Genomic DNA, 103,161 nt, shown 5'->3' with positions numbered 1-103,161 from the left:
GAACATGTTTATTCTCAAGTAGGCAAAGATCGACTATCCATTGATCTTCGACCTTCCTGCTCTCCTGAATAAAGTCATATTATATTCGTTTGTTCTCTAACTTATCATAGTCAATTTCTCGCATTTTCTCATTGGAATATACTATGTGTTTATCTCTTTATATGTCTAAATCATATCAGTCTCTTAATTTTCGATATATACATTAAACTATTAAACTTTATGAACTATAAATTTCATAATACATAAATTAATAATTGTAGTGTTATTCATTCTACCTGCAATTCATGTTGAAAGTTTGGTATATTGGCCTAAAATTGGAATATATGATACATACAAATGTGTATATGATTTTAAATTGAATGATCCATGGTTCAATTATAACTTTCTAAATGCCTAAGTGCATAACAAAATTGATTTTGAATAAAGGACAATTTTATCATTTGAATAGTTTGTCTATGTATCTAATCATATTCTTATGCTACATTGGATGTGAAATAAAATAATAGAGTACAATAATTCTTGTATTAAATACTCCTTGTGCAAATAATACTAAATTTGAAATGATAATTAAAAAAAGGTGTAAAAAATAAATCTCCCTAATACTTGCAACCTCAATTGTGTCCTAAAGATCAAATTAAGATTTTTTCATGTCTAGTTTTAATTTGCAATAGAAGGTAAAATGGCAATTAAGGGCAAGTAAACAAACATACATCAAAATATATGACTAGATCGTGCATAATTATATACCTTAGGCAATTTCTAGTTTTCTACGTAATTTTGTGTACGAAATAAATATCATTTAAATTTTATACACATTTCTGCCTTTAACAGATTAAAGATCTTTCTATATGTAGCAATGTTTTATAGCAAGTTCAAAGATTAAATCATTTAAGAATACAATTGTATCATTCATATGTTGATTTTCTAACACACATGCATAAATTAAAGAAACGAAGAAAAAATAGAAATGTACCTTCAATCACAATTGTTCAAGTGTTGTAGAGAATCGTCTCTATCTTAAACAAATTTGAACCAAGAAATGATGAGCAAAATCTTAAAAATTTTCTAGTTTATGTCGACGACTGTATGTGACGGACTGATGCAATCGCAGACATATTTATAGATAGGCTAGAACTTTAACCCTAAGGACTTTATCACAAAATATAATTGTCCTAAGGACTCATAAATAAAAGTTTATTTTTGTCAAAAAATATCCCCACCCCCACCACACACGCATATATCCCCCCCCCCCCCCCCCAATTCCTTTAGTAAAAATCTTAATTTTGTCACTAGTGTGGATCCGCATTAAATATCTCAAGACGTTTGTCTTACATTATCACTTGATCCACGTATTATAAATGGCTAATTCTTTAGCGATAAACATATAAATACAGCCACATACTTTATACACTCGTAACTCATATTATTACATGAATCATGACAGTGTTGTTATATAAAATTCTTCTTTCTATATATTATGTTGTATAATGTATTTTAACAAAATGTTCAACAATATTATGAATGAACTTAATTAATATAAGTAATTTAGGATAAACTTCATTAATTAAATAAATCACATCATAATACATGAAAATTAAAATTTGCACTTGTTGAAGATAAAGGAAGTTGATGATTGGAAAATGTCAAAGGAACAGGTCCAACGAAGTTAACTAACGCGTTTATAACATTGCTGTAGAGTTAGAGTCGCACTAGGATTAGACTATTTTTATCAAGTAGAATAGATTACGAGTAAGATTATATAACGACTACGGTTAGATTATTTATAATTGCATTATTTTTATTATAGTAGTAGTAATATGTATTGTAGTATGATTGTAAGTATAGTTAACTTAGGACTCTACAATTGTCTGCATATATATGGAACTTGTAACTCAATATTGTTTTTCATCAATACGATTCTTAATTTCTCTAATTCTTAACGTGAGAATTCTACATGGTATCAGAGCATACAAGTTTTTTCACTCTCTGGGTATTGATAAACAAAACAAAAAAAAGGGAACGTTCACTGCAATAGACCATTTTATCAACCTTATGTCGAGTTCTTCGTTTCACTAACTCATTGCCCCTTGCCCCTTGCTCCATTAAACTTAAACAACCTCATATGGAGTAAACAAATATCCCAAATGATTTAGGTGATGAAACTGACGTATCTCATCACAGAGATTGAACCAAGTAAAAACAGTTGTTTCACTAGACAGACTATTAGGGAAGTAGTAGCGGTTAAGAAGGATGTAAAAGATAGTGACACTATTGATGATTTCACGGAGAAATATGTGTTGCTAAGGAGTTGAATCGCAGACTCCTTAATTGAAGGAAACATCTACCTAATTGTGGGCTGATCAACTGTCAAGGAAATATGTGAATGCTTGGAAGAAGTTATCTTCAAGCAACAAAAGATAAAAAGTTTCAACTTAAACAACTACAAAGTGTTAGGGTAGAACCCAAAATATTGATAAATACATCAAGGAATTCAAAGTCATATTTGATGGTCTTGCAATTATTCACAAACGCGTGGATGAAAATATCAAAGTAATCAATTTTGCTACAAGTTTAGGTCTCAAATACAAGATCTCTAGGAATGTCACGTTTGGTAAGACACCATATTTCACCCTTAATTAATTTGTTAATACTCTCGCATGCTTTGATATAGGGAAGATGAAGAAGAGGTGTCATGACAAAACCATAACATGCTATTATCTGCTCAAAAAAAGACATGGAATGATGAAATAACAACTCAACTCTAGAGAAACAAGTTTCAAGTCTGCTGGACAGGGAACAGGTTCCTCGAAAAGTCAATATGGACCAAGTTCTCTGAACAATAAAAAAGTTTTCAAAGAGAAAATAAGGATAGGAATAATATTGAGCTATGTCAAATATGTGGTAGGAATAATCATACTATTATTAATTGTTTTTATTGGTGGGACTACTTGTATCAATCTGCAGATGAACTATCACAAGCAATAACTAGACATCACATTCGTACTGAAGCATTGACAAAATAAGTTTTTGCTCTATAGCTTGAGGGGAAGTGTTGAAGATGAAGGAAGTTGGTGATTGGAACATGTTGAAGGAACAGATCCGACGAAGTTGACTGACATGTTTACAACACTGTTGTAGAATTAGAGTCACACTAGGATTAGACTAATTATATATAATAGAATTACATTATGATTAAGATTATATTACGACTAATATTTTATTACGGGTAGGATTAAATTATTTATAACTGTATTATTATTATTATTATTATAGTAATGATAGATATTGTAGTAGGACTCTAAATTTAGTTCACTTAGGACTCTATAATTGTCTCCCAATATAAGTTTAGTTAGAATGAGAATGGTTTTGATAATTGACAAATAGATGAACAGACGGAAGGAACCGATTGCGTCAAAATGTTCCTTTCAGTCCGAATAAAACTGGAATAAAGAGAACGTCAACCACTCGAATTAGAAGTTATTAAGCAGTGGAAGGATTGCTTTTTCGAGAAACAACCAGTACAAAAAGTTTTCTTTTATAAAGGAATCCTACAAAGAAAAGGATGTGCATATTAAGTCAAAGTGTATACATATGTATTAATCCAAAGAGTAGTAGGAAACATGATTAAAGAAGGAAATAAAGGGGCGTAGAAAAAGAGTTCAAGAAGAAAATAAATCAATGTAAAGTCAAGGAAGAAAAACTGAAGACAAGTTCGAGTTGAACTAAGAGTTCTATACGAAGTGGAAGTTTCAAGAGAAAAAGGAAGCAGGCACACAAGTGAGATTTCTAGTTGAAATAGATTTTGGATTCAAGTTCAAATCTATTAATTAGATGATAGTTTCGCTGGAGAAAATTGTGCACTTACATAGAAAGAAGATCAAAGCACGATCAAGAGTTTGAGACGATTTTGAGATTCACTAGGGAGTGTTGTTAGTTTGTGAGGAAAAATTAAGAGTTTTGATTACAATCAAGTGTGTGTGTAGGATTCGTCTAACAAGTTTGAGAAACTTGACAAACGGTAAAAGACTTAAACTTGTTTTTTTTTTTTTGTTTTGGATAGTTAGGAATTAAAGTTTATAATTTCTTAGCTAGAAATTAGAGTTTATAATTTCTTAGGTTGCATAAGTTTGTAATCTTTTATTGGGGCTCAGAATTTAATGAAGTGGAGTTAAATCTTACAAAGTGTAGGTCTTGTTTTTAACCCTTTATGAGTTGGGATTTTTCGGAATAAAATATTGTGTCATTATTTTAATTGTTTTACAAAACGTAACTGTTGTAATCTGCAAAGGAACATATAGAATATACTTATTCCTTAGGCAAATTTAGGATCAGAATTCCAACAAGATTCTTGTAACTCAACCTTTTTTTATCAATCCAATCTAGATTTCTCTAATCATAGACCTGAAAATTTTACAACACTCACGTATAATAAGAATTGTTAGAGAAAAAAGCAAGACTACAAATGGTTATTAAATTTCATATGAATTACGTGATCCTTGAAAATATTAGTTGATTAATCTTTTGAATCATCAATCATCACAAATAGTGCTAACACGATTGAAAATCGACATATTGCTTCTTGACATCAATCTTCATTCTACCTTGTTATTTTGTTAACTATTTCTAATTCAATATATTTTTTCCGTTTATTTTTATTTGTCCGACGTACTGTTTCGGAATATCTAATAATACTTGTTTCAAGCTGAGAAATTCGTTTGGCACCTTTTCGATGTGCATACCTTTTATGTAGACCACAAAAGTTTCGAAGTCAGAAATGAAGAGTTCTTGAAACTTAATCATTAATTAACTTCTTAATTAATTTTATCAAAAGAGACATGTTTCAATATCTTGTGCCAAGAACTAGATGAATTTTCATAGATAACAAACCATTTAGTACAACTTTTTTTTTTTTAATCATTTCAAATTTTGCTTTGCAATAGTTGATTTATTTTGAAAAAATTGTCTTAAAATCACTTTTAAATCACGAACTTTATTGACTTTTGACATAAGTCATGAACATCATTGAAAGATTTGAATAACAATTATCATCGTTATTGACTTTTAAGTCGTGAACATTTTGTATCTCAAACAATAAGGTGGACAAAATATTATTTTTCAAATTTGTCCCCAATGAGTTTAAAATTGGTCATAGAGGATCTACTATATAACACCTGACTCGTGTATGGTTCGTTGATTCATTCATTCACGTTTATTTGTTCATATTTAATTTTAAATATTTTTAAAAAAGACAATTCGAAGTACTGAAATATTGTTACGTGCAAAATGCAAAGAAATGCTAAACCACAAAGATTGCTTCACAACTTGACTGAGTGAAATTATAATCACATGACAATAATTTTAACAGTTATATCAAAGTTCTCTTTTGTTTTGCACACCTCTTAAGAAGAAATAAATAAAATGATAGGTTCATTATATCACTCATAATTTATCAATCGACTAAATATTAAAAAATGAATAATACTAACAATGATAAAGTGTATTTAAATTTTAATAAATATTTTTTTATATAACATAAACGAATAAAAATAGACAAAACAATATTTATAAATTCATTGAATTTTACATTATTCCAATTCACTCTATAAATGGTGGCACGGTTTATGTCCACGTATAAATATCAAAAATAAGAAAATATTTTGAATAAAAAGGAGACAGTGAATAGGAAATAACCAGAGGCATAAGATTGAAAAAAAAAGATAAATATTTACAATTACTTTTTTTTTAAAAAAAAAAACAAGATATTTGAACATGAATTAATTAAAGAACCAAAATGATGAACAAACATTTATTGTAATATTTTTCAAATACAATTTTTATTTTCCGACGCAAAATTTATGGATAAATGGTCCCTTAAGGTCCTATTTGTCATAAATTTGAGAAAATAAATGAATATTTTTTTTCATGAGAAAAAGGAATTTCTAAAATTTAAAGCTACTTTAATGATTTTTTTTTCATTTATGAGATATAAATTTTGTAGTATGAAACATCAATATGGATCAACAGGTGTTGATTTTTTAATCTATATTTTTATGCTATTTATTTGACCAACTTATCATACGGAACCAAATTTCGTTCAAATAAATAACTTTTAAGGTGTCTTAACTACAACAAGAATATAGAAAAAAATGCACGAGTATCTTCGCAATCTCTCGAAATTTCAAAGACACACTTATACTATATTAAGGTCCTAATCCCCCTAAACTTATTTTATAAGTAATTTTCTAACTTTTTTGGCCTACGTGGCATTAAGTCAATCAGTGTTGGACCCACAAGATAGTGTCACATAAGTCGAAAAGGGGTAGAAAATTATTAATAAAATAAATTCAGAGGGTAATAGAACCTTAATATAGTATAAATATATCTCTAAAATTTCGAGCATAGATTGAGAAAATATACGTGCATTATCCCTTCTAATAACAACATTATCCCTTCAATTTATTGAATTATGCAAATATATATAAATTATATAAAACAATTCAAAAGTCTAAGATTCACCCAACTAAAGATATAGGACATAAAATAGTTAAGAGATCAGATAACATTCGACTACAAGAAAATAAGATATTTTTATAATACAATTCAAGAAAAAATTATATTTTTTTTTTGATAATTTTACCTTTATTTATGTTTTAAGATATAATTTTCTTTACTAAACATTTATTCTACTAAAATCTTCACCCAGTCATTGAGAATAATTACTACTATTAAAGTTAAGAAATAAAACAAAATAAAATCACATCTTAAACTTAAAAAATAATAAATAATTTAAAATAATAAATCACGATAAATAATTTATTAATTTTTTTTTTTAAAGAAATACACAACTTATTATAAATTTCTTTTTCTTACAATAAGACAAAGTAGTAATGCATATTTTTGTTTGGTCTATTTGACAGGTGAGCTTCATGTCCCATATTCATAATTTCCTTGACATTCTCACCTAAATTTTATCCATTAATAATTCTTGGTAGAGTCCACATGATAATTTATTGTTAGAATTTTGTACTTACTTTGTGTAAATTGTGTTTAATTATTGGGGATATTTAAATTATTATTGGGGTTAGCATATATCTCCACATGATTATTGGTCTTGCCTAATTATTGATAATGAATGGGAAGGTAAGAAAATGACAAGGTCAAATCATTTTGGACATCATAATTCAAAGACTTGTTTATTGGTTGGTTAATTATTTGGTCGACATATTATTTAAGAAAAATATTTAAGACATAAATTAATATATTTTTTTGTGATGATCCTTATTGCTTTGGTTATATTCCTTCATTATATTATTTATTTGAGAAATTTAAAGTAGTTAATATAGGAAAAATGTCAATAATTTTTTAATATTTCGAATTATGAAAAAAATCTCAAACAATTCATTTATTATGGAATAAAAGAGATTTGTTAACGATGAAATAAAATTTAGGGAAAAATACTTTTAATGAATAAAGCACGAAAAATGTTTATATATATATATATTGAACACGTTTTGACTTTTTCATTTTTTTACATTTTATATTTTAAAGACTGGATTGATATTTAATATTCAAATAATTATAGTAATTTCGATTAAATAAAAATACTTATATCTAATAAAATATGATTTTTTTAAAAAAAGAATAACGGAGTATGAATATTCAAAAAAAAATTCCTTGAGTTAGAATTTTTTTTGTTTAACTGATGCAAAATTAAATTTTTAAGAAAAATTTAAAATTTTAGTATCTCGATTTAAAATCATCCACACCTTACTTTTATAAAATTAAATATTCTTACTTGAATTTATTCTTTTTTAGCTAAAATCATCTTTCAATTTCTATTTTAACTTTTATGAGCAATTTGTATTCTGAATAGGAAAATGTTAGACCCGTAAACTACTTGATCTAACTACGTGCAGACATATCAAGGACTTGGGCATTGATCTTGACATGAATGAGGACAAAACAGTGCAACATATGTTCAAGGTGCTTAGGTGTTGGCAAAGCAATTTGAACATGCAAGGCTTATGTGCGGGCTAGAGTCATCGGCAAGACAGCGTGTTAGCTTGACAAGACAAAGCTGTGAAGACTTGACGATGGCAAAAAAAAAAGGCATTTCACGTGAATTGCTGAAATAAAACTAAGTGTTGGAGGCAACTAAAATATTCCAAGTATTGGAAGCTAGCTAAAATATTTTAAGTGTTGGAATGTAGCTTGAAATATTTTAAGTGTTTCAGTAAAAACTATCAAAACGTTCATATGTTCTTACTCTTACAAAATGAAAAAATCGTGATTAACAAGCATGGTATCAACATATTCTTATACGTTGTATTAATAAATCATATATTTTTAATTTTTTTTTTAATTTATTAGTTTTTTGTAATTACATATTATTACAAACTTCCAAAATACACCATATTACAAAATTCTACTATCCAATAAATCAACAATAATGTTATTTATTGAAAAAAATCAACATTTTGATTGATAGTACAATTTGTAAAAATGGGTTAAAAGTAAGTGGATTACGATTGATCATGTTCATATTCTTTGTGCTAAACCAACAAAATTGGGATGAAATATAAAAATATAAATTTCTCAAAGTAAAAAGGGAATACGAGAAGAAGTTGAAAGCCTTTCTCCATTGGAAAGCCTTTTCGTTTGTTGATAGGGTTTTTTTATGGGCCAAAAGAACTAAGAGAAGATTAGACGGTTAAAAAAATTTATATTATTTAATTATTTATTATAGTTATATTTTACTATAATTATCACTTGCGATTAATATTATATATTAATTATGTAGGTTAATTTTGAGTTTATACAACTAGTCATATTTGTATATGTACAGTTCACCAGAATATACATATAGATATGTATAATATATACTATTATTTAACATATATATATACAATTCATCTCTCTCCCACTCTTCGCCCTCTCTCCCTCACCTCTCTCCTCCCTCTCTCAATCTCGCTTGTCTCTCTCCTCCCTCTCCTGATCTCGCTTGTCCTATATACCAATGCATATGTATAATAAACAATTATATACATATACAATTCACCTCTTTCCCACTCTCTGCCTTGTCTCGCTCGCCTCTCTCCTCCCTCTCCCAATCTCGCTTGCCATATATACAAATACATATGTATAATATACAACTATCTAACCGATATACATATATAATTTACCTTTCTCCCATTATTTTACCCCATCTCGCTCGCTTCTCTCATCCATATAACATGTAGCTACGAATTGTAATTATCAAACTATAGCTATTGAAAGATTTAAGCTATTTTTATGTGACTATATGTGAAAGTTTCCTAAAAACTAATTCCACTCCCAAGTGTAAAATGATCACGCGCTAGTTCCCTTTTTGAAAAGACCTAGTTAATAGCGTGTGTGTAAAATCGAACGTTAGGCTTGAGAGGGCAATTACTATTGGACTTAAAAGGTTGACTGCTAATCTATTCGAGGGTCATTATGACGAGTCCATCAATAAAGTGAAGTACTTCAAGCTATTCGGATACAGAGCAATCTTGATTACGTTGAGGCAATCCTAGTTGAAGTCACACCGAAATTGTTACTCCAAGGATTTCCCTAAGTCGGAGAAAAAAAATAATTAGTATTTCTTTGATTTCAATTCATCCATATGTCATAGTTTAATAGTGTTTAGATATCTTATAATATAATTATTCTATATAACATGCACAATATTCACGCGCCAGAGCATGGATCTATTTTCACAAAAATTAAATAGAAATAATATTTTTCTTCATAAAATATAAACTCATGAATCAAAATTTATATTTTTTAAATATTACAATCACAACTTAAAATTTAAATCCAGCAAACAATTTAACTTTGAAATTCATAAACAAATGTTCATCTCAAATTTTAAGCATCAAATTACCAAATTTCTCCAGAAGTGAAGAATTTTTTTTTTTTTTTAAATACATTTTCATTTTAAAAGATATATAACCTTAATAAACTACATTTAAAAAATATTTTCAGTTATCCAATCAAAATCACTGAGTGCACTCGAAGAGAGGGGGATTCCAAAATTAGATTTGTTCACGCAATATATCAGGACCGGACCGGACCGGACCGGCATTACCACGAAAAAGGAATTCCGGCGACATCACGGTGCTGATTCAATGGCGAATCACGTAGCTGAGGAAAAGCCTCTTAGGAAAATGGCGGAAGCTTTCAAAGACCTAGCCAACACTTTAAATTCTCAAACCCTAGATGAAGCTGCTAAGATGGAAGTAGCTCCTTTCTCTCACGCTTGTACTTTGGTCTCTCCTCTATTCCGCTGCCTCGGTATCGCCTTCAAGTTTGCTGAGCTCGATTACGTTGCTAAGGTTATCATCCTCGATTCACAATCCAATTCGATTTTTGATTGAGGATTACTTTTTGTTCTAATTAATCAATTTTGGAGTTGTGATCACATTGATTATGCATGAATTGTATGGAAGCTGGTAAATATTACTACTACTATTACTCTATTTGTAGCATAATGTTTTTCATTTTACACCTTTTCGAAGATTTTAAGTGGAACTCTTTTGATAGTACATTTTGTGTTGTTTTTCAGTGTTCATATTTGATTTTTTCGCATCAAGTTATGTGCGAGTTTTCAACGAGGAATTGATCAAATTTATTATTTGAAGTGGAGAGGGGCAGATATTTTTGGAAGGACTAATGAATTGTAGGGATCACATGAAGTTTATTAGTTTGATCACTTGTCTCATATTTTTTGGTATCCATACAGTAGTATATTAATCCTCTTACCTGCTATGCTTTTCCAGCTGTGGATTTAGCTTACAGCAAAAAGCTTTGCCCTTTGGCTTCCACTGATAGTAGGTTTTCCTTTCATCATGCATGCTTTTGGTAGCATATATTGCATACGAATATATGTGTTTAGGTAGGTATATGCAATTATTCATAAAAAATATGGTTGATTTGAGTAACTAAACAATTGTTAATGGTGACCACAGGTGAATGATCTAGCAGAGGCATCAAAGTCTATTACAACGTTGCACACAATGATGGATCAAGATATTCAAGCAAACTGTGTGAGAAAGGCAGGTAGTCATACAAGGAACTTGTTAAGAGTTAAGCGTGGGCTGGATATGGTTAAGGTGTTGTTCGAGGAGATTATAGCCTCAGAGTATGCTTTTTATCTGTTCCCTCTATTATTTAACATTTCTGTTTTACTATTTTGAAATGTAGAACTCTGAAATCATTTAGATGCACAACTTCATCTTTACCAGTATTTAAAAGCGTAAAAGTAAAAAACTACATGGGGTTTTTGGCGAAAAGCGAGAAGTGAACCATATGTTTCTTTGAAGTGAAGCGTACATATTATAGTAAGTTTAAATGATAAATTGAGATAAACATGTATAATTTAGTCTTAAATAATCAAATTATGATTAAAATAGCCAGTTTTTGCATCCAATTTACAATGATGCTAATATAGATCAAACTTCTCAAAAGAGCCATTCACATAATCAACTGCTCCTCCTTAGGATCGTGTTGCTCACCATTGTCTGAAGTTTACATTTGTGTGAAGCTCGATAGTCCCTCTTCATTTGCTTCATTGCTTTAAGCGATTGGTTTTACTAACACTGACCCTAACACTCATGTAATGAGCAAGTTCCTCAACTTCAGTGTTTCTATCTTTTTTGTCAACATCACTGCTTGATGTTGTAAGCTTTATCCTCTAGTTCAGGCTTACAGACTCATGGAATTCTAAGTTAACCAGCATTTCATCAAAGAATACCAATAGCATGAAAGCTCTAGTCTCAGATCTGTTGTAACAGAGTGAAGAAAAAGCTACTACTTTTGACAGTTCTTTTTTCTCTTGTTGATAAGGAGCTATAACTTTTGATGTTTATTTTATGGAACGAAAGAAGGACCCAAAAATGAGTAGATTGGAAATAGTATTTCATTGTGAGGGACTCCAGAACTTCCAATGTTAGCTAATTAAAAAAAGAACTAACATTTTTGGCTTTCATTTATTTGCAAAGTAGTATAGACCTATAGACATAAGCTTTGAAACTTGGAGTACAAAAAAGCAAAAGAACAAGAGATTGTGGTGGCATATATAAGATTATTTCTTTTTGTCCATAGCCTAAACTATAAGATAAAGGAAAATAATATCATTAATAACAAAGAGAAAGATATGCCATAACAATGGCGTTTTCCAGCATCACTAACATATTCCTTGACAGAGTTGTTGGGTGAAGAGGGAGGAACAGAGGGTTCGACAAGCTTCTCACTGGCGAGCTGTCTGAGTTAACCCAAAGGTAGTGTTAGAATCCCACGCTAGAAAGGAAAGCTGAAGGTCCTGAACTGTAAGAGTAAGACTTGAAACCAGCTTGTGCAATGCCTTTTTGGGCTTAGCGATGAGTATATTGTGTTACTGGGCTGTTACTGTATGGGTTCCTGGACGTTGGCTTTCTTTTCTATAACGAATTAAAAGTAAGCTTTGCTCATTGATGATGAGTTGGAAGGAGTGAAATCAGAAGATATTTTGTCCTATATGTGTCTACATTAGAAAACTTTATATGTTTGGCCCTTAAAGTATTGAATTAAAAAGAAAAGTTTGGTTATTACAATTTACAAAATACAAAATAAAGTGCCTTCTTTATGTCCAGATGATTGGTATCTCTAGTACATATTGAGGACAGAAATTGGAGAGTGACAGATCTGGTTATGTGTTCCACAAGAGTTTAGGCATGCTCCAATTCATGTTCATGGGCATTTCCTTATTTGATCTTTTTGGGTGTTCAAGACCAAAGTGTGACAGATTCTGTATTCCATTTCTGTACAAAATATCTTAATTCTCCAAGTAATGCTTGTGCTTAAAGTATGATATCTCTCTCTACTTGAAATTGTTTGGTCATGTAACGTTATGCTCAACGGACATAATGGGTAAAGTCTTTGTAGTTATTAATAGAAAACAAAGGAACATTTGATTGGATCTTGGAAGCTGTAAGGTGTATTAAATTTGACAGCTTGTATACATCAGTGTGCCAGAAGGCAAGGGGTCATAGACTTTGGTGCTATGGTGTACATGGAAAATCTGGTTTTTTGACCAGTTTTCTAGCTTGTTGGTGTAATGGTTCTAGAAGCATGAGGGCCTTTGAAGATCACAGTGGAAATAGTAGACCGAAGGAACTTATTAATACCTAGTTTTCCTGCCAAGGAAGCAATAATTTGTTGTTTCAATGGAGGAAGGAGATGAATAAGACTAGAGAGATGGGTTTGGGGATTTAGTTTGGTATGAATTTATTTGATTTAGTGGGTTGGGTTCAGATTCAGAAAAATCGGGTCATTTTAATTGAAATGAGCAATTTTAGTTGACTTGGGGCTTTCTATCCAATTAAGGGGTACAAATGATAAGTTTGTAGACGGTGAGGGTAAGAATAACTTCATTTTAACGGTAAGAGCATAGTCAACTAATAAACCAAAGTTGAAGGGGGTAGTTTTGATCCTTTTTCCTTAATTTTAAGGTGCGTGGAAGTCGCATAATCTTGTGGAGTTCTATCATTATCTGCAAGTCAATTGTTGTTTGGCACGGTGGTGATATTCACATGAACCTGTCCTTCTGGTGGCTGGATTGGCAATAGATGGATATGAGTTATGACTCAAACACTTTGCTTGCTTGTTCATTCTTTTTAGGTGTGTGGAAGTAGGAAAATATCTTGAAATGTTGTTGTAGTACTATGAGATTTGTAGTATTTGTATATTATGTTTGCTATCAGTTAGTAACTGATAGCAAACACTTTAGCGGGTACGTTTGTTTTAGTTTTAATATTTATATTTGATGTTCAAATTTGGTTGCTGTCTTTGGCAGGGGGAATTCCTTGAAAGATCCAGCATCAAAAGCATATACACAAGTGTTTGCTCCATACCATGGATGGGCCATCAGGAAAGCTGTGTCTGCAGGAATGTATGCCCTCCCCACCCGGCAACAGCTGATGATCAAGCTTAATGAAGATGGTGAGTATGCAGTTCAGCTTCTTTACTATACCTCTGACTCAACTAAAAACTCACCTAGTAACATTTTTAGTCTAATGCATCGTTCTGATACATTATTTTTTTATTCTGAAGTGAACTTGGTTTGGCTTTATCCAATCTGTTGAGTAATTTGGTAAAATTCTTAATGACACAATTTGTTTTGGGCTAAAAATGAATTATGAACTCAAATTCTAGGACATTGTAATCCTTATTGTAGTAGCTTCCTCCTATATACTATGACACGAAACACAGTATCAGTTTTTTTAGTTTGCCTCTCTTATCACACACTTGGGAAGGACTTCATGACACAACACTGAAATTTTATATCCTGCTTGTTTCTTTACTTATTTGATTTTAGCTTCCAAGTTGTTGGGTAAGGAAGGTCAGAACTGAATTTGCACTTTGTTTTGTCCAGGGAATAAATTGTGCGTTTTATAGTGACTAATTTATCTGTATGCTGACAAGCTCTTCTTAATAGTTGTTCATCTCATTCTATCTCAGCCTAGATGATAGTTGCCTTTTTATTGGCCAGAATATCCAACGCCAGAGGCATTTTCATAGTTCATGACCCATCCTTGTCCAAGGCTTAGATCATATCTAATACCTTGTAGTCCATGTGCTAAGATTTGAGATACTAGGTCCGCCCACCTGTTCCACTAGTTTTTTTTTTAAAAAAAAAATTCTGATGAGTATGTTGTTTCTCTCTGTTAATTTCAGAAGACTCCGCAAGAACGCAGATGCAAAATTATGTCGCCTCGTGTGATACTGTCATTTTGTACATTGACAAACTCTTCACGTCAAGAGATTTGGGTACTGATTGGTGACCATGAAGAACTGGATGTCATAATGCTCATTCATTCATGTGATTCGCCCCTAATCACTTATATGTATAATCATTTGACGCAGTGGTCCAAATATTTGATTGTAACTAACTTATCTTAACTAGCAGGGAAATGAAAAAATGCCCTAGAACAGAAAACTATCTATCTGCACTTGGGGCGACGTTGAGCTCATTATTTTTTAAAAAAAAAGAAAATATACCACTTCAGCTTGACTCGAGTGTTTTAATGTACTGAGTATGGAAAGTGACAAAATTACTTACCAATACTCTTTGCCATGTAATAAGGCCAGGTTCTCAAGTTCATATCCATCTGAGCTTGAAGTTATGTTTAAACTTATATGTTGGTGTTTTGAAGGAAGTTTTGAATCCTAAAAGAATAATGTAGTATAACATTTGATTATTAGCTGGAGAAAATATTATTATAAAACTAAAGTCAAGGTGGTTATAAGAAAATGACTTTGATACACAAGGAAACAAACTCATCTTCCTTATTTGAAAAATACTTTAAATACTTGAATTGCTAAATAATTATTTCTTTCAATAAAGCTACTCAAAGTAAATTAAACTTGTTACTAGACGCTAGTTATTGTAACTCTACCACTTTTTTTTTTTTTTTAAATGCAATCAATCATTTTAATGACATTTTTCATTAAAAGATAAATGAAGGAAGTTGAGAACTGTGAATATGGTCCATAAGATTTTAGACTCAAATTTCTATCAAGACAAAAATACTCGCAAAAATTAACTATATACTAGAGTTATAAAGAAAATTCAATCAAATTGTGGAAAGTCTAAATTAAAAATATTGGAAGTATCAAGTAATTTGAAGACAATGAAGTAACACACTAAAGTATAGTCTTTTCTTCTTCTCAATTTCTTCTTAAGAGAAGCATTAAAAATATTTTTAAAACTTTGTGCGAAATATTAATTTTATCACGAAACAAATAATAATTTTAAAAATACTCCTAACTTGACTAATCAAACTTAAGTACATTTCGATACCCCAAAATTTTTGTCAAGTTTAGAATTGTTTTCAATATTACTCTCGACTTTTTATGAATAACTCATATTTCTATATGAATTTTTAGACTATTTGCTATGTCATGTGATAGATCCAGAGATTATATGATTTTAGTTAGGGCCTGTTTGGAAAGACGTCCTGGTAGTGTAATTACATTGTCTATCCTATTTGATTGGGCAAGTAATTACTTAATCAGCAGGTAATTGGTGTTATACTCTACAATTCACACACAGAGGATGTGAATTGCTGGTGTAATTAACAACTATTTTTTTTTATTTCTATTTTATTATTCAATTTTTTTTTTAAAAAAGTTTACTTTTTATTTTATATTATTATATTTCATTTTCTTTTTGTTTTCAACCTTACTTTTCGTGATTCTATGCAATTTTTTTGAATTACATATTTCTTCCGGCCGCGCTTATTTTCTCATTAGTATAATTTTATTAGTTTTCTAATTTTTAAATTAAAATATAATTTTTTGTTAAGTAAGGTTTTAGACTTACATTTTTCTTAAGAAAAAAATAAAAACAAATCATACTTATGCATGCTATGTTGAAATTTGCTATAAGAGCATCATGTTATTTTTTTTTATAGCTTATGTTATATTTTCAATTCCATTTATTCTAGTAATATTAAATTCACATTACACGTTATCTTTTAATTAAACTGCATAAAATCTTTTTATCAAATATGTAATAATTTATGACCTTTTGTTTATATATTAAATTTTTTATCAAACATACATAAACTTTGCACTTTTAGTTTTTAAGATCAATCCATTTGAAATATATTAATTTGAAAAAATATAAATCAATTATTTTTTCATAATCTAGATTAAAGAATATATGTTTAGTAATTAATATATTTACAGAAAATAATATATATCTTGAATATTTAATTTAATGTCATTTATAAAACTTCTTATTTTGTTATAATATAAAATTTAAATAATTATTTTTTATTTTTAAAATTTAAATATAAATTTGCGATTGCAATAATTACATTGTCACATTCAAATAGACACGTGTAATTATCAAACAATGTAATTATTATCCAAGTAAATACACTAATTTTAATTATTAAGTGGCTATACAAATGCATAATTGTAACTTGTATAAGAAAAAAAAACAAAAACAATAGCAATTAAACAACCAAAAGCCCTGCCCCTGGGTTAGGACTTGAAAAACCTTGGTGGCTCCATAAACCCCAAATTCAACCAGAAATCAAGATTGATTGACTACACTAACAGAGAAGAATCTTCTCAAAATGGATGACGGAGAAGGAGGACTAAACTTTGATTTTGAAGGTGGCTTAGATACAGGGCCAACACACCCAACTGCATCTGTACCAGTAATACAAGCAGGTCCCGCCCCAAATGCTTCTGTTGCCGTAGTTCCTCCAGGCGGCGGTGTGGGGCTAGGAGGTGATGGTTCATTTGTTGGTAACCGTAGAAGTTTCAGGCAGACTGTTTGTAGGCATTGGCTGCGGTCCTTGTGTATGAAGGGTGATGCTTGTGGTTTCCTTCACCAGTATGATAAGTCCCGGATGCCCGTTTGCAGGTTCTTTAGACTCTATGGAGAGTGCCGTGAACAAGATTGTGTTTATAAGCACACCAATGAGGATATTAAAGAATGTAACATGTGAGATTCTCTCAGTGATCTGATTTCTTCTTTGCAATGGTTTTAATTCATTGCTGTTTTACTTGTGTGTCCGTGTTTGTGTCTGTGTTGAAGGGGAGTGTAATGTAAATGGGAAACCACAGATGGATTCGAACTCTTACTTAGATACTCTGATGAGATAATTTTGGACTTATGTGTTCGGTGTCAGCAGTCAGCACCTCTGCTTGAATTTGGTTACATCTAAACCAAAATTACTAGCTTTTAGGTTTGTAAGTGTTAGGTTCGTAGATTTGATGCATTTTGAGTTGATTAGTTGCAATGAATTGGATCTACTCTATCTGTTTGAGATTTCTTGACTTGTATTTTTACTTATACCAGTTCCGTTTGAACTTTTTAGTTGTACACTGCATGAGCTTTTACTTACTGAGAATCAAGCAGAAGAAAAGCGCAAGAACATAGTAAAAAAATGGATGTTTGATGTTTTTTTCATGATCCTCACCTGATGTTTAGTTATGCTGATTTGCTTTTGTTGGGCGTTGGTCATTCTACGACAGTATCATCATTAATTACGGTGTAGGTGCTTTTGATCTTAATGATAATGACTGTTTAGAGTTGCATGATACCTGGTGGGAGGTAGTATGTACCCTATGGAAAAATTGAGGTTTTCAGTATTTGGCCCGTACAGCCCTGTCATAAAAAAGATCAAGAGTGTTGATTTGCTTTCTCTAAAGAAAAGTAATTGAAAAGAGAATAAGATGACCATACATGTTTTTTTTTTTTTGTAGCACATTATCACCTGTTTTTTTGATGTAATTTCTGAAATGGCAGGTTTAAATTAGGATTTTGTCCGAATGGTCCTGATTGCCGATATAGACATGCAAAGATGCCTGGACCTCCACCTCCAGTGGTAGAAGTTCTTCAGAAAATTCAGAATTTGACATCCCATGGTTACTCGAACAGGTTTTTTCAAAATCGGAATACAAATTATTCAACTCAGGCAGACAAATCTCAAATTCCGCAAGTACCTAATGTAATGAATCAAGCAGTGAAATCTACAGCAACGGAACCACCCATTGGCCAACCGCACCAGCCGCATCAACAACAAGTTCAACAGCCTCAACATCAGGGGCCCCCAACTCAAACACAAACCCTTCCCGGCACCCAGCAAAATCAGGCTGCAATACCCCTGCCTCAAGGACCATCTAGGTGTGTTCAGAGTTTCAAGGTCTTTACTTAGGTCATGTAGTCAGCCTGTCTACTTAAATAGGTGAATAATTTGGAGTCTTCCATGTCAGCTGTAAATTGTTTATCCAGAGCCTTGTTAGAATCATAAATCGTTCCACCTATTCTGTATTGTTGTTTATCAACTCCCTTTGTTCTATTCTTCATTCTGCTGCATGCCTGAGGATTGATACGAACTATTGTGAACTCATTCTATGAGAGTTCTGCTATAAATGATATATATTTTGTTGGCTGGTAATTTACAGCCCTGATGCACCCTACTATGTCAGTGAAATTTTATAAACCATCCTCCCTCAAAAAAATGACAGGAAAAATGGACTATAGGTTATGTGTTTGTGTACTTATTTCCTTTTCTGCTTAAGTTGGTCCATTAATTTGTGTAGCTACAGGAATTCTCGGACCTAATTGTGATAAGGAGAGTTTCTTTTCTTCTTTCTATTGCTTGAAAGCCAATTGATGGTCATAGTACAATTGGGCGTTGATTCTTCTTCACAACCTTTCATCCCCACTGTCTAGTCTCATAGTCGGAAGCTAATTCAAAATCATTATTTAGCTGTTCTAACTTTGTCAGAGTGATCCAAAAGATAACTCTTAACATAAAAATCTTGTCAAAGCTATCAAAATCCCAAAATTAGGTACAAACTAAGTGACATTGGATCATTCTTCTGGGTGGTTCAGGTGATTCACCAACTATACTTTCCTCCAAACTTGTGATGAGACTTAGTGAAGAATCGTATACTTTGTTTTTAACTTTTAAGAGCATGTGCACAGAAATATTTCTCTCTTTTAGTTATAACTACTAATTATACAATTAGTGAAAACTGGCTGTAGAGCCCTTTAGATACTCCAGAGAGTTGGGACCATCTTAGACCCAGTGAACTCCTAGAACTGTCACTACAATGATGTACTCATCCAGAATGTTTTTTTTTTTTTTTGAAACTGGTAACTTTGTATTCCTTAGCATAAGGGCTATACCAACCACCTCCAAAAGTGTTAGTTACATAGAAACAACTAAAAAAAGAAAACAGGAATGCTTATATAACTCCCATGAAATCCGCTAGGTGAATTTCTTCTTCTATGTTTATTGCTTCACACGAAAACCTAAATTGGTAATTACTTCCCACTTAATCTTCTCTATAGCGCATTCTTTAACCCTACAAAAATTCTTCAATTTCTGTCCTTCCATATGATCCACCAAATTCAAGTTGGTACTGTTCTCCCTCACTTCCTTGGCTCTTATTACCTCCCCTTCTGGCCCAACAACTTAATAGGTCTATTGTATGTTTTAGCATAATCCAATTTAGGCTAGCTAAATTGGTGAATATAGCCCATACTTGTGTTGTTACTTTGCAATGGAGGAACATGTGATTGTTGGTTTCTAGAGCCGCTTTACAAAGATAACATCTTGAGGCAATAGTTCTTCCCCTCTTTTGAAATTTATCATGTGTGAGGCAAGCTCTCCTGGTTACCAACCAAGTGAAGCACTTCACCTTAGTAGAGGCTACACTCTTCCAAATAGCACTCCATTGCCCTAATTTCTTCCTTGCAATTGTGGCTAGATCCCTTTTATACATTCTATTTGTTAAATTAGGTCTTAGGCTTAACTCACGCCCCAAAAGCTAGCTCAAAGGCAGGAGGATTGCCCAAGCCTTATAAGGAGTTTACCCATCTCATTAACCACTGATGTGAGACTTTTGTCATTCTTTAACACTCACCTCATGCCCACTGCTCAACATCTAGTGCTTGGGCAATTTTTGATTTTGGGGGCCGCGACATTGGGTGAGATAGACCCTGCGCTGATACCATGTTAAAATAGGTTTTAGGCCTAACTCATACCCCAAAAGCTAGCTCAAAGGGAGGAGTTGACCCATCTCATTAACCACCGATGTGAGATTCTTTAATACCCCACATCACTCTAGTGCTTGGCATCTAGTGCATGGACAATTTTTGATTTTGGGGGCCGCTACATCGGTGAGACGGACCTCGCTATGATACCATGTTAAATTAGGTCTTAGGCCCTAACTCACACCCCAAAAAGCTAGCTCAAAGAGCGGAGGATTGCCCAAACCTTATAAGGAGTCCACCCATTTCATAACCACCGATGTGAGACTTTTGTCATTCTTTAACACTATTCACGTAGAATTCATCAAATATGATGCCTCCATAACAATTTATCTGTTTTAGGATTTGTGCCAAGAAAGTCTCCAATCAAAGCTAGCATATCCGATACCCACTCTATTTCCCATTCATTATTAAATCTTCTAAAAAGCGAATTCATCCTTGTGGAGACCAAACCTCTTGTATTTTGCTATTAGGATTCTGGCAAATAGAAAACAACCCAGGAATAAATTTTCGAAGGACCTTTGATCAATCCAGTCTTCCTTTCTAAACAAAGTAACCTTTATCCTTACATTGTCTATGAAAGCCAACCGCAGGTTTCTTATGGTCCCCCATACTCCACACCATATGTTTTCGGCACTTCTGGATGTCATTGACCTTCCTAACCTTACTTGTGTTGAATGACTTCTTTCTATAGAGCTTGATCTTCCAAGTTGTATCTCCAGAACCATTTGGTAACTAAGCTATTGTTGTGTAGTTTTAGGCTTCTTACTCCCAAACCCCCATATATCTTGCTCTAGTTAACTTGCCATCCATATCACCAAGTTGAAGCTCTTCTTAATCATGTTACCTTGCCAATGGAAATTTCTCCTCAAGGAGTGTATGGCTTTGACTACCTTGTTGGGAATGGGAAAAATGACAGCACATATGTTGGCAAAGAGTCTAAAATAGAGTTGATTGAAGTGACTCTTTCCCTAAGGATAGATATTGGGATTTCCAATGTGCCTCTAGTCTCTAGTCTTTTTTCTGATTTTCCTAGTCTACCATCTAGCTGAAAATTGCTTTATGTTTAGCACCCAGTGGCAAATCTAGATAAACTGTAGGCAACCTCTCTATCTTGCACTTCAATCTATTAGCCAAAGCTTGAATATGTTGGACCTCTTTAATAGGAAAGATGCTACTTTTTCTCTAATTCATCTTTAGTCTAGAGCATGCCTCAATATTACTAGAATAATTTTTGTGACAAAGTTGTGCTTGCTCTGCTTCACGAAAAATTATTGTGTCATCAACATACAATAAATGAGTCATTTCCACTACCTTATTAGCCTTGTTTTTGATTCTGAAACCCCTAATCCAGTTGTTTAGAGAAGCTCTCCTCATCAGACTGTCCAACCCTTAGCAATGATAAACAAGAAAGGGGACAAAGGGTCCCATTGTCTAAGTCAGTCCTCTTTCAGCAGGAAAAAAACCCAGCGGGTTCCATTTACCAAAATGGAGAACCTGGTGGTTTTAATTCAGAACTCAATCCACTTGTGCCATGTAGGGCCAAAACCCATTTGTCTAAGAGTGTTGATCAGGAAGTCCCAATTAAGATGGTCATAGGCTTTTTCGATATCCAGTTTGCCCATTACCCTTGACACATCTCCTCTAATCCTAGTATCAATGCATTCACTAGCAATTAGAGCAGCATCCTTTATTTGTCTCCTTTAATGAAATCTATTTGATTTTTATTGACTAGCTTGTCTATCACCTTCTTCGGCATTTCTACCATTGGCAATTATTTTATAAACCCAGTAATGAGACTGATTGGTCTGAAGTCTCTTGAATCATTTGCCCCACTTTTTTGGGAATTAGAGCCATAAAGGTGGCATTGAAACTCTTCTCAAAACTTTGGTGCAGTGAAAGTTTTGGGAGGTTTGCATCAGATCCTCCTTTATAGTTTCCCAGAATCCCTGAAAAAAGGCCATGGTTTAACCACAAGTCCAGGTGCTTTTTATCACAAGCATACAATGTTATCCTTTTTGTCACCTCATCCTCACTGAATTCTCTAGATAACTAGCTCTGCTCCTCCACTGTTATTCTCTGTATATTAAGAATATTTAGTGAGGGTCTCCATTTTTCTACCTTCTTATACAGATGGTGGTAAAAATCCGCAATAGAGCTGTTGATTTCCATTGGCTCAGAAGAGAACTCTCCATTAATCATTAATGACTCAATGGTGTTGATTCTTTTGTGAGGTGTAGCAATTCTGTGGAAGTACTTCAAATTTTTATCGCCATTCTTGATCCACTGAATTCTGGACCCCAAAAAATTCCTTCATTTTTGTCCACCTCCTCATATTCCATGGCCAGTGTACCTTTAGTATCTGGTCATCATCAGCAAGAGATCTAGACTCTTGAGTAACTTCCATGTCCCCTTTCTGACTCAAAATTTGCTCCTTCCTTGCCTTCCAATTCCCCCTATTCTCTCTGCTCCATTCCTTGAGTTCTGTTTAAGCAACCTCAACTTAGTAACTAGTTTGTAATCTGGTCTTGTTGACACTTCAAAGGAGCTCCACCAATATGAACTTTACTTTTGAAACCCTCTTCCTTAAGCTACCACTTTTGGAACTTGAAACAAGATCTCTTGAAGACCTTATTCCTACATGTCAAGGCAATGGGGTTATTGTCAGACCCCAAGCTACGCAGGGTACATTGCCTAATTTGAAGGAACATTTCATCCCATGGGAATGAGTACAAAAATCTGTCAATCCTAGTGGCATTCCTTTGGTTTGCCCCTCCTCTCCAAGTGTATGATCCTCCCAATAAGAGGGGGGGGGGGGAGGGGGGTCAATCAGCTCCAATTCGTTGATACAGCTGGAAGATCGTTCATGGCTCTACGCCTGACACAATTTGTTTTCTCGGAGGGAAACCTAATTGTGTTGAACTCCTCAATACTACCCACACAGACTCCTCTTAACTCTTGATTCTTCCCATAACTCCATCCTTTCATTTCTATCATAAGCTGCATAGACTGGTGTGAGAAACCAAGTAGTTCTTGATTAACTGCAGTAGTTTACAAGTAATTGATTGGTTCCCATATTCCACCTTCTCCCCTTTCCATGATCTTTTGTTCCACATAACTAAAATTCCACTTTGCTGCCAATCGCTTCCAGCCATATTCCCCATTAGTTGTTGTGTATAATCCCCCACTGCCCCATTTAGGTTTGTTTCCATCAAAACTATATTACCTACCTCTCCTGTTATATTATGCTTTTGACCAAATTTCTTTTGTTCTCCATGGTTAAACCCCTTGACCATTATCAAGTATGTGTTGCACAATGTTCCAGTGATTCACTTGTCATTTGACAAATTAAACAAATGCTCTGTTATTCAATTTTTAGAAACATAAAAGTTCAGTCTTGATCAGGAAGTAAAAGGAGCAGTTGATCTTGTCACATGTGCTGAATGCCCTTTTATCTTTTATAGGTTTCTGGATTTTCCACCCCCAACAAGATGAAGAGAAGGAAAAATTAAACAAAGTGATAAAAAATATTTGAAAGCTTTGAAAAGGGTCATTACTAACTTGATGTCTCCTACTTTTTTCGTGTCATAAATTATCAAATGATTGTTAGTATTATTATTCCTGGATACTCCAGTATCTTTGTTTAATACACCGGATAAATTCTTCTCGTCTTTTTATAACTTTTGTCTTTCCAATGTCTTTTCTGTGTCATATTTAGTTTTTTGAGCAAATGAAAACGCAAAAATTGCTGTGAAATTTTTAACCCCCCCCTCCCCCCCCCACCAGCAGCAGCAGCAGCAGGGTTTAGTTCAAGTAGTAAAGGTTTAAGGACTTATGACTAATGATTTAAGGTCATAAGTCTGAGCCCTGGCGCCATGTGAACTAAACATGGTATTTACCTTACCTTACTCAAGAATTGGGTTCATATAGTATCACCTTCCCTCTTGACATTTATATGTGAAAAAGGAACAGTTATAATCCATATCTCTAATTTTCTCTTTATGCTTATCTGATATTCTTGCATGGTATTAGGTACTTTATAGTTAAAAGCTGCAACCGTGAGAATCTTGAATTGTCAGTACAACAAGGAGTTTGGGCAACTCAACGAAGCAATGAGGCTAAACTAAATGAAGCTTTCGACTCTGTGGAAAATGTCATTCTAATTTTTTCAATCAATCGGACCAGGCATTTTCAGGTAATCTGTTTTTCACCTATCTCATGAAGAGTTGAGGTTAAAAATGTTACTGATTTAACTATGTATAGTTTGATTGTAACTTGTGTTGTGATGAAAATCTTCATCAGAAATGAAAGGAATATGTCATTAATTTGAGACTAGTTCATGGAATTCAACATGTATACTGTTATGTCAGGGTCTCGCAAAAATGACATCTAGAATTGGTGGTGCTGCTAAAGGAGGAAATTGGAAGCATGAACATGGAACTGCACATTATGGACGGAATTTTTCAGTGAAATGGTTAAAGGTACTTTTGATTTCTCTCTTCATATTAAAAAGGTCCTTTTGATTTCTTTACCTTCCCCACCTGCTCTTTTAGTATTTCTTTCTTTCTTTCTATTGGCAAGAAAAGATCATTCTTTTTTGATTAATGTAAATGTAAATTGGAAGCTATTTCATGAATGGATGATATATATTTCGAGAGGATTACTGAGTCCAGTTATATCCCTCAATGTTTCTGGTTATGACATAAGCTGTTCGCATGACATTTGAGCTCAACAAAGCTTTTTTGATCATCCTGTGGGATGGAAGTTTCCAATTCACCATTCCTTGGATGATGAATTTTTTGTGAATACGAAGTAACCTTTATCTAATAAAAAAGAAGGTTTTTTGACCATGTAATCTACTAACTATGTTATTTGCGTTTTTTTCTGTTGCATGCTTTTCAATCACACTAGGTTTTCTATTTATCTTGCAAGTGAGCAAAGTAAATAATGAGCAAACTTTCCTTCTATATAATTGTGAGAAATATTGAAGAAGAATATTATTGAATTGTTGTGTCTACAATATTACATAGAGACCAAATAGGAAACTATATACTATACCTATTCCTATTCTAAGTTGGATTGTATATACCTTTTCCTATTCTAACAAAAATAACCAGTCAACCTCATCATAAAAAAAAGAAAGTAATCAGTCAACATAGTGAAAATAACAAGTGGTGCATTTTGGTCAGTTTGCACTATTGTAGGTCTGTTATGAGAGCAGGCATGGCTCGCGAATTTTTTCATAAGATAAAGGGGGTGAATGTTATTATCAAGAACCTAAAAGGGTAGAACTAAATTATCTCTTTTTCGAGATTTACACTTTGAACTTGAGTATGTTTCCTTCTAGTGAGAAGCCTACATCTTTTGTCTCAATAGATGTATTCTTAGTGTTAACCATCTATACCTGTAGCTCGTTTTTTAGGTGTAGTGGGCATACTTCTATGTTTTGATTTCGATCAAGGATATTTGTGTCTGTTAGTTTCTCTTTTGGTGGCAAATTGGCAATAGTAGGAGATTGTCCTATTTCACGATATTTAGTTTTTCCCGCTTAGTTAATAGAACTTCCTCTGTCTCAGATTTCCGAAATGTTTTCAGCAGACTAATATTTAGCTCAATCTCTCTCTTAGTCCTCCTCTCTTTTAAATTGTAGGAGTTGTTGAGAGTTGATTATTGTGGTTATAGTTATTAGACTAGAAAGGTGACAGTTGAACTGATTGCATGAGTCAAAAGTCTGTGCAACCAATTATTCAGCTCCAAAACTGTTAGAAGCTGGTTTTGGATGATTGAAGAGAACAAAATGTATTTCAGAACCTCTGCCTTATGTAAATTATTAAGTTTGAACCGTTCCATGCATCTTTAATTAGCATCACAACTTATGCAATTTACAGGTTCCAGCTATGAAGGCCATCAGCTAGGTGAATTGCTGTTTTAATTTCTGTCAATACTGTAGGATTAATTTGATAAGTGCATTGGTACCTTGATCAATGATTTGTTTTGCTCACTGCTTTAGTTGGTCATGCGTCTTACCTTGTTGCAATATAAACTGATGAACTCTATGCATTTAAGTTCATAGGAGAGAAATCCTTTTTCTTTTTGCCCTTTCTGTTTCACTTGAGGACTTCTAATCATTTTCCCAACTCTTAACACTTACCTAATATCAACTAGTGGCAGAGGCTCTTCACTTCTCTACTTTTTCTTCCCCCTTTTAAAGATATCATCACAAAATTGCTTGCATACATGAACTAAGGGACGGATCCACTATTATATTACAGTATCGGGTTCATCTAAACCCATTACTTTCATCGTTGAACCCGTAGCATCTAAATGTTTGATCCACCTATGCATGAATCTATGGCTTAAGGTTCACTGATACTTGATTTTCTTGTTTCTGTTTTTCTTTTTTAAATATCAATTGCTTGCATACGTGAACTAACTCAGAGGCTTAAAGTGCAGTTGTGTGAACTATCCTTCCAGAAAACTCGTCATTTGAGGAATCCATACAATGAGAACTTACCTGTGAAGGTATGTTTAAGCCTTCACTCATAGATTATTTGACATATTCAAAAAATTAGTTTCTTGGATTTTTTTAGCTCTACGGTTTAGGAAGCTACAAATCCTTATTTTTGGAGTTTAACTGATCTATCCTACTTGTAAAGCTTGCATCTTCTTGATGCCTTTAAATAAATCTACTCACTTTATAAAAAAAAATAAAAAAAATTCGAAAGATCAGTTCCATCTATGGCTGTTCTGAGCATCCCAATGACATAGATTGATTTATAATGGACATATTTATTGATCAGGGCAGGTATTTGCTTGTCGTTCTCTGTTATGCTAGAATACTGTTATAATTTGCTAAATTCTTCATTAGTAGATACATCGTGGACTTCAGCTTAAAGCCTTGATGGGCCTGACAGAACCATTAATTAGTCAAGTCAGAATCCCCACAAGTTGCTTTTGTCAAGTGACATCCTTATTTCTTGCATTTCAGCAAGACTATCCAACCCCACCAGAGTTTCTTCGACTTACAAACAGTCTTTCTGACAATGAGGAAGACCTTAGTACCTAGAGGTTGGGTTTCCAGGGTGAAATAATTTTTATTTTTTTCATCAAAAGTGATGCTCCACAATTTGAAGTCTCGTACTGTTTTGAGGGGGAAAAAGGGGGAATAGTGGCCAGTCTTAGCATAGTGCTTTTAGTAGAATAATTGGAAGATCAATCTGTGTATTGCCAGTTGAATTATGTGGGTCAGCATGAAGTTGAAAGAAAACATAAAACACCATGATTATAGAGATAAACCGAAAACTATTATCTTTGGATAGATTTTTTAAATTGACATAGAATTACATTCTGCCTAATGATGGAGGTGTGATGCGGCTCAAATTATATTCTAGTGCCTATCCGAGGAGTCTCCTTTTCCCTTGCGTTTCTTTTAAGCACAAATTCTGTTAAAAATAGCCAAAAGAGATGGTGGATATTAATTCCCTTGTGTGTATGATTGTCAGTATGGAGGGAGAGAAATGCCAGATGTTTCGAAGATAGGTCCAATTCCATTCATAAAGTGTAATGAATTGTATTGTATCTCTACTTTTTTGGTGTAAACAACTATGTATAGAAGGTACTGAATAGATTATAGACCTGACAGGGAGTCTGTAGTTTAACTTTTTGGTGGTGGCCAACATATCCTTAATACTGAAGACTACAAACTTACTAGTTTAAAAAAAAAGCCACTTGTTTTGTTTTTCTCCATGAATTCGTAGCACCAAATGGTCCATTGCAACCAAACCATCTCACAAATTCATATCTCCCAGTTGGTGCATTATGTGCCAAAAGAGAAATTAGACGCATTCTCACTTATGTTGGCTTTGCTCTTTTGCAAGGTGAGTCTGGATGAAATTATTAGGATTGTGATGATCTTTTGTGCTTTTATTATACCTCAGCTAGTGTTTGACGATTGAACATGGGGCTTTGTTACACAAAGATGTTATATTTCCGGAAGAGAGGTTTTACATGCTGTTCAATCTGTCTTTGAGTGAAGAGGATGCCAGAAGGTTTGAAGGCCATCTTTTTTTTGTAATATTTCAATTGATCCATCTCTTCTCTATGTGGTGTAAAGCTAGAACGCTCTAGGGATTGCCTAAGTGCATTTCAAGTGAAGTAGACTCTTTTACATTGACCTGACCAGTCTTTAACAAGATATGTGGTGGGCTTTTTTTCCCCAAATCTATGCAGCTCTTTTTAGGGTTGAGGACATGTAGAGCCTTATTATACTATCCTTCTCAATGGTACTTTTCTTGTTGAGAAGAGAAAAAAGGAAAATGTATCTCAAGTAAGATACTTTACCTTTTACCCACGACCTCTTCTAATGCCATGGGTATAGCACACGAGCTTTAATACTATTTTTGATGGCCACAAACTTTCTCATTATTTAAACTAAATATCGAATAATTGCCCTTCTGAAGAACTTGAACCAACCAAATAGCCTTTCTTCGAATATTAGTTGCGTTTCTGGTTGAGCAATTGTGCTAAGTTTGTTTCACATAATTTCAGCTTGAAGTGGACATTCTCTTTCACTGTTGCAATCAAAGTTGCTTATGATTCCTGAGATGGACTTTTACTTGTCAATTCAAAATTTCCTTCCATGTTTTGTTTGGTAATATTAAACTTTGCTGTGTGCTATCATTACCTTCAGTCACCTTCTACCGTTGTTGTTTCAGATTAGCAGAGATTGTCAAGAATTAGAGATCTCTGTTGGTGAGCAGTTGGCTTCTTTGCTCTATGTGGAACCAGACAGTGAACTTATGGTATTTCTTTTTCAGTTTTTCTCCTATTAAACCAGTTTTCATTCAATAGATGGTAATTCATTTGGGATTGTGGACGTGATATATTAGTAGATCTTTTTGGTGATTGTTCTGATGTTATAGGGTTGATTTTTATGTCCAAAGCTTTCTTCAAGTCTTACTTAATTGTTAATTAAAAGAAAAATAAAAGAAATTTTATATTGAGTTTGGCTAAAAGGAGTCATTTCTTGCTATTCAGTCATCCCTTGGACACAGTTCTGGAGATGTAGTACAGCTAACTAACCTGTTTTATGGATCTGTTGGACAACTACCGGACCTGGTCTCGGAAAAAAAAATGAACCTGGTCTTCCCCTTATTTTCAATGCAATTGTCTAACCTGGGTTTTCCTGTTACTCTCACTGTAAATGTTGTTCCTCCAAATGTGGGTTCACAAAAATGATGTCTCAACTAGTACTATAAAACTGGTACTTGCATTGGTAAATTGTTGTATGACACATATTTCTATAGTTAAGAATCTTTTCTGGCTTGTAATGTAGGCAATAGTTGAAATAGATCCTTACGTGGAGAGGTAATTGCTTATTCTTTTTTTTTTCATGATAGATTCTGTACTTGTTTCTTGAGAGAGAAAAAACCCCCGCTCATAGTCTAGTACTTATCTAGTTTGATTTGATAGTGAGTTCGTTCTACTGCTTTGCTGCTTATTGTGTTGAAATTCCAAGATTTGTCTGCAATTGGTCCATTCGCCTTAATTATGCTCTTTGGTAATCTATGGAGCATCTAGTTGGACTGCTGACGGAGGAAAGCACATGTTGTACACACACATACTGTATACATTATATATGTATGTTATATGTACATATATATGTAAATGTTTTCGATGTGTATGTATATGTGTACATTCACTAGACATAGTAGCTATGGGAACTTAGAGAATTGCTTCCTAATGTAGTTGAACTTTCTGTACAGAATTCTAATGGGACAATATATTATTGCATTTCAGGCAATCTCACTAGCTGCAGAATCCAAGCGAGAGGAGGAAAGAGCAAAGGGAGTAAACCCTGATAATGGGAATGAGAACCCAGATATCGTACCTTTTGAAGACAATGAAGAAGAGGAAGAAGAAGAAAGTGAAGAGGAGGATGAGGAGGATGAGGGCTTTGGCCAAGCTTTAGGACCAGCTGCTTTGGACAGAGGAAGGGGTAGGGGAATCGTATGGCCTCCTCTAGTTCCTTTTCGTGGAGCCAGGCCTTTCCCTGGGATGCGGGGCTTCCCCCCAGGCATTATGAGTGATGGATTTTCTTATGGATCAATGACACCTGATGGTTTTCCTATGCCTGATCCTTATGGAATGGGTGGCCGACCTTTTGGACCATTTGGCCCTCGATTCCCTGGTGATATGATGTTTCACAGCCGTCCTCCGGCTGCTGGTGGATTTGGGATGATGATGGGTCCAGCAAGGCCCCCTTTCATGGGTGGAATGGGTCCTGGAGCACCTGGCCCACCCAGAGGTGGTCGACCAATGGGAATGCATCCATCATTTACACCACCCCCACCACCGCCCTCTCAAAATCCTCGGGTCAAAAAGGATCAGCGAGCTCCTTTTAATGAAAGGAACGATAGATTCAGTTCAGGTCCAGACCAAGGTAGGGGTCAAGAGACTGCAGGCTCAGTTGTTGGACCAGATGAAGGAGTACATTATCCACAAACTGAAAACAGCTTTAGAAATGATGAAAGCGAGAGCGAGGATGAAGCCCCTAGAAGGTCCAGACATGGTGATGGAAAGAAAAAGAAGAATAGCATGGATGGAGATGCTACTACTGGCACAGAAAAGTAAAATCTTATGAGAAACTCTGAAGATGCAATCTTGCCTCTGCAAATGCAAATGACTGATATATCTCCATACAGGGAGAACACATTATGGCTAGTTCTTGTAGTGGAGACCTAGCAAGTAGTGTCATCAGATTGTATACTACATATGACATCTCATTCCGGCCTTCACTACTTCTTTGCTTGCTTACATTTTTACCAACTGATAAAAGTATCAAACTTGAGTTTATGTCACTAGTGTACAACAAATATGGTTTTTATTTTGCATACAAATTTGCTTCCATCTATTTGTAAAAACTAATTTACAGTTACAGGCTAGTTAGATTAGGTTACAACTGAGCTGGGCTTTATATTTTGGCAAGGTCCTGCTTCTGTTTGTCAAGCTGAAACATGAAATGTTGATGGATTTATTGATCACTTTTTAACTACCTATTATGGTTGCTGAAAAAACCTTGTTTTCTAATATTCCAGCAGCACCTTTGGATCTTGTATGGTCAAACCTCTATGTAACAATGTTTGTTATAGCGCACGTAACATGGAAAACAATTCAAAAAGAAGAAAAACTTGATGAAATATTGTCATAATATTACTCTTATAGAAATTTCTGACTCTATTTGTTTCTCTAATATTGAAATCGAAGGCTTCTAAATCACAAGCCACAAGTTTCTTTCTGCTAGTCATGTATTTAGATGAAAATACCTTTTAAAAATAAATAATTTGTGTACTAATATATAACGAGACATTGACATTTAGGCTTTTGAATAGCAAGTTACAAGTTTCTTTCCGCTAGTAGATGTATTTTGATAAAAATATCCTTTAAAAATAAATAATTTGTGTATTAACATTTTCATGTTAATTATTGCATAATAATAATCTCTCGCACATCATGAATTGTTCACACAAAGTCTTGTTTTATATAATGTTATAAATTGTTTTGTCTTTCATGTTACAAAACAATTTATCCAAACATAATATAAAATAAATAAAACACGAGTTAATACAATATGATCTATTATGAAACGAGTTCAGAACCAAAGCCAAGGGTAGGTTGGTCACCTCAGAAAAAAAAGAAAAAAAAAATAGAGTGAGAGAGTGTGTTGGGATAACTTAAAAGAGGCGACAATGGCGTTTGAGGCTTTTGAGAGCTCTCTTAAAACTCTTGAAATGCTTAATGGCTTGGCGTCAACTCTCTTTAGAGCTCGTCCTGTTATACTCTACACTTTCATCTCAAGATTTTCGCCTAACAGTCATGGTTTTCTTACTATTACTCCTACTAGGCTCTTCACACCTGCAGGTTCGCTTCAATTCCTTTTTTTTTGTCTGAATTTTTCTTTACCTAATATATATTGTAATTATGAAGAGGAAAAGGCAAGACGGCGAATCAAATTTTAATAAAAAAGTAACCTGTTTCTTCTGGTGGGAGGTCGCAGTGAAATTAGTCGAGTTGCGCGAAAGCTGGCTGGATACCACGGTCATGAACAAAATTAATTTTGATACAAAATTTGGGTATTTGGGTGGAGGACATTTTTCATGCAGATATTTTACAATTTTCTTAAAAAAACTAGAGAGTGATTCCATGTTTTGAGTTCTTTACACTTGCAAATGTAAATAGCTTTGTAATTTTAAAAGAATTAGACCTTGTGATAATCTATAGATTCTTGAGTATCTATTTTGTTACTTTTTTTGTTTAAACTTTTACTAGCTAGTTTGAGGAGAGATGAAAATAAGGAGGTGGATGATTATGCTGAACTGAAGGAGAAAGTGGAGAATTTTGGTATATGCTGCAATTCTGTTACTCCTGAAGAATACACAAGATTAATGTGTCCCAAGGTATGTGACATTTTATTTGGTGTTTCTTTTGGTTTACTTAAGTTTTTCTTTTAATGAGTTTCAAGTGGTTGGTATCTTTGAATTACATATACTGATATCAACTAGTTGGAATTTGTACCTGCAAGCGCACACTAGGAAAGGAAATAATGAGAGTTTGGTCATTGTTCTCTTTTCATGGTCATGCATTTGTACTAATTTGATGAGGAAATGCAAGATGAAAAATAATGAGTTGCATATTTCAAGGTTGATATAGCTGTGTAAAGTGTAAATTTTCCGCTCTTTATAACAGAGACTAGGGTAAAGTAATATATAGCCTTCAATTATAACATAATTCTTTAAACTGTTTGTTTGTTCATATATGAGTAGACGAGTAAACACATTTAAGATGTGCTTCTTTGTTTTCCAATTATACAACATAACCTTAATTTTCTGCTAATTAACTCTTGTGACAAAAAAATAAGTTGGGGTTTGTCATGGACACTTGGATATGTTTATTTTGTTTTGTTAAGCTAGATATGAGCCCCATTCATTTTCTTTTCCTTCTCTCTATATCTTTGTATTTATTTGTCTCTTTTGAAACAGTGTAAAGGTGGTCGGTCAATGGAAAAGAGTTTATCATTTCATATGTCCTCGAAAAGGTATGATAGTTCTCATGTTCAATGATGATCTTCTTTTACAAGCAACTAGAGTTCTTCAAACTTGATTTTGTGGTCATCAAGGAATTCTGCATTATGGAGGTGTTTCAATATTGACTGTGGATGGGCAGGCCAGGTAGTTTAATTTATGGTTTTAAAATTTGTTTACTTTAATTTCTGAGAGATAGAAGTTAAATCACCTCATTGGATATTAATTATGAATACAGATCCCACACAATAGTGCGGCATCTGATGGGGTCCATCAACGTGGCAGAATAAATTTTCCTCGGATACTTACAGAGGAAAGCTTGAACTTAGAACCATTAGGTGATATGGTAAGGAAACTTTCTTTTGTCATGCATATACTAAATCTGATGGCCAGCATTGTATAGTCTAATATTTAGCACTGGGCAACAGATTTTCAACAATGCATTCCCTAATCTCTAAGCTAGTTTTAGAGGGTGTTTGGATTGACTTATTTTAAGTGATTTTGGCTTTTAAGATTGTTTTTTTTTTTTTTTTTGTGGTGCTTGGGAAAGATAAAAAGTGCTTTTAAGCACTTACTTTTAGGCCAAAAAAGTACAAATAATAAGCTAAAAGCTAAAAGTTGGTCATTCTTAACTTATGGCTTTTAGCTTATAAGCTACTTTTAAAGGCTAATCCAAACACCATCTTAGAGCAAGATGCCCCTTTCTTCTATTTTCATGAAGTAAATTTCATTAACAAAAGTACCGTCTTTTAAAAGGTAAGAAGCTCCTTACATACACTATGAGGAATCAATTATATTGTTGTTTTTGATTTTGCATATTACTCTACAAAGATAAGTTTTGCAAACATTTAAGTTGACATAATGGAGAGCATTGGTCTTCCCCTCAAAATTTAGGTTCGTTCCTTCTATACTGTCCAGGTTATGCATATTCGGGTAGTGCTTCCAAGGTGAATTCTTGATTCTCTCAAGCAGTTGATTGGGAATTCATGGTTCTTATGTTAGATTTGATAAATTCATTATTATGAGTGTAATTACATTTAGGCCTAATTAGAGCAATCAAATTTGTAGGGATTTTAACAAAGAAAAACTGATTCTGTAGCAATAAAATTATACAAGTCGCCCTTTTTTGTTTATTGCCTATGACTTTTGGGTGTATTACAGCTGGCTGCATATTTTTCTAAGAGGATGATATCAATGAATACTTTGAAGAGAAATCATGTCATGCAAATGGCTGGTGATCAGGTCAGACAATATTATGGTTTGGTAGAGTTTTTGATGGTTAATAAGAAGTAAAATTAAGTCAGTGCATCCAAATGCTCTGGGCACTCCTGATATCAATGGACAATGTTATTTCATTATTATTGATAGAGCTGTTGATTATTATTATTTTTTTTTTGATCAGGTAAGATAACTTGATTATCAATAAGAAGTAAACTTAATTCTGTTCGTCCAAATGGTTTTGATTATTAATAAGGAGTAAAATTGATTCTGCGCATGCAAGTGTTCTTGGCATTCATATGTCAATGCATATTTTAGATTTTCTTTAAGTTGCTTAACATGTGTAGGAATAGGACAAATCTCAGTTATGTGTTAAGAATGAACTTCTGAAAAAGTGCTCTGAAGTCATTAGCTTTACAACTTTGAGAATCTTCTATTTCTCTTTTAGCACACTCTCTTTCCAACTAAGAGTTCAAGGTAAACACATTTATTTGTAGGAGGAGATTGACTCATTGACATGAGAACCAGCAAGGCAACGGATTGATCAAGCTTTGACTTAAAATATATAAGAGAAAAAAGAAATTTCTAAATCTCAGGGCTGTTTAATGGCTAAAATTGTGTCAAAGAACAAATGAACAAAAGAAATATGACAAGGTTCATAAGTCTCACTAACTTGGAAAGCAAGTAAAACTCAAGAAACATGGAGATCATGGTAGATAATCTTATCATTAACCTCATTTTGAAACTGGAAAGTAATATTTTATGGCTGCATCATGGGTAGAGTCGTAGAGATATAAATTACATGCCAATATTTGGGTGCTTGCAGATCATCATTGCCTTCACTTATAGACGGAATGGTATGCTCATCGGCTGCAAGTATAGGACTCTTGAGAAAAGGTTTTGGCAGGTAAATTTGTTCTTTAAGTTACAACCCTAACTGCATGCATGGAGTAATGGGGAAGTACGTGAAAACACAATATGCCATTACTGCTTAACTATATGCAATGCATGCTTCCAATTCTTAAGCTAAAGTTAGTCTTGCAAAAGTTTCTCGATGAGCAAATTCTTTAGCTTCAAATTCCTTTTAATAAAAAAGATATTGTGTCCTTGGCTGAAATTAATAGTTTAGTATTGTTGCTCCTAATAAGCACACACATGCAGTCGCGCAAGTAATATAGTTTATTAAGAAACGAGTTTTCGTTCCCATGGGACTTATGATCAACTTATATTTATTAACTTAATTCCACAATTCGACAAAAGTAACTTTTTAAAAGGGTGAATGTTGTTAATCACTACTACAACTAATGCAATAAATAAAATAACTAATGTGAACGACTTTAATTTGATGTTTTAAGCAAGTAAGAGACAATTCCAGGGCTGCAGCATGCATTGGATTTCATGTATCGTACCTCAGGTAGTGAACTAATTAGGTTATCAAGCTACTGATTTACATGGTTGATTTTATGATTATGGTCTTCCGACCTCTAATCGCCTACTTTAGCTGTCTAACTACATCGTTGAACGGAGATAGACAGTCCTAATTGGCGAGCATTTATTTTTCATCTTGTTTTATAACTAAGCTAGGTGTTCGTCCGAGCGTCACTCCTAAATACAAATCAATTCAACTTAATGGAAGATCAAACTTTCTATATTCTTTGGTCTATCTACCTTAGCCTCTCTCGATTTTAAGAGCAGACAAGAGATTTATCTCTATGATGGCCAATCAAGAAATACTAAAACAAGAATAAAAAGTAACTTAAAACGATAACGAAGAATTGATTCAAAAACCTTTAATACTCCACAATCATTCCGTAGCTACATCCCCTGAACAAGGGCGTTTAGCCACTCATAATGTTCAAAAACCGCAAAATAGAATTGTTTATGCGATTTCCAAAATAAAGAAGAGATAGAAAATCGAAACCTGTTAGAAAACTTGGATGTTGCTCTTGCACACCAAAAAGTAGTCGAACCCTAACAAATAGCCCTAGGGTCCTATTTATAGAAGTTAGGAAAAGTATTTTCTAAATCTAATCCGACAAGGAGTCCTATTCAAGTCAACTTTCGCTGGGCATGTCGAAAACGGGCTGGGGCACCGCGGCAGACAGTGCCTTCAGTCGTTCCAGCTGTGGCGCGCCGCGCCAAGTAGTGCGCCTGGAGTTGCTTCTGCAGTTCTAGCCTTGGCGCCTCGCGCCAGGCAGTGCGTCTGAGGAAGGTGTCGAGTGTTGGCCTTGGCGCTTTGCGACCAGGTAGTGCGCCTGAAAAGGTCGCCTGTGGTTCTGGCCTTGGCGCCTCGCACCAGGCAGTGCGCCACTCACTGCTGTTTCCTCCTTAGTTTATTTTAATGCTTCCTTGCTTCTCCTTCCCTCGAATAGACTCCATTTACCTTGAAAGTTCCTGCATCACCTAATCATGTGTTTTAGTGCACAATCATCGCAAGTTAAACAAAACAAAACTAATAGTCTCAAGATTATTCTTAAATTCACCCCAAAGTAGGCATTTATTGGCAAATTCGGCATATAAATATGCCTAAGATCAAGTATCTTACAACAAGAAGGGGATTGTTTGTCATGCTAATACATATGACACTTCACAATTATATTGTGGTAATATTTATCAAAATTTTTAAAAATTGGTTCCTACTTTATGGGTTTTGGGTTTGGGACTCTTTTGAATAACTTTAGCCTATCCTCTGGACAAATGTTTCTGAACAGTTTCTTTGTGATGTCAATTTAAGAGTTTTTTCAAGCTTCCAGTCAGTGTCTGCTGTTTTCACTGACATTGATTTTTCTGAAGGAAAATTTGATATAGTCTGAACAGAGAAGTTAGTATTTTTCCTTATTTTCCTCGTGCCTTTATTAATCAACTTCTACTTTCGATTGCCAGGAGAAGGGTGCTGATAAGGTACTATATGGACTGGATGATGTAAGAGAAGCAGATGAGATCATCATTGTAAGTTCCAAAACTTTTTCTTTCTCAGATATGTATTTCTGTCTGCTGATTAGATGTGATACTCTATTGCTGACCAAAGGTAGAAGGTGAAATAGATAAGCTTTCAGTGGAAGAAGCTGGATTTCCTAACTGTGTCAGTGTTCCTAATGGTGCACCACAGGGCATCGCATCCAAAGAACTGCTACCACTGGAAGAGGTGTGTCACAAGTATTTTGACATAATGTTACCATTGTGGTTTACCACTTATTTTAAAATTATTTGATATTTAGGATTATATTTCCAGCTTAATAGTTCTTCTTGCACCTGAAGACAGGATACCAGATTTTCATACCTGTGGAACTGCAATGAGTGCTTGGAGAAGGTTGGTCGTCTTGATGCATTAAACTGAGAACACTAAGCAAAAGATATGTTCCTAATGTCATTGCTCATTCCTTTTCTATTTTTTAATTTATATGTTTTCAGGCGTCCCGGATTGTGCTGGCAACTGATGGTGATTTACCAGGCCAAGCATTGGCTGAAGAGCTTGCCCGCCGTCTGGGGAAAGAAAGGTTTTTTCCTTCTTCTCTTGTATGTTTATTTTGTGTTCCTTTCTTCGATGTCCCAAAATGTTGTCTACTTAAGTGGATGATTTCTCCATGCACTTCTTTTCAAGTTGCTGAACATTGTATTCAAGAAGTGGAAACTGCAAGAATTCTTGCAATTTCAAATCAATTGTAAATAAGTTTTCATATACTTTGGACTAGTGCCGGCAAAATGAGCCCATATTTTGGTAACCCGCCCATATTTTAATGGGTTGGGTGAGTGATTTTTTACATGAGTAAAAAATGGGTTGATACCCTTATTCAACCCATAAAATATGGGTAAAATATAGATTAGCCAAATGGGTTAAGCTTCTAACTTTTATTCACTCAAATTGATGATATCACTAAAAATATTGGAACTTCTCTTCCTTTTTATGTTCTTCTACAGAACTAATTATTTTTCTCTATAATTGAAAAGATGAAGTTCTTTGACCCTCCAAAAATATACATTTTAATTGTATATTTCTTTTGCTAATTATAATTGTATTTTTTTAAAATTTTATATTGGATATTAAAATAGTGTAAAAATAAGCAAATCATGTATTAGTATTGACATTGCTTAAAGCGCATTAAGCATGTTCTTAAAATGCATATATGCATTTACTTTGAAATTAAAAATATTTTCCTCTTGTTATTACATAAATTTATTTTATATCGAAAAGTTATAGGAATTTTGTTTTTTACTTTTGTAAGAACATTTTAAAAATATTTTCTCCATGTTGTATTCTTATGTAGAGTACTATTTACTCATGCAATATGGGTAAACTAGTATTTTGCCCAACCCATTTATTACCCAATCAATTTTTACCCATATCAAATATGGATGGGTTGAATTATTATCATTTTCTGTTGACCATTTTCAACCCGCCCAAATTTTACCCCCCTCCCCACACACACACACACACACTTGCCACCACTACTTTGGACTAACTTATCTCCATTTCTCCAATGCCTAGAAACATTTTTCATAGTCATACTTAGAGAAAGACTAACCCAAAAAACTTCTTTTGGTGGTTTGCAATTGCATGCATCTTTCTGTCAATGCAGCTAAATTACGCAAGGCATGCCTATTTTGTAATAACCATTGTCATCATTAAAGTTCATGGTTACAAATTTTAGATGAGAACTAAAAAAAAAAAGAAACCACTTGCTTGATGTAGCCGCTAAGTTGCTCTTCAAATTAGTCAAATGGCAACATAAGTCCTTGAAAAATTTGGGTTCTATTGACTTTTCATAACCCCAAACTTTTATCTTTTCTGTATTCTCTTAATCTTGGCTCTAAGAGAGTTCAAGAGATATAGAGAGACTTATATATTGATGTAGCAAGTGGAATACTAAATAAGAAAGGGTATTGCACCTTTTGGGAGGTGGAGTCAAATTTGCGTCGGGTAAGAATGCAGAATAATGTACATCTAAATGAATATACTGGATTGTTGTACCTTTTTATCACTAGTTAAGTGTATTTTGTGTTTTTGACAGTTGTGAGAAGACATGCCTTTTTTCTTTCTGTGCATGAGAATCACAGCCTTTCAGCATGCTCGGACCTAATATAATTTTCTCTGTCTGTTCATTGGTATTTATCTCAGTGGCTGCAATACACAGATGCTTCTACTTGTAACTCTCATTTGTTCAATCCATCATGCAATCCAAAGCCTTATTACTTCACCAACGGGTCAGAAAGTATTACAATTGGTTGACTTTGCTTGATTTGCAGGTGTTGGCAAGTATGTTGGCCGAAAAAGAATGAGTTAAGCAGTTATAAAGATGCAAATGAGGTGAAAATCTTTTTATTTTCTTTTTCCTTTTAGGATGTTGCCGTCATATTTCTTTCTCTGTTATAACGATACATTTCTTGTGAGCAGTTTTCCTTCTTTCTTTCTTTACTTCTTTGTTTATAGAGGTGCTGCAGTAAATTTCAACTAGGGTCAAGAAGAATCAACTATGCGAAAGATTTGAACGTTTAGCTTATAATTATGATCTGTGGGTCGTGAGAACTACATTGTTAGAGATCACGGGATTGTGACTCATTTAATGTCAATCTACATGTTTTTCCATGAGTAAATAGTTTATTAGAATATCATTCCTAGGAACCAACCAATATACATCAATAATATACTGATGCATGATGTGCCTTTGCTGCTTAACCAACCACCATCCAGGTCAAACCATGGCTAATTTATCTCCTACCATTACTGTATCTATATTTGTGACCAAAGAAAGGTTTCTCATAAAGCTAAAGCTCAGAATTGATAGCATGCATGGTCATCAACTCAGGGCATGATCAGAGATTTAATTCTTTAGGTGATAGCTCAGGTATATAGGTTCGATTCCCATTACCAGTGGGCTAGTACTCAGGTTAGCCTTTTTTTGGTTTTAATCAAGAAGTTATCTGGCAGCCTTCTGAGTATTTGAGCATCAGAGTTAACTTTGACAACTAAAAGGAATTGAAAGGATATTAGAGGCGCTGATCATGTACTAAGAACATGCTTGCAGATCTTACTCATCTGGTAGATATATCAATGTATAGATAGAGATTAATCATTTTATAAGAAGAATTAAAAAAAAAAAAGCAGCAGGAAATGCAGTTGACATCCCCCTAAAACTATGTGGTCCTTTATTGTTCACTCTGTGGATGGCCTGCATTTGTCCAAGTCCAGTGTTTAGTTTATAAGGGATTTCATGTGCACCTTGGATATTCAATCAATGCTTCCGTTATTCAATCTGGTGCACATCAGGTAATTTTATGGCACTGTAATTAGAATGTTGGAGAAGTTCCCTGAAGTTTATATTACTGTATTTGTTACTATTATTTTTATGGGGTTTGCTTCTTTGTCCTGAATTGGTTTCTAAGTTTAGATATTGTTAAGGAACATGCTGTCAAATTTTTATTATGATGTTGGCAATCCACTGAAATCAAGACCTGTGCTATTCATTTGCTCATGCATATTGCAAATTAAATTTAAAGCCTTCTATAAAATTGTTGTAGGTACTTGTTAATCTGGGAAGAGAAGCTCTGAAAGAAGCGATTGAATGTGCCGTGCCATATGAAATGCAGAATTTGAACTAATCCACAAAGTTTTTAGTCTTAAGAGGTATGTGTTACAGATCCACAAAGTTTCCATTCTTTTTGCTCTTTACTTCTTTCCCCCCTTTGTTAAAAAAAATTCAAGATAACAACCAACTAAAGTTTTTTGATACACAGATATCTTTCCAACATTACTTGACCCTCTCCTCGAGACTTTATGCATCTGTAAGTAACATTACTCAAGATGAAAACGCGAAGCAATTTTTGTCAACACCTAGATTTTCCTTTTCAAAAGTTTCATATTCTCCTCTAGAAATCTTGGACTTGGATTTCTCAAAATAGTGTGCTTAAATAGGTGACAGGTTGGTTGATGAAATGTTTCATTGTTTACTTGGAATGAAGGTTCTTTGTACATAGCATATTTACCATACAAGGTACCTTATTATAAAGATGCTTGGAGGAATGAAATGCAATTGGCTTGGCCACAGGTTTGGGAGATTTGAATTTGTTATAATGTATATTTGATATTTTCATCTATTATTTGTTTCAAATAATGTTAGTGTATGTCTCCAACTCCTAATAGCTAGAGGTGTAACGCATAATGATCTCTTATGACTACTTACGAATTGAATAGAAGAAAATATCTTGAAATGAAATAAGTTGAATGATTGAATAATCACTTTTAACTTAAAAGTATTCGGCTATCAAGGTCGCTTTATCTTTTGTTCTGTTATCACTTTTAAGAAAAAAAATAATTAGACCATTAGCTGTAGCATAATTTGCCTAGTTGCCTCAATTATGTTTTTAAGGACATTTATAATGGTTTTAAAAAAAAATTGAGATTAATTTAAATAATGTTCTGATAAAGTTGAAACTTTGTCAGAATCGTAAGACAAGTTCATTCTTTTTTCAAAGACTAATCAGAAGATTTAAATTATTTTAAATAGGTGAGAAAAAAACAGAAATGAAATAATTTTTAATTAAAAAAATCAAGCTTTGACTATGGTTTGTTTAAAGGAGGTGCCGTAGAGCACCACGTGAATATATGTTGTTCATCAATGTCAATTAAGGAAAAAGACAAAGAAAAAGAGAGATTAATTAACCTTTAAACCAAATTAACAGATACAAACAACAAAATTGAGGCAAATATGTATTTTCTTTAGTCAAATTGCCAACTCAATTCAAATTTGTGAAACTATGATTGATGACCAACAGTTCAATATGTAATTGCTGTCTAATAGGGGATTAATAGATAGCATGGGCTGTCCTCAGGAGACAACTATTGTAGTGATAAAAATCGATCGAAATCGAAGATAACTAATAATATAAAATGAACAATATGACAACAAACGCACTATTATTATCTGCTATCTATCCTAGTTTGCGTCCTTCTAAGTTTCAACTCACTTTTCAGTTTTGAAATTGTATTCAAGTACATTTAATCATGAGTAATATTTCATGTATTCATTGCAAAAAAGTATAATTTAACACAAATTTAATTTCCAACTTCATACATTCCTCCTCTAATTTAATTGTACTCAACGTCTCATTACTTAAATATTTTCTTTTTTACTTATTAATTTTTGCAAATCAAAAAGTGTCATATCACTTTTTTCTTTTAATATTTACCTTAGTATTAATGAACTACATAATGTAGTAGTAGTAGTCAAATTTAAAATTTTAAAATATCATGTTAAATGTTTCTGTCAATTTAACATGAGTCCAATAAAATAAAACGAGGAAATCTATCAAAGTGGTATTTAGAGGGAATCGAATAAGGGAAAAAAAACATAAATATACCTGAATCGTCGTAAATGGTATGCAAATACCGTTCGTCGTACTTTTTGGGACATTGATTCCTGTGCCATTAAAAAATTATAGCATATATTGCCCTTCACTCTAGCGGAAGACTAAATAAAGACACATGATACAATATTATCCGTCGATCCAATATTTAATAAATATCATGTATGCTCTAACTTTTAGACAATAAAAGTGATATAACGAAAAATATCTGCATACGATTTATTATAATTCTGAATATATATTTGTTCGTTTTCCCATATATCAAATAATGAAGGATTGTGGGACCTGAAAATAAAAAATGATTAAAAAGACAAGGAAAATTTGCTGTATTACAGGGTTGGAAAACGAATCCCCCAACGGCTCTAACATGCCATGCGTCCTGCGGTGCGGTGTCACACTAAACATGAAATTTGACCGTTTTGGGACCCACACACAAAATATTACCGTTATAAAAATGCCATTTTCATTTCTCAATCTCAAACACAACAATTTCACACAAGCAAAGCAACCTCATTCAACTCCAAAAGGTGATTTTCTAATAACTCTTCCTTTTTTTTTTTTTTTGAATATTTTATGTATACTATAGATGTTTTAGTTGATTGTGTTGTTGTTTCAGAGGTTTTAGTTTATTAAGGTTTATGGGAAACAATAAACAATATCTTTTAGGATTATACCGAGTATGCCGTTGTTGTTTGTAGAGATTTTTAGATTGACTAGATTCAGCTACATTGTCATTGAAAATCCATTATCTATATATCATCTTGAACAGAAAAGGTTGATTTTTCAGGGTTCTTAAGGGGAGAGTATTTCTTTTTCCACATTTTTAGATCTGTTGGATTGATTTTTGGTTTATTTTTATCATTTAGTGCTTGTAAGCTTTATTTTGAATTGAACCAAACACTTTAGTAAGCCAATTCAAAAAAGGCTCTAGTTTAACTTCATTGTTAATTTGAATTAAATCATGTTCTCTTTTGGCTATTTAGGGCACTGATTCAGGGACTCAAAATTTTGTTTTACTTGATTTTCAGCTGTTTAGGGGAGGAGGTGATTTCTAAGATCCAACACTTGTGTAATTGTGTTATTTATCTAAAAACATGACTGTTGAGGTGCAATGTGAGGCAACTCAAGTGGCTGAAGTAGTTGTTCCACAAGAGGAATTAGTGGCTGCTAACAAGGTTGTGGAGGAGGTTGAGGTGAATGAGAAGGTAAAAGAAGATGAAGAAGAGGAATCCAAGCCTAATACAATTGAGAAAAGCTCTTCTTATAGAGAAGAGAGCAACTTCCTCTCTGATCTCAAAGAGAATGAGAAGAAGGCATTGAATGAGTTGAAATCTATAGTTGAGGAGGCCATTGTTGGGAACACTCTATTCAAAAAAGAAGAGACCAACAAGTCTCTAGAGGAAGAGGGAAAGAATGAGGAAAATCCCGATGCGAATATAGAGGAGAAGGAGGGTGATTTGGATGTTGTTGAAGTGGATAGAGAGATTTCTATTTGGGGTGTACCCATTTTGCCTAGCAAAGGGGATGAGAAAACCAATGTGGTTCTATTGAAATTCTTGAGAGCAAGGGATTACAAAGTGAATGAATCTTTCGAAATGCTCAAGAAAACACTCCAGTGGAGGAAGGATTTTAATATCCAATCCATCTTGGAGGAAGATTTGGGCTCAGATCTTGCACCAGCTGCTTACATGAGTGGGGTTGATAACCAAGGACACCCTATTTGTTACAACATTTTCGGCGTTTTGGAAGATGAAGAGATTTATAACAAAACGTTCGGGACAGAGGAGAAACGGAATCAGTTCTTGAGGTGGAGAGTTCAGTTAATGGAGAAGGGCATTCAGCAGCTTGATTTCAAAGCTGGAGGTGTTAGTTCACTGCTTCAGATAAATGATCTGAAGAACTCGCCTGGACCGTCTAAGAAAGAAGTCAGGGTTGCAACCAAACAAGCCGTTGATCTTCTTCAGGATAACTATCCTGAATTTGTTGCCAAAAATGTGAGTCTTATTAGCATAGCTGTGATTTGTGAGTTATATCTTACTTGAATTATCTGACCATTTCACCTGTTTGTTTTTCAGATATTCATCAATGTTCCATTTTGGTATTACGCCGTGCACTCTCTGCTGTCGCCTTTCCTAACACAAAGAACCAAAAGCAAATTCGTATTTGCTCGCCCTGCTAAGGTCACTGAGACCTTGCTCAAGTAAGTTTCAAACATAAATCCAGTATTTGTCTGTTTAACTTTACTGTCTAATGTGGTCTAAATGTTGAACTATTTGGCTTGAGTTAGGTACATTCCAATCCATGAAATCCCTATTCAATATGGTGGACTCAAGAGGGAGAATGACTTTGAGTTTTCAGCCTCCGACTGTGAAGCTTCGGAGATTCTCCTTAAAGCTGGATCAATTGAAACTATTGAAATACCTGCAGTAGATGTAAGTATTAACTAACTTTGGATATATTGAGAGAGCTTTGATATTACGCGGAGATTTTGAATGTTTTGTGTTAAACTTTATTATGTCAGGTGGAAAGTACATTTATCTGGGATGTTACGATTGTGGGCGGAGAAGTGAGCTATAAGGAGGAATTTGTGCCAGAGGATGAGACTTCTTACACTATAATCATTCAGAAGGACAAGAAGGTGAGCTCGACAATTCGCAACACGTTCAAGAACACTGAAGCAGGAAAGGTTGTGCTGACAATCAAGAACACTTCTAGCAAGAAGAAGAAGGCGTTTTATCGACACAAGATCACCAAATCAACAATTTGAGATGAGCAAGTTTCTATTTTGAGTGAAGATGGAGTTCTTTTTCTCTGTTTTTAAGAATATGTATAATGTAGTAACCTTTTTGTGGTGGTTCATATACTTGATTATTTTTGGTCCTACATTCATATTGTATATGCTGATTTATTCTTTTTTCTCCCTACAAGGAAGAATATGATCTCTCTATTTTTTACCATCTTATCATTTGAATTTTTCTTAATAGCACACCATGGTGATTGATCCACCATCATCATACCTTGATATTTGATATAACAATCAGCATATTAAATATAACAAATTAATAACATTTTCCATGACACTTTTTTATCAAACCTTCCAACAATTTGTGAAAAGGAATTCCAAATAATTTATTTTAGATGGAAAAAAAATCTGATAAATACACTGAAGATCATAAAAGTCAATGAATAATGACCATTGATTCTTGATGAGAAAGAATATAAACTTGTGTTGATAACACTAGATTAAAAATGTAAAAATAATGTGTAACAAAAAAGGTAGGCAAAGTATGTAGAAAACAAGATAGAAATTGTAGTGTTACTGAGCATGAGAAATTGACCATGGAAAGTTATAACACCAACAAATGTAGAGTAGTTGATGAGTCTGGTCCTCTCTGAACTAGGTGTTTTGAAATCGAGCCCTGATATGAAAAATTCTTGATAGGAAGTACTGTAACATATAACACATTATCCGACATGTATTATAATTTATAGCTTCTTGTTTGAATATGACTGTTATGTACCATCCTCAATTCGATATTAAGTGAATTTGTTAGGTCAAATTATAAAAGTCAATAAATATTTCTTGTGTTGATAACATGTTCCAACCCTAAATTTAAAAATGTAATAACATGAAACAAAAAGTTTGATCTATACATACATATAGATCAAAGAACAAGATATAATTCTCTTTTTTCTTTCAATTATTGTTGAGGTGTGGAAGTTAAATACTAGAATAATGGACACTCACAAAATATAATATTTTATAACATAATATTACGTAATTCGATGAATAATGTAACACACGTATCAAAAAATTAGTATAAAATAAAGCTAATAATTCATGTTAGTCATGAGGAAGCATGTGCATCTTCTATATGACACACATGACAGTTGACTAGTCTTTGGAATGTATATATAATACCTTTCTTGCACGAAATATTTTTCTTTTAAAACTAATAGTAGAAGAAAATTATATAATTACTTGGTTTTAGGGCTTTAAACTAATTAAGCTTCTTTTAATTTCTTATTCTTACTAGCTACGACTTATATATAACTATTAGTTCCAAATTTGTATGGTCGAACTTTTACTAAATAAATAAAATCCTTCCGTTATTTAGTCAAAAAGAAAAAAATATTATTCATGAGAGGGTTAAGGAAAAAGCTATAAGAAGAGGAAAAGTATAGCAATTTAGGTAAAGACTTTTTTAAAAAATATATAATTATTATATACATATAGATTATAGATGATAAATATTAATAAATTAAATATTTAATTAGGAATTAATCTTAGGAAGTTTAAAAGTCATTGACATTTAATTAAATTTACAATCAAATATTTAAATATTTTATAACAATTTAATTTATAGAAGGGGTAAATCAATAATTTAATTTTCAACTTTTTTTGTTCATACTTTTAGTAATATATGATATAATGATATACGATAAAATAAAAGTTCATACCTTCCATTTTATCCAACATCCATAATCAATTATGACTATTACTTTGAAGAAGTTAACAATATCCATGATGACTTTATTCAATGCCTTCCTCACAAAATTAAGAACTCAAACACAATATCACAAGTTATCCACACTCCTAAAAACACATCATATTCAAATATATGGAATGATCTATTTATCGCTACTGTATACATGATAGAATAAATAATCTCATATTTCTAATCAAATATAAGATAATATAATTCTGCATTTTGTCTTTAAAATTATTATGCTTTACGTCTTACGCCAAACTATATAAATGAAAGTCTACTTTCTATTGTCACCCATTAAACGTGTAAGACACATTGCACGTATTCAATAGTGCAATGTAAAGTAAAGTAAACTCTTGCGTGCTGTCATTTCTTTTTGGTGCAAGAAACTAATACTTAATATATTCTATACCACATGGTCTTAGCCTTTGTAACTAATTAAGCTTATTTAATCCAACCCCCCCAAAGCTAAAACTATAAATCAAAGTTGTTTGCAACAACAAATAATCAATTATGACTAAGTTAACAATCTTTCTCTTTCTCTCCTTTTGCCTAATTTCATCATCATATTCATTGGCCTACAAAAGTACTCATGATGACTTTGTTGAATGTCTTTCTCACAAAATTATGAACTCAACCTTAATATCACAAGTCATACACACTCCTAAAAACTCATCATATTCCACCCTTTTAAACTCATTTTCATTTAACCTAAGGATAAGCTCCAACTTCGAACCATCAACAATTTTCACTCCTACCAACGAATCTCAAATCCAGGAAGCTATACATTGCTCCAAGAAACATGGTCTACAAATTAGAATTCGAGGCGGTGGACATGACTATGAGGGACTTTCATACATTTCCGAGATTCCCTTTGTCGTAATTGATCTTAGAAACCTAAGATCAATATCCATTGACACCGAAAAAAAGACAGCTTGGATTCAAGCTGGCGCGACCCTAGGAGAAGTTTACTATAGAATCGCGGAAAAAAGTAAAAAATTAGCCTTTGCTGCTGGGGTTTGCCCAACTGTGGGTGTTGGTGGACACTTTAGTGGTGGAGGGTATGGTATGTTGTCAAGAAAATACGGTACTGCTGCTGATAACATCATTGATGCAAAATTAATTGGTGCTAATGGACGTATCCATGATCGAGAATCAATGGGTGAGGATCACTTTTGGGCTATTAGAGGAGGTGGAGGGACTAGTTTTGGTCTCATTATCTCGTGGAAAATAAAATTAGTTGATATTCCAGAAAAGGTAACCGTGTTCAATGTGCCACGAACATTGGAACAAAATGTTACTCAACTTGTTTACAAATGGCAACATATCGCAGACAAAGTTGATGACAATCTCCTCCTCAGGATCTTCGTGAGAAATAGTGAATTTCCATTCGGGGGTGGGCAAAGGACTATCCACGCCTCTTTCGTTGCACTATACGTTGGAGGAGTGGATGAACTCCTCCACGAAGTTCAAAAGAGCTTCGCGGAGCTAGGGTTAGTGAAAGACGATTGCATTGAGATGAGTTGGATTGAATCTACACTCTTCTTTGCGGGTTTCCCTAGGAATACATCACTTGATGTGTTACTAAATTGGAATACCACAACTAATCAAAAAGGATACTTCAAAGGGAAATCAGACTATGTCCAACAAACAATTTCTTTGAATGGTATTGAAGGTGTATTGAAACTATTATTCAACCAATTAGGAGGCGAAAACTCGGGTGCTGAATTACAATTTAGTCCTTACGGAGGAAAGTTGAGCGATATCTCAGAATTTGAAATTCCTTTCCCTCATAGAGCTGGAAACATATTCATGATTGAGTACGCGGTGTATTGGGGAAATATTAACTATTCTCAAAGTAACATAGATTGGAGTCGAAAAATTTATCGATACATGGGTAAGTATGTATCAAAATCTCCAAGAGCTGCATATTTCAATTATAGAGATCTTGATTTAGGGATGAATAATATTAGTGGAAACACAAGCTATGCACAAGCAAGAATTTGGGGAGTGAAATATTTCAAGAACAACTTTGATAGATTGGTCAAAATCAAGACTAAAATTGATCCAACAAATTTCTTTAGGAATGAACAAAGTATTCCTCCTCTATATCTTTTTTTAGGTCATAATATATGGTAGTGAATTTATATATATATATATATAGTCCTAAAAATTAAATGTATCATTCAAAGATTGTTCAAGATAAATAGTGTTTGATTTATGAATTCTTTTCAAGTAATAAATTTTCTATATATTATGTTCTTCATGTTATAGTTCGTGAACTTGTACATCAGTATGAGTTAATAATTACTAACACAACACTCGTGGATTTTTGGTAGTGGTGTCACCCCCTGAGCTTACACCTTAGGCGAGATTGACACTCGAGAATCATTGTTGGCCCTAAGCAACCCTTGACCTTACTTACTACTTAGCGGAAGACTTATATAACAAGGAAATAGTGTCTCAAAAGATAAACTCATGAAATAAACTTAGAATATCTTAAAATCAACATCCAACTAGATAAAACGACAACTCAAGTCTCAACATCATACACTGAAAAATGGAAAAGACTCAAGTACCAACAATAATTGATTGTCTTTGAAGCCTCTAACAACTGAGATGGACGTCACACTAAGACCCATGACATCCTAATGAACTACCTAATAAAGCAATAAAAGGGATCCTCCGAAAGCAAGGAGGCTCACAACAACTCTGAAGCTCAACTAGAATCAACTATGCCTGGATGCTGATCTTGGTTACTTATATCTGCATCATAACAACGATGCAACCCAAATAACATCAATACATTGAATGTACGAACATGTGAAGAAAATTCGAAAACAAGACAGAGGCTTGAAAAGAACTGACAGAACATACATTCGCTCAACTTATATAACTCAACTAACTCACTTCAATATAAAGAAAAAATAGGAATGCAGTATAAAGAAAAGCTTTTAGAACATGGATAACAAGTCGGTGCATTTAGAAATACAAAAGTAACTCAATATGTATGCAAAGATACAATATAAACTCTGTTTGTATATAAAAATACAATTAAGTCTGTGTATATAAGAATACATAATACTTTTTGTGGGAGTTTCTCTAACTGACAAACATCACTTAAGAGCTATGTAATGGTATATCTTTTTGCCTTATGCTGCCAGAGTCGTCTTATACCTTGCCAGGGATATAAAATCTAACTACTAAGTGGATCCTCTAGTCCATGCTAAAAAGCACTAAGGAATCATCTAAAAATTATGCCCCTTTTCTACTCATGATGGATACATGGTTTATGGGAGCTGGGAGTTCTTTGAACTCTCCCCCCATATCGGTGCCCAATACTACTCCAAAAATATACTATCTCATATGTCTAAAAACATAACATCTTTTTATTGTTTGAGATAATTGATCAAAAACGAGCCCCAAGACTCTCTAAGAAATCAAAGTTTTCTCTCTTATTTAATTGTGAAAGGGTTTACTCTTTTATTAAAAAACTAGCCTAAGATTCTGTTGGAAATCAATGTTTCCTTTCTTATTTAAATGTGAAAATATTTTACTCTTTGGAAATACATAGTCCCCATATACTCTTTTGAAGAAATGAACTTCAATCTTTACTTTTTACTTACTCAAAACTTAAGTCTTAAAACAAAGTTAAAACATTTGTAAAAGACTTTTAGAAGACTCTAAGAACTTCTCTTGACATGACTCTTAACTTTCTTTGAATTGAATTATGGATTCATGGTTCATGATCTCATGTTTATGGATGATTTTATAAAGTTTAGACGTACCTTAGAGAATAGAAACCAATTAGAAACTTAGGTACGTTGCAAGAGAGCTCAAATGAAAAATGGTAAATGGTAGGGGGCCTGGACCCTGGCGCTCTTAGTGGCGAGGCGCCAGCCACAAAACTACAGAACTTGGGTTGGGGTACAGTGGCTAACGCGGCGCCCTAGGTCCAAACTACATACCACTATGTGGAGCGCTCTGAGTGGCACGTCGCCCCACACCCATTCCCCAGTTTTTGACGAACTTTCTTGATCATTTTTCAACTCTAAACCCTTTAGATTCGATTTGTTCCTTTTTCAAATACCTAGAATTGAATACATAACCAAAATATGTAAGTATCTACATAAAAGACATCTAATTTCATGAATTTAAATCAAGTACTCCTTAACAACTTCAACAATCAAGAACCCAATTTAAACTTCAACAAAAATCATCAAGAACTCAATTTCTATACTTTCAAGAACATATATTCGCTGAAATAAATCATGATTGGCGCGTGGGTAAACGAACTTATGCGATCTTACATACCAGTAGGGATTAACCCTTGGCGAAATCCACAACCTTTAACTTCAAGAACTTGACGATTTCTTACTTTTTCTCCTCTTCCTTTTCTCTTCTCTCAAAACCCTTACTCTTTTTTATGAAGCGTAAATTGAACCAAACCCAAATCAATTAACTAAAACGAAATTAAATAATTGGGTAGTGAAAAGACCAAAGTACCCTTCTAAAATTCAATTTTGACTTTCCTTATCTAGACAATCCAAATTCAGATGGACATATATCTCTTGTACGAACTCGAAAATGACCAGACTTGGTGGTGTTGGAAAGATAATTCAAAGATCTTTCTTACGGTATTTGGCAGCATTAACTCATCATGATCTAGGAGTTATCATTTGAAATTGACCCAAAACTCATACTTAGCTTAACTTGATCAAACTCCTTCAAATTTGATTATTTCCAAAAAAAATAAAAAGGTTTCTTTCTAGTTCTTTCGAATAGCGTAGTGTTACAATATCTCTCGCTTGGGAAATTCGTCGTCGAATGAGATTATTCTTAATAAGCTAAGGGGTTAAAATCTAACATCTAGCTCAACACCCAACAACCAAAAATATAAAAATTCAACATGTCAACTTAAAATAAACGCCAAGAAAATTTATTAGTCCCTTAATTTGGAATTTCTTCGGATTCGAAGAGATATGGGTATCTCTGCTTCATATCTTCCTCAGCTTCCCAAGTATTCCTCAACAAAATGATTTCTCCGCAGTAATTTGACTGATGCTACTTCCTTGGTTCTCAACTTGTGAACTTGGCGATTTAAAATTTGAATAGGAATCTCCTCATAAGATAAACTATCCTAAATACAAATATCTTCAGTAGGTATGATAAGTGAAGGATCGGCCCATACACTTTTTCAACATAGAGATGTGAAATACTTGATGAACTACTGCGCGCTAACTCTTGAGACCGATCCTCTTGGATATTTTGTAAGGACCAATATATCGAGGACTAAGTATCCCCTTCTTACCAATTCTCATAACACCCTTCATAGGTGAAACTTTCAAATACCTTATATCGTGGAGTGACATCTCCTCTCCCTCATAAGGCTGGAAATATATTCATGATCGAGTATTCGGTGTATTGGAGGGAAATTGAAATTTCTCAAAGTAACATAGCTCGGATTCGACAACTTTACGAATACATGGCTAAGTATGTGTCGAAATCTCCTAGAGCTGCATATTTTAACTATAGAGATCTCGATTTAGGAATGAACAACAAAGGAAACACAAGCTATGAACAAGGAAAAATTTGGGGGAGAAATACTTCAAGAACAACTTTGATAGATTAGTACAAGTGAAGACTAAATTTGATCCAACAAGTTTCTTTAGGAATGAACAAAGTATTCCTCCTCTATTATCTTAAGCTTAATTAATTAGAGGTAATTAATTTGTATATTGTACTGAAAAATAAATGTAGCAAGGATTCATTCCAGTGTTTGATTTATGAATGTTATTCAAGTTATAAATTCCTGGACTTGTACCTGAGTATGTGTTAATAATAATTAACACAACACTCATTTGTGGTTCGGATATTAGTTATATGAGTATTATTTATTTCATTTTTCTTCGCATAAGATTATACATTGATTTGCTCATAAGTTATAAATATATATTAGGTAAGCGTGTGTCTAAATTACAAATCAAAAACGGCAAATTAATTCGAATAATACTTAATAACTAGCTTCCAAATGTTATATAAATTTGAATGACTTTATTGATACAAAATTAAATTTAATAAAATATTTACTCATTACTGTAATTACAAGAATTAATTAGACATGTTAAATTTAATGTATGAGAGTAGACTTTGTAATTTACTCAATGTCTTTAACAATTACAAGTCTTCAATATTATATTATACCTTCTCATTTCATACCTAATGTGGAGAATTCTATCTATTTGACTATATCAAAGGAAAAAGATTTGTCTAATTAGTCTTATCTTATCAATGATATAAATAATAATAATAATAATAATAATAATAATGCTCATGTTATGACCATAAAATAAAAACAAAAACAAATAATCCACGTTAGCCACGAGGAAGGCCGTCCATCTTCCATATGAATATGAATACAAGTCGCTTGGTATTATTAATTTTGAAATAAGAATAAGTTATTACAGAAATTAATTAATTTCGGATGAGTTATTTTATTAAATATATGAGATAATTTATTCATTACTAATATATAAATGGTGAGATTAATAATTTCAAGTTTGCTTAATATTTTCTCCGTTCACTTTTAATTGTCATGTTGCGTCTTTTGAAAGTTAATTTAACTAATTATTTTCAAAGTTAAATTAGATTATATTAATTTGATGTTTTAAACAAAATCTTTGGATACTAAAAAACTATATAAAAGTATTATAAATTGTAATGTTTTGTATATCAATATGATAAAAAATAGTCAACACGTGCTGAGCCCAAAAGATTGTGCCGCGGAAAATGTGTAGAAATTTATAAATTAAGTCTATAACACATCGAAGAAACAGAAGGATGGGCACCATGAAATACAACTGGCCACATGGGTGTGGGGAATAAAATTGTGTCAAGTGGTATGAAACATGGGTGGGCAGATAGGAATAAATGTGAAATATATTGGGATATTTTTTAAAGAAAATTTGCAAGTAATTTACGAGCGGAATTTAAATATCTAGGTAAATAATTTGAGGATTTTGAAATTTACAAGAAGTATTTACCTACGAAGGTTTTACCTTCGGATTCTATTTAATAAGATAATCCGTAGGAAACATATTTTCTTGCGAATTTTCATTTATAATTCCAAGAAAAATTCAAATGTAATTTACAATTTCCTTATAGTGTGAAAGACCGAAAAGAGACAGGTCCTCCCTATGCGCCTTACAAGGCACAGACAGACTTGCGCCTTGTAAGGCGCATAGAGAGCTGCTTTAAATGTTACCATTTTTGTTTCAAGTTTATTTTTTAAAGTATCATCAACTACTCATTTTCATATAAGTTCAAAATTAGAAATAATAATTATAAAAGAATCAATTATTTTCCCGAAATTGGATAAAAAAAAACTATATGATACTTCCTAATCATCTTGAAATCTAATGGGTTTATCAAATAATTCAAAATGTATGAAAAATATTTAGATAAAATTTTAAAATTAATAAGGGTATAACTAATAGTAGTAAAAAAGCAAGATGAAGTTGTGGTAAAAATGGTGACATTAAAAGTGAGAAGTTTCAATAGATGGACATGATAATGAATTTGTGAAGAAGAAAGAAAAAAAAAATAAAAAGGAAAAAAAAGTTAAAATAATAAGAAAAGTAAGAACATATATTTTATGACGAAATAATTGTAAAAGTAAAATTATATTAGTTATTTTAGGTTGTTCACTCTCAAAAGAGAGAGTATACGCCACTCTCTATGTCAGGTGAGCGAAAAATGATATAATAATATATGTTCAAAATTGTTTAATGAAAATAATAGGACGGTTGCAAAGTTAATTTGTCTTTTTAAAAATTTAGAACAACTTTAGTGGTGACTTTACGTGTTTTATCAATATTGATAATCAATTCTACAAGATAAGATAGGTAAGATTTCAAAATTGAAGAGAGATTTTGTCTGATTTGTTTATATCGATCGTTATCAATGACATGAATAATAATACCAATAATGCAAAGTAGGAACAAAATATAAAAATAAAAACTGATAATATTTCACGTTAGGTATACATCTTCTATATGTATGAATAAGCATAACAACTACTGCAACAACAAATAATCAATTATGAGTAAGTTAACAACTTTTCTCATTCTCTCAATTTGCCTAATTTCATATTCATGGGCTTACAAAAGTACTCATGGTGACTTTGTTGAATGTCTTTCTCACAAAATTATGAACTCAACCTCAATATCACAAGTCATTCACACTCCTAAAAACTCATCATATTCAACCATTTATAACTCCTTTTTAGATCATAACTTAAGGATAACCTCCAACTTCAAACCATCAATTATTTTCACTCCTACCAAAGAATCTCAAATCCAGGTAGCTATATATTGCTCCAAGTTACATGACCTACAAATTAGAATTCGAAGCGGTGGACATGACTATGAGGGACTTTCATATATTTCTGACAACCCCTTTTTCCTGATTGATCTTAGAAACCTAAGATCAATCTCCATTGATATAAAAAACAAGACTGCTTGGGTTCAAGCTGGCGCGACTTTAGGGGAAGTTTACTATAGAATCGCGGAAAAAAGTAACAATAAATTGGCCTTTGTTGCTGGGGCTTGCCCTAGTGTTGGTGTTGGTGGACACATTAGTGGTGGAGGCTATAGCATGATGTCAAGAAAATTTGGTATTGCTGCTGATAACATCATTGATGCAAAATTAATTGATGCTAATGGACAGATTCAGGATCGAGAATCAATGGGTGAGGATCTGTTTTGGGCTATTAGAGGAGGTGGAGGGACTAGTTTTGGTCTCATTATCTCATGGAAAATAAAATTAGTTGATATTCCAGAAAAGGTAACCGTGTTCAATGTGGGACGAACATTGAAACAAAATGCAACTCAACTGGTCTACAAATGGCAACATATCACGGACAAAGTTGATGACAATCTCCTCATCAGGCTCTTCGTGAGAAACAGTGAATTCCCATACGGGTTTGGTAAAAGGGATATCTACGCCTTTTTCACTACAATGTTCGTTGGAAGAGTAGATGAACTCCTCCACGAAATGCAAGATAAGTTCCCGGAGCTAGGGTTAGTGAAGGAAGATTGCATTGAGATGAGTTGGATCGAATCGATACTCTTCTTTGCTGGTTCCCCTAGGGGCACTTCACTTGATGTGTTACTTCATTGGAATATTACCACAACTAATGAAAGAGGATACTTCAAAGGGAAATCAGACTATGTCCAACATCCAATTTCTATATATGGTCTTGAAGGTATGTGGAAACTACTCAACCAATTAGCAGTTGAAAACTCGGGGGCTGAATTACAGTTTAGTCCTTACGGAGGAAAATTGAGCGATATCTCAGAATCTGAAATTCCTTTCCCTCATAGAGCTGGAAATATATTCACGATCGAGTATGGAGTGTATTGGAGTAGAATCGAAAATTCTCAAAGAAATATAGCTTGGATTCGAAAACTTTATGAATACATGGGTAAGTATGTGTCAAAATCTCCTAGAGCTGCATATTTGAACTATAGAGATCTTGATTTAGGAATGAACAATATTAATGGAAACACAAGCTATGAACAAGCAAGAGTTTGGGGAGTGAAATATTTCAACAACAACTTTGATAGATTAGTACAAGTCAAGACTAAGTTTGATCCAACTAATTTCTTTAGGAATCAACAAAGTATTCCTCCTCTATTATCTTTAGGTTATAATATATGGTAGTTAATTTATATATAATACTATAGTACTGAAAAATAAATGTACGTAGCAAGGATCGATTTGTTTCAAAGATTATGTACGATATATATTGTTTGATTTATGAACATTATTCAAGTTATAAATTTGTGGACTTGTACCATAATATGAGTTAATAATAATTAACGCAACACTCATGTGTGGTGCAGGTATATATTAGTTATTTCATTTTTCTCTGCATAAGATAATACAGTGATTATCTCATAACTTTTACATACATTAGGTAAGCGGGTGCTTAAATTGCAAATCAAACAGGCGTATTTATTTGATATATGGATGAGTAATACTTAATAACTAGCTAGCTTCCAAACGTTATATAACTTATGGAGTAATTAATACATGAATAAATTGTCTTTTATTTACTAGCTATAGAACGACTCTTCAATGCATTCATACCGCTTAACGATTCCGTATCGTGTGATATTATTGAGAAATGAGATGTGTAGAACTTGATTATAGTTACAAGTATACGACTTAATTAAGGGTGTTAAGTATAGTTAACATCTAAGTAAGGCTGTTAAGTATAGTTACAAGTATACGACTTAATTATAGAACAATTTATACAAATTGATCGTTTATATATGGAATATTACTTTCTTAATCTTTCAATAACAACAAGTTGCATGGGATTGGGTGGTGGGGTTGGAATTGACTTACGCACACCTAATTAAATTATTTTTATTTTATTTGGACACTTAGCTACTATCTCCTATTATTATATATAAGCTTAGATATATGTGACGAAATAAGAACTATTTTTTATTTTCATTGAAACATGAACACGAGACCTCGTAATTTTTTGATACTGTAATGACCCAGTTACGTTGGTCATTTTTTAAAATCTTTATAAAATAATTGTTTTGCCCCTCTCAATAATGACCCTGAGTCATTTCCGATTGAGTTTTAAGAGTTGGCTTCGAGGGTTGAGTTAAGAGTTGTGAATAATATAAGTTTTGTGTTTGAAAGGCTTAATAACGGTTTTTGGAGTCTTTTGGAGTTTCAAGCCATTTCGACAATTCCATCCGTCCTAAAATGTGAAAATCGGTCAACGAAGGTTGTCGGTTTTACATTTGAAGGCTTTTTGAGGATTTGAGGTTCTTAGTTTAGTATTTGGATTGACTTTCATCAACGTTAGGAGTTTAAATGCTCGGTCCGAAATTCCAAAAATACCATTGTATTCATTGGATGATTTTAGAACTAGGTGAGGTGTTGGTTAAATTTTTAGAGATCCCGAACTTGATTTGATCTTTTAGGCATAAGCATTATGTTCATTTCTCGTGACTTTCACCTATGTTAGATAAAAGAAAACCTCAAATTCTTCTATCGACGATTTTATAAAATCTGAAACATCGAGTATAATTAATATACTTAAACAATTTGTGTGTACAGGATTTCAAACGAATCTCGAAGATCAATTCGATGATTTGTAAGTTGGCTGAATTTTCTGATTGCTAAAGTGAAGGCCCTCATTCTTGCGGGGCCCACCTTCAGCTGCTTACATGTTGCTAAACATTTTTGGAGTGTTGGATGATGAGCTTGAATATAATATGTTCTTATTCATATTTTTATTACAATTTGATACAACCACTTTGAGAAATAAATTTCACCATACTTATTACAAATCACAATCTATTCAAAGAATTTACTATAACTATTTATACGCGCTCCATAAGTTTTCATTAGAAACTTATTGTCGTACCTTGATTTTCTCAAGAACAAGTTATTATATATACCATAAATAATGATTTTCTCAAGAACAAGTTAAGCTTAAGATAATAGAGGAGGAATACTTTGTTCATTCCTAAAGAAATTTGTTGGATCAATTTTAGTCTTGATTTTCACCAATCTATCAAAATTGTTCTTGAAATATTTCACTCCCCAAATTCTTGCTTGTTCATAGCTTGTGTTTCCATTTATATTGTTCACTCCTAAATCAACATCTCTATAGTTGAAATAAGCTGCTCTAGGAGATTTCGATACATACTTACCCATGTATCGATAAGTTTTTCGACTCCATTCTATGCTTTTCTTAGAATTTTCCATCTTCACCCAAAAAGCCGCATACTCGATCATGAATTTATTTCCAGCTCTATGAGGAAAAGGAGTTTCAGATTCTGCTATCTCACTCAACTTTCCTCCATAAGGACTAAACTGTAATTCAGCGCCTGCATTTTCGCCCAATTTGTTATATAGTTTCCATATACCTTCAATACCCTTTATAGAAATTGGGTGTTGCACATAGTCTGATTTCAATTTGAAATACAAACGTTTTTTAGTTGTCGTATTCCAATTTAGTAACACATCAGGTGATGTGCCCTTAGGGTAACCGATATAGAAGAAGATAATTGATTCAATCCAACTCATCTCAACGCAATCTTCTTTCCTTAATTCTAGTTCAGGGAAGATGTTTTGCATTTCGCGGAGGAGTTCATCTACTCCTCCAACAAACAGGGTAAAGAATATGGCGTGGATACTCCTTTGTCCGCGCTTGAATGGAGAGGAAATATTGCTCCTCAGGAAGAGCCTGAGGAGGAGACTGTCATCAACTTTGTCCGCGATATGTTGCCATTTGTAGACTAGATGAGTTGCATTTTGTTCCAACATTCGTGTCACATTGAATACAGTTACTTTTTCTGGAATATCAACTAATTTTATTTTATATGAGATAATGAGACCAAAACTAGTCCCTCCACCTCCTCTAATAGCCCAAAAGTGATCCTCACCCATTGATTCTCGATCCTGGATACGTCCATTAGCATCAATTAATTTTGCATCAATGACGTTATCAGCAGCAATACCAAATTTCCTTGCCAACATACCATAGCCTCCACCACTAAAGTGTCCACCAACACCAACATTAGGGCAAACCCCAGCAGGAAAGGCTAATTTTTTACTTCTTTCCGCGATTCTATAGTAAAGTTCCCCTATGGTCGCGCCAGCTTGAACCCAAGCAGTCTTTTTTCGCGTATCAATGGATATTGATCTAAGGTTTCTAAGATCAATTATGAAAAAAGGGGTGTCCGAAGTGTATGAAAGTCCCTCATGGTCATGTCCACCGCTTCGAATTCTAATTTGTAGGTCATGCATCTTAGAGCAATGTATAGCTGCCTTGATTTGAGATTCTTTGGTAGGAGTGAAAATGATTGATGGTTTAAAGTTGGAGTTTATCCTTTGATTATCTGAAAAAAAGGAGTTAAAAAGGTCGGAATATGATGAATTTTTAGGAGTGTGTATGACTTGTGATATTGAGTTTGAGTTTTTCATTTTGTGAGTAAGGCATTGAAGAAAGTCATCAATATGAGTTCTATTGGGCCATGAATATGATGATGATGAAAACAAAATTGAGAGAAAAACAAAGATTGTTAACTTAGTCATAATTGTTGGACTAAATTGAAACTAACAGCTTGTATTTATAGTTTTAATTCACATGGAATATGCAGGGGTTTCCTCATGGCTAACGTGAATTATTTGTTTTTATTCTTATTTTTATTTTAGGGGTCATAATTAATACTCCTCAATTCCGTGAAATATTTTAACTAGGCACAGAATTTAAAAAAGAAATGAAGATTTTTAAATCTTGTAGTCTTGAATTTCTTGGCAATATTACTATTTTTTCTACAAAAAAGAAACAATTAATGCTATTTCATTTTGAAAATTTTACTTAAATAATAGATTTTGTTTGATTAATTACACTTTCTAACGTTATTTTTTTATTTATTATCATTGATAACATAATTTGACTTTGACAAAAAAATAAAGAAAATCTTTTAGAGTTAATTAATTAATATAAACTAAGTTTTTTTTATTTCTCCCTATAAATACAAGTTGTTAATTTCCATTTTCTCCATCATCAAAATTTTCAACAAATAAAACAATCAATTATGAACAATTACTTAACAATCTTTCTCTTTCTCTCAATTTGCCTAATTTCATCATCATGGGCTAAGAGAACTCATGATTCTTTTCTTGAATGTCTTTCTCACAAAATTATGAACTCAACTTTAATATCACAAGTCATCCACACTCCTAAAAACTCATCATATTCCACCCTTTATAACTCTTTTTCATATAACTCAAGGATAACCTCGAACTTCAAACCATCTATTATTTTAACTCCTACCAATGCATCGCAAATCCAGGTAGCTATATATTGCTCCAAGCTACATGACCTCCAAATTAGAATTTGAAGTGGTGGACATGACTATGAGGGACTTTCATACATTTCTGAGAACCCCTTTTTTGTAATTGATCTTTGAAACCTAAGATCAATATCCATTGATACCCAAAAAAAGACTGCTTGGATTCAAGCTGGCGCGACCCTAGGGGAAGTTTACTATAGAATGGCGGAAAAAAGTAAAAAATTAGCCTTCGTTGCTGGGGTTTGCCCAACTGTGGGTGTTGGTGGACACTTAAGTGGTGGAGGCTATAGCATGATGTCGCGAAAATTCGGTACTACTGCTGGTAACATCATTGATGCAAAATTAATTGATGCTAATGGACAAATCCATGATCGAGAGTCAATGGGTGAGGATCACTTTTGGGCTATTAGAGGAGGTGGAGGGACTAGTTTTGGTCTCATTATCTCATGGAAGGTGAAATTAGTTGATATTTCACAAAAGGTAACTGTATTCAATGTGACACGAACGTTGGAACAAAATGCAACTCAACTAGTCTACAAATGGCAACATATCGCGGACAAAGTTGATGACAATCTCCTCCTCAGGCTCTTCTTGTTGAACTAAATCGCAACTCAGCCATGGGAGAAAGGTTGTCCACGCCTTCTTCTTTACAATGTTCATTGGAGGAGTCGATGAACTCCTTCATGAAATGCAAGATAAGTTCCAGGAGCTAGGGTTAGTGAAGAAAGATTGCATTGAGATGAGTTGGATCGAATCTATACTCTTCTTTAACAGTCTCCCTAGGGGCACATCACTTGATGTGTTACTACATTGGAATAGCTCAACTTATAATGTAGGATTCTTTAAAGGGAAATCAGACTATGTCCAACACCCAATTTCTATAAAGGATATTGAAGGTATATGGAAACTACTTAGGCGAAAACACCGGGTGCTGAATTACAGTTTAGTCCTTATGGAGGAAAGTTGAGTGAGAAGAAATTAAAATAAATATTCTACAAAGAAAGAAACAAAAATAATTAAATACATATAAGTTTTAGGCTTAGGTTATGTGAGGCCTCTTACAGTTGTCCGCCACTTAAATACCTCAACTAAAGTTTGTACCTATTGAACACTTCTACCATTTCAAATTTCACCTATGTGACACATTGTTTGTAATCCAGACCCTTTAGGCGCGTGAAAGGTATTAAATTGGGCCTTTTTTTGGAAAATCTCTATTATTTCTTCTTCGTCTTCTTTGGCATTCCTTCCTCCATCACACCACCAGTTTGCCGTTAGCGCCACCGCTACACCCCTTTTTCTTCCTCATATTTTCTTTGAATTCTTAACTTCTTTTACCTCAATTTTTATTGTTATTTTTTTTGCCCGATTGTCATACATATTAGGATTGGTTGTCCCACCATTGAAACCATCATTTCACCATTATCACTATCATTTTCATCATGATTAATTTGTAAAGGGCTTTAAGTTTGGAGTTTGTCGCTTTGTTGTTAATTTAGTACTTTGGTGTTAAAATAATGTCCAGTTGTTTGAATTTATTGGAGGATTTTTCTATTTATTACTTACTTTGCTCAAATTTTTATAAATTTTTTTTTGTTTGTTCTGAATGTGTTGTTTTGACTTTAAATTGATGTAAATTGGCCTAATGTAAGGATGTTTCTTCATCCAAAAAAGTTAATCGATTATGAAACACAAAAAGAATCAAAATAACTCCATTTTTTTCGACAATGAAAATTGAAAAATTTTCAGCAAGAATTTTTTCCCCATCTTTCTCTACCTAAAAAATGAAGAAAAAAGTTATAATTTAAGATATAAAAAAGAAGGCTGATGGAAAGAAGATTTATCGAGTTGAAGATGGCACTGTACAAGGAGAGGGAGGATCAACATTAATGGGGTGCTATTGTAGATGGAAATGTATGTTTTGGACTTTTGGGCTTTAGTGGAAGGCTGAGGAAGTGGGGTAGTTTAAGTTTAAGTTTTTTTTTTACATTTTTTATACTTTAAAATAATTTTCTTTATTCTTTTTACTTTATAATATAATGGTTAAATAATTTTTTGGATTAAAAATAATACATGTCAAAATTTAATTAGTCGAATTGACGTGTCAGCGCGAGTGTATTTCACACATCCTCTACTTTTAGTTTATTCTCAAAAAAATGTTCAAATGGTTCAAATTCAGAATGGTAAAAGTGTTCAATATGTATAAAGTTTAGTTGAGGGTCTAAGTAAATTATGTGAACAACTTTAAGGAACCACAGATGAATTAAGCCTAAGTTTTATTATCAATAAATATGTTTACTAACTAATTACAAAGTGACCAATTAGAAAATGACATGTGTCCAATTTGTGCACCCATCACTTGCCTTCAAGAAAGTCTGCACACTCTCTAGGACATGTCAGCGTTTGTAGTGTATTTATTTAATTTTAAATTAGTTTAGGGGTAATAGGACTCTAGTTAAGTTTAGGTGACTCTGGAATTTCGGTCATAGTTTAGAGAATACCTGTACATTTTCCCTTATATAAATTATAGTTGCAATACAGTTTGAATTCAATATTATACATGGTTATAAATTTGATTATTGTTATTCCAACGAATATAATACATTTTTTACAATGTAAAATTAATTTAAATTGTACCAAAATATTTGAACTTCACACATAATACTTCTAATACATTTTAATATTTTATTTATATTCAACATGTGCATAGAAACATGTCTATATATGAGTAGTAGTAGTAGAGTAAAAGGATCATATTTTTAATTTGGACATGGAAGGGAATCAAGAAATGTAATTTTACCAATTCATTTAGAGTCATAATGAGAAAAAAGATTGATTTTCTATTGTAATTTCTTGTATGTAGAAATATAATTGTTGATATTAAAGTAGTTTTAATGTAGAAGTTCAACTTTTCATTTTCTTGATAACTCGAACCTACGATCTAAAGATTGATACCTTTTGGGATACTATTGATACCTTCTATCCTCTTTATATACTTACTTTTTTGTTAGTTCAATCAGGGCTACTTTTTTGTTAGTTCAATCAGGGCGATACTGTATATATAAGGTTAGAATTGTTTTTTTAATGTAAATAACATGAATGTTGATTAATGTAAGGTGGTTCATGCCACCCTTCAAACATATGTGGCCATTCATATGCTTGAAACAATCTCTTTTCCTCTTAGTGAAACAACAATAATGACAATATACCTTTTGTTGCAAACAAATAATTTATTCTGAGAAATTATGTAATATGTATAGTTTTAAATAAGACAAATTACATAACCAATAATCGATAATTTCAATACTCTTAAAGGTGAATGCCTTGTAAAGATTGAGTAATCTGATTAGCAACAAAGTCTTGATGATCATCAAGTTGACCTGGCGTCTCATCATCTTGATCAATATTATTATCATTATCATTTCGTTTCTGATTCTTAAACATCATGACAAATATAACACCCTTTTTGTCAACGTTGCATCGAGAATTAATTGTAGGCGTAACATAATACTCTCTCATATGCCACTCACTCTTTATGATTCTCTTATTCTTTTCACCGTAATAATAGAACCACCGTGAAATTTTAACGTACCCCAGAAGTCTCTTGTTAGGATCGAAAATCGAATCGATTTTGCCACTAAATTTCCAAACCCCACGTGAATCTTTATAAGCAGACGATCTAGCTCGTTCATTCTTCTGATTAGTGATCAAATAACGCACGTTCTTATTTTTTGGCTCTTCTGTTGATTGAAAAATTTGCGATGGAGTAAACATTCTGATTCCATAAATATCATCAACTTTCATAATAGTATGCTTATGAGGAAAAGGCTTATTGTCAATTACGTAATCCATCATATTCTTGTCTGTTGACTTCCAATACTCATTAATTTTGTCCATTGTTACAAAATTGAAATTTAATTACAACAATAAGAAGATTAGGGTTTTTTCATTGGTATATATAATGGGTTAGGGTTAATAAGTGCAAGTCCGATTTAGTATTGGATTTTTAACTTTTATAATAATGCAACTTTAATTTAAAGGGAAAAAATATTAAAATTCGGTGGGACTTTGAAAGACGTGTTAGATTTAAGTTAGGATTCTATAAAATATATTTGATTCTTGATAGAATTCTTGGAGACTATATTCTTTCGAAGAGTTATCTAGAATATTCTGTCAAATTCATGAATTTTTCTTAAAGATAAAATTCAAATCATCTCGGTTTGAGAAATACGGTACTAACGATCTCGAATCATTGATAAACTTTATGATTAAATTCATGAATATATTCATCCAAATAAATATTATAAATTAATATAATTCAGTTAATTATTTAAATTTAATAAATATGGATTTAATTAAAACCTGAATTAATTGATTTGGAATACACTAGATTAGCCTAGTTGGTAAGCCCAATTTAATTTCATCCCAAAGGTCCAATTTGGCTCATGTGACTAGGGGTGTTCAAACCGAACAAAAAATCGAATCAAACCGCAAAAAATTCGACTAGTGGTTTGGTTTGAAGTGGAAAATGTTTTTGATTATATTTGAGTTGGGTTGATTTTAACTAAAAGAAAAACAACCGAGACCAAACCAACCCAACATTATATATGTAATTTTAAAATTTTATTTTATACATAAAAATATTTAATTTCTTATACTATTCATAGTTTTTATCTTTTAATATATTATTTCAAGTTTAAAACTTAGAATTCGGAATGGTCCAATAAAGATTATAGTTCATAGATATTGATAATTATAATAAAACTTAAATTAAAATCAAAGTAATACTAATGCAAAAAGAAAATCAACTCAACGCTAAGAATGACAATAATATTAAATGTTTATTCTTTAGTTTTACATTGGTTTAGACAATTATAATACATAATCTAATTTTACTTTTTCTTAAATATTTAGTAATGTAACTAATACTTAGTAAACTTATTTTAGCATGATTTAGTACTTTTAAACTATAATTATTTTCACTATGACTTTATAATATCTAGTTTATATGATGATTTCATTATTATTTTTTATTGAATATTTTTGTGTCATCAATACTCATCTCATATTTTTGTGTGTTTTTAAGAAACACCTTAGATAATTGTATTTTAATTTTGACTAAATAAATATTTGCAGCACAAGTTCATTATATGTTTGTTGGGAAAATGCACAAGTACTCCCTCAATCTATGCCCGAAATCTCAGAAACACACTTATACTATACTAATGTCCTATTACCCCCTGAACTTATTTTATAAGTAATTTTCTACCCCTTTTTAGCTTACGTGGCACTAGTTTGAAAAAAAAAAGTCAACCATCGTTGGGCCCACAAGATAGTGCCACGTAGGCTAAAAAAGGGTAAAAAAATTATTAATAAAATAAGTTCAGGGGGGTAATAGGACCTTAGTATAGTATAAGTGTGTCTCTGAGATTTCGGGCATAGGTTGAGGGGGTACTTGGGCATTATCCCTATGTTTGTTTGCAAACTTTACCGAAAAATTCAAAAATCTGGAAAAATTCAAAGTTTATTAGTTTGGTTTGAATTATAAACTTAAAATACGACACAATGATTTGGTTTGATATTTGAAAAATCTGAACCAATCCGAGGTTGACAACCTTGAAAAAATCCTAATTTTATTAATTTGTTTTGATTTATAAATTTAAAGTTTTTACATGAATGGTTTATTTTAATTTTTGAAAAACTCAAACCTGTCCAATCATATATATATCCCTACATGTGACAAATGCCGTGGAATGCTAGTCAAACAAAAAGTTAATAAAATCATAGCATGTGATTTTATCCATACAAAACTAAATTCAATAACTTTGTTTTATAATATTACATATGAATAACTTTTTGAGATATTTACTCGTCACGATGCGAAGACAACTTAAGTTCAATATATTATAAATTATGCAGGACCACAATTACAAGTCTATCAATATTATTATACCTTCTCATTTTATGCCCGTGTAGATATATGTACAATATATTATATATGTAGAAATTTATCATATGATATCTTCGTATTAACATCTTTATCCATATTTATCATCTAAAGGTCAAGGTGGATTTGGTAAATGATATTTTTGGGTAAAAAAGTTTATCACAAAACCCCTTCAATTTTCATAAATTTAGAAAAAAATACAATGTCTTATTAAGGTATAGTTTGACATTATATTTAAAAATCAAGTCGTACAAACGTGTACGTTAATGACCAGAATATTTGTTTAATCTTTATGTTTCAATAATGCAAACGAAATGTTAAGTTTGTACACAAATTTATTTTAATTTAGAGAGTCATAATACATTGCTGATTATATCCATTATAATAGATAATCTTATCTATTCGACTATACAATTATATTAAAGTATTAGGCTATTATAATCAAATCTAGAAGATATGTAAAATTCAAAATAGGAGAATTTTTTTTTTCTCTAATTAGTTTTATAATGATAATATAATTAATTAGACGCATCTTATGACCCTAAGATAAAAAATTAAAACAAATCTTCTATAATGAATAAACATCACAATTGACTAATCCTTTGGTGCTTGGATTTCAAACTAATTGAACTTCTTTAATTCCCACCTAGCTAAAACTATAAGTAGAAGTTGTTAGTTTCTATTTTCTCCATTATCAAACTTTGCAACAACAAATAATCAAATGATGACTAGTTTCAACAAGTTAACAATCTTTTTCTTTCTCTCAATTTGCCTAATTTCATCATCATGGGCTAACAAAACTCATGATGACTTTCTTGAATGCCTTTCTCACAAAATTATGAACTCAACCTTAATATCACAAGTAATCCACACTCCTAAAAACTCATCATATTCAACCATTTATAACTCCTATTCAGATAACGTAAGGATAACCTCCGACTTCAAACCATCAATTATTTTCACTCCTACCAAAGAATCTCAAATCCAGGCAGCTATACATTGCTCCAAGATACATGACCTACAAATTAGGATTCGAAGCGGTGGACATGACTATGAGGGACTTTCATACACTTCGGACACCCCTTTTTTCATAATTGATCTTAGAAACCTAAGATCAATATCCGTTGATACCCAAAAAAAGACTGCTTGGATTCAAGCTGGCGCGACTCTAGGGGAAGTTTACTATAGAATCGCGGAAAAAAGTAAAAAATTGGCTGTAGTTGCTGGGGTTTGCCCAACTGTTGGTGTTGGTGGACACTTTAGTGGTGGAGGCTATGGCATGATGTCACGAAAATTCGGTACTGCTGCTGATAACATCATTGATGCAAAATTAATTGATGCTAATGGACGAATTCAAGATCGAGAGTCAATGGGTGAGGATCACTTTTGGGCTATTAGAGGAGGTGGAGGGACTAGTTTTGGTCTCATTATCTCATGGAAGGTGAAATTAGTTGATATTCCACAAAAGGTAACTGTATTCAATGTGACACGAACGTTGGAACAAAATGCAACTCAACTAGTCTACAAATGGCAACATATCGCGGACAAAGTTGATGACAATCTCCTCCTCAGGATCTTCCTGAGGAGCAATATTGAATCTCCATTCAGGCGTGGACAAAGGACTGTCCACGCCTTTTTCACTACAATGTTTGTTGGAGGAGTAGATGAACTCCTCCGCGAAATGCAAAATAGCTTCCCAGAACTAGGGTTAGTGAAAGACGATTGCATTGAGATGAGTTGGATCGAATCTATACTCTTCTTTGCGGGTTTCCCTAGGGGAACATCACTTGATGTGTTACTAGATTGGAATACCACAACTAATCAAGAGTACTTTTTCAAAGGTAAATCAGACTATGTCCAACACCCCATTTCTATAAAGGGTCTTGAAGGTATATGGAAACTATACAACCAATTAGGCGAAAATTCGGGTGTTGAATTACAATTTAGTCCCTATGGAGGAAAGCTTAGTGAGATATCAGAATCTGAAACTCCTTTCCCTCACAGAGCTGGAAATATATTCATGATCGAGTATGCAGTATTTTGGTTGAAAATGGAAAATTCTAAAAGAAACATAGCTTGGAGTCGAAAACTTTATCGATACATGGCTAAGTATGTATCAAAATCTCCTAGAGCAGCTTATTTCAACTATAGAGATCTTGATTTAGGAGTGAACAATATTAGTGGAAACACAAGCTATGCACAAGCAAGAATTTGGGGAGTAAAATATTTCAAGAACAACTTTGATAGATTGGTCAAAATCAAGACTAAAATTGATCCAACAAATATCTTTAGAAATGAACAAAGTATTCCACCTCTATTATCTTAAGCTTAGTAGTAATTAATTTATGTACTACGATCATTCCAAAGACTATGTAAGAATATTGTGTACGAATGATTAATGAAACAACTTTTTTTTTTGTTTCTAAAAGTGCTCTTTTTAACAATAGAATAAGATGACCATTGATAAGTCATTTAATCAAACAAGTAGCTTTGATACAAATCATGTAGAGTGACATATCTTTAAATGATTTTAATGATAACACACTAAATTTAGTGACTTGCTAAATAATTTGGTTACTTATAAATATGTACAAGTAACAAAAGTTATTTTATAATGGTTATATGTGTATCGTATGAACATGTATTGCTACTCAATAAATAATGTATAATCGTGTATATATAATGTAAAATTATAATTATTTTCCATCCGATAGCGTCTAAGAAAATTATTAGCTTCTTTATCCATATTTATCATTTAAAGGTCAAAGTCGATCTGGTCAATGATATTTTTGGGACACAACACATATAGGAAGTTTGATACAAAACCCCATCAATTTTCATAAATTTAAGAAATTACAATTTATTTATTTTTTTCAATTGGTTTTCAAAGTCCGCATTGAAGCCCTGATTAAATTTGGATTACACATTGTCATGACCCATTCAGGGGTGGGGCTTCCAACAGAATTTTCTTCAAATTCAGGGCTCAAACCTGAGACCTCCAAATAAGAGTGGCAAAATCTCATTACTGCACCACAACCCATGTTGGTAATATTTACCTTAATGACCAAAGTATTTGTTTAATCTTTATGTTCCAATAATGCAGAGGAAATGTCGAAGTTTTCTACACAAATTTCTTTATTTAGAGCGACATATATATTATATATAATAATATATTGATAGTCAAATATAGAAGATAGGATATGTAAGATTTCAAAATTAGAAAAATATGTTCTCTAATTTGTTTTATCAATCGTTATCAATGATATGAATAATTTTACCAATAATGCTAAGTATGAACATAATATAAAAATAAAAACTTGTAATATTCCACGTTAGGCATGAGGAAGCGTGTGCATCTTCTATATATTATTATTATTATTATAATAAGCATAACAACTATTGACTAATCTTTGGAATGTATATATACACTTTTCAATTACTAAAAAAGAAATGCACGCAGAGTTCAATTTTGATTTTTGAAACTACGGATTAAGAAATGTTTTACGAATAATGTAGGTATAAACAATAATATTACTCAATTTGTTATAAGTTATATGTGTCGGGTTTTTTTTTTCGAAGTACCAAAAGTAATGGTATATTTTTATATTTAATAATATTTGATTTTAAAATATATATGTTATTCTTAATGAATGATTTATAATCATGCAAACATCAGTGGTTTATTTTTAAACACTAAATTTCAAAAAAAAAAATATCTTAAAACTTTTCACATAAAATTAAATTTATAGTTTGATACCATGTGCCACTCTTTTTTCTCTCTAGATTGTTTCCATTTTCTCCATCATCAAAATTTGTAACAACATATAATCAATTATGACTACTATCAACAAGTTCACAATCTTTCTCTTTCTCTCAATTTCGTTTTCATCATCATATTCATGGGCCTACAAAGCTCATGATGACTTTCTTGAATGCCTTTCTCATAAAATTATGAACTCAAACTCAATATCACAAGTTATCTACGCTCCTAAAAACTCATCATATTCCACCCTTTAAACTCTTTTTCAAGTAATCTAAGGATAACCTCCGATTTCAAACCATCAATCATTTTCACTCCTAATGATGAATCTCAAATCCAGGCAGCTATACATTGCTCCAAGATACATGACGTACAAATTAAAATTCGAGGCGGTGGACATGATTATGAGGGACTTTCATAATTGATCAAAATCTCGTAGAGCAGCTTATTTGAACTATAGAGATCTTGATTTGGGAGTGAACAATAAAGGAAATTACACAAGTTATGCAGAAGCAAGAATTTGGGGAGTGAAATATTTCAAGAACAACTTTGATAGATTGGTCAAAATCAAGACTAAAATTGATCCAACAAATTTCTTTAGGAATGAACAAAGTATTCCTCCTCTATTATCTTAAAGCTTAGTAGTAATTAATAAATGTACTCTACAATAAATTGATACACGAAGTTGTGTATCTATTTTTTCTTTCTTTTGTGTTGATAATCCACAATAGTACTCATTGAAAGTCACTTTGGGTTAAGGTCAATGCGGACGTAATTTTAAAACTATTTATAATACGTTAAAAAGCATTTTTTTTATAAAAAAAAAAATATGTTTTGGATTAATTAAATTATCATCTTCAATAAGATGATAATCAATTTTAATGTTTGATAGCATATTTTGATTTCAAATATTTACAAGTAACAAACATTATTTTAGAGGAAATACATTAAAAAAAATGAAATAACTTACTTTAGCATTTTAACTTTACGGGTAATTATTTATCCACCTAATCGTGTTTCGAGTGAATTTAATATTCCCTCCAAAGTCTAGAACAAGACTTGTAAAGGTAGGTGTAGACACGTAAATTGTAGAGGTGGTTTAATCACTAATGATACGCTTAAACTTTCTAGTAATTAAGTAAAAAATATTAAAATATATGACCCGTTTCAAAGGTTGATTTCAATTAAGAATGTGGTTACACATCTTTCTTTGAAACACTTAATAGAAATTCAAGGATGCGGTGACGCACCTTGACCAAATTGTTTTAATAATCACTTTTTGTTACTTCAAATCAAGAGGTGTAAATTGAGATTATTAGGTGTGATGAACTTGAGAGGGGAAGACAGTTATGTCTCCAAAAATATCAAGATTGAAAATGCAGTTATGCATCCGATTTAAGACTAATAAAAATTCAACAATTAAAAACAAGCGAACCATGGCATATAGACACAAATTATTCAAAAATATATCAAGATAAGTATAAATCAATAAAAGCGACCGTGCTAAAATCACGGGACTCGGGGATGCCTAATACCTTTTCCTCGGTTAAGAAAATTTCTTACCTGAATTTCTGGTGTGCAGATTATAAAAAGATTCATTTCCTTTTTTACTAGGGAGTAAACAAAAAGATAAATTGGAAAACCATAACTTAATTCCAAGTGACGACTCTGAAAAAATTAAAATAATTCCTAAATCAATACAGTCACTTTAATTGAAATGGTGGTGAGAATATTGAAAACGTTAGCAGGTAATTAGATCTGCCACAAACACCATATCGAAATGAATACGGATGGTTTTACGCAATGCCCATCATCAACTTCACAATAATCACCACAAACACCATCATGAACAATTTTATTTCCTCATGAACTGAATACCCGCCTCGGAGTATTAAAGTATATTTAATCAAACTAAGCCATTATATAAAGTCATTCATCAAAATAATATGTTTTTCTAAAATTTTACAAAATTAGTATAAACGTATTCCACAGTAACGTTTTAGGATATATTTTATTTTTTAAAAGTTAATAGCGTCAAATTGATATACGTTACTCACAGTAACGTTTTACTCCTAAAACGTTACTCATAGTAACGTTTTAGGAGTAAAACGTTACTGAAAATAATGTTTTAAAAGTAAAAAACGTTACTTACAGTAACGTATATCAACCTAATGCAGTTAGTTTTTAAAAAATAAACACCCTAAAACGTTACCGTGAAATACGTTTATACTAATTTTGTAAAATTTTAGAAAAATGTATTACTTTGGTAAATTATTTTATATAATGACTTAGTTTGATTAAAAATTCGTACTTCCACTCTCTTTAACCACGCAATAGACACCTCCAGCCAGCTTTCTGTACTTTCCAAGAAAATCATAATGTTTTTGTTTTCAATTTTTATTTTCGAGGAAAAATCGAAGAGGTGGGTGGGGAAGGAGGAAGAGGAAGGAGAAATGGTTGTTTTTATGGTGGCAAGTGGTTTTGTGAACGAGATGAAGGGTGGAGCGAGCGAAATGGAAAATAAATAAAATTGGAATTTGGTCAACTTTTAATTACTTTTTCTCCTTTTTCACGCGAGTTTAGGAGAGTGACAACACTTTTCTCGTCAAATCATCAATTAAGGAGATATTAAATTCACTTGAAATAAATTAAGTGGGGTAAATAATTACACATAAAATTAAAGTGCTAAAGTAAGTTTTGCGGATAATTTCAGGAGTTCTTTTTATATATTTTCTCATTATTTTATAATGGTTGTATATGCATGTAATGTATCAAACATGTATATAGTGTATTGCTATTGGATACGTAGGGTATAATTGTCTATAGATCAAGTAAAATTATGTATTAGAGATGTATATACATCTATATACATTGTTGATACAATAAAGTATACATTGCAATTTTTTTTGTTTGATATGATCTCAACCAACTCAAATCTCCTCTAGATAATTTCAAATTTTAAATGTAAGCTACTCTCTATGTTTTAAGTCTTTTAATATATTATTCATCCAAAACGACTCATATTTACGGCACAATAAATTTGAAAATTAATGTAGGAGTATGGAAGAATATAAGGGAAAGAAGAAGGAGAAGGAGGGAAATATGGCCGAATGACTATTTTTAATAAGAAATGATAATTAGGCTATATTAGGTAAATAAAATGATCCAATAGACAATTTTTTTTTAATTTTCCAAAATAATTTCATATACTTAAATAAGCTTTCGAGATATTTACTATGAAAATTGACAATTACTTCAAAATTATTATCTTTTTATCATAATACAATAAATTTATCATAATATTTTTCCATCCGATAGCGTCTAAGAAAATTTTTAGCCTCTTTAATCCCTATTTATCATCTAAAAGTCAAAGTAGATTTGGTCAATGATAATTTTGGGACTACATATAGGAAGTTTGACGAGAAACCCCACAATTTTTCATAAATTACAATTGTTTGACCTTTAAAAAATAGAGTTGGACAAACGTTTACGGTTTTTTTATTTGTTCCAATCTATTTGAGCTTTGATTAAATTTGAATCGCGCACCATAGGATTCATCTGAGGATGGCGCTCTTAACATGATTTTCTCCATATTCAATATTCAAACTTGAAACCTCTGATTAAAAATAAAATAATCTCAATACTGCACCACAACTCATGTTAATAACGTTTTTGTTGATAACCAGAGTATTTGTTTAATATTTATGTTCCAATAATGTAGAGGAAATGTCAAGCTTTTGTACACAAATTTCTTTATTAAGAGCGACATATATAATATATTGATAATCAAATCAAAGTAGGTTATTATAATCAAATCTAGAAAGTATGTAAGATTTCAAAATAGGAGAAAAAGATTTTATCTAGTTAGTTTTATCAATCGTTATCAATGATATGAATAATTATACTATTAAAGGTATGTACGAGCATAATATAAAAATAAAAACTTATAATTTTCCACATTAGCCATGAGGAAACGTGTGCATCTAATTTTATACTAATGAACAAGACAATTGACTAATCTTTGGAATATATATATATATATATATATATATATATATATATATATATATATATATATATATATATTTCTTGCACGAAAAAAATAATTATTGCATGTAGAGTTCAATTTTGCTTTTTAAACCTAATAAAAGAAAATTCTACCACGGATTAGGAAATGTTTTACGATTAAAGTTACGTAAAGACATAATTTAAAAATAAATTTTCACTTTTATTTATCAGATTTAACCTATTAAGAAAAGACAACTAGTAGTTTTTTTCTCAAGATCTAACACTATAAACTAATTTACATAGGTTTCGAAATAAAGTACACATATAAATCATTATTTTTTAAGAATCATGGAAAAGTCGAACTAAAAAGAAATATTATTCTATACCACGTGGTCTTAGGGTTTGAAACTAAACTTTTTTGACTTTTCCTCAGCTAAATCTATAAATAGGAGTTGTTAGTTTCCACTTTCCCAACATCAAAAATTGCAACAACAAACAATCAATTATGATTACTTTCAACAACTTAACAATCTTTTTCTTTCTCTCAATTTGCCTAATTTCATCATCATGGGCTAACAAAACTCATGATGACTTTCTTAAATGCCTTTCTCACAAAATTATGAACTCAAACTCAAAATCACAAGTTATCTACACTCCTAAAAACTCATCATATTCCACCCTTTATGACTCTTTTTCAAGTAATCTAAGGATAACTTCCGATTTCAAACCATCAATTATTTTCACTCCTAATGATGAATCTCAAATCCAGGAAGCTATACATTGCTCCAAGAAACATGGCTTGCAAATTAGAATTCGAGGCGGTGGACATGACTATGAGGGACTTTCATACATTTCTGAAACCCCGTTTGTCATAATTGATCTTAGAAACCTAAGAGCAATATCCATTGATACGGAAGACAAGACTGCTTGGATTCAAGCTGGCGCGAGACTAGGGGAAGTTTACTATAGAATCGCGGAAAAAAGTAAAAAATTAGCCTTTGTTGCTGGGGTTTGCCCTACTGTTGGTGTTGGTGGACACTTTAGTGGTGGAGGGTATGGTATGATGTCACGAAAATTCGGTACTGCTGCTGATAACATCATTGATGCAAAGTTAATTGATGCTAATGGACGTATCCATGATCGAGAATCAATGGGTGAGGATCACTTTTGGGCTATTAGAGGAGGTGGAGGGACTAGTTTTGGTCTCATTATCTCATGGAAGGTGAAATTACTTGATATTCCACAAAAGGTAACCGTATTCAATGTGACACGAACGTTGGAACAAAATGCAACTCAGCTAGTCTACAAATGGCAACACATCGCGGACAAAGTTGATGACAATCTCCTCCTTAGGATCTTCCTGAGGAGTAGTGAGTCTCCAATCAGGCGTGGACAGAGGACTGTCCACGCCTTTTTCACTACAATGTTTGTTGGAGGAGTAGATGAACTCCTCCACGAAATGAAAGATAAGTTCCCGGAGCTAGGGTTAGTGAAGGAAGATTGCATTGAGATGAGTTGGATTGAATCTATACTCTTCTTTGTGGGTTTCCCTAGAGGCACATCAATTGATGTGTTACTAGATTGGGATAACTCAACTTATCAATCAGGATTCTTCAAAGGGAAATCAGACTATGTCCAACGTCCAATTCCTATAAATGGTCTTGAAGGTATATGGAAACTATTCAACCAAGTAGGCGAAAACTCGGCTGAATTACAATTAAGTCCCTATGGAGGAAAGTTGAGTGAGATATCGGAATCTGAAACACCTTTCCCTCATAGAGATGGAAACATATTCATGATCCATTATGGGGTGAATTGGGGTGAAATGGAAAGTTCTAATAAGCATATATCTTGGATTCGAAACCTTTATGGATACATGGCTAGGTATGTGTCAAGATCTCCTAGAGCTGCTTATTTGAACTATAGAGATCTTGATTTAGGAGTGAACAACAAAGGAAACACAAGCTATGAACAAGCAAGAGTTTGGGGAGTGAAATATTTCAACAACAACTTTGATAGATTGGTCAAAATCAAGACTAAAGTTGATCCAACAAATTTCTTTAGGAATGAACAAAGTGTTCCTCCTCTATATATATAATTTATGCACTCTACAAATAAGGCTTATCACATATAGTAGTTCTTTTATGTATATATATATAGTAATATAGTACTGAAAAATAAATGTAGCCAGGAAGCCTTCCAAAGATATTTTATAAGATGTATTATTGTTTGATTTGTAATAAATTTTCTATGTATTAAATGTTATATCTTGATGTTAGAATTCGTGGGCTTGTTAAATCATATGTTTACCATTGAATATCGAACAATAAATCATAATTCTAATAGTTACTTTTTACTTGGCATCTTTTTCTGTTTGAGACTAAAGAAAGATAAACTTGATTTAATTTACATAACAATTATTAATAAATCAAATTTGATAAAAAAAAAACAAAACTATCTACGTATTTAATCTTCTTTTCAACGTAACTGGCATCGGATAAATGCGTTAATTGCTTAGGATCATGTTTATTTGGATGCACAATTGTAATCATATAATTATATTAAATTTTAAAAATAAAAATTAATTACTTAAAATTTATACTAAACAAATAAAAAACTTTATAAATAATTTTAAATTAAATATTTAAGATATATATTCTTTTTTAAAAATATATTAATTAATAATCATATATTCTTAACTAATATGATGAAAAAATAATTGGTTTATATTTTTTTCAAATTAATATATGTTAATTAAATTGAAGATAAAAACTAAAAATATAAAGTTTCTAATGCATGTTTGATTAACAAAAATTAATATATAAATAAAATGTCAAAATTATTAAAATGTTTGACAAAAATATAGTCTATCAAGTCTAATTAATGTGAACTCAATATTATTAAAACAAATGAAACTGAAAAGATAACGTAATTTATAATTTTAAAACAAAAAAATTAACTTAATACCCTTCTCACAAATTTCAACATAACATACATAAATATGATTTATTTATTTTAAAAAAAAACATAAGTCTATAATTTTACTTAATAATAAATTATATTTTAATTAGAAAATAAGTATGACATAAAGAAATAAATAATACGAAAAAATTAATGATTTTACATAAAGTACGGTGAGACTGAGAAGAAAATAAAATATAATAATATAAATAAAAATAAAACTTTTAGAATAAAAAAAATTAAAATAGTAGAAATACAAATAATTAAAATATATATAAAAAAGAAGAAATAAAAAAGTAATCAACCGTTAATTACACCATTCCCAATTACAAGGGTGGCTTTCCCAGACCATTAAGAGTGATTTTCTCTTATTTCAAAAATAAATTTAATAGAAGAACGCTAGAACAAATATAATATAAAACTACAAATTATTAACTACTACGACATCAAATTCGTCACTAAATTATTTAGAAATGAGCAAAGCATTCCTTTCTATTATCTTAAGCTTAAATAGCTGGTAATTTATATATGCACTCTGCAAACCAAAGCCATCACCGTTTGGTGTTGTTTTGTTGTTCTCACCATTATTTCACTCTTTATACCTTTATTATTATTATACCTTCCTGAGCCATTTATCTTGTCCTATTTTACCATCCCATATCTAACAATTCATTACTAGAAAAACTTCCTCAACTATAAATAGTGGTAGTCTTCATAGAGTTCAAGCGTGGATCCACGCCTTTTTCAAAACCATGTTCGTTGGAGGAGTGGATGAACTCCTTCACGAACTGCAAAAAGAGGTTCCTGGGACTAGGGTTAGTGAAAGCATTCAAAAAAAATTGATTGATAAATATAATTCAAATTTCGTATAAACTACAATTCCTTGTATCAAACAACTAGGCAGGGTGTTCCTTTTAATGTTAATGGCCATTATCGGTATCTTTTACCTTTCTTTTCATCCCGCCTTTCCCTGCTCGCTTAGGTGCCTGCAATCAAAGAAGAAGAGATCAAACACCAAGCCACCAACGTTGCCCATAATAAAGCCAAGAACACAATCATCTAGGATTGTATTTCATATATATGATCATTCCCTTCGATAACCTACATCCTGTTCAAGATGTATTTCCTTGTTTGATCGTGTGGAACGTATTGACTACACAAGTAATCTCAGATCATATCTATATGAATAAGCAGAACTTCATCGATAACCTCTGACAAGTATTAAAAAGAGAGACGAAATACAGTAATACCTAACCCCACAATCCACAAGTTTACCCTTCCTCAACCAAGAAGGAAGACATTTGATCATATCATCATGTTGACAAGACTCGAATAAGTAGAACTTGCTAGTTCAATTTCTAGTGGTACACAGACAAAACATGAATGTAAAATCACCAACACATACAGCTTAGTGCAAGTAGAGGTTGGGGAGGTATACCTCAGCTGAAAATGTTTTAAGAGGGTCTCTGCTTCTTTTGAACCTTCCCTTTGATCCTTTGCCACGAGATGGATTAGTATTGCCCATTGCAGCTCTGGCCAGCTTCACAATCTTGCTAGCTTCTTGTGTCGTTGGATCTAATAGGTAGTCAGGTACATCACGTAGGTGAGCGGCAGGTGCTTTCTTGCTTAACATCTTATCATGCTTCAGAAGATCTGCCCAGAACATTTGAATATAATGAGACCTACTATGTTCACTCAAAGTACATCCCACAAACTACAGCCTAATTACCTAAGTCTTTTGGATTATCTTGAAAATGAGCCTTCAATCTGGATAATACAAGCGGAAGAAGTAGTTAATACAGATTACAAGTCAAGCACAGCAAAATACAATCATTGAAAAATATAAAATCAGTAACCAGGCTTGGAAAGTGCCTCCTAACAGATAGGTGAAGAATATTAACAAACAAATAACTATATGAAAGCAAACTATTAATCTACAAAATAAATATATGACAAATATTGTAACTTCTTCCCAAAGGTATAAGTTTTACTCCAGCTTTAACATATTATGAGACATTCAAATCATTTGATAAAGTATTGAGTCATTCAAATCTTGAATTTCCATGAAAAGAAATCTGAATTAATTTAAAGCAGATATGCATCATACAGTCGAGAGTGAGTAACAATTGTACCATCAAAAATCCCCTTTTAACTGAAAGAACTTCTATTTGAGTGATGTCTGAATCAGAACAATGAGGCTGTCATCACATTTCTAAACTACTTAAAGTGATGAACTATGGGAAGGTCCTTAACTCCTTATCAAAAAAAGAATGGGATGAGGAGGACAATTACACCTAGATTGGACGGAAACATGACACTTATTTTTGGACAGAAACTGAGCTATATTCTCAGTAATTGTCAGAAATTAGCGCAATAATACATGAACAGTGAAAAAAGGAAAATGAGCTATTCAAAGAAGAAAAGAAAAAATAAACAGAGTAGCTTACTTTTGAGAATTAAGAATTTCATTCCTCAGATCCTGAGCCCGTGATTCTCTTACTGCAATTTTTGTAATACTCCTTCCAACATCCTACAGAAAAGATGGCAGTCAAGCAATCTAGACTCCCAAAACAAAGAAATCGGCAGGAGTGCACCAGCATACAGTTCAAGTTAACTGCTTTTCCATAAAAATATATGTATATCTTTACTTCCTTTTGTCCGGGTGATGGCGGCGAATGAGATGGGCTTGCAGTAAACCAAATTCTTAAAAGTAGTCACACGAGTTAATTTTACAGCATGGATCGTCTTGTATAGTTAAAGCATGCTTGTGCATCAAGAGGTTGACAAAATATGGACTAATTAATAATCTGTTGATTTACAGATTGGTGAATTTGGACATACAACTCAAATTTATTCATGATTACCAATGAGGCTCACTTTTTAAACGCTCTATACAACTAAATGTAACATCTAAATATTTGTCTGTTTCTTTTCACAAAAAACATACTCGAGATAGTTAAAGCAGGAAGCATTATATACCTCTGTAAGACACTCACTTGATAACCTTAACTTCACAAAGTTCACTGCTACTAGGACTAGGTGACACTCCTAACTCGGCTAGGCTCCCAATAGTAACTTATACTAGGACTAGGTGACACTCCTAACTCTGCTAGGCTCCCAATAGTAACTTATCACACAATGACTATTGTAGAAATACAATTGATGAAAGTTTTACCTCAGCTCGGTAACGCAAAGACTCTACTGCATTTTTACTCAGCAATGGGAATGGAGCAATAAACTGTGACACCTTGTCTTCATTTTCCCCCAGTAAAGATTTAATCTCTTCAAATATTTCTGTCTCTTCATCAGAGACCTGTAACAAAACAAAAACATGGTCAAAAAGGCAAAAAGAAAACATAGTTTTCTCCTACAGTCGTCGGAAGAGAGTTCATAGGGAAGGAAGACTTAAGTAATTTTTAGATAAGATGTATAAAACCGATTCCCCAGCCTATGATCTACGAAGTCATGCCACTCTCAAATGAAAAACAAATTCAGAGAGTAGATGAAATAAGAACATTGGGTAATTTGTTAATGCCAAGAGCGAAATTCTATGAATCAGCAGTTCAACATTTAAAAACCAAACAACATTAAAACACATAACCTAATATCCAATAAGTAATCAACTAAATCATATGCTAGCAATCACAATTGTATATCAATGACCTCAGACATGTCTTCAAACTACTCACAAGAGAGACAGATGCTCCAGTATTATATGCTCTTCCAGTACGTCCAATTCGATGTACATAGCCTGCAGCTGTTTGAGGCATCTCATAATTTATCACCTGTGCAAAATAAGACATAAAGAGGATATGGAGTATTAGGTCTATGCAAAATCCAGAACTTCTATTCAGACTGGGTTGTGTATCCTCTATCACTAAATGGCTCAACAGGAAATGATAAAAGAAAAAAACATAAGCCGCCAAATGGAGGACAACATTCCATAAAGAACAGAACAAACTTACCGTATGCACATTTTTGAAGTCTATCCCTCTGACTACACCAAACTCTGCATCCAATTTATGCTTTCGATGTTTTTTTGATTTTTTTCGCTCACTGCCATTTTGATCATCAACTTTTTCCTTTCCTTCTGATTGACTTTCATCAGTCGCAATCAAGTAATCAAATAGCCCAGCATTAAATTCCTGCTCAGAAGAAGAAAATTATGAGACTAGTGCAATAGTAGACTTCACAAGAAGAGTTGAACTATAACAAAAGCCATACAACAGGTGTGCATTTCTTGGCATTCTACACTCATATGACAGACCTCAAGGATGTGTAGACGAGAACTCTGAGGCAGCTCGGCATTTAAAACTGCAGACTTGATCCCAAACTGCAAAATGATTAACCAGGATATCAAAAATACTATCAGGAACACCTCAGGCAGGCAGTAAGTATAGCATCGGAAACATAGACCAATAACCTATAAGCACCCAGAAGATTACAGGTCATAAATGTAGCCTTATAGAAAATAGATAATATAGTGACCTGCAGCCAGTTTGGCCAAGATTTTGGGAACACTGAAAGATCTTATCTTTAAAAATGGAGGTGTTTAGCCAAGCTTCTAGGGAGAAAATAAGTGCTTTACTAATGCTGAGAAAAATTATTTTTTTTACCTAAAGTACTTTTTTGAATGAGAAAATACACTTAGAAGCACTTTTTGAAAGCTTGGTCAAACACTAGCTGCTAATCAGAAGTGCTTTTAAATTGATTAACCAAATACAAACGACTTTTCACCAAAGGTAGTTTCTTGAAAAGCACTTCTCAAAATAAGCTGATTTTAGAATATTGGCCAAACATGTTGCTATTGAATTTTGTACAAGCCAAAACTACACTTTTGCACATCCAGCGGATCCACGACTCCCTATAACTTTCAACTATGATTGAGCACAAACAAACAAAAAGCACTCCCTCTATGGGCTGCATCATCTAGTCATCTACATAGACCGGGAGGTATAACAGAACTAACTTCAACAATTCCTAAAGATGTGCTTTCATAAAACAAAAAAGTAATAATATAATAATTATAATAACAATAAGAGAAGAACAAAGAAGTTTCAAGTGGCAAAGATGTTTTGGTGCTTCTAATAGAGGTATTCATAAGATAAGTATGACATTTACATAGAACAACATTTATAAATTGATCACATGTCCTATGATATTAGTGACATCATGTACATGGATGTACCTGCTCAAAGAATAGTTTGAGTCTAAAACTCGTGTCAATTGAATTTGTAAATATCAAGACTTTTTTCTGGACCAACTCAAGCTTCAAGAGGGCAAGGACATGGACAAGCTTATCACGAGCAGCACAAGAAATCTGAACAAACAATAGAAGTTGTTGTTAGAGACACAAAACTATAAGAAATCTGAACAAACAATAGAAGTGGTCGTTAGAGACAAGAAACTATAAGAAATCTGAACAAACAGTAGAAGTGGTAGTTAGAGACACGAAACTATAAGAGAAAACAATAGCATAGAACACAAACAATACACAGTTGTTGAGGTGTATATTTGTTGTTGTAATAAGACGTCTAAAACAAAAGTGTCCTGCCCTGGGAAATGCCTCTGCCTACTAGAAGGTAGTGTCATAATGTGGCACTTATCCATCACAAGAGGTTGAAAAGCGTGTGACGATTGAACATATAATTTACCATTTTAGATGACTCCTAAATTCACACCTTAGAACAAAAGATACAGCTTCTTAGTCAGGTATTACAGAAACCAAAAGTATGAGGATCACTCTATCAAATTAAACATATTTATATAAAGTACCAAGACGGCACCAAAACTCCCTCACTGAATAAGTGTTGAAGAGAGGACAGACTACTAAAGCAGTTATTCTATTGAAGGTGTATACTTACATAAAATTGCTGTACATTTTTTGGGATAATGTCATCCTTTGTTTCTCCCACCTCAGGCAAAGTCAGGATGTAGGGATTGTGTAAAATAAGCTTCTTCAGCTTTTCAACGTCAGAACTGCATATTAACACGACCAAGAAAGTTCATATCCAAACCTTGAGATGTGGGGGGGGGGGGGGGGGGAAGATGGGAAGTAAGATGGTAACAATCAAGAACTTTGTGCTGGAGAAAACCAGCATAGGCGACAGTGGAAGAATCAGCAAGAATTTGCTTGACATATATATGTGAATATAGTAAGGCGAGCATACCTTGAGGTTGCAGACATCAGAAGGCACTGGCAACGTCTTGGTACATGAGATGTAAGAGCTTTCAGATCATCTTCATATCCATAAGACAAAAGAAGATCTGCCTGATACAGAAACATAATTCTCAACCTCATGTCCTTTCGGGTGAATACAATCAAACACAATCCAATTCTAATGCAAACATTCAAATTCACAAATGAAAGAGAAAAGATATGAAATCAAAAAGTAACTATCACTACTAAAGGTGGGTCATAAACCTCGCCAGATACCAGAGTCTATTGTATCTAGTAAGTTTTACCTAATATTGGATATGAACCGTTGACTATCACCATACAAAACCGGACCTTTACAGTAAAACTTTTGAGATTTTAAACAGTGCAACTCATTACATATCTCACCACATCAGCAAAAAGTCTTTCCACTAAAAGAATTTAAGAGGAACAATGTAACATAAACTAACCCACCTCATCGAGAATGAGAATGGACAGAGAATCTTGAACAGCTTTCCCTTGAATAACTCCATTTGACAAGCATGTCTGTATACAAGCAGGAGTAGATATAACGATCTCCGGAGGCCCCGCCAATGTAGTTCTCTAAAAACCATAAGATCATAAAAAACGATCACTTTATCACATACCCATAAAGATTAAAACTTCATAATCAGCAAACAATTGTGAACAAAAGAAACCAACCAATTCAGAAACAGACATAGAACTTGTCAATTGGACAAGCCTTAATTGCACTCTACATAGTTCAATCAACGAATTCGCCTCCGAACAAACCTGAACAACAACAAACACAATTAAAATAAACCCACAAACTCAAAACAAAATAAAACCCCAAAATAATAGCAAAAAGTTTCAACCTGTTGACACAATTCCCTTGTAGGTACAAGAATCAACGCAGTAGGAGCAAGATTCTTTGTTGAAGATGACTGAGTAAAAAGCTTGTGAAGTAAAGGAAGGAGATAAGCAAATGTCTTTCCAGAACCAGTCTTAGCTCGAGCAACCACATCTTTCCCTTCCTAAAAAAAAAAAGTAGCCATAGACAATGAAATCAGCTCAACAAACAAAACTGCGAAGAGAATGAAAGTATTGTAAACTTACGAGGATTAGAGGAATAGCAACTCGCTGAATAGGAGTTGGTTTATCGATAGTTTTCTTGGTTAAAGCACGGATTAGACGAGGGTCAAGTCCCAATTCTTCGAAGGTTTGTTCTTCATCTTCCTCAATCTCAACTCTTCCTTCTCTGTTCATTCTCTGGTACGCGAGGGTTTTGGGTTTTGGGGGAAGACTACTACACAAAGGGTTTAAGGAATAACCTAAGCGCGGCTACTAACTTTTCATACCCTCTGGCCTCAATATATTTTGGGATTAAAAATATTGTTGATACCGTCGTAAATACCCTCAAGAATTAATAATTGTGATGTGGTAAGTTACGTTATACTAATTTCACCATCTAAATTTGTCAATTAGGATACTCACGAAGGATTTTTTCTAAGCGATGTCATCATTGAGAAAAATGTATCAAGAAAAAAATCAATTAAAATTTTATTTTAGGCCTCCAATAATTTAGGCCTCTTTTAAGTAGATAATAGTATAAAATTTTAAAATGAATCATTCACATTTTCATATTATTAAATAAATCGGCAATGAATTTATATTAATTACTTCACTTCACCGCTCATCAACGTGTTGTTCCAAGTCAGTGGAAGCTTGAATGGTTAACATTTGACTTTGAACATTTGTAATTTGTTTTAGAATAATATCTCTTCATTAAAAAAAATTAGACTAATATAATTTAATCTACATAATTAATAATTGAGGATTAAAAAATAGAGACTTGCGGACAATTTTGATCAAATTTAATGAATTAAAAATTATTTTATCATAACAAGTAAATAATTTCCCCACGATTTAAAAGCAATTTTGATCATTGTTTGTACTATATATATAGAGAAAAGAATCAAATATATTTATGTACTATTAAAAATGATCAAAATATACCCTTTATTATACTTTTAAGCGAAACTTTCGCAAATAGGACTATAATAAACTTAATTATGTCTCATAGCTATAATTTGCATATTTAGGGGTTGCAGCTATAATTTAAGTTATTTCGTTTGTATAATTCGCGGGTTTGTATAGTTTGCACATTTGTATAATTCATGAGTGCATTTGTGTAAGTTAGTTATTTTTGTATACATTTGGAAAAAACGAATTTATACAACTACAAACAGCTAAAGTATAAACAGTTACACAAATTATATTATACAAAAGTTATACTAGTTATATTAAACGAGCAAGGTATAAACAATTATACAAATTATATTAGGGGAAAATAATAAACATCCCACCTTTTCTCTCATTACCATTATTCCCTATTAGTTTTGCAAATCCCCAAAATCTCATATTTTCACGCGTCAGATTAATGTATCAACATATCAAATTAATGTATTTTGCGCATCTGATTAATGTATCTCGCACATCAAATTAGTATATCATGTATAAAATATAATGTATCTTGCTTAACGATTAATATATCTCGTGCATAAGATTAATACATCAAGACTTATGTTATTGTATCAATTTGAGTAATCTCTCTAATTATAAAATGTCCTTTGCCCATGTACAAAAGTTATACAAATTTGAATGAGGCTTCAAACCATTACATCAACTTGACAAGGGTACTATATGACACCCTTTGTCTTAAAATCACCAAGGTTAGCATATTTGAATTATAGGGATCTTGTTTTGGGAATCACACATAATGGGACATTGAGTTATTTTGAAGGGGAAGTGTATGGGATAAAGTATTTCAAGAAGGAAACTTTCCATAGGTTGGTGAAGATCAAGACTAAAGTTGATCCTCAAAATTTCTTTAGGAATGAACAAAGCACACCAGTTCACCATGAATGGAGGAATTGTAGACACTATAGGGCAAAATATTGAATTTTTTTGGTAATAAGACAACTTATTTATATAAAAATGAGTGAGTACGTCCAGAGACGACGGAATTAGAATTTTCAAATGGGGGGTTCATAATCGATAAAAATAGATAGCCTATGATGGTTCGACATCTATTAAATATACATATAAACTTATTTTAATTATGTATAAATAATATACAGTGTTGTTTAGGCTTCAGACTCCCAACTTAAATATACTAATTATATGAGAAATCTAATAGTGAGAATACAATGTTGTACTAATGTGAGTAATTTATTTAAGGGAAATCATAATTCATTTGTTATGCAGATGTATATTAATTTTTTCAAATATAAAACTGTAGTCGTGTATATATATATATATATACACACACTGTATGGGTGCCGCTTCTATTAAAACTATATATATATATATATCGTGTAAATTTTTACGACAATTTTCACCCCTCTAGTTGTAAAATGGGCGACATATAATTCAAACATGCTAACCTTTCAATCGTGCAAATATATACCTGACCATCTATTGAATGTGGTCTAAAGCCAAAATTTGGAAAATTTATCTTATGTTTATTTTTTTTTTCATATATTTTATTCTCATAGATGGTTAATTAATTATAATTTCATAATTAATTTTCTTTTTCAATTCACACTAAAACATTTCGTATAATATTTTGTAATCACTTATAAATTATTGTACATTACATATAACATGATTACAAAATGTGTAAATCTCTTATTGACTATAATTTTTGAAACTTTTACACTAGATCCAATTGTTATACAAATTATCAAAATTATTCTAAAAAATGTCTTAAAATGAAATTAAGATTTCACTTAATTGAATATGCTAATTAGAGTATCATTATTTCTCTTGTATACCATTTCTTATTACTTTAATTACAAAAATCAATATTATAGTGATTTTACCTTTTAAAAGTTATTCAAATTAGTCAACACAATATCTTTTTTAGAATTTAAGTATTTGATCCCAAGTAATCAATAATAAAATAAATATTTGATCTCACCTTCAAATCCAGAATACACCTCGTGCTATGATGATAAAAAAGACTAGTTATCGGCAACACTAATTTGGTACATATATACACAAACACTAGACATGCTGTCATGGGATGGAAAAACAAAAGCTTGTCTTTTTTCACACAATTAGTTTCTTAAAGATTGTAACTCATTTAATCTCTTCTTATTAATATTAATGCTTCTTTGTTAAAAGGTAGGAATGGAGATTTGTAGGGATTATTTTTTTAAAATAGTACTGTGTCTACTTAAAATCAAGAAAGAAAAATATTAGAAAAATGACAAGTATCCTCTTAGATTATGATCGTAATTTCAGAGATACACTTTAATTAAAGTAAGATCTTATTATCTTTTGAACTTATTTTTTTTATTTTGTGCACTTTTTATTTTATGTTGCAAATTCCATGACTCCACGCAATTGAGGCACGAGGAAGATATTTAGATTTCACGTAAGTCAAAAAGATGCATAATTTTTTTTTTTTAAAAAAAAAAGTTTGGGAGGGGGAGAGAGAGGGGTTAATAGGACCTTAATTTAGTTAAGATGTGTCTCTTAGATTTTAATCATATTATAGAGGTACTTGTGCATTTTTCCAAAAATATAAAACTAGTCATAATCACCCTCACTTATAGGAAAAATATCATATCTAAAGTATTTATCTTTTACTTATTTTTAAGGTATATTATATAATTTTAAAAATAATTGTAGACTACGACAGTTCTTTTTACTTATTTGCTAGTATATATGTAATTTTATTTTGTTAAAAGACATGTAAATCAAAGGCAACATATGATATTGCTCTCTTAATTATTAGTCTTGTTATGGAGTTTGAATATGAAATTTTTTTTGATAAAAAAGGCTTCCATCAAATGAATCCTACATATTCTGTATGAATCCAAATAGATCGAATTTTAATACGAATATTAAATACTCTCATAATTATTATTTGCCGAAGATTATAGGTAAGTAATTAAGTATGTTTATGATTAGGGAAAAGGGTCTGATATACCTCTCAACTTTGTCATTTGGAGCTGATATACTCCTCGTTATAAAAGTGGCTCATATATACCCTTATCGTTATACAAACGGCTCACATATATCCCTACCGGAGGTTTTAACCAAACTAAGTCATTATATAAAGTCATTCACCAAAATAATATGTTTTTCTAAAATTTTACAAAACTAGTATAAACGTATTCCACAGTAACGTTTTAGGATATATTTTATTTTTTAAAGTTGATGGTGTCAGATTGATATACGTTACTCACAGTAACGTTTTACTCCTAAAACGTTACTCATAGGAGTAAAACGTTACCGAAAATAACGTTTTAGGAGTAAAACGTTACTTACAGTAACGTATATCAACCTAATGTTGTTAGTTTTTTTTTTTTAAAAAAATATACCCTAAAACGTTACCGTGAAATACGTTTATACTAGTTTTGTAAAATTTTAGAAAAATATATTACTTTGGTAAATTGTTTTATATAGTGACTTAGTTTGGTTAAAAATTCCCCTGCCGTTACAAAATGGCTCACATATATCCTTTATTTAACAGAATTTTAAATAATTAGTTTTAAATTTATATTTATTACTTATAATTTTTTTAAAAAAATTATTTAGTGGTATATATGATTCTTCTTCAAAGTATATTTTAATTTTTTCATTCATAAATTATTTTTTGACTTCTTTTATTATAATTATTTGAGTTTCTTATTCTTATTTTATTTTTTTCTTTCATTCCTTAGTTTAAAGAGAGAAAAATAAACTATTTTTTGTGTGTATTTTAATTTAATTTTATATTAGAAAAAAAATTTGGTCATCTACAATAAGTTTTACAAGAATATTAGTGAAACATACATAAATTTGATTAACAAAATAATAATTATAAATTAGTCATTGAAAAAAAGTCAAAAAAAAAAAATTTGACGAGTATTAAATTTACTCCTATGAGATTATATTTTTTAGAAAAAAATAATAAAAATTTAGATTGAAAATTATTATTTTTTTATTTCCGTTAGAGGAAAAGGGTATATGTGAGTCATTTGTTTACAAGTAGGGGTATATATGAGTCACTTTCATAACAAGGGATATATCAGCTCTAAATGACAAAATAGAAGTCGTATATGATTCAATAAAGTTGAGTCCATTAAAAGCTTTAATCAAATAAGCAAAACCATTTTGTACAAGTAAATAATTGATTTTCCAGCAATAAAATAATCTCAAGGGTTGACCAGAAAGTGGGGACACCCATTAATTATTAGTGCTTGTGCACGATACGTTATAAATTTTTAATTAGCATTTTCTAAAGTTTAAGTACTAAAAACTGATCTAAAAATTTTAAATTATATTTTGTGAATTAATAACAGAAATTAATAAATTATTTATAAATATTAAGTGGATTTTCAACCCAAAATATAAAGTTTTCGCAAATTATGGCTCTACTTTGGCCCAATGTATAAAATATAATTGAGATTTATAAGTACTAACTTTCTCAAATAAAAAATAATCAAATTTTACGTTGAAAATTTAAAAATAAATGTAGAAAAATTGACTTATTAATGGAGGAGTCGTCTATTACATAATATGCATTCACAATTTCACATTGCATTCGTTTTGACTTGTTCTTACCATATATTCATTTTTTCCTGTTTTATAATCACAACGTTCAAATCAATTTTTCTTATAATATTCGAAATTACAGTATAAAAAAATATTTTGTGGTCTATTTCTTATCGGCACAAATATTAGAATATGACTATTTTGCCCTTGCTTAATATTAACGATTCTATTAAACAAAAAAACTAATTGTAAAAAAATGAAAATAAATATAATATCATATATAAAAAAAAAAAATTATGTCAGGCTTACGAAGTAAAACGTAGAGGGAGATTTCTCCCTATAATAATTAATACTAACAAAAACGAATAACATTACGAAGATGATGATGAGAAAGTAAACAATTATTATATCTACTAGAATGTCAAAGCATACAATATAATAATATTGATACGATTATGATATCTTACTTTGAATTTTCTTTGGTCAAATTGGGAAACAGATATGATTGTATACCTATTTATTTTACAACTTTTTTAATATTCAAACCTATTTCATTGACTTATTATCCCAATAAATCCCTATAAAAATACCATATATCAAATCATTTTTATCACATCAAATTATTCATACGATGATGAAAATTCCATTATTTCCCTCTTGTCTTATTATTTTTCTTGTTTTTGCTACTTCAATAAGTCCTTCACATGAACATCAATTATCATTTCTTGAATGTCTTGAAGCAAATTCAAACCCTACTTATCCAATTTCTTCATTAGTATTTTCTCCAAATAATTCTTCATTTCCATCTATTTTGCAAGCTTACATAAGAAATTTAAGATTCAATGAGTCTACAACTAGGAAACCTCTCTTCATACTCACAGCTCAACATGAATCTCATATTCAAGCATCAATTGTTTGTGCAAAATCACAAGGTGTGCAAATGAAAATTAGAAGTGGAGGGCATGACTACGAGGGTCTTTCTTATGTATCCAACGTACCATTTTTCATCGTTGACATGTTCAATTTTCGATCGATAAATGTTAGTATTGACGATGAATCGGCTTGGGTTGAAGTAGGTGCAACCCTTGGCGAAGTTTACTATAGAATCGCGGAAAAAAGCAACATTTATGGATTTCCCGCGGGAGTTTGCCCTACCGTCGGAGTTGGTGGACACTTTAGTGGGGCCGGTTATGGTAACATGATGAGGAAATACGGTTTAACGGTCGATAATATCGACGATGCAAAATTAATTGATGTTAATGGACGAATCCTCGATCGTAAATCGATGGGGGAGGATTTATTTTGGGCTATTACGGGTGGTGGTGGGGTGAGTTATGGAGTTGTATTGTCGTATAAAATAAAGTTGGTACGAGTTCCACCAAAGGTGACCGTTTTTCGAGTCCCGAGATTTTATGACCAAAATGCCCTTGACCTTGCTTACCTGTGGCAACGTCGCGCTAACACGTGGGACAATGACCTATTCATGAGAATGATCATTGACGTAGTCAATAGAACTACACGTACCTCGGAGAAAACCATTAGGGTTTCCTTTTTTACTCTATATCTTGGAGACTCGAACAGACTCCTCTCACTTCTCAACCAGAGTTTCCCAGAGCTAGGGTTAGAACGAAAGGATTGCATCGAGATGTCTTGGATCGAATCCGTGCTTTACTATACAAATTCCCCAATTACCCCTATTGATGCTTTGCTAAGTAGGTCACCTCCCCTAACATACTTGAAAAGAAAATCAGACTACTTACAAAAACCAATGTCAAAAGAAGGGTTAGAGTTCATATTCAAGAAAATGATAGAACTACAAACACCAACAAGTTTGGTATTTAATCCTTATGGTGGAAGAATGAGTGAAATCTCACCTTTAGCTAAGCCATTCCCACATAGAGATGGAAATATAGCAAAGATTCAATACTCAACCAATTGGAATGAAAAAGGAGTTGAAGCTTCAAACCATTATCTCAACTTGACAAGAGTACTTTATAACTATATGACACCTTTTGTGTCAAAATCACCAAGATTAGCATTCTTAAATTATAGGGATATTGATTTGGGAACTACACATAATGGGAAATTAAGTTATTTTGAAGGTAAAGTGTATGGGATAAAGTATTTCAAGAAGGAAAATTTCAATAGGTTGGTGAAGATCAAGACTAAAGTTGATCCTCAAAATTTCTTTAGGAATGAACAAAGCATACCAGTTTACCCTTCTTGGAGGAATTAAGTAAATGTTATATATATTTGATGTATTTCATTTTTCTAATATTGTTTAGTTTGATTCTTAAAATGTAATATTCACACTAGTGATAGATATTAGATTTGTTTATGAAGATTATAAATTAAATAATAGTTTGTTTAAGGATTGAAAGTTATCATTTTATATATTACGTTCTTTAACAAATCATATAAATTTATTATTTCATATTCACTTAAAGTCAAAAATTTTAATAAATAATTTTAATTTATAGTTTATTTTAATTAATTAAATTGAAAGATTAATGTTATTTATGTATTCGTTTTATGAAATAATAAATACTAATGATTATGTACTTTTATTTTAGTAAAGACTACATATAATAAATGGAACAAAAAATGATCTTTTTTCTTTTTACTTCGTCATTTTTTACAAAGGACAATATTTTTATTATATCCTCATTATAGCAATCAATATTTGGATTTCTTGTATAAGTCAAAATTTGACAAGTAGAAAAAAATAGAGGGAATATGTGAAATTAATAAAAATATTTTCATACGATAGTTTGATCCAAAAATGACTTGAATGGATAAAAATATTTCCTTTACATTTAGAATGTTATTTTTCTTTTTAAACACATTTTTTTCTAATGATAACTTTTTTAGTTTAAAAAATATTTATCCTAGTTCAATTTGAAATATATTAAGAAATAAAAATATGAGTTTTATATTTTTATTATAATTAAATAAAAATTATAGACGAACTGATTATATATTTAAAAAAGAACATATTTTTTAATCAAAACCCAATCACTTCAGTGCCAAGTTGACAACAATCACTATGCATTAATGCCAGCTAATAGGAGCAGTTTCAATATAATAATAATGTTGTCGTCAAATTAATTAGGGAAAAGATATAAAATTTCCCCTTAATTTATATCGAAAACTCAATTACACATTTTAATTATAATAACAACTTATTCAACATTTATTCTTGTTCAAAATATAATTAATACCATTTCATAACTGATGTGAAAATAAAATTAGGCGCGTGAATTTGAAATAAAGTCAAAAAAATATTTTTTTTTCAACTCCCACACCCTATTTTCTTTTTTCTCATGTCTCTTATTTCTTTCAAAAATTTTCTTCTTAACACATTTTTACAAATTGTCACTTAATGTCATCTTCTTCTTATCATATTCTTACAATTTTTCACTCAATTTCATCATTATACTTAAAAAAGTAATTTTTAATTTAAATTTCATAATAATTTTTGAAATTTGAGACATTATTGTCCTAATCTTTCCATTTTTTCCTTCAAAATTTTGTACAATGATATATGTTAATGATCAATTTAGTGTTTTGGGTGGCTGTTTGTGGTGGCTGAGGTAGCTATTTGGTGTTGTTCCTTTGTCGGAGATGGGTCAGCTGTTGGGAAAAAAGGGGATGACGTTATGGAGGTAGGTTTGTGGTGGTGGTGGGTTAATTGTTCTTCCTGGAGAAGACAAAGAGAATTGTGATATAAATTCAAAGGCATAATACATATATTGAACCCTAAATTGTCTTCAAATTTAAACTTTGACCTCAAACTTTTATAGTGTATAAATAGACACTTTAACTATCCTATCTTTCAATAACTATCCTATCTTTCAATAAAGCTGAGTTTCAAAGTGGATATTCATGGTTGTAAGTTAGTAAATATTTTTTCTTATTTTATTACATTTACGATTTCAAAGTACGATAGTTAAAATTTCACAAAGTAAACGCTTTAACCAAATATTTCATCAACGGTTTAGAATAAATATTTTAAAAAATAAATAAATATATTTTACTTCAAAAAGATCTAGCCAAACAGGTACACTAGTAATAATACTCCTATATCATTGTATTTTGAACCTTTCAATATGTTATCTGTTTGGTGTCAACAAAATATGAACTATTTTATGAGAATTAATATAATCAGTTTTAAAAATTAAATTAAATTAAATTATTCAATATTTTAAAGTTAATATTTGAAAATTATATCAAAAATACTATTAGTTATCATCCTTTATAGAAATTAATACGATAAAACTATGTTACACTATTTTTTCTCGATATATCATGCTTCTATTTAATACATAAAAACCCTATTTTATGAAACCGATAATATAATGGCTTTGCAATTAACTGCATAGATTACTACTAATTAAATTAAGATAATAGAGCAGGAATACTTTGTTCATACCTAAAGAAATTTGTTGGATCAATTTTTGTCTTCACTTTCGCTAATCTATCAAAGTTGTTTTCGAATTTATAAATTTCATATCTGATTTTTTTACTAAAGTATGTTAATGTCAATTTTCCTTTATAAATTAAGATCCATTATCTCATCTTTGTTATATTTATTTTCTTATTCTTTTTTTTTCTGGTCATAATTATACATCGTAAATTTTTTTTTGTCATCAATCTTTATAGAAACTGTTAAGGGTAATAACATTATTGTTATTTATGGCATTGAGAACGTTATGATTGATTGATTAATTAATTGTAAAAAAATGCTTGGAAGGAAATAATACGTTTTTTGTAATCATGTAGTATGAATTACGACAAAATAATCAATTATTTGTACTATTTTATATAAAATATAGTGATGACTATTTGTAAGTGATTATTATATTAGTTTTAAATGTTCTTTTAATGTATTTTTTTTATTCCTTTTTAGTTAGATAGGTTTAAAATTTTTTATGTCTACATTACAATTAAATAGATATTACTTATTAGACTTTATATAATTATTGACGTGCAACATGTATAATGTTATATTTCTTATTTTCAAATAAAATTAAAAGTATCTCAATAACAGATTAGATATATTATTATATATATTAGATTATTTGTGTTTTATATGAAAAATATGAAATACTTAGCAGATATGTTGAATGACAATACATGCATTTATAATTAGTTCATTGTCTCATGAATTAGTATATTGTCTATTTAATTAATATTAAAGAGATCTAAAAGTATAAAGTTCATTATCAATGATCCATACAAAATTAGATAACTATTTTAATTTTCAAACAAATACTCTTACTCTAACAATTATCCGCGTAACAGTAACTGGTAAAAATTCTTCTTATGTATATGCATCATTCATTCAAAATTTTTAGTGCAACAAAAATATTTAACATTTAATAGTAATGAATACACTTAGCTACGCGCGCGACACGTACCCAGAAAATAGTAATAATTAATCATATGTAAGCAAAGTGTAACATAGAAATATATTTTATTTGCAAAGGATATATATAGTGACACACATGACACATACATAATTAAGTTTATAAATTAGAGCTTATAAGATTGAAGTAGAGCTTCAAAATCTCCATGTTTTATTTCATAGGCGTGCAAGAACTCTTTGTACTGATAAGATTTGTATGCTGCAATATTTGTTGTTTTTTTAACCAATTCACTTGCAGGTTCAATGTGACAATCTGAAGAAGGAATCACAAAATTACCCACACAAATTCTAGTTTCTTTTGAATTTGTCACTGCTCGATGAATCACACTTTTTAGCCTATCGTTACTGATAATCTGAAAAATTAAGATTAAACGAGCGATAAAATCCAAAATAATTGCAAGTTTATATTAAAAGTCAAAGTAATTCCTGAAATATTCATTCTCTCGTAAATAGTTATAGTTCATACCCTATTTATTTAAGGGTGATAATTTTCGCTTAACTGATACTAAATCGGTATCATATACTATATTGATATCATTAAGCTTGATAACTTCGCTTAACTGATACTCATTAATCAGTATATATATATATATATATATATATATATATATATATATATATATATATATATATATATATATATATATACTGTATTGGTATCATTATGATTTCTTGTTCAGAAATTACTTATTAGTTAGGATACTATAAGAGTATATATGTGTATTCTTGTAGTATTATTGACCAATGCGTAATCTCTTAAACGGAAACCTTAATGATTTTAATACAGTATATATATACTGATTTAATATCAATTCAGCGAAATTATCAGCCTTTATGATACCAATACAGTAAATGATATTGATTTAGTATTAGTTAAGCGAAATTATCAGTCTTAATTATACCAATACAATATAAGATACTGATTTAATATCAGTTAGGCGAAATTAGTTAGGGATATGTAATGTAATTATTTGGTGAAATACGAATGTAAAGGAGTATATGCTAGTAATTATTTTGCTTTTATGAGGTACTTGCGTATTTTTCACGAGTCCGGAGCCTAAAGGGTATAAAATATTAACAAAAATTTTAAAACGGTAAATAAAATTTATATTAACCAAAACGACAAAATCGCTGGAACAACAACGATTTCCTCCACTAGAAAAAGCAAAATCGCTGCTAATTTATTTTTTAAAAAAGAAATTCAAATCGCTACATAGGCAGCGATTTTCAATTTTTTTTTAGAAAATCGCTTCCTTTTTTTAAAAAAATGGAAATCGCTATCTAGGCAGCGATTTTCTAAAAAAAATTATTTTTTTAAAAAGAAAATCGTAGGAAAAACAAATTTTATTGATTTTCAATTTTTTTTTTGAAATTCAAATATATAGCTTATAAGAAAATATGCATTGTTTTAAAAAAAATTAAAAATAAGTAAGGTAACAAAAATATTTTCTTTCTAAAAAAAATTAAGAATAAGTAAGGTAACAAAAATATTTTCTTTCTAAAAAAAGATATTATATTGAATTTAAATTTAAATGATGTTTGAATTCAAATAGAATTCTAACTTTTTAACCTATTTTATTAATAATTCCACAATGTCATATAATGTTAATCTTCATATTTTTTTATCACTAATCATTAGTTTCATTGGTGAGTTTACTACCTTTTTCATATTATTTATTTTACTATAGATTTTTTTAAAAATATTTTTGTTTTCTATACGCAGATGAGAGATTATCCATTTTTTTTAGAAAATCGTTGTTTTTTTTAAAAGGAAATCGTTGCCTAGGCAGTGATTTTCATTTTTTTTAATTTTTACTTTTTTAGAAAATTCATTTCCTTATAATTTTTTTTTAGAAAATCGCTGCCTAGACAGCGATTTTCACTTTAAAAATTGTTTTTTAAAGAAAATCGCTGCCTAAAAAAATATTTTTTTTTTAAATAAATGGAAATTGCTGCCCTAGGTAGCAATTTGAATTTTTTTTACTGCAGCGATTTTGCTTTTTCCGGTAGAGAAAATTGCTGTTGTTCTAGCGATTTTGCCGTTTTGATTAATATAAAATTTTATATACCGTTTTAGAATTTTTGTTAATATTTTATACCTTTAGGCTCCGAACTCTTTTTTCATGCATAATCTAAAAATTGTAACAGTATATATATATATACACCAACATATATGATTTACCTGTAATTGGCAACCAATGATGACCACAAATGCATTAGGAATAGGTTCAACAGCAATCCATTTTCCATTCTTGAAGATTTGTAAGCCATAAACATGACTGTCTTGAAGCAAAATTGTGAGCAAATTTGGGTCACAATGGCTATGCATTCCAAGTGCCAAATTTGGGTCAGGACATGGAGGATAATAATTAGCTGATAGCATTTGAACTTTGCTTAATTCACCTCCAAAATACCCCTTTTCAAGTCCTAATCCTTCACTAATCACATCTAAAATCTTTGTGATTAGTTTCCTTGTTTCAATTGAATATGCACTAATAACTTCTCTGAAATTGGTAATTAGGAAACAAATTTAAATATAATAATAGCAAAAAGTAACATCTGCGTTATTGCTACTTGAACTATTCAGTTTCATATCTAAAATATCACCCAACAGTTAGCGAAACAGACATGATGATGTGTGTAGATTCTCTCTTTTAGTTAATTTTTTTTTGTCACGTACCACTCCACGTGGTAAAATCGTTTCACCATGGCAAAGGCAAATAAATTAATTTCAGGTTAAAGGTTAAAACTGTTATCATATAAATTAATTTATTCCAACCGTGAAATCTATCATCTTCTTCTTCACCTTTTTAGTCGTGGACTCGTCTATATCGTGATATCGCTATCTCCGATTTAAAAAGGAAGAGTTTAGGATTTCACAATAATCAATTAAAAATATATTTAAAAAAATTAACGTGTTTGCAAATAGAGTCGTTAATTATATATGGTCATGTGGAGGAATATTAGATGGACAAATGCATCTACAATCATTTGGTCTAGTTCATTTATAACGTCTAGGTGTGTTCCGCTAATCATTAGGTGATGTTTCAGATAGAAAGTTCAGACTCTCAATTATCCAGAAAGAAATACCGATAATGAGTAGGTTTTTCTGGCCAAAAAGGCAAGTTATCTTGGAGAGGATGACAATGATGTGCTAACGTATCCCTCCAACAATGTTTATCTTCATTTTGATAATTATAACTGCTTGTGTAGAGTTTGCATTTGCTATTTGGGTCACCTGTGTAGTAGTACTTTGCTTTCTCTTCAGCTGGCATGTTAAAAAATTCTTTTAATACACCTATGGTCTCTTCCAATAATTTTTCTGAAATCCCATGGTTGATCACCTATTTTTCATAAAATTAACAAATATAATCAGTATAATTGAACCCGTTATAATAGGTAACATGTGTTATTAGGTATGATAACACATATTTTTCATAAAATCAACAAAAATATACTTTACATTTGTGCAATAACAGATAACATGTCAAATATATTTTTCAAGTAACTTATAGTGGACGATTACTGGCTTGTAAACATGATAATTTTCTTATACCGTTAATGTATAAAAATTAAATTCGAGAAAAAAAAAATTAGAAAACCTGAAAATAGCCGAAATCCTGACTGGCTTTAATTATTTGCTCGAGTATTGCAGGTTGGGCATATCCTCCATCTTCATGAGTAGTTAAATCTATAATTGGAGTGCTATGTTTTAAAGGATCAATAGGTTCTCCAGGTCTTTGATCTAATGGGAACTTGTAATTCTCAGGCAAAGATTGCACATTTTTCCACCAACTTGACACAAGTTTATTTTCCATATTAAAAATGTTATGAAAATTCACATAAACTCTATGACAAAATTTATAGGCTAGGAAAAGTTGTATGTTTCGAAAACTAAATTAATTATATTTAAGAAAAAATATCTGTTAATTTAATTAATTTTTAAAGTTAAATTAGATTACATTAATTCAATCTTTTAAATTAAAAAAATAGATATTTAAAAACTATATAGAAAATATTGTAAATCGTAAGTTGATGAAAAAAATACATTATAAAATATTTATCATTTGACTCTAAAAAAGAAAATAGTGACAAGGACGGAAGGTAATATAGTACTATTTTAAGTATTGGTGTTAATTAAATATTTAAACATTTGATGATTAAACATTTCGAATCTCCAGCATATTTTATTTTAGCCTTTTGCTCTCAAATCTCAACCAAACGAATAAGATGTCATCAGAGTAGTTAATTTATTATATTTTTCCAGACAAGCTTGGCCACACATCACTTGTCCTGGTAGGCTTAACTAAATATAATATGTGTTGTAAATTCATTGTATAGTATATGTGGATTATCCATTAGATTTATCCAGTATTAAATGAGTTCATGTATAGGTGCTTTTAAGGTGATAAGAACTTTTAAGATAACTATGTATCTATTAATTAGATGACTTTTGGAGTGATATCTCAACACTATAAATAGAGAATCACTCACCATTTGGAAGATATACATGAATAAGAAAATTCTCTCCTCTATCTTATACTTCTTGTCTTTTTCTTCTTATATTCTAAGCTTTCTTTACAACACGTTATCAGCACGAAGTTGCTACTTGCAAAGGTATTATATAAATATTTTTATTTAATTCACATATTCTCTCATAATTTCATTATGTCGAATTTATCCAAACTTGAGTTTGTGGCATTAGATATTTCTAGAAAGAATTATCTTGCATAGATACTCGATGCTGAGATTCACTTGGCTGCTAAAGGTCTTGATGCCACTATTACTCAGGGAAATGAAGCATCGAGTCAAGATAAGGCGAAGGCTATGATTTTCCTTCGTCATCATCTTGACGAGGGTCTGAAGATTGAATATCTAACGGTAAAAGATCCACTTGAATTGTGGACTGATTTAAAGGGAGATATGACCACCTAAAGGCAACAGTGTTGCCAAGAGCTCGTTATGAGCGGATGCATTTATGGTTTCAAGATTTTAAGACCGTAATTGAATACAACTCTGCTGTATTCAGGATAACCTCCCAGATGAAATTATGAGGGGAGACTATAAAAGATGAGGACATGTTGGAAAAGACACTTACTACTTTTCATGCCTCAAATGTGATATTGCAGCAGCAATATCGTGAAAGGGGTTTTCAGAAATATTCTGAACTAGTCTCATGTCTTTTGGTGGCTGAGCAACATAATGTTCTTTTAATGAAAAATCATGAAGCTCGTCCCACTGGAGCTGCTTCATTACCGGAGGCAAATGTGATGGGAGCACGTGATCAATCTGAAATAAAAAGAGATGATCATCGGGGCTATAATAATGCACGGGAGGTGACAAAGATAAGAGACAATACACTAATCGTCGAGGTGGTGGTCATAATAAAAGGGAGAACAATATGAGTTCTCAAAATAACCCCTCAAAAAGTAATTGTTGTCGTTGTGGCATAAACGGCCATTGGAAGAATGAATGTCGCACACATGAGCATTTTGTAAGCCTCTATCAAAATTTCTTTAAAAAGAAAGGAAATAAAAGTGGTGCTTCCTCTTCCAATGCTCGAGCTGAGTCACATATGACTCTTAAAGATGATGATAAGCCGGGAACATCTCAGAAATATGATAAGGATGTTGAAGCAAATTTGGCTTTAAAGGATGATGTTTTTGATGGCCTTGATGACATTACTCATATGGAAGTTGATGACTTCTTTGGAGATTGAAACTGATGTTTGATCTTTTAGTTGGTGAATGAAGTCTGTTAGTATTTTACATAATATTTTACTTATGTGTTTTTATTAATTATGTTATTCATGTTGAAGTATTTAAATTTTCGTTGTTAATTTTGTTTCTTCCTTCTTTTAATGTATTTTATTTTAATGAAAAATAATAGAAATCCCCAGTTGTCAGTTGGATTCAAGATGAGTAATGGAGATATATGTCTTCTTGATAGTGCTACAACGCATACAATATTAAAAGAAAAGAAATACTTTTCTAATTTGATTATGAAAATGGCATATGTCAACACAATATCAGGTAGTACAAAATTAATTGAGGGCTTTGGAAGAGTGACCTTATTACTACCTGGAGGGACAATATTAAGCATTGATAATGCATTATATTGTAGTAAGCCTCAAAGAAACTTATTAAGTTTCAAAATTATTCGCCAAAATGGCTATTATGTTGAGACGACTAATGAAGGAAAGGTTGAATACCTTTACATTACTACAATTAATATAGCGAAGAAAATTGTGCATGAAAAATTACCTGCACTTTCTTCTGGGTTGTACTATACAAGTATAAGTACAGTTGAATCACATGCGGTAGTAAACAAAAAGTTTACTAATTTTAATGATTTTATCATTTGACATGACCGGTTGGGCCATCCCGAATTTAATATGATGCGCAAAATCATTGAGAGTTCACATGGGCACACCTTAAAGAGCCCAAATATCCTTCAATTAAAGGAATTCTCTTGTGCTGCTTGTTCTCAAGGAAAGTTGATCATTAAACCATCAACAATTAAGGTTGGAATTGAATCCCCTGCGTTTCTGAAGCGTATACAGGGTGATAATGTAGACCAATTCAACCTGCATATGGACCCTTTAAATATTATATGGTGTTGATATATGCTTCTACAAGATGGTCACATGTGTGTTTATTATCAACTCATAACATGGCTTTTGCGAGATTGCTGGCTCAAATAATAAAATTGAAAGCACAATTTCCAGACT

General features: G+C 31.9%; 13 protein-coding genes, 1 long non-coding RNA gene and 1 pseudogene across 23 annotated transcripts; 11 read left to right on the top strand and 4 right to left on the bottom strand.

Annotated features, from left to right (window-relative positions):
* Positions 1-9,970: 9,970 nt before the first annotated feature.
* LOC101254054 (accelerated cell death 11) lies at positions 9,971-15,070 on the top strand. Of its 2 annotated transcripts, none has more exons than XM_004233096.5 (4): positions 9,971-10,355; positions 10,989-11,161; positions 13,853-13,998; positions 14,734-15,070. In XM_004233096.5, the coding sequence occupies exons 1-4, from the start codon at positions 10,149-10,151 to the stop codon at positions 14,838-14,840; spliced, it is 633 nt and encodes a 210-aa protein (XP_004233144.1). In that variant the 5' UTR covers positions 9,971-10,148; the 3' UTR covers positions 14,841-15,070. The 2 variants fall into 2 exon arrangements, with proteins under 2 accessions (XP_004233144.1, XP_010316945.1); XM_010318643.4 differs by having other exon boundaries at positions 10,004-10,355; positions 14,737-15,070.
* A 1,897-nt stretch (positions 15,071-16,967) lies between these two features.
* LOC101254355 (30-kDa cleavage and polyadenylation specificity factor 30) lies at positions 16,968-31,541 on the top strand. Its single transcript, XM_004233097.5, has 7 exons — positions 16,968-17,518; positions 18,326-18,703; positions 24,614-24,776; positions 24,952-25,062; positions 27,035-27,103; positions 29,296-29,382; positions 30,380-31,541. Exons 1-7 carry the CDS (start codon positions 17,145-17,147, stop codon positions 31,211-31,213), a joined length of 2,016 nt encoding a protein of 671 aa, XP_004233145.1. The 5' UTR covers positions 16,968-17,144; the 3' UTR covers positions 31,214-31,541.
* Positions 31,542-32,238: 697 nt separating this feature from the next.
* LOC101263081 (primase homolog protein) lies at positions 32,239-42,089 on the top strand. 9 transcript variants are annotated; one of them, XR_011214732.1, is made up of 15 exons: positions 32,239-32,500; positions 32,909-33,036; positions 33,619-33,674; positions 33,756-33,807; positions 33,899-34,006; positions 34,822-34,902; positions 35,705-35,785; positions 37,762-37,827; positions 37,907-38,023; positions 38,097-38,188; positions 38,290-38,375; positions 40,123-40,183; positions 41,395-41,500; positions 41,611-41,658; positions 41,836-42,089. XR_011214732.1 is itself a non-coding variant. In XM_010318644.4 (14 exons), the coding sequence occupies exons 1-13, from the start codon at positions 32,329-32,331 to the stop codon at positions 41,473-41,475; spliced, it is 1,137 nt and encodes a 378-aa protein (XP_010316946.1). In that variant the 5' UTR covers positions 32,239-32,328; the 3' UTR covers positions 41,476-41,500; positions 41,611-42,089. The 9 variants fall into 9 exon arrangements, 3 of the variants coding, with proteins under 3 accessions (XP_010316946.1, XP_025885119.1, XP_069149657.1); XR_003245258.2 differs by having other exon boundaries at positions 41,789-42,089; XR_740107.4 differs by having other exon boundaries at positions 32,241-32,500; positions 38,141-38,188.
* On the top strand, positions 39,695-40,020 carry LOC138341787 (uncharacterized). Its single transcript, XR_011214733.1, has 2 exons — positions 39,695-39,796; positions 39,888-40,020. It is a non-coding gene; the product is annotated as an uncharacterized lncRNA (long non-coding RNA).
* Positions 42,090-43,599: 1,510 nt separating the features above from the next.
* LOC101254657 (patellin-4) lies at positions 43,600-46,196 on the top strand. Its single transcript, XM_004233098.5, has 5 exons — positions 43,600-43,766; positions 44,268-45,233; positions 45,315-45,439; positions 45,527-45,671; positions 45,761-46,196. The coding sequence occupies exons 2-5, from the start codon at positions 44,334-44,336 to the stop codon at positions 46,004-46,006; spliced, it is 1,416 nt and encodes a 471-aa protein (XP_004233146.1). The 5' UTR covers positions 43,600-43,766; positions 44,268-44,333; the 3' UTR covers positions 46,007-46,196.
* Positions 46,197-48,197: 2,001 nt separating this feature from the next.
* Positions 48,198-49,995, top strand: LOC101263376 (tetrahydroberberine oxidase-like). Its single transcript, XM_004233832.5, has one exon. It carries the CDS (start codon positions 48,243-48,245, stop codon positions 49,866-49,868), a length of 1,626 nt encoding a protein of 541 aa, XP_004233880.1. The 5' UTR covers positions 48,198-48,242; the 3' UTR covers positions 49,869-49,995.
* A 5,743-nt stretch (positions 49,996-55,738) lies between these two features.
* LOC101254965 (berberine bridge enzyme-like 28) lies at positions 55,739-57,571 on the top strand. Its single transcript, XM_004233099.5, has one exon. It carries the CDS (start codon positions 55,830-55,832, stop codon positions 57,450-57,452), a length of 1,623 nt encoding a protein of 540 aa, XP_004233147.1. The 5' UTR covers positions 55,739-55,829; the 3' UTR covers positions 57,453-57,571.
* A 354-nt stretch (positions 57,572-57,925) lies between these two features.
* Positions 57,926-61,225, bottom strand: LOC104646055 (tetrahydroberberine oxidase-like). The gene has a single exon (XM_010319048.3). The coding sequence runs from the start codon at positions 60,858-60,860 to the stop codon at positions 59,253-59,255; it is 1,608 nt and encodes a 535-aa protein (XP_010317350.2). The 5' UTR covers positions 60,861-61,225; the 3' UTR covers positions 57,926-59,252.
* A 382-nt stretch (positions 61,226-61,607) lies between these two features.
* Positions 61,608-64,864, top strand: LOC138342168 (berberine bridge enzyme-like 8; annotated as a pseudogene).
* A 66-nt stretch (positions 64,865-64,930) lies between these two features.
* On the bottom strand, positions 64,931-65,518 carry LOC101263670 (uncharacterized). The gene has a single exon (XM_010319049.1). It carries the CDS (start codon positions 65,516-65,518, stop codon positions 64,931-64,933), a length of 588 nt encoding a protein of 195 aa, XP_010317351.1.
* A 2,716-nt stretch (positions 65,519-68,234) lies between these two features.
* LOC101255262 (berberine bridge enzyme-like 28) lies at positions 68,235-69,996 on the top strand. Its single transcript, XM_010318645.4, has one exon. It carries the CDS (start codon positions 68,290-68,292, stop codon positions 69,892-69,894), a length of 1,605 nt encoding a protein of 534 aa, XP_010316947.1. The 5' UTR covers positions 68,235-68,289; the 3' UTR covers positions 69,895-69,996.
* Positions 69,997-75,803: 5,807 nt separating this feature from the next.
* Positions 75,804-77,617, top strand: LOC101263972 (tetrahydroberberine oxidase-like). Its single transcript, XM_004233834.5, has one exon. The coding sequence runs from the start codon at positions 75,842-75,844 to the stop codon at positions 77,432-77,434; it is 1,593 nt and encodes a 530-aa protein (XP_004233882.2). The 5' UTR covers positions 75,804-75,841; the 3' UTR covers positions 77,435-77,617.
* Positions 77,618-79,113: 1,496 nt separating this feature from the next.
* Positions 79,114-85,879, bottom strand: LOC101255555 (DEAD-box ATP-dependent RNA helicase 16). The gene is made up of 15 exons (XM_004233101.4): positions 85,571-85,879; positions 85,330-85,488; positions 85,157-85,246; positions 84,929-85,057; positions 84,468-84,568; positions 84,162-84,276; positions 83,486-83,617; positions 82,565-82,630; positions 82,263-82,442; positions 81,987-82,082; positions 81,473-81,610; positions 80,745-80,827; positions 80,027-80,064; positions 79,736-79,950; positions 79,114-79,283 (listed from the first exon to the last, which is right to left on the bottom strand). The coding sequence occupies exons 1-15, from the start codon at positions 85,718-85,720 to the stop codon at positions 79,218-79,220; spliced, it is 1,758 nt and encodes a 585-aa protein (XP_004233149.1). The 5' UTR covers positions 85,721-85,879; the 3' UTR covers positions 79,114-79,217.
* A 5,726-nt stretch (positions 85,880-91,605) lies between these two features.
* LOC101255854 (berberine bridge enzyme-like 8) lies at positions 91,606-93,374 on the top strand. The gene has a single exon (XM_004233102.4). It carries the CDS (start codon positions 91,635-91,637, stop codon positions 93,237-93,239), a length of 1,605 nt encoding a protein of 534 aa, XP_004233150.1. The 5' UTR covers positions 91,606-91,634; the 3' UTR covers positions 93,240-93,374.
* A 3,088-nt stretch (positions 93,375-96,462) lies between these two features.
* LOC101256153 (hyoscyamine 6-dioxygenase-like) lies at positions 96,463-100,506 on the bottom strand. Its single transcript, XM_004233103.5, has 4 exons — positions 100,034-100,506; positions 99,522-99,775; positions 98,614-98,935; positions 96,463-96,784 (listed from the first exon to the last, which is right to left on the bottom strand). Exons 1-4 carry the CDS (start codon positions 100,247-100,249, stop codon positions 96,539-96,541), a joined length of 1,038 nt encoding a protein of 345 aa, XP_004233151.1. The 5' UTR covers positions 100,250-100,506; the 3' UTR covers positions 96,463-96,538.
* Positions 100,507-103,161: the final 2,655 nt, after the last annotated feature.

This window comes from Solanum lycopersicum, chromosome 2 (assembly GCF_036512215.1).
Source record: "Solanum lycopersicum chromosome 2, SLM_r2.1".
Lineage (NCBI taxonomy): Eukaryota > Viridiplantae > Streptophyta > Magnoliopsida > Solanales > Solanaceae > Solanum > Solanum lycopersicum.
The sequence above is the reverse complement of the archived record's forward strand: the minus strand, read 5'-3'. Positions and strand labels throughout refer to the sequence as shown.

What these genes read in the sequence shown, in the direction of transcription:
- LOC101254054 (XM_004233096.5), top strand. Translation starts at nt 10,149, where the DNA reads ATGGCGAATCACGTAGCTGAGGAAAAGCCTCTTAGGAAAATGGCGGAA. An exon ending in AGCTCGATTACGTTGCTAAG is followed by an intron (nt 10,356 to 10,988) that starts GTTATCATCCTC and finishes TGGTGACCACAG; the next exon opens with GTGAATGATCTAGCAGAGGC. An exon ending in GAGGAGATTATAGCCTCAGA is followed by an intron (nt 11,162 to 13,852) that starts GTATGCTTTTTA and finishes TGTCTTTGGCAG; the next exon opens with GGGGAATTCCTTGAAAGATC.
- LOC101254355 (XM_004233097.5), top strand. Translation starts at nt 17,145, where the DNA reads ATGGATGACGGAGAAGGAGGACTAAACTTTGATTTTGAAGGTGGCTTA. An exon ending in ATCGGACCAGGCATTTTCAG is followed by an intron (nt 24,777 to 24,951) that starts GTAATCTGTTTT and finishes CTGTTATGTCAG; the next exon opens with GGTCTCGCAAAAATGACATC. An exon ending in TTTCAGTGAAATGGTTAAAG is followed by an intron (nt 25,063 to 27,034) that starts GTACTTTTGATT and finishes CTTAAAGTGCAG; the next exon opens with TTGTGTGAACTATCCTTCCA.
- LOC101263081 (XM_010318644.4), top strand. Translation starts at nt 32,329, where the DNA reads ATGGCGTTTGAGGCTTTTGAGAGCTCTCTTAAAACTCTTGAAATGCTT. An exon ending in TAGAACCATTAGGTGATATG is followed by an intron (nt 34,007 to 34,821) that starts GTAAGGAAACTT and finishes GGTGTATTACAG; the next exon opens with CTGGCTGCATATTTTTCTAA. An exon ending in AAGCAGATGAGATCATCATT is followed by an intron (nt 37,828 to 37,906) that starts GTAAGTTCCAAA and finishes TGCTGACCAAAG; the next exon opens with GTAGAAGGTGAAATAGATAA.
- LOC101254657 (XM_004233098.5), top strand. Translation starts at nt 44,334, where the DNA reads ATGACTGTTGAGGTGCAATGTGAGGCAACTCAAGTGGCTGAAGTAGTT. An exon ending in CTGAATTTGTTGCCAAAAAT is followed by an intron (nt 45,234 to 45,314) that starts GTGAGTCTTATT and finishes TTTGTTTTTCAG; the next exon opens with ATATTCATCAATGTTCCATT. An exon ending in TTGAAATACCTGCAGTAGAT is followed by an intron (nt 45,672 to 45,760) that starts GTAAGTATTAAC and finishes TTATTATGTCAG; the next exon opens with GTGGAAAGTACATTTATCTG.
- LOC101263376 (XM_004233832.5), top strand. Translation starts at nt 48,243, where the DNA reads ATGACTAAGTTAACAATCTTTCTCTTTCTCTCCTTTTGCCTAATTTCA.
- LOC101254965 (XM_004233099.5), top strand. Translation starts at nt 55,830, where the DNA reads ATGAGTAAGTTAACAACTTTTCTCATTCTCTCAATTTGCCTAATTTCA.
- LOC104646055 (XM_010319048.3), bottom strand. Translation starts at nt 60,860, where the DNA reads ATGACTAAGTTAACAATCTTTGTTTTTCTCTCAATTTTGTTTTCATCA.
- LOC101263670 (XM_010319049.1), bottom strand. Translation starts at nt 65,518, where the DNA reads ATGGACAAAATTAATGAGTATTGGAAGTCAACAGACAAGAATATGATG.
- LOC101255262 (XM_010318645.4), top strand. Translation starts at nt 68,290, where the DNA reads ATGATGACTAGTTTCAACAAGTTAACAATCTTTTTCTTTCTCTCAATT.
- LOC101263972 (XM_004233834.5), top strand. Translation starts at nt 75,842, where the DNA reads ATGATTACTTTCAACAACTTAACAATCTTTTTCTTTCTCTCAATTTGC.
- LOC101255555 (XM_004233101.4), bottom strand. Translation starts at nt 85,720, where the DNA reads ATGAACAGAGAAGGAAGAGTTGAGATTGAGGAAGATGAAGAACAAACC. An exon ending in CAAGGGAATTGTGTCAACAG is followed by an intron (nt 85,247 to 85,329) that starts GTTGAAACTTTT and finishes GTTGTTGTTCAG; the next exon opens with GTTTGTTCGGAGGCGAATTC. An exon ending in TCAAACTATTCTTTGAGCAG is followed by an intron (nt 82,631 to 83,485) that starts GTACATCCATGT and finishes ATCATTTTGCAG; the next exon opens with TTTGGGATCAAGTCTGCAGT.
- LOC101255854 (XM_004233102.4), top strand. Translation starts at nt 91,635, where the DNA reads ATGATGAAAATTCCATTATTTCCCTCTTGTCTTATTATTTTTCTTGTT.
- LOC101256153 (XM_004233103.5), bottom strand. Translation starts at nt 100,249, where the DNA reads ATGGAAAATAAACTTGTGTCAAGTTGGTGGAAAAATGTGCAATCTTTG. An exon ending in GAAAAACCTACTCATTATCG is followed by an intron (nt 98,936 to 99,521) that starts GTATTTCTTTCT and finishes TACCAATTTCAG; the next exon opens with AGAAGTTATTAGTGCATATT. An exon ending in TCATTGGTTGCCAATTACAG is followed by an intron (nt 96,785 to 98,613) that starts GTAAATCATATA and finishes TTAATTTTTCAG; the next exon opens with ATTATCAGTAACGATAGGCT.